Raw genomic sequence first — 144,179 nt, 5'->3', positions numbered from 1 at the left:
CTATCCGCCAATCTAGTCTTCCACAGACTTCACAGGTACGCGGCTGCACACAGATCACAGTTTAGATACACTGAATAATTATAGCAGAGAAGAATTACCTTGGTAATGGTAGTCGATTTCTCGGCGGGGAGGTGGAGTTGCAGTCCGGCTTTTATGGTGGTGATGATGAACGAGTGACAGCTGGTGCAGAGGATGAGTGACAGCTGTCACTTCTTCTGGGTCTGGCGCCCTCTCGTGCTTGGAGCCCGCACTCCAAGCAGGGCGCCCTCTGGTGGTGGTGGGCCAGCAGTACCTCCTCTTCAGCGGCCCACACAACAGGACCCCCCCCCTCAACGGGCGCCTCCTGGCGTCCGACCAGGCTTGTCCGGATGTCTCGCGTAGAACTCGGCCAGGAGGGCCGGGTCCAGGATGAAGCTCCTCTTCACCCAGGAGCGTTCTTCAGGTCCATACCCCTCCCAGTCCACCAGATATTGGAAACCCCGGCCCTTACGACGGACGTCCAGGAGCCTGCGGACTGTCCATGCAGGCTCCCCGTCAATGAGCCGGGCAGGAGGCGGCGTAGGTCCCGGAGTACAGAGGGGCGAGGTGTGGTGTGGTTTGAGACGGGAAACATGAAAGACAGGGTGAATCCGCAGTGAAGCCGGGAGTTGCAGCTTCACTGCGGCCGGGTTGATGATCCTGAGGATTTTGACAGGTCCAATGAATCTGTCTTTCAGCTTTGGGGAATCGACACACAAAGGGATGTCCTTGGTCGAGAGCCACACCTCCTGCCCGGGCTGGTATGTGGGGGCCGGAGAACGCCGGCGGTCCGCATGGGCCTTGGCCCTCGTCCGGGCCTTTAACAGGGCAGAGCGGGCGGCCCGCCACACCCGGCGGCACCTCCTGAGGTGGGCCTGGACTGAGGGCACACCGCCCTCTCCCTCCACCAGTGGGAACAATGGGGGCTGGTACCCCAAACATGCCTCAAAAGGGGAGAGACCGGTAGCAGATGAAACTTGGCTGTTGTGGGCATACTCAATCCAGGCCAGATGGTGACTCCAGGCCGCCAGATGCGCGGAGGTGACACATCGAAGGGCCTGCTCCAGCTCCTGGTTAGCCCGCTCTGCCTGGCCGTTTGTCTGGGGGTGGTACCCGGACGAGAGACTCACGGTGGCCCCCAGCTCCCTGCAGAAACTCTTCCACACCTGTGAAGAGAACTGGGGACCACGATCTGAAAAGATGTCCGATGGTATCCCATGCAGCCGCATGACGTGGTGGACCAGGAGGTCTGCCGTCTCCTGGGCCGTCGGGAGCTTCGGGAGGGCCACGAAGTGGGCCGCCTTGGAGAACCGGTCCACTATCGTGAGAATCACGGTGTTGCCCTGGGACGGCGGGAGGCCCGTGATGAAATCCAGGCCGATGTGAGACCAGGGGCGATGAGGCACTGGCAGGGGTTGGAGGAGTCCCGTCGTCCTCCGATGATCTGCCTTGCCCCTGGCGTAGATGGTACAGGCCTGGACATAGTCCCGGACGTCGGTTTTCAGGGACGCCCACCAGAAGCGCTGCTGGACTACTGCCACGGTCCTACGCACTCCGGGATGACAAGAGAGCTTGGACCCGTGACAGAAGTCCAATACGGCAGCTCTTGCCTCTGGTGGGATGTACAGTCTGTTCTTGGGGCCAGTCCCCGGGTCCAGGCTCCTTGTCAGGGCCTCCCGGACGGTCTTCTCCACGTCCCAGGTGAGGGTGGCCACGACAGTGGACTCGGGGATGATGGTCTCAGTGGGGTTCGACAGCCCCGCTTTGGCTTCTTCTTCATGCACCCGGGACAATGCATCTGATTTTTGGTTCTTAGTCCGGTACGTGATCTGGAAGTCAAAGTGTCCAAAGAACAGAGACCAGCGGGCTTGCCTGGGGTTCAGCCGCTTGGCGGTCCGGATGTACTCCAGGTTCCGATGGTCCGTGAAAACCGTGAAGGGCAATGATGCCCCCTCCAGCAGGTGTCTCCACTCTTCAAGAGCCTCCTTCACCATGAGGAGCTCCCGATTGCCGACGTCATAGTTCCGTTCAGCTGGAGTCAACCTGCGGGAATAAAAGGCACAAGGATGGAGAACTTTATCAGCCTCCACGCTCTGGGACAGCACGGCTCCTATCCCTGAGTCAGAGGCGTCCACTTCTACTATGTACTGGCGATCAGGATCAGGCTGCACCAGAACTGGTGCAGTCAAGAACCGGCGTTTCAACTCCTGGAACGCGGCTTCGCACCGATCCGACCAGGCGAAGGGGACCTTGGTGGAGGTCAGGGCAGTCAGGGGGCTAACTACCTGACTGTAACCTTTAATGAACCTCCTGTAGAAATTTGCAAAGCCTAGGAACTGCTGTAGTTTCCTGCGGCTTGTTGGTTGGGGCCAATCTCTCACTGCCGCAACCTTAGCCGGATCAGGGGCGACGGAGTTGGAGGAGATGATGAACCCCAGGAAGGACAAAGAAGTGCGGTGGAACTCGCACTTCTCGCCCTTCACAAACAGCCGGTTCTCCAACAACCGCTGTAGGACCTGACGTACATGCTGGACATGGGTCTCAGGGTCCGGGGAAAAGATGAGTATATCGTCCAGATATACGAAGACGAACCGATGCAGGAAGTCCCGCAAGACGTCATTTACCAAAGCTTGGAACGTCGCGGGGGCGTTAGTGAGGCCGAACGGCATGACCAGGTACTCAAAATGACCTAACGGGGTGTTGAATGCCGTCTTCCATTCGTCTCCCTTCCGGATCCGAACCAGGTGGTACGCGTTTCTATGATCCAATTTAGTGAAAATTTGGGCTCCATGCAGGGGCGTGAACACTGAATCCAACAGAGGTAACGGGTATCGGTTGCGAACCGTGATCTCGTTCAGCCCTCTGTAATCAATGCATGGACGGAGTCCGCCGTCTTTTTTACCCACAAAAAAGAAACCAGCACCCATTGGGGAGGTGGAGTTCCAAATCAGCCCGGCAGCTAAGGAGTCCCGGATGTAGGTCTCCATTGATTCGCGTTCCGGACGTGAGAGGTTGTACAACCTACTGGACGGGTACTCAGCGCCCGGGACCAAATCGATGGCACAATCATACGGTCGGTGTGGGGGAAGAGTGAGCGCCAGATCTTTGCTGAAAACATCCGCAAGATCATGGTACTCCTTTGGCACCGCCGATAGATTGGGGGGGACTTTGACCTCCTCATTAGCCGTAGTGCTGGGGGGAACCGAGGATCCTAAACACTCCCGGTGGCAGGTTTCGCTCCACTGCGTGACAACCCCGGACGGCCAATCTATCCGGGGATTGTGCTTCACCATCCATGGAAAGCCCAAAATCACTCGGGAGGTAGATGGTGTTACATGGAACACTATCTCCTCCCTGTGATTCCCAGACACAACCAAAGTCACTGGTTGTGTCTGATGTGTGATTAATGGAAGCAGGGTGCCATCTAGTGCTCGCACCTGCAATGGTGCCGGCAGAGCCACCAGAGGGAGCCCTACTTCCTTTACCCATCTGCTGTCCAGCAGATTCCCTTCAGACCCCGTGTCTACCAGTGCTGGGGCGTGAAGGGTTAAATCCCCACAAAGGATTGTTACTGGGATTCGTGCAGATTTGCGGGGTTTTCCCACGTGTGTGTTATGACCCACCCTTAGCCCAGTTTCTAAGGACGGGCGTTGTAGTTTGACCGTTTAGGGCAGTCCTTCTGCATGTGCTCGCAAGAGCCGCAGACAAAACACTCCCCGCGGGCCAGCCTCCTTTGTCTGACATTTGTTTTTACTTTGGCCCTGCTCGTGTCCATAGCCTCCTCAGCAGGGGGAGCTGTAGCCACACGGAGCTCTCTGGCAGTGAAGTGTGGGGATGACGTCACCTTGTCGGAACCGGAAGGGGGAGGGACGGCTCGTGCCCGGTCACGCCCCCCGGCCTGCTCCCGACGATGCTCGTTTAAACAGTTGTCTAAGCGTATAACTAAATCGACAAGCCCGTCAAAATCCCGCGGTTCCTCCTTAGCCAGCAGGTGCTCCTTAAGGACCGGGGACGGTCCATTTACAAAGGCGGCGCAGAGCGCAACGTTATTCCAGCCGGACCTCGCTGCCGCGATGCGGAAGTCGACTGCATACTCGGCTGCGCTACGGCGCCCCCGTCTCATCGACAGCAGCACGTTCGAAGCGGTCTCGCCTCTATTGGGATGATCAAACACTTGTTTGAACTCCCGTACAAACCCAGTATAAGACGTTAGGAGCCGTGAATTCTGCTCCCAAAGCACCATAGCCCAGGCGCGTGCCTCTCCTCGAAGCAGATTAATAACATAAGCCACCCAGCTAGCGTCTGATGCGTACATGACAGGGCGCTGTGAAAAGACGAGCGAACACTGCATGAGGAAGTCTGCGCATGTCTCGACACAGCCCCCGTACGGTTCCGGAGGGCTTATGTATGCTTCAGGGGACGGTGGGGGGGTTCGTTGAACGACCAGTGGAACGTCTGATACAGGCCCAGGACCAGCCAGAGGAGTGGCTGCAGCAGCGCCCTGATCGCGCGCTTCCACCCTGGCGGTGAGAGCCTCCACCCTCCGATTAAGGAGGACATTCTGCTCGGTCACTAAATCTAACCGAGCCGTGAAGGCGGTTAAGATCTGCTGCAGCTCACTCAACACGCCTCCCGCTGACGCCTGCGCTCCTGGCTCTTCCATTGGCCGTTCAAGCTCGGGTTGATGCCCCTCGGAATCCATGACGATGGCCGAGAAATCCTGTTGGGAAGGTGTCGTAGCACGGACCCACAACAGGGGGCGCAAATGAACGGACAATGAATAAGCCAAAAAGGTAACAATTTAATGTTGTGATAATACACAACGAAACGTACAGTAATTTGCACAGTCAATTTAACACCAGGTGACGTGTGGGCAGGCTCGAAGATAGAAGACCCCCGACGAGAGAGAAGCCGCGTCCCACACGGTTTCCACCACCAACGGTCTGAAGAACACCGGAGCCGCCAAGTCCCGAGTCCCCAGGTGGCCTTTGTCTTCGGCTGTCGACCCTGGTACTGCTGGCAGAAAGCAGAAATATGATGAGTGAGTGTGAGTCCGCACACTCAGTAATTCTCAGTCCCAACACAGCCAGGAGGGAGCAGCTCCACCTCCAAACTAGGTTATCACTCGTGCAGCTCCTGTTGTCTTCTTTCTGGATGGAGTGAGAGACGAAGACCGTCGTCCTCTCACTATCCACCAATCCAGTCTTCCACAGACTTCACAGGTACGCGGCTGCACACAGATCACAGTTTAGATACACTGAATAATTATAGCAGAGAAGATTTACCTTGGTAATGGTAGTCGATTTCTCGGCGGGGAGGTGGAGTTGCAGTCCGGCTTTTATGGTGGTGATGATGAACGAGTGACAGCTGGTGCAGAGGATGAGTGACAGCTGTCACTTCTTCTGGGTCTGGCGCCCTCTCGTGCTTGGAGCCCGCACTCCAAGCAGGGCGCCCTCTGGTGGTGGTGGGCCAGCAGTACCTCCTCTTCAGCGGCCCACACAACATTCTAGACTGATTCACTGTGCCCCGGGTGCATGTGACACACGAGTCATGTTATCAAATAGTTGATAGTCTGGAGAAGACATAACACATGCTCATCAGCTGGATGGGGTAGTCTTCTAGCTAATAACACATTTTTGGGCCACCTTTCCTCTGTTGTGAGACATAAATACAAAGACACTGACTTCCACAAAATTTACTTTTGATAGGAAAAAGCTGACTTCACTTGCCACTTAGTTTTACCCTTAATGTATCCAAAAACACTAATTTATAAGTCTTTGTGCATAACTGGCATAACTGCTGCAAATATATATGTAGTTTTGCAGATATAGACACTGATTCACTGTGCCCCGGTTTCTCCTAAACATCCCATAGCCATCATCACGTTTGTGTTACTTAACTCTGTCATTTGTCCGCCCACAGTCAATAAGCAGGTAAGCATAAAAATTACAAATATGAATGATCTGTAGCTGCTGCAAGTCCTGTGTCCACATCACAGCTCTGCCTTTGAGACTGCGAGTACAGCTGTCTGCCATCATCAACCGTCATCACTTTCTCTCCGACTCTTCATGGTCACATTTATGCATAATTGGACAAACTTGTGCGGCTTTCTCTGCAAGACTTGTCGGCTCCTGGCATAGTTTTTCTCTACAGGGAATGCCCCTTAAAGGAAACTGTTTTTTTCAGTGGTGGGACCATCATATTTATGAAATTTTTTACCCTCTTCCATAACGACAGACATGGAGATAAGGCATGTGAAAGTCATGGGAAACAGACACTAAATATAATTACAAAATAAAGCACATTAACCAGGTGCTGCCAAGTGACAATTGTCACTGCTACCGCAAGTATGTTGATCTGATAAATTAAAAAAAAAAAAAAGAAAAAAAAGAATGCTGACGACGCAATACATTCTAGGTCCAATTTTCCTATATGTGGTCGGGAGATTTGGGTAGGCACTGGTTGTCTTTCTGGGTGGATACCATCCAGGATCAAGACCAGGGGCAGGTTCATGTTGTGATGGATGCAGCAACATGCTGCGACATGTTCCAGACCTGATCATAAAAGCTGTGAATGTATTAAAAACTACACTATGCATTTTGGAACATGCAAGGTTTTTTTTAGACCTCTACTAAAGGGGTCTTGTTGGATCAGGGGTGGGTGACCAAGTGGTCAGTGTTCTTGTTTCAAGAATGAAAGGCTCTTGGTCCAAGGCACCTACCATTTCTCTCTGTAATGTGTAGCTGTGTCAGGAAGGACATACGGCATAAAACCTGTGCCAAATCAATGTGCAGATCCACCTCGGATCTGCTTTAGCAACCCCAAGTAAAAAAAGGGACAAGCTGAAGAGACCTATTGCTAAAGTTGCATTGCTGGTGCCCATGTTGTTCTTTTACAGCAACATGTGGAAAAAAGGATTTTTCTGGTGTGACACAAGATGAACACAGTACTCAGAACCTTGATTTCTGGCATTCTGAATCTTCATCTTACTGAGCATGTAAAAAATATTAATTTGCCGTTATATCATAAGATTTATGATGGAGGAAAAGGAGTCATTATACACAGTGGGGTCAAAGCAAATAGGTTGGGTGCAATGAGTGCCAGCTAAAATGGTGCCTGTGGTACCAAAACAGTGAAGGCCAGATACACCTAATAGGAATTAAAGACAATTTCTGTTATTACAATGAATGCTGACCTCTCGTGTTGGTTGCATCATGCGCTCATGTGTGAAGATGGCATTACAGTGTTTACATTGCAGTTTGTTTTTGTGACACCTCTTCATGCAAAGGTTCATCATGTGACTCCAACAGCATCAGGTGTGAAAAGGATCTGTAATGAAACGGTCATTAGGAGCAGCTAATGAGGGAACGCTTTGGTGTCAAGGGGCAAATCAAATGTGTCTGACATTAATGAACCTCTGTGTGTGTGTGTGTGTGTGTGTGTGTGTGTGTGTGTGTGTGTGTGTGTGTGTGTGTGTGTGTGTGTGTGTGTGTGTGTGTGTGTGCATGTGAAAAGAGTTTTCCTTCACTATGTCAGACTTTCAAGGGGTCAGAAGAACACCAAACTGACTGATGAATGTCTCCTTATTACAGCACAGAAGATTCCGTTAGATTTCATCAATTGATGGAATTAATTGTCAGAGCCTTTGAATGTCTGACTGGCATCATTGGAGGTTATATGGGAAAATTTTGATGTCTTTAAGGGCCTAATCATGCCTGTGACTCACCTATCGAAAACCACCAGGAAAAAACCCCCCTTCAACAGGGTGCATATTTTGCCTACAACACCAAAGCATATGTTCAGGGCATCCTGTTAGGTGGGAGGCAGCAAAGAGGTAATTTGGCACTTGCCACCTCTCATTGCTACTTTTGTGCTACTTTTGTTAGTCTGCTCTGTGTAAGTCTGATCCCATCAGATCTCAGAAGCTAAGCAGAGTGGGTTCTGGTAAGTACTTGGATGGGAGACTTCTTTCAAAAATCAGGGGATGTTCTTGTTTCTCTGGGTAAAAGTTGGGTCAGGTAGGGCAACTTGTGCCAAATCCCAATGCAGATCTGTACTGGATCTGCTGTGGTAACCCTGAGCAAGTGGGCGCAACCACAAGACAAACAACAACATCTCCCATTGCTAACTTGATGTGTTCAGCCGCTGGGGTCTACGCCTTTCCATCAAGTTGGATTGAGACATCTCCACCATCATGGGTACTCTGTACAGTTTCCTCAAATTGGAAGCAAATTTCTACCTGTCACATCACCCCCAGTGATCTGGGCAGGTTGAATGTATGTAAAAATGTCAGCCGCAATGGCAAGGATTGGGATGTGAAATTCCCATTGATGCTGATGGAAATTAGGCCCACCTTGCACCATGTCACACATTTTGAAATGATGACTGGGAGGAAGATGACCCTTCTACTGCTGCACCTCCTGTATCCAGATCTGATCTGGGAAAGTTCAATACAACGTAGATTGCATGTAAGAAAACATAGAAATAACATTGAACAAAAGTAAATCAGGCTTCTCAACATAAAAATTTCTTCTCAATCTAAAAATTTAGAGGAGGGTTTTCTTTCACCAAAACATTAAATCTATACTTTCATCTTAGATGTACCTTCTGGCAAATTGTAGCTGAACTTTCAGTTCTTTTTTTTTAATAAAACCCTCCTCTATACCACTTACAGTGAGGAAAATAAGTATTTGAACACCCTGCGATTTTGCAGGTTCTCCCACTTAGAAATCATGGAGGTTGTCTGAAATTTTCATCTTAGGTGCATGTCCACTGTGAGAGACATAATCTAAAAAAAAAAAAAAAAAAAAAATCCGGAAATCACAATGTATGATTTTATACTAATTTGGAAATGTTCATGGATCCATCCCTTGAGTTGTCTGAAGAAAACTCGCAATAAAATTGATTATTTATAGGTATTATACCAAAGGGGCTGATTACTTATGCAACCCATCATCTTGGCTTTTATATTTTTAATTCATTTATTTCAAGTTGTAGAGATTTGCTTTCAGTTTGAGTCTAAGGAAGATAATTTTTGAAATGTTTATATTGAGAAGCCTGATTTACTTTTTGTATTTGAAATGCCATAAACAAATTAAAATGCGTGAAATTGTTGTGTGGGCCGCTGAAAAGGAGGTACTGCTGGCCCACCACCACTAGAGGGCGCCCTGCCTGGAGTGCAGGCTCCAGGCACCGGAGGGCGCTGCCGCCTTACGGGAGCAGCCAGGATGACAGCTGTCATCTATCACTGGAGACAGCTGATCCCAATCACTGAGGAGGTATATCAGCAGGACGGCATCTCCACCTCATTTGCCGAGATATCGCTCTACCAAGGAGGTAACGAACTCAGCCAGCCCTTCATCATTTGTGAAAGGAACGTATTTGATAAGTATCCTAGTTACTAGACAGTGTTGTTTTCTGATTAGAGGTGGAGGTGGTGTTTTCCACCCCACGTGTTGTTGGGTGCAGCCGCACCCACGTCTGACTGTGTCTGTTCCTCGCCAGCAGTACCGGATCCGACGAGCGGAGGCAGAGACCACCTGGGAGTTCGGGACTTGGCGGTTCCAGTATTCCCGGGGTTCGGTGGCAGAGGAAATCGGGTGGTTCCGGTTCGTCTTGGACAGACGTCTCCTATCGTCGAGCCTGCCCACACGACACCGTTGGGAATTTAACTTGAGACCGAAATTGTGATTTGTTGTATTTGTTGTGCATGTTCACAACAGTAAAGCCTTGTTATTTGACTTTCTTCATTGTCCGTTCATTTGCGCCCCCTGTTGTGGGTCCGTGTACTGACACTTTCCCAACAGGATATCTCGGCCAACGTCATGGATCCCGAGGGGCGTCAACCGGCTGTTGAACGGCCAATGGAAGAACAGGACGCGCAGGCGTCCGCAGGAGGGGTAATCGGTGAGTTGCAGCGGATCCTCACCGCTTTCATGACTCGGTTAGATTTGATGACCGAGCAGAACGTCCTCCTGAACCGCAGGGTGGAGGCTCTCTCCGCGCAGGTGGAAGCGCGCCCTCCGGGCGCCGCTGCGGCTCTCCCTCCCGTAGACCCTGTGCGTAACATAGACGTTCCACTGGTTGTTCAACGACCTCTCCCACCTTCCCCGGAAGCATACATAAGCCCCCCAGAGCCGTACGGAGGCTGTGTGGAGACATGCGCGGATTTTCTGATGCAGCGCTCGCTCGTCTTCGCACAGCGTCCCGTCATGTACGCGACCGATGCTAGTAAAGTAGCTTATGTAATAAACCTGCTTCGCGGTGAGGCACGCGCTTGGGCTACAGCGCTCTGGGAGCAGAATTCACGGCTCCTTCTGACATACCATGGGTTTGTAAGGGAGCTCAGAACCGTGTTCGATCACCCTAATAGGGGCGAGACCGCTTCAACCGTGCTACTGTCAATGAGACAGGGGCGTCGGAGCGCAGCTGCCTATGCAGTCGACTTCCGCATTGCGGCTGCGAGGTCCGGCTGGAATAGCACTGCCCTCTGCGCCACCTTTGTAAACGGACTGTCTTTGGTTCTCAAGGAGCACCTGGTGGCTAAGGACAAACCGCGGGATTTAGATGGGCTCATCGATCTCGTCATACGGTTAGACAATCGGTTAGAAGAACGTCGGCGGGAACGAGACGAAGGGCGTGGCCGGGCACGCGCCGTCCCTCTCCCTTCCGGTTCCGACCGCGCTCCGCCTTCCCCACGCTCCACGGCCCCTGCGCTCCGTGGGGCCACAGCTCCCCCTGCTGACGAAGCTATGGACACGAGTAGGGCAACATTTAGGGCACCAGATGCACAGAGGAGACGGGCCCACGGAGCTTGTTTTGTTTGTGGTGCAATAGAGCACCATATGAGAGACTGCCCCGAGCGGTTAAACTCCAACGCCCGCCCCTAGAAACTGGGCTAGGGGTGGGCCGAGACATTCACGTGGGACACACCCACATTGCCACACGACTCCCAGTTACAATCCTTTATGAGGATGTAACCCTGAAGGCCCCAGCACTGGTGGACACGGGCTCTGAGGGGAATCTGCTGGACAGCAGATGGGCTAGGGAGATAGGGCTCCCTCTGGTGGCGCTTACCTCGCCTGTGCAGGTTCGGGCACTAGATGGCTCCCTACTCCCTCCGATCACGCATAAGACACCACCTGTAACTCTGGTGGTGTCGGGAAATCACCGAGAGGTGATCGAGTTTTTTGTGACTCAGGCCACCTCCCGTGTGGTTTTAGGATTTCCCTGGATGTTGAAGCACAATCCCCGGATTGATTGGCCGTCCGGGGTAGTGGTTCAGTGGAGCGAGACCTGCCATCGGGTGTGTTTAGGTTCCTCGGTTCCTCCCGGCTCCCAAGCTAAGGAGAAGGTCAGAGTCCCGCCCAATCTGGGGACGGTGCCGGTGGAGTACCACGACCTTGTCGACGTGTTCAGCAAGGATCTGGCGCTCACACTTCCCCCGCACCGTCCGTATGATTGTGCCATTGATTTGGTTCCGGGCAGTGAGTTTCTGTCCAGTAGGCTGTACAACCTCTCCCGGCCTGAGCGCGAATCAATGGAGACCTACATCCGGGACTCATTAGCTGCCGGGTTGATCCGGAATTCCACCTCCCCGATGGGCGCAGGTTTCTTTTTTGTGGGCAAAAAAGACGGCGGACTCCGTCCATGCATTGATTATAGGGGGCTGAACGAGATCACGGTTCGCAACCGATACCCGTTGCCCCTGTTGGATTCGGTGTTCACACCCCTGCATGGAGCCCAAATTTTCACCAAGCTCGATCTTAGAAACGCGTATCATCTGGTTCGGATCCGGAAGGGAGACGAGTGGAAAACGGCATTCAACACCCCCTTAGGTCACTTTGAGTACCTGGTCATGCCGTTCGGCCTCACAAACGCCCCCGCGACGTTCCAAGCATTAGTTAATGATGTCTTGCGGGATTTCCTGCACCGGTTCGTCTTCGTATATCTAGACGATATACTCATCTTTTCTCCGGATCCTGAGACTCATGTCCGGCATGTACGTCAGGTCCTGCAGCGGTTGTTGGAGAACCGGCTGTTTGTGAAGGGCGAGAAGTGTGAGTTCCACCGCACCTCTTTGTCCTTCCTGGGGTTCATCATCTCCTCCAACTCCGTCGCTCCTGATCCGGCCAAGATTGCGGCGGTGAGAGACTGGCCCCAACCCACAAGCCGTAGGAAGTTGCAACAGTTCCTAGGCTTTGCTAATTTCTACAGGAGGTTCATTAAGGGCTACAGTCAGGTAGCTAGCCCCCTGACAGCCCTGACCTCACCAAAAGTCCCCTTCACCTGGTTGGATCGGTGCGATGCCGCATTCAAGGAGTTGAAACGGCGCTTCTCGTCTGCACCTGTTCTGGTGCAGCCCGATCCTAGTCGCCAGTCAGTGGTTGAAGTGGACGCCTCGGACTCAGGGATAGGAGCCGTGCTGTCCCAAAGCGGGAAGACCGATAAGGTCCTTCACCCGTGTGCCTATTTTTCCCGCAGGTTGACCCCAGCCGAACGGAACTATGACGTCGGCAATCGAGAGCTCCTTGCGGTGAAAGAGGCTCTTGAGGAGTGGAGACATCTGTTGGAGGGAACGTCCGTGCCATTCACGGTTTTCACTGACCACCGGAACCTGGAGTATATCAGGACCGCCAAGCGGCTGAATCCCAGGCAAGCCCGCTGGTCACTGTTCTTCGGCCGTTTTGACTTCCGGATCACCTACCGTCCCGGGACCAAAAATCAAAGATCGGATGCTTTGTCCCGGGTACATGAAGAAGAGGTCAAAACGGAGCCGTCGGATCCCCCGGATCCCATCATCCCGGAGTCCGCTATCGTGGCCGCCCTCACCTGGGACGTGGAGAAGACCGTCCGGGAGGCCCTGACACGAGACCCAGACCCCGGAACCGGACCGAAGAACAAACTTTACGTCCCACCAGAAGCCAGGGCTGCAGTTTTGGACTTCTGTCACGGTTCTAAGCTCTCCTGTCATCCTGGGGTGCGAAGAACCGTGGCAGTCGTCCGGCAGCGCTTCTGGTGGGTGTCCCTGGAGGCCGACGTCCGGGGTTACATCCAGGCCTGTACCACCTGCGCCAGGGGCAAGGCCGACCACCGCAAGACATCGGGGTTGCTGCAGCCGCTGCCCGTGCCTCATCGCCCCTGGTCTCACATCGGCCTGGATTTTGTCACGGGTCTTCCGCCGTCCCAGGGAAACACTGTCATCCTCACGATAGTGGACCGATTCTCCAAGGCGGCCCACTTCGTGGCCCTCCCGAAGCTACCAACGGCCCAGGAGACAGCGGACCTCCTAGTCCACCACGTCGCCCGTCTGCATGGGATACCATCAGACATCGTCTCTGATCGCAGTCCCCAGTTCTCCTCGCATGTTTGGAGGAGCTTTTGCCGGGAACTGGGGGCCACGGTCAGTCTCTCATCCGGGTATCACCCCCAGACCAACGGACAAGCAGAACGGGCCAACCAGGAGATGGAGCAGACCCTACGCTGTGTGACAGCCGCGCACCCGACGGCCTGGAGTACCCACCTGGCCTGAATCGAGTACGCCCACAACAGCCAAGTGTCATCAGCCACCGGCCTCTCCCCTTTCGAGGTGTGCTTGGGGTATCAACCCCCGTTGTTTCCGGTGGTTGAGGGGGAGGTCGGTGTGCCCTCGGTCCAGGCCCACCTACGGAAGTGCCGTCGGGTGTGGCGTGCCGCCCGTTCTGCTTTGTTGAGGGCCCGGACGAGGGCGAAGAACCATGCAGACCGGCGGCGGGCCCCGGCTCCCACGTATCGTCCTGGGCAGGAAGTGTGGTTGTCCACCAAGGACATTCCCCTTCAAGTGGACTCCCCAAAACTGCAAGAACGATACATCGGCCCGTACAAAATACTCAAGGTCATCAATCCCGCCGCAGTGAGGCTCCAGCTTCTGGCCTCATTGCGGATTCATCCAGTATTCCACGTTTCCAGGATTAAACCCCATCACACCTCACCCCTCTGCACTCCGGGTCCGGCGCCACCTCCTGCCCGGATCATCGACGGAGGGCCAGCTTGGACCGTACGCCGGCTCCTCGACGTCCGACGGATGGGCCGGGGTTTTCAGTATCTGGTGGTCTGGGAAGGGTACGGCCCCGAAGAACGCTCCTGGGTGAAGAAGGGCTTCATCCTGGACCCGGCCCTCCTGGCCGACTTCTACCGTCGCCACCCTGACAAACCCGGTCGTGCGCCAGGAGGCGCCCGTTGAGGGGGGGGTCCTGTTGTGTGGGCCGCTGAAAAGGAGGTACTGCTGGCCCACCACCACTAGAGGGCGCCCTGCCTGGAGTGCAGGCTCCAGGCACCGGAGGGCGCTGCCGCCTTACGGGAGCAGCCAGGATGACAGCTGTCATCTATCACTGGAGACAGCTGATCCCAATCACTGAGGAGGTATATCAGCAGGACGGCATCTCCACCTCATTTGCCGAGATATCGCTCTACCAAGGAGGTAACGAACTCAGCCAGCCCTTCATCATTTGTGAAAGGAACGTATTTGATAAGTATCCTAGTTACTAGACAGTGTTGTTTTCTGATTAGAGGTGGAGGTGGTGTTTTCCACCCCACGTGTTGTTGGGTGCAGCCGCACCCACGTCTGACTGTGTCTGTTCCTCGCCAGCAGTACCGGATCCGACGAGCGGAGGCAGAGACCACCTGGGAGTTCGGGACTTGGCGGTTCCAGTATTCCCGGGGTTCGGTGGCAGAGGAAATCGGGTGGTTCCGGTTCGTCTTGGACAGACGTCTCCTATCGTCGAGCCTGCCCACACGACACCGTTGGGAATTTAACTTGAGACCGAAATTGTGATTTGTTGTATTTGTTGTGCGTGTTCACAACAGTAAAGCCTTGTTATTTGACTTTCTTCATTGTCCGTTCATTTGCGCCCCCTGTTGTGGGTCCGTGTACTGACACTTTCCCAACAGAAATACCAAGAGGCTGAATACTTTTGCAAGCCACTGTATGTGGATTTTTCTCTCCAAGTTGGAGAGGGGCTTTGTTTATTGGACAGAGAAATATCAAATAATTAAACCAATTGCTTGAAGGCATATTTCAGGGCATTCACTCAACTTCAGGTCCAGTTTGGTTTTGCATCTAATGATCTGTTTTGATATTTTCAGGTACGACATTGTTTGATGGCAAACAAGGGATTGGACAACTTCAGAGGAATAGTCTTGAAAAGCACTGGATTAAGATGGTTGAGAATGAAACATGTAATATTATATGTGTAGAAACTGGAAATGGTTAACATCAAACTGAACCTGAGCTGTGGAAGAGGTCCTGGTTGCCTTGGCACAAATAGGGCACAGATTCTTCAGCCAAACTTTGAAACAATTTGCTGCAATTTGAGAACGAGAGGTGTAGAAAAAACAATAGTCATCTCCGACTGTTTCAGTAAGTATAATTCTCTCTGTTGGAGAGGAAGAGGATTAGTTGGTGACACAATAATTTTCTTATGCCACCTGGGGCGTAGCACCAAATTCTGGGCCCTAGGTACTAGCCATATTGAAGGACCCCCCCCCACACACACACTGTTATGTTCTTTTTTATTAATGCAAACACCAAATTTCTAATGCGTAGTCAAACCAGGTCTAAATCTAAATCATGTATACCTTAGATCACACATGGGAGTCAGAACCCTTTTTAAAGTTGGGGGAGCAATATTGAGTTGGGGGGTCTGGGGGACCAAACTGCACCATTTTCTAGAAAAATGGTGCAATTTGGTGCATTCTCGTCTGTTAAAATGCACAGGAATGCACCACATTGCACCATTGCCATCTGTTAAAATGCACAGGAACGTGAGATCTTTCAATATTATTGTTAGAGCAGAATTATGTTTTGCAACATTTATACATTCATTCTAATTATATTCTTTTACAACATGAATTGTATGGACATTAATAACATGCAACACAAGAATGTATTTAATGCCAGTTTTTTGTGCCCCCCCTCTCCCCCCATGCTCTGGGCCCTGGGTACATAGTACCCGTTACCCCCCCAGTCCGACACCCCTGTCTGCCACACAATAACCAATGCACGGCATCCAACCACGCTTTGAGTCCAGCACACCAATGGGCACACAAATGAGTGCCGCTATACTTGGTACTTGCATGATGTGGATCAGGTTACATCAGAGAGCCTGACTGGGTTCCATGTATTGCTACATCCATCATACTAAGGAGACTCTTATGTTATGTGACAGCCACACAGGCAGACAAGAGATCCATCTCCATGTCCTGAAAGTATCCATGAGTTACAAATTTTTAATGTTGCCATTACAGACCATCACAATAGAGTAAAAACAATCAGGATGACATTGTAGTGTTGACCTTTGGCCTTAATCCAACAGGCTTGACAAAAATATTACAATGAAAGAATTACAGCCATTTTTATACACAGCCGCTCCACTGTGGAGTGGCATAGAGAAGGATTTTCATTCAAGAAAATAGACCAAGTTGGCTTTAATCTACTTTGTGCCTTCTAGCAAACTGTAGCTGATATACCACATCGTCTCTCTGCTACCATTTGTGGAATGAAAACTTACATGAAACATTAGCAGCAGTCACCAGGTGCTTGCAGGGGAGCGCCTGGTGGCCGGTGTCGCAGTCCGAACGGTCCCCCCTAAAAATCGGTCTACCTGCCTTCACTGCGCATGCGTCATTTCAGACCACAGCAGCTCATCTGAGTCTGACTGTCGTCACCCAAAAAGATCAAATGGATTAATGGGATTATTAACCATCGGATCATTCTAAAGTCAGTTTTAAGCAGACACGCGGCAAAACTCGAGGACGGTTTGAAATGGCCGACACACAGTGAATGCATTAACCGCAGCGCTCTGATTGCTTCATCCATCTTTTATGATGAAATAATGCTGAATTTATATGGAAATGATTGTTGTACTGAAGCTTCAGATATCTGTCGCTGAGATAGATGATGACTGGAGTGCAGTTTTAAGCAGAAACAAGGTAATAATCCATGAACCGTGGCTAATGATGCATGTGCAGTGAAGGCAGGGTGCACCGATTTTTAGGAGGGAGTGTTTGGTCAGCGACACAAGGTCTACCACTGTGGGATTCAGTCAGGCTCAGCCAGAATAAACAACACAGTGTCTTCTCCATCTGAGCTCACTACCTGCAGGGAGTTTGTAGAGGGCCTGGTGCACCACTCTTTTGGCAGAGGACATGGGCAAATGTCCATATGGATGGCCATTCGGTTATGGGACTTGACTCTTGGAATGTGTAACATTAGTGGAAACCGGGGCACAGTGAATCAGTAGCTATATCTGCTAAGCTACATATATATTTGCAGCAGTTATGCCATATTTTTATGCATGAAGACATCCCCCTTATAAATTTGTGTTTTATTTTTGGATACATTAATGGTAAAACTAAGCGGCAAGTGAAGTCAGTTTTTTCCTGTTAAAAGTAAATTTTGTGGATGTCAGTGTCTTTGTATTTATTTCTCACAACAGAGGAAAGGTGGCCCAAAAAATTGTTATTGTTATTGATAAAAAATTGTTAAACTACCCTGTCCAGCTGATGAGCATGTGTTCTGTCTTCTCCAAACTAACAGCTATTTGATAACATGACTCGTGTGTCACACGCACCCGGGGCACAGTGAATCGGGGCACAGTGAATCAGTCTAGAAAGTGATTTACGAAGCCCCAGTATCAAGTGGATGACAAATATTACTTGTTGAAGCTTATACATTTATTTTTCCATGAATTATTTCTATAATTTGTGTATATAAACAACTGTTTTCACGTTTGAACAGAAATAATGACAGTTGTATTTATAATAGTTTCTAAAGGACTTATATGTAAGGATTAAACAAGGAGAAGCTGTGCATTATACAGTTTGAATGCACAACGCGGAGTCTAAAAGCAGTGGTGGGCACAGATAACCAAAAAATGAACTTCGATAACAGATAATCAGATAACTGATAAGTTATCTTTGATAAAGATAAACTGATGAACCACCCAAAAATGTATCAGAAGTTACAGATAACAGATAACTGATAAATTGTTGTGAAAAGTGTGATGACACGGACCCACAACAGGGGGCGTAAATGAAAGGTCAATGGAAATACGAAGTAACAATTTAATGTTGTGAAAAGTGCACAACGGATACAGATACAATTCAGTACTACAGTCAATTATGAAGTTGGTGTCGTGTGGGCAGGCTCGAGGATAGGAGACACCTGTCCAGAGAAGAGTCGGAACCCACACGATTTCCACCGCCAACGGATCTGGAACACCCCGGAGCCGCCAAGTCCTGAGTCCCCAGGTGGCCACCGTCTCCAGCTGTCAGATCGGGTACTGCTGGCAGGAAACAGAAACAGTCAAGAGTGGGTGTGTGCACACACCCAGTAAAACAGTCAGCAGGTAATCCTTTAGGAGAAAACACCACCTCCTGATCTCGCTACTTCCTTTTACGTGCAGCCTCCACTCCAAGAGTGTAAGAGTGAAGAGTGGGAACGCCAACTCTTACCAACTCCCTCCAACTCGGCAGACAGTGGAAAGCTGCAAACTCAGAAGTACAGTTCACCAGCTACCAGCTCAGATGCAAAAGACGTCACAACTTAGCTTAGTGAATTACGCAACGGCTGAGTGTCTACCTGAATGGTTTGACGATTTCTCGGCAGAGATGTGGTGTCTTCTCCCGGCCTTTATGGGTGAGGTGTGATGAAGGTGATGAGTGACAGCTGTCAATTCCAGTTCCTGGCGGCGACTGCGCTTTCTGGTGCCTGAAGCCCGCCTTCAGGCAGGGCGTCCTCTGGCGTTGGGCCAGCAGTACCTCCTCTTCGGGCGGCCCACACAACATAAATTCCAGTATTGTCTCTGATACATTTGCAACTGCTAACAAGCTGAATTTGAGTTTTAACACCACGATCACTTTTGGAAGCATCAAAAGCGACATAAGACCCAAATAATGAGTCAGCACTTCTATGTTTGAACATGCTGCCCCTTTTGGAATCTACACAGCTACAGCACCCTGAGAGCAGCCACAAAGCCTAGCTCTCTACCAATCATGATGCTCCGGTCAGGCGGAGGTCTTGAAAAATAAAGGCATCCTAACTTATGGTTTTGTGTGAATACTGATAGAATAACTCCATAAATGTCAATTCTGTCATTTGTACAAAGTTAAAATATAACATATATCTTTTATTGTTGAATAATGCACTAATTCTGAGGTTTTGTAACAAAAACAGACAGATCGCAAAGGATTCTGGGTAAATGTGCCTCTGCTAAACACTGATTGGTTCAGTCATTCATTATGTAAAGCAACACATTAATGTGACGTGTGTCGTGTGTTTGTGTTTACAGATAAATGTGCTTTTGTAAAATATTCCATTTTTTATTTGTAAAAACAGGCATTTTTACGGAGCCCTGGAAGTGTCATTGCAAAATGTTTTGCATGTGGAGAGAATGTGCGCTCTTATTAGTTCCGTGCGCACGTTTTATAATGTATTGTCTTGTCAATATTGTCTTGACACATAAATGTTGACTTTACACCGTGCGAGTTTTGGTACTTTTTCAGATGATTTTTCATTTGTGTGAGAAATTTTTGGACCGAGTTTCAGGTTAATCGCACGTCCAGCAAAGTGTAGTGTACATGAAGTAACAAGCTGCATTCAACATCTCACAACCACCTCCTGATCGGCGATCGTATGGTCGAATGAAAATCAAACCTGTTTGATATTATTCTGGTCTGGCTGCTGAAGAGCTACAAGCATCCAACCTCTCGCACTGTGCCTGTGCAAACACCGCAGAGCTGTTTTGTAATGTTTTTTGTTGTTGTTGTTGTTTTGTTTTTAAACGTAATTTGTAAAAAAAAAAAAAAAAAAAAAGACATTTGCAAAGCCAAAAAGTTGATTTGACAACCATCTGATATAACCGGGGTCAAAATAAATAGAACACTGCCATCTACTGGTGCCCAGATGCTTAGTACTTAGGGCGAATACTGCCATGAACACTACTGGCCAGTAGATGGCAGTAGAGGCCTTGAAACTTGCCAAAACAAAATTCCAGATAATCCGTTTCTGCTACATTTAAGATGCGTGGAATTTAACAAATGCAAATACAATAACATCTATAAACCCAGAGAATATATTCACGAGAGTTTTAGGCACTAGAGTTTAATGCTGCTGTCCGTGGAGCCTGAACAGAGTGTCTGAAATGCATTTGTCCTGTCGTGAACGTACAGAGATTACCCATAATGCACTGCTGGGCACAGCATGTGCTCACAAAACCTTACAAATTAGCATATTACTTTAAAACTAAAACATATATCTGATGTTTTCACTTTATAAAACTTCAGGCATGACAGTAATTTTAAATTAGTTTGGTTAAAATTTGAACCATAAGTTAAAAATGTATGCCTCTGGATGACTTGGGTGATATTGCCAGCCTATCAGTATGGTGTTAAAGGAAATTGTTTTTTTTTTTGGCCACCAGTTCTCCTTTGTCTGCAGAGTGATTTCTCCTGAAACTAGCTCGCATCTGTTTGCAGAGGATACGAGGGCTGTCAATAAAGTATAGGTCCTTTTTTATTTTTTTCAAAAACTATATGGATTTCATTCATATGTTTTTACGTCAGACATGCTTGAACCCTCGTGCGCATGCATGAGTTTTTCCACGCCTGTCGGTGACGTCATTCCCCTGTGAGCACTCCTTGTGGGAGGAGTCATCCAGCCCCTCGTCGGAATTCCTTTGTCTGAGAGGTTGCTGAGAGACTGGCGCTTTGTTTGATCAAAATTTTTTCTAAACCTGTGAGACACATCGAAGTGGACACGGTTCGAAAAATTAAGGTGGTTTTCGGTGAAAATTTTAACGGCTGATGAGAGATTTTGAGGTGATACTGTCGCTTTAAGGACTTCCCACGGTGCGAGATGTCGCGCAGCGCTCTCAGGCGCCATCGTCAGCCTGTTTCAAGCTGAAAACCTCCACATTTCAGGCTCTATTGATCCAGGACGTCGTGAGAGAACAGAGACGTTTCAGAAGAAGTCGGTTTCAGCATTTTATCTGGATATTCCACTGTTAAAGGAGGTCGGGACACAGCCGGCGTGGTGCGGCGGCACAGGAAAAACACCTCTGTGTTGATAACCATTTGTAAAATCCAGGCGGCTTTTGATGGCTTTCAGTGGAGTGACTATATGAGAAATTGTTTAACAGCTGGACATGTTCCAACTTGTCCTTAAGGCTTCCAACAGAGGTGTTTTTCCTGTGGCGGAGCGTCGCAGCGGCTGCGAGCCGACGCTGCAATCCGTCCGCACGTCTTTCATTAAAAAAATCTCCTTTAACAGTGGAATATCCGGATAAAATGCTGAAACCGACTTCTTCTGAAACTTCTCTGTTCTCTCACGACGTCCTGGATCAATAGAGCCTGAAATGTGGAGGTTTTCAGCTTGAAACAAGCTGACGACGGCGCCTGGGAGTGCTGCACGACGTCTCGCACCGTGGGAAGTCCTTAAAGCGACAGTATCACCTCAAAATCTCTCATCAGCCGTTAAAATTTTCACCGAAAACCGGCTTAATTTTTCGAACCGTATCCACTTCGATGTGTCTCACAGGTTTAGAAAAAATTTTGATCAAACAACGCGCCAGTCTCTCAGCAACTTCTCAGACAAAGGAATTCCGACGAGGGGCTGGATGACTCCTCCCACAAGGAGTGCTCACAGGCGAATGACGTCACCGACAGGCGTGGAAAAACTCACGCATGCGCACGAGGGTTCAAGCATGTCTGGCGTAAAAACATATGAATGAAATCCATATAGTTTTTGAAAAAACTACAAAGGACCTATACTTTATGGACAGACCTTGTAGATCAATACATCGCTTAAGAAACTTTCAACAGGTAGGTCTCAACTGATTTTAAATTTTAAAAATGCTTGCTGCTGTTCAGCTTTGTTTGCTATGTTATCGGTTTAAAGGTTATTGGACGACAATTCATCGGAAGCTATTTGGTCCGATAATGGTTTTTAAAGTTATCTAAAAAGATAATCCGATAATGAAAACATTATCTTCGATAATTATCTGTTATTGGATTATCAGAAGTGTGCCCACCACTGTCTAAAAGATATTTTCATCCTTGGAAATCGTTTTCTTCTTCTTTCCCATCTTCAATCTTGTCCAGTTTGTCTGATGTTAAATCTTTGCTTGTTGCCTTTGCCATTGCTTTTGCTGTTCTTCTCGTTTTCTCTCCTCCTTTTCCCATTCCTCAAATGTTTTATTTTGGCCAAAAATATTAAAATTCACTTGGAAATCCATGTTTTATCACGTTTCTGTCATTCACCTGTCAAAATACAGCTGATCTGCGCCAACTGATTTGCGTGTTGCTATGGTGACGACCAGAGCAGAGTGATATTACAGTGACTTAACTCGCCGAACTATGTGTGTGTATACACGAAAATAATGCACGCCAGTTAGACATGGAATTCTCACTGACCATGGTATAAAACTATATAAGACACTCACATGTTACATAGCTGGTTTGCTGGATTATAGTTTGTATATGCATCAGCATATATTTAATCATTTTGAAGAAATCTTTATAATCATGTGTTTTTTTTTCATTATACTCTAAGTTGATTCACTGTGCCCTGGACACTGAGTCACTGTGCCCCGTGAATTGGTGTCTAAAATCAGTTTTAAACACCTGTAAATTACACTTGGGGAGACATAAATAACACAGCCTTATAAACAATAACTTCCTGTATTAAATCCACAATAGAATGACCTAAACCTATGCATAATGTGTTTATGCTGCGACAAAACATTTCTGATCCACTGTGCTCCAGCTTCCCCTACCTCTTTGGGAGGAAAGGAGAAAATAGTTGGGCTCACCTCCACGCACAGCTTGGGCTCTGGAACCATACTCCTGGAGAGGGGCTGGACTTTCTTTTTGTCCTGAGTTGTCCAGGGTGAGAAGCGCCGGGCGGGTGTGGGGATACTCAAGTCTCTGGCTGAGTGCTGTTATTTTGGAGTTTTCCCTGGGGAGGTGATGGTCTAGTGCAGGGGTGGCCAAGTTCGGTCCTCAAGAGCCACATTCCTGACACTCTTAGTTGTCTCCCTGCTCCAACACACCTGAATCCAATGAAAGACTCGTTAGCAGACTTTTAATGAGCCTTTCATTGGATTCAGGTGTGTTGGAGCAGGGAGACAACTAAGAGTGTCAGGAATGTGGCTCTCGAGGACTGAACTTGGCCACCCCTGGTCTAGTGGTTATGTAGTGGGCTTTAGACCAGAGGATCCTCGGTTCAAACCCCAGTCTGGCCACACAATCACTATGGCGCCTTGGGCTCCATAGATCCTTAATCCCCAAGCTGCTTTGGGTGTGTCGTGAGCGCCTTGCATAGCAGCACCTTGCCATCGATGTGTGAGTGTGTCTGTGTGAATGTGAGGCATCATTGTAAAGTGTTTTGAGCTTCTGATATAGATGGAAAGGTTCTACATAAATGCAGTCCATTCATTCCCTGGTGAATGTGCCTGTACGACTTTGTGTCGTAGAGAGAAATCAGACTGCTGTTTATGCATATGCAACAAACAGCAGTCTGAAATATATTAACCTACATTTGTGTAAATGTAATTAAGTTGATCAAGACTAACTGTAATTCAGACATTTCCTTCATTTAAGGACATTATAAATGTTTTATTTTATCACTAAAAACAATCATTTTATCTTTCGAAATATGTTTGTTGAATTCCAGCTGCTATGGCAGAGTGACCAGCTAGTAACAAAAAGGACAAGAACTGAAGAAAAACTGACTCCTGTTTGTTCTGTGTATGTCCAGGGACTGAAATATGGACCAATCAAGTTCCTGTCTGAGTGTGCTGTTAAACTTGACAAACTGTCTGTCCTGCACAGCACATGGAAGACGCATGTAATCACGCATACTCTCATGAACACCATTTGCTTAGCTTATGGCAAGCTAAAAGTGGATACTCTCATTTAACCAGTTTCTGGGTTTTCTGTGTTAGTACTATGGAGCTGTATATAAGAATTAGAGAGCGCAGTAGCGCTGAGCCGTGTGCCGACAAGGAGGCATGATCGCCATTTTAATTCCAGGCAAGTTATGCCGGAAAGCTGCGCATGTTGGCAAAGCCACAAACGGAGGAACAAGGGAGACAATATTTCCTTCCATAAGTAAGTGGTTTTGGTTCTTCTTGTCACTTTGTCCGTGATATTTGGATGATATAGAGCTGTATGTTTCCTGCCGTACCTGTGTCGCCCGATGACACGGACCATTAACTCTTCACTTATTTCTAGTTGACATTTTCTACTACTAGACCAATGTCTAGTTAAAATACTTGTCGTTAGGATTCAAGGATTCAAAAGGAGTTTATTGTCATATGCACATAAGGAACATGTTCCCTGCACAATGAAATGTGTTTACTGCATTTTTACCCATCCTAATTGCCAGTTAGGAGCAGAGGTCGCCTTTTGCGGCGCCCGGGGACCCAGCTCCAGATGTATATCCCTGCCCTAGGTCACGAGCAGGGCTGAGCAAACCTTGACCGGCCTCATGACACACTTAACAAACAACAACACACATAAGCCGGTCCGGTACATGAACACACATAAAAGCACACACAAGGAAAGAATTGGGAAAAGAAAAACCTCCATTGCTGCTGTGTTGAACTCATGCAGCACCACTGGAGAGCAAAAAAAAAAACCCATAAGCACAGAAAAACAGTCATAACAAAAAACAAATCACAACAGACGACAGCCAAGACTTGGATGTGTCCAGTGTCCATACAGACAGCCCGAAAGGCCGCACGTTAGGCGCCATCGACAGGCCTTATCTGTCCATCCGGGGGGGGATCCCAGTCCTGAATCAGTCCACCAGAGTCTCAAGGTCCAACAGTCAACATCTCAGGACTGGGAAGGGAGGGAGGGAAGGGGAAGACGAAGAGGGGGGGAGACGAGGAGCGAGACTATCAGGAGTGTTCCTTGGGGGGCGAATTTTATCCCAGCGGCCTTGAAGGACAGCTGGTGTTTGGAAACCAAATAGATATCCAGATTAACAGATGCCTGGCAGATTCCACAGTCTGAAACTTCAGAGTGGCTCCCAAATACATCTGAATAGAGGAGATGTGGTCTTACTGACGATCAAAGCAGTTTTCCAGTGCAGCCATTCTCCCCGAGATGGATTCCAACGTGCGGTTGACACCCGCCGACTGAGCTGACACTGCCCTTCCAGTTAAATTAATCATGTGGGGCAGCCTGGACAGGCCAATTAATGCCGCCTCCACCTTCTTAATTTTCCGGTAAACCAGTGCTACGGCCGCCCCACACAGCAGAAACCCGGTCACCACAGCTCCAAATAAGTAAACATCTTCAACGTCCTCCACAGACAACGTGTACAGGCACATGACTTGCCACCTCCGCCAGCTGTCCATCACGTAACCCACCACATGTGTCCCGGCAGGACAGGTCAGGTCCTCCGCTCCCGAGTGTCTTATGGAAAAAATAGTATCAATTGCGTTCAGAGACCACTTGATCAGATCCATTTTGCCATTTTCCAGAGGAGCAGGGCTGGCAGCCTCACAGACAAAACACGCTACAGTAGCAGGAAAGTTGGGGAGGGAGGAGGAGAGAAAAATGCGACTGAGAGCAAGATGGCAAAAAAAAAAAAAGTTAGTGATTAAAATTGTTCAACAAGACTGGGATTTCTTTTTTTTTTAATTTGCACCTTAAAATAATGAGATTATAATGACCCGCGCTGTGCATAGAGATGTGTACCCACACATAGAGATGTGTACCCAAACCATTGACTTCATGAATGAAACTCGGTCAATAAAGGATAATTGTGTAAAAATATTATATATATATATATATATATATATATATATATATATATATATATATATATATATATAATGTATTGTAATGGTTTCAGGAGCCACGCTGTGTTGAACACAGCAGCAGCTCAGCCTAGCAGCATAGCTTAACAGCGCAGATCCGTGTAACTTTCAACACTAATATTTGGGAATGTGTGAGTGTCAGAGTAAGTTTGTAACTTAATTTTACTGGCTCGATATCCAGGTCAAAATGGCATTTTAACACGTATTTTGTGAGCATTTTTCTGAGTGTGTTCAGTCGCGAATCTCCATTGAAAATGCATTAACATCCGGGTACTTCATCAATATTTTGCCCGGTTAGGAGACGTCATGTCGCTGTCCATGAAGGGACGTTTTCGTTTAGTGTGCAGCAATGGGACTGCGCTCTCTAGTACTCATATACAGCTCCATGGTTAGTACGTGACTGCTGCCAACATGCTTAATTCCTGCACAAAAAGTACTTTGCAGACCTGCGATGACAGTGATTTTTCATGGGTAACAAAAACATCAGGAGTATTTTGGGCACAAGAACTTGTGTATCGCATGTGTTTTTAACGCGTAAATTAATTTCATTTAATTTCATTTATTTTATTTAATTAGCTTATAATGCGCCAAATCACAGCAAAAGCCGTCTCAAGGCGCCTTACATAAAACAAGTCAACATAAAATTGAATAAATAATTAAAAATGAATAAAAAAATTAAAATACATAAATAAAAACAGAAGTCAAAGAATAAAACAAATAAAAATAAAAACTATCCATAAGAAAGAGAATAAAAATAGGTTTTGAGTCTTGACTTAAAAATGTCCACAGACTCAGACTGCCTCACGGTCGCAGGAAGACTGTTCCACAGGGTGGGTGCACGATACAAAAAGGCTCTTTGACCTGCTGACTTCTTCTTCACCCTGGGAACACAGAGAAGTCCCGCATCCTGCGACTGCAAAGCCTGGGCCGGCACGTAGAGTTCCACCAGATCAGCCAGATAAGATGGCGCCAGTCCATGAACAACCCTATAAGTCAATAGCAAAACCTTAAAATCTGCTCTCACAGAGACAGGGAGCCAGTGCAAAGATGCCAAAATGGGTGTGATATGTTCAGACCTTCTGCTATGTGTCAGAAGTCTGGCGGCAGCGTTCTGAACCAGCTGAAGACCCCTAATGCTGGACTGTGGTAACCCTGAAAATAGAACATTACAATAATCTAGTCTAGAAGAAACAAAACCATGAATCAGGGGGCGGATCCTCGCTATATTTCTCAGATGGAAAAAAGCAGTTCTAGTAACATCCCTGATGTGGAGGTCAAAAGACAACGTGGGATCAAAAATTACCAGGGAGCCTATAAACAGTGACAAAATAACATAGCTGAGCTCCAGTTTTATGACCCTGACAGTACTCAGCATCATGGGCATAATGCAGAGTCAGATGCTCAAATGAATTATATTTGTGACCCCCAACAGCTAATAAAGAAAACCTAGATTTGTAAATAAAAGCCACACCCCCGCCTTGCTTCACACCACGAGACACGTGACTAAATGTGTATGCTGGTGGACAGGCTTCATTCAAAGGAAGGAGAGTTGTGGGTTTGAGCCAGGTTTCACACAAGCCAATCATATCTAAATGATGATCCATGATTAAATCATTAATCAACAATGATTTCGAGGACAGTGATCTGATGTTCAGAAGACCCAGGGTAAGGACCTCAGTGGGGATGACAGTCTCACTGTTTGGAACCCGGCGAAGCAAGCCCAGGTTCCGAGAGTGCCACTGGCACACATCAATCCGGCGAAGACGTGGACGGCCGGGCCGACAGTCCTCAGAGCCGACCAGCGGCACCACACAGGCTCTAACCGGATCCACAAGGCGCCAGGGCAGCACAGATCCTGCCAGAATTCTGTGCACAGCTCGTCTGGAAGCCAAACAACAGGCCAAACAGAGCTTCAGCTTCACCAGACGTCCACTTCGTCTCCCGTGGTGACGACTGTGCTTTCTGCCGAAAGGCAGCGCAGGAGCACGGCACAGAAAAGCCGGCACCTCCAATAAAAATAAGGGCAGAAAGTTCTGTCCACCCGCCGATAACCACACCGCACCATGAACCGGGGGCTAGAGATCCAGCAGAGTTTGGCGATCATACACCCGCAGTGCCTCTGACTCAAAAACAGCATAAATTAAAAACAATAAAATAACAAACAGACTGGAGAGCAGCAGACGAGCAGCCAGACACAACGGCGCCATCTTTGATCGCAAGTCAACACTCACACTCATCCAGCAGCATCTTCTCATGTTGGCAGATTCAGTGCTGGGTCGGGCGAGCTATCCCACAATGCTAAAATAGCTGAGATGTTGCTCCAGTGAGAGCAGCATGCAGAGCAGGGTGGTAATCACATACTAGTGAAGTTAGTCTCATCATGGCTACCATGCAAGGGCTATTTGCTCTATTGAGGTTTCAAATCCTGCAAAATCTCACAAAACTTCAGAGAGTTTGCCCCTCTGCGAGATGTCAGTAACATTGAGAAATGCATTGAGACGCTCTGATAAGGCTGCACTTTAACTGCTGCACACGGACAACAGCATTAACATTGCAACATAAAACTCTTTGTATATTGTGCCTAAAACGCTTGTGAATATATTCTCTGGGTATTTAGATGTTGTTATTGTGTCTGTTTCATGTAATCATGCGAGAAGCTCAGGTTGTTTCTCCGTTATTTTCAGTGGGAATCGCTGCGAGCTGCAATCGCTTCCTGTTCATGTCGATCTGGGAGAAAGTGAAGTTTGCTCTTTAACACCCTGTTTATTGTCATTTACATTTGACTTGTTTGTTCCAGAGTAATATATACATGTCTGAAATTAAGTTTGCATTTATGAAGATCCACGCAGGTTAAACGGAGCAGACACGGAATATTTGTTATAGCAAATTTTCAGGGCCTCATGTAAGCAGTCTATTATTAACATGATGAAAAGCATAAAAAATACATTTTGGTACTATAATGTTCATTTGCAACTGTTGTCATGTGGATTATCTATGTTGTTTTGACTGCAGTGACTCTCTGGTGCGCAAAGGATTATGGGATATCTCAGTAGGGCGAATAAAAGGTTTACCCTGTGCCTGTCAAGTAGTGAAAGCCACAGGGTTATTCAATAGAATTTTGAGTACAGTTACAGTTGTTACTTTTCTTATTCTGATTTCTTTTTCTTTTTTCTCTCTTCATCTTTCTTTTTTCCCCTTGTATTTCTTTTCCTATCGTGTGCCTTTTCATTCTTCTGGTCTCTCTCTCTCGGGCGACAGAGGTAGGGAACGCTGGTCCAAATTCCAACACAGTAGGTGGCGGTGATGCACATACACGCTGGTTGCTCACCAACATAAAACTTAAAAGAAGAAGAAAAAGAAGCACAAGAAGAAGAAGACTAGCGTTTACCTTTTGTAGCTAGCAAGCTGCAAACCGAGAAACAGCTAGAATATAAGTCTGTAAGTCTTTAATATGTTTCAAAAAGTCCCCAAGAACCACAAAACTTACAATAAACTGGAAGAAGAAGAAACGGCGAAGTTAGTGCAAAAAGTCCAACAGCTGAGGTTTTGGGAGGACAGCGGCTAACTGCTGCTAATAAAGAGCTGTTTGAGTTATTAGGAATAAACACCACACAGGACCAAGAAGAGAAGAAACGAGTGAATCGGCTGGATTCTGTTTTCAAGCCTCAAGTTCGCTGAGCAGGTTTGTTCACGAAAAAAACACAACAAAAAATATTTTTTTCAGTCCTATAATCTTAAAATCGTACTAATAATGAAGGCAAAGCCTTTGACCGAGCAGCGTTTTTCTCTATGGAAAAATATTGACGTTTGATTGAAATAATGTAAAAATTAAAGATTCAATTAGGCAATATTATTTTAATAATTTTTTCAGGGGTTGATGATTTCATTAAAAAAAGTGATGTTTACACAACAAAAGATATTTATTCTCCTAACTTATGTGGCACTGACAACATGTATAGCATGTATTAAATTGCCATTCTAAATATACTGAGAGATATTTAATGACAATATCATAAAACATTTTAATTCAATGAAACTTATGATACTTATGCTATGTGCAGGGTTCTAGCTAGGACCATTTTAGTGAACAGGTAATTTAAGTGATCAACTTCGGTAAAGTTACAAAGATATTCACAGATTCAAAGTTCACGGCTCGATAGATCTTAAGAGAAACATTGTAGAAATACAAACACCACTAGTTTCTAACCTCAGGAAGGTAGACAACGAGCTACAACCTTATTTTTATCGATATGAGCCGTCCTCTGAGCTGAAAAAATATCAGTGATCTGAACAGGCAGGCGGCAGAGAAACGGAAGCTTAGGGACCGTCTACAAAGTGCAAACATGGAAAAAAAGACACCAGACTGTAATAAGGAGTGATATCACCAAATTCACGCAACACATCGGTGGGGTCCTGCTGATTATACTACAGAGCTCAGTTTGGGAAAATGGGGTTGTTAGTGATGTACTCTTTAATCGTGAACATCACTGAGTTTTTAAAATGCTTATCGCAAAGCATTCTCTTTTTTACGACATCGTGTAAATTTTAGAAGTCCGTGGACACTGATCTGGTTGTTACAGATACAAATCAGTTTCCTCGGATCCGCGGAGTTTCGCGGAGGAAAAATGCCACTCAAAGTGTAGCTGTTACGACAGTTGTCGTAAAGCAGGACTGGTTGGTTGCTGTGGCGACACTGTGTGGCGACGCTGTGTGGCTCCTGTGCGGCGCTTAAGCTAAACTTAGCATGTGGACATCTCAAAGTTTTAGAGCTTTCAGGTTTTTAAAAGAAGATTTATGCAGCATATCTGTGTCACGGATCGACGTCGCACAGAAAGAAGATGGCGAGAAAGACGGTTTGAAAAAGTCTTACAAGGACAAGAATCCGTGGAATTGTCGCTGGCTTCCTCAACACACCTGAAAGAAAAGAAACGGGAAAAGTGAACTGTGCCCTCTCAGGAAACACGGTAAGAATTTTTCTCTCCCTGGAAAATAAACATTCTGCTATTCAAACAGGATTTTAGACAAGATTGTGTCACTTTTTTTTCACTAATCTAGACTTTCTTTCATTGTAAAAAAGGCGTAGCGGCTTTGAATGGATTTAGGCTGCATAAATTTACACAAGAATATAAGCGACTTTTTACTATAAGGTATGTTATTGATATTTTACCATGATTTTCCAAATATTCTACAAGCTTTAGCTGTGGTTTTTGAAATGTTGTAACAGTCTTTTCAGTCTTCATAAATTTCATGTAGTTTAATTGTTCTGAGATAATGCATAATTTGGTTTACAATTAAAAGGAAAATCATTCCAGGTCCTACTTCCGTGTCATATTCTGTTATTTCAACATCATCATTGACAGGTCAAATAAAAGGTTGAATGTAGGATCATTTAAATATGCACTAATTTTGAGATTTGTTGAAATGCTGAAAAAGTATCATTAGATAAAAATTTAATTCTGGGGCCCCACAGGGCCCTAGACCCCAGCTCCTGGACACTGTGCCCCCCCAGACCCCCTGCAAATTTTCCTCGGATTTCACAATTTTAATTTCACAGCCCTGCTTCCTGTTTGCAGCTTAGTCCAATTCCTTATTGACTACCTTATCAATACCTCTTGTGAATTTTCTGTCCCCTAAAAGTAGGCTTTACAGGTTTTCTATGTCAACAATATTTTGTTGAGTCTTAACGTAAATAAATATGAAATTGGTCACTGGATCCTTGATCTCTGGACTTAAATAAAATCAACATGGTGGATCCTTGGATCTCTGGAGATAAACAGAAATAAACAAAATCTGTAATTTTTGTCAAAAGCATTTCCTTTCAGACAGTAATGACATAAATGTAACTCCATACCTCTGAGCTGACCTCAGCTGGCTGCACTGCAAGTCAGCATCAGTGTAATTCGCAAAGAACACAGAACGTCTCATTTTGGGAGGAATAAGGTTTTAGTTGATTGTAGTTTATTGTCTGTATTACAATGTTTCGAAAGAGGTGTCATTTGATTTAAAACGGCGATTCGCTTTGAAGTTATTAATCTGTCTGGTGGTTGGCTGTCACTGCGGTATTGTATCACTTCCTGTTCCGGAGCACAGCTGTGTTTTGCTGTATCTGTTAGCTGTTTAATCTGCGCAGTTAGATTGATCTAGTTACCTAGATAACGATTTGTTTCACAGTGTAATCTTCACGTGCCTTAACTAAAGCACTCCCTCTGCTGAATCACCTCAATTATTTACACATTATTCACTTGGCATGTTTTTAGGAATCCGCTAGCTTAGCACAGCTACTAGCTCTTAGCCGGTTTAGCATGGCGGCTTCTCCTGTCTCTCCCGCACTTTTCTGCTCTGGGTGTGAAATGTTTAGTTATTCCTCGGCCTCCTTTAGTAGTAATGGTACTTGTAATAAGTGTAGCTTATTCGTAGCTTTGGAGGCCAGGCTGGGCGAATTGGAGACTCGGCTCCGCACCATGGAAAATTCTACAGCTAGCCAGGCCCCTGTAGTCGGTGCGGACCAAGGTAGCTTAGCCGCCGTTAGTTTCCCTCTGGCAGATCCCAAGCAGCCGGGAAAGCAGGCCGACTGGGTGACTGTGAGGAGGAAGCGTAGTCCTAAACAGAAGCCCCGTGTACACCGCCAACCTGTTCACATTTCTAACCGTTTTTCCCCACTCTGCGACACACCCGCCGAGGATCAAACTCTGGTTATTGGCGACTCTGTTTTGAGAATTGTGAAGTTAGCGACACCAGCAACCATAGTCAGTTGTCTTCCGGGGGCCAGAGCAGGCGACATTGAAGGAAACTTGAAACTGCTGGCTAAGGCTAAGCGTAAATTTGGTAAGATTGTAATTCACGTCGGCAGTAATGACACCCGGTTACGCCAATCGGAGGTCACTAAAATTAACATTAAATCGGTGTGTAACTTTGCAAAAACAATGTCGGACTCTGTAGTTTTCTCTGGGCCCAATCGGACCGGGAGTGACATGTTTAGCCGCATGTTCTCCTTGAATTGCTGGCTGTCTGAGTGGTGTTCAAAAAATGAGGTGGGCTTCTTAGATAATTGGCAAAGCTTCTGGGGAAAACCTGGTCTTGTTAGGAGAGACGGCATCCATCCCACTTTGGATGGAGCAGCTCTCATTTCTAGAAATCTGGCCAGTTTTCTTAAATCCTCCAAACCGTGACTATCCAGGGTTGGGACCAGGAAGCAGAGTTGTAGTCTTACACACCTCTCTGCAGCTTCTCTCCCCCTGCCATCCCCTCATTACCCCATCCCCGTAGAGACGGTGCCTGCTCCCAGACCACCAATAACCAGCAAAAATCTATTTAAGCATAAAAATTCAAAAAGAAAAAATAATATAGCACCTTCAACTGCACCACAGACTAAAACAGTTAAATGTGGTCTATTAAACATTAGGTCTCTCTCTTCTAAGTCCCTGTTAGTAAATGATATAATAATTGATCAACATATTGATTTATTCTGCCTTACAGAAACCTGGTTACAGCAGGATGAATATGTTAGTTTAAATGAGTCAACACCCCCGAGTCACACTAACTGCCAGAACGCTCGTAGCACGGGCCGAGGGGGAGGATTAGCAGCAATCTTCCATTCCAGCTTATTAATTAATCAAAAACCCAGACAGAGCTTTAATTCATTTGAAAGCTTGACTCTTAGTCTTGTCCATCCAAATTGGAAGTCCCAAAAACTTATTTGTTGTTATCTATCATCCTCCTGGTCGTTACTGTGAGTTTTTCTGTGAATTTTCAGAACTTTCGTTTGACTTAGTGCTTAGCTCAGATAAGATAATTATAGTGGGCGATTTTAACATCCACACAGATGCTGAGAATGACAGACAGCCTCAACACTGCATTTAATCTATTATTAGACTCAATTGGCTTTGCTCAAAATGTAAATGAGTCCACCCACCACTTTAATCATATCTTAGATCTTGTTCTGACTTATGGTATGGAAATTGAAGACTTAACAGTATTCCCTGAAAACTCCCTTCTGTCTGATCATTTCTTAATATTTACATTTACTCTGATGGACTACCCAGCAGTGGGGAATAAGTTTCATTACACTAGAAGTCTTTCAGAAAGCGCTGTAACTAGGTTTAAGGATATGTTTCCTTCTTTATGTTCTCTAATGCCATATACCAACACAGTGCAGAGTAGCTACCTAAACTCTGTAAGTGAGATAGAGTATCTCGTCAGTAGTTTTACATCCTCATTGAAGACAACTTTGGATGCTGTAGCTCCTCTGAAAAAGAGAGCTTTAAATCAGAAGTGCCTGACTCCGTGGTATAACTCACAAACTCGCAGCTTAAAGCAGATAACCCGTAAGTTGGAGAGGAAATGGTGTCTCACTAATTTAGAAGATCTTCACTTAGCCTGGAAAAAGAGTCTGTTGCTCTATAAAAAAGCCCTCCGTAAAGCTAGGACATCTTACTACTCATCACTAATTGAAAAAAATAAGAACAACCCCAGGTTTCTTTTCAGCACTGTAGCCAGGCTGACAAAGAGTCAGAGCTCTATTGAGCAGAGTATTCCTTTAACTAGTAATGACTTCATGACTTTCTTTGCTAATAAAATTTTAACTATTAGAGAAAAAATTACTCATAACCATCCCAAAGACGTATCGTTATCTTTGGCTGCTTTCAGTGATGCCGGTATTTGGTTAGTCTCTTTCTCTCAGATTGTTCTGTCTGAGTTATTTTCATTAGTTACTTCATCCAAACCATCAACATGTCTGTTGGACCCCATTCCTACCAGGCTGCTCAAGGAAGCCCTACCATTATTTAATGCTTCGATCTTAAATATGATCAATCTATCTTTATTAGTTGGCTATGTACCACAGGCTTTTAAGGTGGCAGTAATTAAACCATTACTTAAAAAGCCATCACTTGACCCAGCTATCTTAGCTAATTATAGGCCAATCTCCAACCTTCCTTTTCTCTCAAAAATTCTTGAAAGGGTAGTTGTAAAACAGCTAACTGATCATCTGCAGAGGAATGGTCTATTTGAAGAGTTTCAGTCAGGTTTTAGAATTCATCATAGTACAGAAACAGCATTAGTGAAGGTTACAAATGATCTTCTTATGGCCTCAGACAGTGAACTCATCTCTGTGCTTGTTCTGTTAGACCTCAGTGCTGCTTTTGATACTGTTGACCATAAAATTTTATTACAGAGATTAGAGCATGCCATAGGTATTAAATGCACTGCGCTGCGGTGGTTTGAATCATATTTATCTAATAGATTACAATTTGTTCATGTAAATGGGGAATCTTCTTCACAGACTAAGGTTAATTATGGAGTTCCACAAGGTTCTGTGCTAGGACCAATTTTATTCACTTTATACATGCTTCCCTTAGGCAGTATTATTAGACGGCATTGCTTAAATTTTCACTGTTACGCAGATGATACCCAGCTTTATCTATCCATGAAGCCAGAGGACACACACCAATTAGCTAAACTGCAGGATTGTCTTACAGACATAAGGACATGGATGACCTCTAATTTCCTGCTTTTAAACTCAGATAAAACTGAAGTTATTGTACTTGGCCCCACAAATCTTAGAAACATGGTGTCTAACCAGATCCTTACTCTGGATGGCATTACCCTGACCTCTAGTAATACTGTGAGAAATCTTGGAGTCATTTTTGATCAGGATATGTCATTCAAAGCGCATATTAAACAAATATGTAAGACTGCTTTTTTGCATTTACGCAATATCTCTAAAATTAGAAAGGTCTTGTCTCAGAGTGATGCTGAAAAACTAATTCATGCATTTATTTCCTCTAGGCTGGACTATTGTAATTCATTATTATCAGGTTGTCCTAAAAGTTCCCTGAAAAGCCTTCAGTTAATTCAAAATGCTGCAGCTAGAGTACTGACGGGGACTAGAAGGAGAGAGCATATCTCACCCATATTGGCCTCTCTTCATTGGCTTCCTGTTAATTCTAGAATAGAATTTAAAATTCTTCTTCTTACTTATAAGGTTTTGAATAATCAGGTCCCTTCTTATCTTAGGGACCTCATAGTACCATATCACCCCAATAGAGCGCTTCGCTCTCAGACTGCAGGCTTACTTGTAGTTCCTAGGGTTTGTAAGAGTAGAATGGGAGGCAGAGCCTTCAGCTTTCAGGCTCCTCTCCTGTGGAACCAGCTCCCAATTCGGATCAGGGAGACAGACACCCTCTCTACTTTTAAGATTAGGCTTAAAACTTTCCTTTTTGCTAAAGCTTATAGTTAGGGCTGGATCAGGTGACCCTGAACCATCCCTTAGTTATGCTGCTATAGACTTAGACTGCTGGGGGGTTCCCATAATGCACTGAGTGTTTCTTTCTCTTTTTGCTCTGTATGCACCACTCTGCATTTAATCATTAGTGATTGATCTCTGCTCCCCTCCACAGCATGTCTTTTTCCTGATTCTCTCCCCTCAGCCCCAACCAGTCCCAGCAGAAGACTGCCCCTCCCTGAGCCTGGTTCTGCTGGAGGTTTCTTCCTGTTAAAAGGGAGTTTTTCCTTCCCACTGTCGCCAAGTGCTTGCTCACAGGGGGTCGTTTTGACCTTTGGGGTTTTTACATAATTATTGTATCGCCTTGCCTTACAATATAAAGCGCCTTGGGGCAACTGTTTGTTGTGATTTGGCGCTATATAAATAAAATTGAATTGAATTGAATTAATTCCAACCGGACTCTAACTTTTCTCGGCAGAGAGCGGTGATGCCGAGGTATACGACAGCTAAGACCAAGCTTTACTAAATTATAAATAACTTTTGAATGCTATGAGATAGAAACTTACTGTTTTTTTTTGCTGAAAAGTTAACTCCACAGACTTTCGAGCCAGCCATCGGCCATCTTTGTATTCCTCATAGAAGCTGTGTGATGATGTGCGCAATATGAGTGTCCAATCAGAATTGGTTCTCCGTCACATGGTTTTCCGAAATCCAGTCGTAGGGCAGATTTACCTCACGTGAAAAGCCAAAGATCATTTTCAGGAGTGATATGTTACTAGTTGGCCCGTTTGAATAGCCCCCTGGCTGCTCCAATGAGTACATACTATTAGTACATACTCAGTGTGCCCTGCGCCATTACGCACAGCGATCAGTGAAAGCAGGAGCACACGGAAAGCCTCTGATGACAATCTCACGTGCTCATACAAAGAGTGAGTAACTGTCACGATTGCTCCACTAGTTTGCATGTGAATGTTACTGGATAACTGTTGCTTTCTCTGCATAAAGCACTGTTTACCATATCAATGGACAACAAACGCATAGACCATTTTGTATATTATTCAAAATGTGCATTTGTGTATATAGTTTGAACCTTTTTGTTGTACAGACTTTCATACAAGACCTCAAATTACCTTTATAAAGTGTCCAAACAGTTGTTTATTATAGTTTGCTGTGTGTTTTGAATAAATGTGTGTGGAAAATTATTTTTCGCTTTATTTTTTCCTTGCCTATTTTTGATTGTAAACCTTTATTACACTTATAAAACACAACAAAAACATATATACTCTGAAAGCGCAGGTTGTCCTGAAAAAAGAGCCATAAAACTTGATTGTGGGATGCAGGGAGAGCTGTTGACAGCAATAATAAAACATTTATGCCAGGCGAGTGAACTGTCCAAAAAATGTCCTCGGACCCCAGTGGGTTAAATGGCTTTAAATGCCTTTTCTGGTTTGCGGCTTTGTCTACCATAGAGCGAGCTTCGCGGCATGCAGCTTGTATAATCACAAAATCTTACTGAGTGTTTTGGTGTAATTTTGAGTTAAAATAATACGCTTAATATAAGTCAGAATAACTTAATGTAGTTGTTAATTTTCAGTAATACGTACCTGAACTGGAATAAGCAGGTGAAAGAATGAATGAATATAATTGTTTTTCATCTTCAAAGGAAGTGGCTACTTGTATATAGCCGTATTAATAATTCCAAATTCTATTCATATGTGGTGCTGTGGTTAGGGTTTCAGTTAGTGGTTGTGGTTAACATAGTTTAAGAATCTACATATCAACAGCAAATTCATGTACAAGTATGTGGCACCATGATCACGTGACCTATATTGACCAATGTGAGAGAGACCTAAGGTAATGTGGCTATGAATGGACAGCCACTGTTACCTTAAAAACACCTCGTAACAAGTAAAGAAAATGCTCGTGGAACAAGCGAAAATTCATTTAAGATTTCTTGAAATTATAGATGAGAAAAGTCATTTTGAGATTTATTATTATTTTACTATTATTAGGAAGTGTTGCAGCTTTTACAAATCTCATGATGTTGTTGTCCTTTCTGCTGTTCCCATTTGTTTTGGGTCACCACAGCAGATATAGCCGGAGCTGCATTGGTATATTGTACAAGTTTTATGCTGGATGCCCTTCCTGAGTCGTTCCAGGTGTGCACCTTCCCCTCTTCTTTTATCCCTCAGTGGTCATCTCATAGCTCAGTTGGAGTCCTTCTTCTTGAGCCACAGCCAGTTGCTGCTTCGCTCAGCAGCTGTCAGAGATGGACTTTGACTGCTTGCCGAAAGGCCTGTCCTCGCCCACCTTTCTCTTCAGGAGGCCAGTTGTACTCTTGGCACCAAACCCTCTACACCCAACCTCCACAGTGAACACCTTTGTACTCCAGTTGCCTTGTTCTGCCTGGGCTCCTATTTCAGCATACTTTAAGCTTTTTCGTTCATATGCCTCTCCAACTGCAGCTTCCCATGATACAATTAGTTCCAGGATGTATAGCAACTTCTGCAAAGTTGTCCACAAGATGATGTGTGGCCTGAGAGTAGTTGTTGTCTCTGTTGTTAAGACCCGTTCATGATCAAGGTTGACCTGCATTTTCCAGTCACAGGCCAAGTCAAAGAGGGCCGTGTTCACTCTTTCCAGTGATTTCACCGCACGTTCTCCTACTTTCATGAAAAGAATGGAATGGTAGTCTAGCCATCAGAGGAGGGAGGGACAATGCCCGCCCTCCTCTGATGGCTGGATTAGGCTATAACTCAAAACAAGATGTTTCCAAGACTCTTTCACTTTCAATATTTTTACCTCAGCCACCAAAGTCAGGCAGAGGTTATGCTGTCACCCTTGTTTGTTTGTGAACAGCTTGGAACCCACAATTTTTATGAAAGTTTTAGGGGAGTAGTAAGTAGTAGGATAAATAGTAAGTAAGTAGGATAAGTAAGAACTGATTCAATTTTCAAGGTCAAAGTCAGGAAAAATATTGGAAAAATCCATCCTTTAACGTTGAACGAATTTTCAAAAATTCATAACTGTCAAAAAAGATCAGATTTTTTTTTCTTTCACATTTGAAAGCATTATGTGGGATGGTATCCTTTATCAACTGACAAAGTTTTATCTGGATCTTATCCAAATTACAGATTTTGCGGTCATTGAAAACCCCATTTAATGTATATTTTACATTATATCGTAATCTAACATGCCCCAGTCACACTCATATTTGAACGTGGAGTGCAGACTGGCACTCACTGTCACCTGAAAGTTTTATCCGGAGCTGATCTGGATTGTGGATTTCATGGACATTTAAATTTAATATTGAAAAGCCCATTTGATGTATATTTTGCATTATATCTTAGTTAGAAGCACCTCAGTCACTCTCATTATTCTGTTATGGATTTATCTATACCACCAAAATTGGATGGACGTTCCAATTTTATGCCTGTTTGTCTATCTTCCAGTTATCACTCGGAAACCAAGTGCCAAAAAGCAATCATAAATTGTGCATAGCAGAGATAACCAATGTTCTGTGAAAATTATCTGAAAAAGAAGTTAGATACCGAAAAAGTAAAAACAAACAAACAAAAAACCCTGAAAACACCACAAGAAACTTTGATTCAAGTGCACAAACTAAATACATGCGCCTGACATTTGATTACCTCTAATTTAGCTTATGAAAAGCCACTTCAAACAGGACTTTGGGGTCATTCTGTGTGAAATCATCAGATTTTTCCAAAATCTTCCCGGGTCACCGACTCAGATTCTCATGATTTTTTTTTTGCAAGTACCTACATGAACACTTGCAAAATATTTATGCTTAACAAGTATTTTTTTTTAGACACATTTTTTTTAATCAGGGTGCCCATAATCCTATTTTACACTTGCAAATGCATTTTGAGTTTTTTTTTTTTTTTTTTTTTTTTCCATTTTTAAAAGGCATTATCTCAGCTAAAAATGCAGATACAAAGCTCAAATTTGGTTACACCCTATTTGGCCACCCCAGACACAGTAGTAAATATAAAAAATGGGATACAGAGCTAATTTTTCATTGTGTGGCATCACAAAAATGGCAGTTTGTCTATTGTTGCAAAAAATTACAAAATTTCAAAGAGCGGTACTAAAGAAGGGATTCAGTGGATAATCTTCATATTCTAGAATACACATATCTAGGGTACTAGTTATATGTGTGTAAAACATTGTGGTCATAACTTGAAGGATTTTTGAAATATTGACTCTTGAAAACTGAACATGATCGTAGAATGTCAAAGATAGACCTCCAGTCTCTTCATGATTTGACCATGTGGGAAAGTGCTCAGCCACTTCATAATTTTTTTTGTGGAGAGCATATTGATTAAGGTTGGGTATTGAGAACCAGTTCTTTTCGGGTATTGTTAAGAAATGATTCGATCCACCGATATCCAGTGGTGGGCACAGTTCCGCTAATCCACTAATTATCGAAGATAATGTTTTCATTATCGGATTAGCTTTTCAGATAACTTTGAAAACCATCATCGGACCAATTAAATCTGACATCAAAGATATAAGCACTTACCTGTTTTGTAGTAGATAAACAGATCTGTTCCCTGTAAACAGGAGATTTCAGGAGAAACTGCTTTATCGTCTGCAGTCAGAGGCGAACTGGCCACAAGATCATTGCTCCTGACACCACACTAATTCAACGGCAATATCACCCAAGTCATCCAGAGGCATACAGTTTTAAGTTATGGTTAAAATTTTAACCAAACTAATTTCAGACATGTTATTTAAATTAACATCACTTCTGAAGTTTTATAATGTGAAAATATCAGCTATATGTCTTAGTATTAAAATACTGCAGTAATTGTGAAGGTTTGAGTGTGGACATGCTCTGCTGCCCAGTGTGTTATGGGTAATCCTGGTACAGTCACGATAGGAGAAATGCATTTGAGACGCTCTGATCAGGCTCCACACGGACAACAGCATTAAACACTTTGTATATTGTGCCTAAAACTCTCATCAATATATTCTGTGGGTTTATAGACGTTGTTACTTGTTATTGTGTTTGTTTTAAATGTCAGAAGAAGCTCACGTTCCTTTTCCAATATTTTTCTGTTTGCTCTATGGTCTCTATTGCCATCTACTGGCCAATAGTGTTCATTGCAGTATTCACCTATAGTATTTAGATATCCCATAAATTATAATTCTTGCATACCTGAGAGTTGTTGCAGCCTCTTACTGCAGCAAAAGAAATAAAAGAATACATTTTGGTTGTATAATGTTCATTTACAATTGTCGTGGATTTTGTTGTTTAAAAAAAAACTGGTACGCAAAGGATTATGGGTAAGGGGCTGAGCCTCTGGGCGCCAGTAAATGAGAACTTGACTTAGTTGGCCTTTGTAAATGGCTTTTTTTTTTTTTTTTTTTTTTTTGCAAATGGATTTTTTTTTTTTTTTTTACATATAATTAAAATGCCATATTTTACAAAAGCACATTTAAATACCAACACACATGTCACGTCACATTAACGTGTTGGTTTTTACATAGAATGAATGAGTCAACCAGTCAGTGTTAATGGAGGCTCATTTACTCATAATCCCTTTCGCACCTGTCTGTGTTTGTTACAGAACTTTAGAATTAGTGCATTATTTAAAATTAAAAGATATGTGTTATATTTTAAATTTGTACAAATGACAGAATTGACATTAATGGAGTTATTATATCCATAGTAATTTTATTTATAAATCACAAACCATAAGTCAGCACTGCTTTATTTTCCAAGACCTCCGCCTCACGGCAACACTGTTATTGAGTAGAGAGTTGAGCTTCGCTGCTCCTCTCAACTCTTTCACTGCTGTAAGATACGTAGTAAACAGGAGCTTCCAGCAGTGGGCAGGGGCACTCAGAGACAGAAGTGCTGACTCATTGTTTTGGTCTGGTCGTCTTTGAGGCAAACTCAGCAGTTGTAAGTGTATTGGAGACAACACTGGAAGTTATCAGTTATCTGTAGCTTACGATAAATTTTTGGGTGGTTTATCAGTTTAGATAACCTTTCAGTTAGCTGATTATCTGTTATTGAAGCTAACTTTTTGGTTAGCTGTGCCCACCACTGCCGATATCAATAGTCTTTTTGCTTAACGATTCCCTTATCGGTCCTTCAGAGCAGGCATTGTTTTTGAGGGTGTTTGACAGGAAAATGATCATTCCTCTACGTTGATTGAAGACCCTGCAGCGGCTCTGTAATTGACCGTTTCTGCAGCACGACTCCAGTTTGAAGCTTGAATCAGTGAAGCAATGCTTCGATCTGCTGGCTCGTTGGTTCTTTGATTCGCTGCTCTTCAGAAGCAGCAAGTCCGCTTCTTAACCCTTCTCAAAGCCATTAAAATATGTTAATCGTGAGTCACATTTGTGTGGATTAAAGTCACTAACTGGGACTCTTGTCTTGTTGCAGTCAAGAAACGAGAATCGTCCTCCGTTCCATTGGCACAGCTCCAAACGCTGTGCGGCTCTCTGCCGAGACAGAGTCCTGTCAGAATTAATAACTTCAAAATGAATTGCTGTTTTAAATAAAATGACACCTTTCCAAATGCTGTAATAAACTACAATCTACTAAAACGTTTTTTTTCCTCCCAAAATGAGACATCCTGTGTTCTTTATGAATTGCATCCCGGCGTGCAGCACAGCCAGCTGCAAGTGGTCAGCTCAGATGTATGGAAAGACATTCATGCCAATAATGTCTGAAAGGAAATGCTTTTGACAAAAACTACAGATTTTGTTGATTCCTATTTATGTCCAGAGATCAAGGATCCACCATGTAGAGTTTATTATGTCCAGAGTTTAAGATCCAGTGATCAATTTCATATTTATTTACTTTAAGACTCAATAAAATGTTAACATAGAAAACCTGTAAAGCCTACTTTTAGTACATACAAAATTCACAAGAGGTAACAATAAGGGAATCAAGGAATCGGATTGATAAGCGGAATTGATAATGGTATCGATATCAATAAAATCTTATCAATACCCATCCCTAATATTGATATACCAACTTTATGTCAATTTTTTTTATCTAGCTCAAATGCCTTCATAGTGGAAAAAAAATTGAAAAGTAGGGTACCGTAACATGGAGCCAATTTTGAACCTGTATTTGCATATTCAGAAAGCAGTATACAGTATCAGCTCTGAATGGAAGCATAAAGCTCAAATTTGGTATTTACAATATTTGGCACCCCAAAATAATGAGCTTTGAAATACAGATTACTAAGCTTATTTTTCTTCTTTCATGGCATCATAAAATTCAGCTATATCACAATCAGGGTACCAGTTTTATCCCAGAGGTGTTACAGCTGTCTATTATAAAATGTTACTCTTATAGCAGGAAAGAGATAATCTGTCCTGAATCACCTATTTTAACAGAGAAAAAAAAAGATCTTTCAAATCGGTCAATTTTCACAAAGATATGAATGTTTTTAGTGCTGATAAGTAATTCATTTTCGCTGTTACAAATGTTCACGTGATTCAAATAAAAAAAATTGCTGTCAGTTTACATTAACTGTCATATAAAAAATGGTCATCAAAAGTGTCTCTGCCCTTCTCATGTCATGTTTCTTTATGTTTGCAGGATACGAAGAAGAAATACATGAAGAGTTGTATCCCAGTTACTTTAAATAATAAAATTCTATATTTGTTACAGGCTTTGGTGGTATATTTGTGGTAAAACATCCGGAGAGATAAAAATTTCATATACTCTTTAGGCTATCCCATACCTGTGAAAGGGGAAACACCAAATTTTTTTGACTCTGAACTCTGAGCATACCTTGCGTGTCATGGAAAATTATTTGTTGATTTGTTCCAATTTTTGGTAGTGTCCGTACCCCACCTTTCAACTTTCCACTGGTGTGTAATTCTGGTAAACAGTCTGGTGTCTCAGTATGAGATGGCTCATCACACTCATTTGCCATATGCATTTAACTAGGATCTTGGAAAGACTAAGCAGTATACCACAGAGGAGTGGTACCTCAGGATGTACGTAGTGTCCATACAGGTACCCCTGTAGTGTCCGTACGCCTTCTGACATAAAATTCTACTCGAAAAGTTAAAGTGGAAAAGCAGGGTACTTTAGGTTGATACCAGTTATTTATCCCAGTGTCATGTGGTGTACATGTTGGAAGCTCCCATACATTTAGTAAAAGCACCACTTGATATATTTAAATCTAAGATGAAAAAGAGCATAAATCTGAAAGACGGTCCTTATTAATGCTGGGAAAATCTTCTTTGCCCAGGGTCAGTCAAACAGAACTGAAGGGATTAAGTGCACATAGTGATGACGGTGATCTCCCATATCAGGCTGCATGTATGTAGGGCTAGGGGACGATTCCCCCATCAAATATGATGGGGGTACAGACACTACAGATAAGCTTAGGGCCTTCATGAAGGTGCAAAGGCTATGTATTAATAACAGAATCATCTCACATTTCAGCAGGCTCAATCAGTGATGGCCAACTCTTCAAGAAAAAGGATGTCTGATGACACAGCCCAAGGAGATGAAGTAAGTCAGCAAGAACATCCTTAAAAAAAGAAGACAGAGAGAAAACATTAGAAAGGACCCAATCCATTTGGCAAGAACGAGGGAAAAAGATGCTGATAGAAAAAGAAAATCAAGAAAAGAGGACAGACAGAAATAATAATAAAAAAAGATCCAGATGCACTACTTGCAAACAGAGCAAAGAAGGCTAAGGAAATGCGGAAATATAGAAAAAAGAAAAAAAAAAGACAGCAGGGAACACAAGCTCCTGAGACCAGGAGATCAGTTGTTATAAAACAGCGGGAGGTGAAAAGAAGAAAAGTGGCCCAAAGGAAACTGAAGGAGAATCTGGAGAAGACACAAAAGAAGAAGGAGGTATTTTGTGTGCAAGCCTGGTGTATGAAGATCAAATTAAAGAAACAAAAGAATAATAAAACACATGACATCAATCCATTCAGTTCACCTTCAACTGAACGATGAACTGTGAGGAAGGTCAGACAGACCTTGCTGCCAACCGACAGAAGGAAGGCCAGGGTTCTGGAAAAGCTGGTGAAATCTCCACACCACGAGTCCACGAAGAATCCTGGAGAACAAAAGTGTTCTTACAACAACAGAAACCAAACGAAGACTGGAGATGGGGGAAAGCTTACTGGGTGCTGTCTCATATTAATCTTGTAGTGTCCGTACCTCCATCAAAGCATATCTGTTTATCACTTTTGAATTATCGGTACCATTAAACATGTTAAAACACCATCAGGAAAATGTGGATACAAGCTGGTATTAACTATCTGTGGCACCCAGGAGTGAATTTGCATACAATTATTAAAAATCAGCCTTATGGAAGAAAAAAAAATCATAATCATCATATAACATTATTAATTCAGATGTGGCAAAAATTGACAGATCTGCTTCCAAGGTTGCTGTAAGCAGTGTCAGATGACCCCACACCATCACAACATTGATGCACCATTGAGAGTGTTGTATGGAGAAAAAGTATGTGCAGTAAAAAGCAATCCATATGTGGCAGATGAATACTGTAGTGTCCGTACTTCCATCAAAGCATCTCTGTTTATCACTTTCAAATTATCAGTACCATTAAACATGTTAAAACACCACTAGGAAAATGTGCATACAAGCCAGTGTTAACTATTCGTGGCACCCAGGAGTGAAATGGCATAAAAATATTAAAAATCAGCCTTATGGAAGACCAAAATCATAATCATCATAACATTATTAATTCAGATGTGGCAAAAATTGACATCTGCTTCCAAGGTTGCTGTAAGCAGTGTCAGATGACCCCACACCATCACATCACAAGTGGTGTATGGAGAAAAATATGTGCAGTAAAAAGCAATCCATATGTGGCAAATGAATACTGTAGTGTCCGTACCCCCTTTCAAGACTACTTAAAAACAACAGTGTACAGTTTTGTCCAGAAGTAAGTTTGTGCTGAGATATTTCGCCTGAGTATCCCCAAGGTATGCAGCCATTACATGAACAGGATGGAGACCTGATGCACTGATGTTATTTTCCTACCCACTTTGACTGCTAGTTGGTACCCCTGATTGTGATATAGTTGATTAGCAATTCAGTCATCAACGCAATTTTGCTACAAAGTTTTGAAGAGCTGTACTCTGAGTAAATTGAGAGATAATTTTGATATTTCAGAATTTACTTTCTCTAAGTAAAATATATTTATGCATAAGAACTTCATAAGCTGTAAGTAATTAATCCAAACAAAGCAATACATACACTCCTCACTGATACAATATATACACTGGCAAGTAAACAGGTGACTCCAATTTCTTTATCTGCAGCAGCTGATTACATCATCAGCCACATTTAAAACGATGAGCAGTTACTCTTGATATCAGATCTATTTTTAAACTGCAGTGACTCATGATCAGCTTGTCTAAAGTTGTTATAACAACAATTCTCTTGCCCTATTAATGCCTCATGAAATGACCAGATTAAAAAATACATATTGTCTTAGTTGTTTTAGCTACTGAACTAAGCACTATTGATATAATAAGTTTACACTTTACTGCACCGTGCAAGATTTCACGTGCTTTGAGAGAGAAACAGCCATCCTGATGAATATATTTTATCATTTGGGTGCCCAAATAGGGTGTATTCCAAATTTGAGCTTTATATCTGCATTTTTAGCTGAGATAATGCCTTTTAAAAATGAAAAAAGCTTAAAATGCATTCACGAGTGAAAAATAGGATTGTGGGTACCCTTATTAAAACAATTATATTTAAGAGTACTTGGAATTAAGGAGAAATATTTTGTATGTGTTCATCAGACATATAGGTACTTGCAAAAAAAAAAAAAAAATCATAATCCAAGTCGGTGACCCGGGAGGCAGCTGATGATTTCATGCGGAATAACCCTTTGACCTTGAAAATTTTTTCCAAGATAAAAATTTGTTGAATTGGAAACTAGTGTTGGCGGAGGTTTGCACTCCATGAGCGCGGTGCTCAAGTTAATCAATCAATCAATCAATTTTTTTTATATAGCGCCAAATCACAACAAACAGTTGCCCCAAGGCGCTTTATATTGTAAGGCAAGGCCATACAATAATTATGTAAAACCCCAACGGTCAAAACGACCCCCTGTGAGCAAGCACTTGGCTACAGTGGGAAGGAAAAAACTCCCTTTTAACAGGAAGAAACCTCCAGCAGAACCAGGCTCAGGGAGGGGCAGTCTTCTGCTGGGACTGGTTGGGGCTGAGGGAGAGAACCAGGAAAAAGACATGCTGTGGAGGGGAGCAGAGATCGATCACTAATGATTAAATGCAGAGTGGTGCATACAGAGCAAAAAGAGAAAGAAACAGTGCATCATGGGAACCCCCCAGCAGTCTACGTCTATAGCAGCATAACTAAGGGATGGTTCAGGGTCACCTGATCCAGCCCTAACTATAAGCTTTAGCAAAAAGGAAAGTTTTAAGCCTAATCTTAAAAGTAGAGAGGGTGTCTGTCTCCCTGATCTGAATTGGGAGCTGGTTCCACAGGAGAGGAGCCTGAAAGCTGAAGGCTCTGCCTCCCATTCTACTCTTACAAACCCTAGGAACTACAAGTAAGCCTGCAGTCTGAGAGCGAAGCGCTCTATTGGGGTGATATGGTACTACGAGGTCCCTAAGATAAGATGGGACCTGATTATTCAAAACCTTATAAGTAAGAAGAAGAATTTTAAATTATATTCTAGAATTAACAGGAAGCCAATGAAGAGAGGCCAATATGGGTGAGATATGCTCTCTCCTTCTAGTCCCCATCAGTACTCTAGCTGCAGCATTTTGAATTAACTGAAGGCTTTTTAGGGAACTTTTAGGACAACCTGATAATAATGAATTACAATAGTCCAGCCTAGAGGAAATAAATGCATGAATTAGTTTTTCAGCATCACTCTGAGACAAGACCTTTCTGATTTTAGAGATATTGCGTAAATGCAAAAAAGCAGTCCTACATATTTGTTTAATATGCGCTTTGAATGACATATCCTGATCAAAATGACTCCAAGATTTCTCACAGTATTACTAGAGGTCAGGGTAATGCCATCCAGAGTAAGGATCTGGTTAGACACCATGTTTCTAAGATTTGTGGGGCCAAGTACAATAACTTCAGTTTTATCTGAGTTTAAAAGCAGGAAATTAGAGGTCATCCATGTCTTTATGTCTGTAAGACAATCCTGCAGTTTAGCTAATTGGTGTGTGTCCTCTGGCTTCATGGATAGATAAAGCTGGGTATCATCTGCGTAACAATGAAAATTTAAGCAATACCGTCTAATAATACTGCCTAAGGGAAGCATGTATAAAGTGAATAAAATTGGTCCTAGCACAGAACCTTGAGGAACTCCATAATTAACTTTAGTCTGTGAAGAAGATTCCCCATTTACATGAACAAATTGTAATCTATTAGACAAATATGATTCAAACCACCGCAGCGCAGTGCCTTTAATACCTATGGCATGCTCTAATCTCTGTAATAAAATTTTATGGTCAACAGTATCAAAAGCAGCACTGAGGTCTAACAGAACAAGCACAGAGATGAGTCCACTGTCCGAGGCCATAAGAAGATCATTTGTAACCTTCACTAATGCTGTTTCTGTACTATGATGAATTCTAAAACCTGACTGAAACTCTTCAAATAGACCATTCCTCTGCAGATGATCAGTTAGCTGTTTTACAACTACCCTTTCAAGAATTTTGAGAGAAAAGGAAGGTTGGAGATTGGCCTATAATTAGCTAAGATAGCTGGGTCAAGTGATGGCTTTTTAAGTAATGGTTTAATTACTGCCACCTTAAAAGCCTGTGGTACATAGCCAACTAACAAGATAGATTGATCATATTTAAGATCAAGCATTAAATAATGGTAGGGCTTCCTTGAGCAGCCTGGTAGGAATGGGGTCTAATAAACATGTTGATGGTTTGGATGAAGTAACTAATGAAAATAACTCAGACAGAACAATCGGAGAGAAAGAGTCTAACCAAATACCGGCATCACTGAAAGCAGCCAAAGATAACGATACGTCTTTGGGATGGTTATGAGTAATTTTTTCTCTAATAGTTAAAATTTTGTTAGCAAAGAAAGTCATGAAGTCATTACTAGTTAAGTTAATGGAATACTCAGCTCAATAGAGCTCTGACTCTTTGTCAGCCTGGCTACAGTGCTGAAAAGAAACCTGGGGTTGTTCTTATTTTCTTCAATTAGTGATGAGTAGAAAGATGTCCTAGCTTTACGGAGGGCTTTTTTTTATAGAGCAACAGACTCTTTTTCCAGGCTAAGTGAAGATCTTCTAAATTAGTGAGACGCCATTTCCTCTCCAACTTACGGGTTATCTGCTTTAAGCTACGAGTTTGTGAGTTATACCACGGAGTCAGGCACTTCTGATTTAAAGCTCTCTTTTTTAGAGGAGCTACAGCATCCAAAGTTGTCTTCAATGAGGATGTAAAACTATTGACGAGATACTCTATCTCACTTACAGAGTTTAGGTAGCTACTCTGCACTGTGTTGGTATATGGCATTAGAGAACATAAAGAAGGAATCATATCCTTAAACCTAGTTACAGCGCTTTCTGAAAGACTTCTAGTGTAATGAAACTTATTCCCCACTGCTGGGTAGTCCATCAGAGTAAATGTAAATGTTATTAAGAAATGATCAGACAGAAGGGAGTTTTCAGGGAATACTGTTAAGTCTTCTATTTCCATACCATAAGTCAGAACAAGATCTAAGATATGATTAAAGTGGTGGGTGGACTCATTTACTTTTTGAGCAAAGCCAATAGAGTCTAATAATAGATTAAATGCAGTGTTGAGGCTCATTCTCAGCATCTGTGTGGATGTTAAAATCGCCCACTATAATTATCTTGTCTGAGCTAAGCACTAAGTCAGACAAAAGGTCTGAAAATTCACAGAGAAACTCACAGTAACGACCAGGTGGACGATAGATAATAACAAATAAAACTGGTTTTTGGGACTTCCAATTTGGATGGACAAGACTAAGAGTCAAGCTTTCAAATGAATTAAAGCTCTGTCTGGGTTTTTGATTAATTAATAAGCTGGAATGGAAGATTGCTGCTAATCCTCCGCCCCGGCCCGTGCTACGAGCATTCTGACAGTTAGTGTGACTCGGGGGTGTTGACTCATGTAAACTAACATATTCATCCTGCTGTAACCAGGTTTCTGTAAGGCAGAATAAATCAATATGTTGATCAATTATTATATCATTTACCAACAGGGACTTAGAAGAGAGAGACCTAATGTTTAATAGACCACATTTAACTGTTTTAGTCTGTGGTGCAGTTGAAGGTGCTATATTATTTTTTCTTTTTGAATTTTTATGCTTAAATAGATTTTTGCTGGTTATTGGTAGTCTGGGAGCAGGCACCGTCTCTACGGGGATGGGGTAATGAGGGGATGGCAGGGGGAGAGAAGCTGCAGAGAGTTGTGTAAGACTACAACTCTGCTTCCTGGGCCCAACCCTGGATAGTCACGGTTTGGAGGATTTAAGAAAATTGGCCAGATTTCTAGAAATGAGAGCTGCTCCATCCAAAGTGGGATGGATGCCGTCTCTCCTAACAAGACCAGGTTTTCCCCAGAAGCTTTGCCAATTATCTATGAAGCCCACCTCATTTTTTGGACACCACTCAGACAGCCAGCAATTCAAGGAGAACATGCGGCTAAACATGTCACTCCCGGTCTGATTGGGGAGGGGCCCAGAGAAAACTACAGAGTCCGACATTGTTTTTTGCAAAGTTACACACCGATTTTAATGTTAATTTTAGTGACCCCCGATTGGCGTAACCGGGTGTCATACTTGCCGACGTGAATTACAATCTTACCAAATTTACGCTTAGCCTTAGCCAGCAGTTTCAAATTTCCTTCAATGTCGCCTGCTCTGGCCCCGGAATGACAATTGACTATGGTTGCTGTGTCGCTAACTTCACATTTCACAACAACAGAGTCGCCAATAACCAGAGTTTGATCCTCGGCGGGTGTGTCGTCGAGTGGGGAAAAACGGTTAGAAATGTGAACGGGTTGGCGGTGTACACGGGGCTTCTGTTTAGGGCTACGCTTCCTCCTCACAGTCACCCAGTCAGCCTGCTTTCCCGGCTGCTCGGGATCTGCCAGGGGGTAACTACGGCGGCTAAGCTACCTTGGTCCGCACCGACTACAGGGGCCTGGCTAGCTGTAGAATTTTCCACGGTGCGGAGCCGAGTCTCCAATTCGCCCAGCTGGCCTCCAAAGCTACGAATAAGCTACACTTAATACAAGTACCGTTACTGCTAAAGGAGGCCGAGGAATAACTAAACATTTCACACCCAGAGCAGAAAAGTGCGGAGAGACAGGAGAAGCCGCCATGCTAATCGGCTAAGAGCTAGTAGCTACGCTAAGCTAGCGGATTCCTAAAAACACGCAAAGTGAATAATGTGTAAATAATTTAGAGGTGATTCAGCAGAAGGAGTGCTTTAGTTAAGGCACGTAAAGATTACACTGGGAAACAAATCGTAATCTAGATAACTAGATCAATCTAACTGCGCAGATTAAACAGCTAACAGATACAGAAAAACACAGCTGTGCTCCGGAACAGGAAGTGATACAATACCGCAGTGAGAGCCAACCACCAGTAGAGGCAAGACATGTAAATAAGACATGTTTTCCTGAAAAGTTCATGTTGTAGTTGTTGTTGTCGACATATAGTATTGTAGACTCAACACTATATGTCGGAAAAAAAATTCAAACTGTGTTTTATGATGATCTTGCTTGGGGAGACTCAGATGAGGAGTACTACTTGCTTTTGGAGGCAACATTGGCTACGACACTGCACCCATGTAAAGCATTTCCTTGAGTGTGATCTGGAGATGTAGATGAGTCAATGTTGAGGACATCGGTAGCTTCAATAGGTCAAGGACATGCCCACAATGTCACCGAGGTGGCTACTTTATAGAGTTCGTGATGGAATGGTGTTTTGTCTGATTGGTTGCTAACCAGGACCCAGTGCATTTACATTGTGTGGTGGATGCTGCAACACACAGCACCAGCACAAGCTCCCAGATCTGACTTAAATTCTTCAGTGCAATAACATGCTATAGTCACGACTTGCAAATCACTATACTGATTTATCATTATTATAATGAATGTTGTTCTTAATTTTGTCAATTTAAATCCTTTCTTGCAGACATGCAGCAGGTGTGCGTGAGTAACGAAGATGTTCTTCTTGAGCAGACAGAATGGAATCAAAGTCTGGACAAAAAGGACTTGGAGGCTTTAAACATTAAAGAGGAACAGGAGGACCTTTGTGTCAATCAGGAGGGAAGGCAGCTTCATGTGCTGGGGGAGGCTGATATCACTATGTTCCCTTTCACTGTTGTCTCTGTGAAGAGTGAAGATGAAGAAAAACCACAGTCATCCACCTTCATCAAAGCCAAAGAGATGAGAGCACAGAAATGGAGCTTTCATGCAAGTTGACTAGAGACAGAACATTGAAAACAGAAGCTTTTGAAGATGTCTGTGGAGGATCACAACCTGACAGAGACTCTGGTCCATGCACTCATTTCCATCCACATACTGATGGTAAGACTTCAGATTTTTTTTTTCACACACACACACAGATGACATATGAACTTAATATATTGCTTAAATTTGAAAGTTTGAAACTGGAATCTCAAGGTTTGAAGGATTGAAAATGAATCAAAATAACTTTTCAAGGTTGAAAATGATCAAGACTTGTAATGTGTTTTGACAGGCTGAAAAACCCAAATCTTGGCAAATAATATTTTACATTACAGTATTTTAATTACAGTAGTACTATTCTTTACAGCACCAGCACAGTCTTCAGTTTCAAATTTATTGTGATGTATTATTTTGCTTTCCAAGTTTGAAACCTCGTAAATGAGGTTCTGAAAACTAGTGTTTCTTTGTTTAGAAAAACATTTTGTAACCTTGAAACATTAGATTTGAAAGTTTGAACCTTTGTTTTAAAAGCTCAGCATGTGTGTTTGTACTCATGTTCATGCTGCAAGGTTACAATGCCACTTTTCAGGTATTTGCTGGCAATTAGGAACATTATAATTTTGTGATTTTGTTTTTTTTTTTTTGTTTTTTTTTTTTTTTGGCAGCGTTTTGACACAGCTCAGTTTTAAAACTGTAAACTGGAGCTTTAGGAACAACCTGGCACGCTGATATCAGGGATGTTGGTTCATAACCCACTGGTTGCTCTGCTGAAATCCAGTCTTACCACGTTGTGTTTACCAGGTTCGGTGCAGTTGACTGACAGCTGGGCCAGTGACTAACATGTTGGTTGTGCATGCTGTCATCTTGCTGTCCACAAGCAGTTTTTGAAGTGTTAGTTAAGAAAGAGGTGAAACACTTTAATGTCATTATGTTGTATGTAGGATGCACTGATCCCCCTTTTTTCACTTCCGATCCGATCCCAGTACCTGAATTTGGATATCTGCCGATACCAATGCTATTCCGATACCAGAGCTCTGTTTGCTTAATATTATTATTATTATTGTTGATTTGCTAAGAGGATATTTTGTATTCCCAGTGTTTAAGTGTTTAGAGGCGGATTTACTTAAAAAGGGGACCTGAAACTTCAGCTGTAATTTGCCAGGTACATGTAAGATGCAAGCCTAGATTTGATGTTTTAGTGAAAGAATTAAGTACTTTTATTTATACACTTTTATAAACTTATTTTTATATAGAAAAGACAGTGATCTCTCTGTCTGTCTCTCTCTGTCTGTCTCTCCTTCTTAATTTCAGTGGAACTTTATTGACATGGGAAGCATATGTTTACATTGTCAAAGCAAGTGTTAAGTAAAAATTAAGTCCTCTCTTTGTCTCTCTCTCTCTCTCTCTCAATTCAATTTCAATTGAAACATGCATTTACATTGTCAAAGCAAGTGTTGGAGCAAAAAAAAAAAAGTCCCCCGCTCTCTCGCTGTTTCTTGCGCATGCTGTCTCTCCCTTGTGCTCTCTCTCTCTTGTGGACGCTCCCTCTCCCTCCCTCCCTCTCTCTTTCTCCTTTTCCCTCTCTCTCCATTTTCCTGCTAAGAGCTAACTTGGGTATGAGGTCTGTTAGAAAAGTATCCGACCTTTTTATTTTTTTTCAAAAACCATATGGATTTGACTCACGTGTATTGCATCAGCCAAGCTTGAACCTTCGTGCGCATGCTGTTGAGTTTTTTCACACCTGTCGGTTGCGTCATTCGCCTGTGAGCAGGCTTTGTGTGAGCAGTGGTCCACCCCTCTCGTCGGATTTTTATTGCAAATAAATGTCTGAACGATTTGGAGCTTTGCTGCATCAATTTTTTCCAGAAACTGTGAGAGACCTCCAGGTGGTAACCATTCAGAAAATTCAAATGGCTTCAAGGGACGATTTTATGGGGATTACACAGATTAAGGAGTGATCCAGCCAGTTTAAAGACCGCCCACAGCTGCTGAGAGCGCGCCGCGCTCCAAGCGCCGATCGACAGGCTCAAACCCCGCTGAAACAACCAGATCATTTCCAACGTGAAGGCTTTGTTGATCCGGGACGTCGTCTGACTTACACAAAAATGGCAGGAGACGTGGACATCGGTACTTTTTTGGCACATTCCACTGTTACAGGAGTTTTTTTCATGGAAAGAAAAGCGGACGGATGCGCCACCGTGCCGCTCATGGCGTGGACAAAACCACCTCCGTGTTGGTCTCACAGGACGGCTTTCAGATGGCTGTGGGTGGGGTTTCAGTCGTGTGACTATCCGAGAAATTGTGGATGAGCCTGGACATGCCAGAACATGTCCTGTGAGGCTTCATCACGGCGTTGCTTTGCGCCATGCGGCTCCACCGCGACGCGCGGAGTTCCTCCGCACGTCTGTCTCAATGTGCCGAAAAAGTGCTGATGTCCACGTCTTCCGCAATTCCTGTGCTAGTCACGACGTCCCGGATAAAACACAGCGTCCAGTTTGGAAATGAATGGCACATTGCACTGTTACAGGAGTTTTTGTCATGGAAAGAGGAGCGAACAAACTCTGCTTAGCTCCACTCTTGTGCTCTGAGCTGCTGTTTCACAGCCTCGGGATGCCGAAGCAACTGATTTTTATTTATTTATTTTTTCAGCACACAGACCATTTGAACCACAAAGCTGTGTGGAAATTTGCCACTGCCCACTTCTTACTTATAAGGTTTTGAATAATCAGGTCCCATCTTATCTTAGGGACCTCGTAGTACCATATCACCCCAATAGAGCGCTTCGCTCTCAGACTGCAGGCTTACTTGTAGTTCCTAGGGTTTGCAAGAGTAGAATGGGAGGCAGAGCCTTCAGCTTTCAGGCTCCTCTCCTCTGGAACCAGCTCCCAATTCAGATTAGGGAGACAGACACCCTCTCTACTTTTAAGATTAAGCTTAAAACTTTCCTTTTTGAAAAGCTTATAGTTAGGGTTGGATCAGGTGACCCTGAACCATCCCTTAGGTATGCTGCTATAGACTTAGACTGCTGGGGGGTTCCCATGATGCACCCAGTGTTTCTTTTTATTCACCTCTTTTTGCTCTGTATGCACCACTCTGCTTTTAATCATTGGTGATTGATCTCTGTTCTCTTCCACAGCATATCTTTTTCCTGATTCTCTCCCCTCAGCCCCAACCAATCCCAGCAGAAGACTGCCCCTTCCTGAGCCTGGTTCTGCTGGAGGTTTCTTCCTGTTAAAAGGGAGTTTTTCCTTCCCACAGTCGCCAAGTGCTTGTTCATAGGGGGTCGTTTTGACCGTTGGGGTTTTTCTGTAATTATTGTATGGCCTTTTGATTTGATTTGATTTAAAACAGCTCAGAAACCTGCCCCCCTCGCCTCCTCAAGCTGAGCTGTAAACACAGCAGAGAGCATGCAGCAGCAGTTAAGAGGTTTCACAGATGTGGCTTCTTTTCAGTATTGGAAAATGCCACAGGTTGTATCTGTATTTTCTGATACTTGAATTACCTTGGTATCGGAAGCCGAACACGATACGGGATAAGATCGGTCACAACCTTAGTTGTATGCATTAACATTAACAACCTAGCAAGTATTGAGCCATAGCTTCGTCAGGGCAGCAGAGAGAACTTTTCTTCTTTCACATTCGTTGTTGGCTCAGCTTTCTGTCAGTCAGTTAAGGCTGGGGTGAGTGTAGAAATTCCACTGCTCCCCCCCCATCCAGAGACATCCTGCTAATGATTCCCACCGATTTGGTATATGGTGCATCTGCAAAGTATTCATAGCACTTCACTTTTTCTACATTTTTCTATGTTACAACCTTATTCCAAAAATGGAGTAAATTCATTTTTCCCCCTAAATTCTAGTCACGACACCCCATAATGAAACATGTTTATTTGAAATTTTTGAACATTTATTTAAAAAAAAATAGTAAGAAGAAATCACATGTACCCTAAGTATTCTCACCCTTTGCTCAATACTTTGTTGATGCACCTTTGCCAGTAATTACAGCCTCAAGGCCCAGTCACATGGCACTTAACGAAGGGTGACGAAGCCCTGACGAAACAAGAAATCTGGACTTTCGTTGGCATCGTTTAACCTTCGCGCAGCTTCGTTCCTGCAGCTGGCACTTCGTCAGGATTTTTAAACTGTTGAAAATTTGAAACGAAGGGCAACGAAAATCTCAGTTCGTCTGTGTTTCGTCTTGCTATCGTTCTTGACGTTTTTTAATCGTTTGTGTAGTTTTTGTAATGTTATTGTTTAATTTGACTTCGTTGGAGCAGCTGAGTGTTTTCACACAGTGCAGAAGCCGGCTTGTGAGTGCTGACGCTACTTCATGTACTGTTGGAAATTACAGGGCAAACTGAGCCTGCTTGCTTGGATTTTTTTTTCTTTTTTTCTGGGGGGGTGGGGGGCAGCTTCAGTGGGCTCAGGCACCTTACATAGGCCAGAATTAATCTTTTGTGTGGATATAATTAATTATTTTGCCACAAGCAACTGTTCAATTTGAAGCAACAAAAAAGTTGTGTAATTTCCGACGGTACTTGAATGCAGCATCAGCGGCAGCAGCTCCTGCGTGCACTTATTATTTTGTATTAAATATAACAATGTGAGTGGCAACGGGTAGTTGAATCAAAATGATTATTTAAGGAGCTGTCCTGGAAGGAAGAATTCACGTTGTGGATCAGCTGCAGCTGGTGGAATAACCGCACGCGAGTCAATGCACGCGTTCACATGCACTGATTAATTTACTGCTCTGATATAGTCAATCATCTTTACACTTATATTTATTGTCCTCTTTGACAGTTTTCTGTTATAAATCAATATATATGGCTTAGAACATAATACTGTGATACAGCAGTGACCACGGTGCACTTTTTTTTCTTTTTTTTTTTTAATTGGAGCAAGACAGAGCATGCAGTGTGTCGACAGACAGTGTGGATTCTGATGATGATGGAGATGATCCCTCTTTTGTTCTGGATGAGGAACCAGAGCAGGTGGTCCACTGACGTGCACACAGATCTCCACAGCTTCTGTTTGCAGTTTCTCCAGGACTCAGGCACTATGAGCTCCGTCCCAGTGCCGAGTCCTGGATCTCAGAGATGCAGACACACACTGCTCCAGCTGTGGCTCCAGGCGTGTTTCGTTAAAGCGTTGAGATCGTGAGCTTCGGTTTTGTTAAGTTCCTCTTTTGTCCCTTTTGTGCTCTTGCTTCATAGACTATTCGGTGATAAAAGCTCTTTCGTCCACCTTTTCTCAACGAATCGTGACTTTTTTTTACTTTTTCCCTTTGTTCAGGAATTGTCGTGTGCCGTGTGACTGGGCCATCAAGGTTGGTGCACCTATCTTTGGGCAGTTTTGCCCATTCCTCTTTGCAGCACCTATCAAGCTCCATCAGGTTGGATGGAGGGGCGTTGGTGCACAGTCATTTTCAGATCTCTTCAGAGATGTTCAATCAGATTCAGGTCTGGGCTCTGGCTGGGCCAGTCCAGGTCATTCACACAGTTGTCCTGAAGCCACTCCTTTGATATGTTGGGTGTGTGTTCGGGGTCATTGTCCTGCTGAAAGGTGAACTGTTGCCCTAGTCTGAGGTCAAAGCAGGGTTTCATCCAGGATGTCTCTGTACATTACTGTATTCCACGTCTTGTACATGTTTCTTACACAAGACATAAAACTGCATTGCATGTTAGTTTTGGCTTAAACTGTAGCCACATCAAAAGACTCAAGCAGCCACAAATGTGTGTCTGTGGATTGTTCTCATGTGCATGCAGCCATTTTAACATCATATGGTAACATTAAACATTAACACCTTTTTTACTGGACTTTCTATGATTGGGAACGGACTTGCACATGGAAAATCTAATTTTTTTTTTTTTTTAACAGTTTTTAATGATTGGAAAAAAAATTCAACTTCTGTTGGGTTATAAATCGTTTTTTTCTGCTTTGCACTTTCATCTGAACTCAGATGGAGCTCTATGATCTGGATTATACCAAAGAAAAGCTGATGGTGAATTCTTAAGTTTATATATTGTAAAACACTTGACAGGAGGCGTGTCGGGAGGAGCAGCGACAAGTGCAAAATAATGTGTGCAGTACACCACATATCTCACAGACAAACATAGAGTGAACTGCCAAAAAATGATGTCCAAAAGCACTCACATAAGAGTGTGGAATACAACAGCTCAAACACAGGCAGTCAGCCCCAGCCTTGCCTTAACACATGACAGCTCATCTGCAGGAAAAAACAAAGCAATACCTCACCACCTCCTTTACTCCTCCTGTAGTAATGCAAGTCTTTGTGAATTTACACAAGTCCATTGTTTTTTCATCCACGACAGCTTTTTCCATCTTGTTTTCCGAAGTGGTCCAGGTCGAATTTCAGGCACAGAACAGTGTGTCGTTTGTAAACTCGATTGGCGACGTCATAGTGGATATGAAGCCTCATATTTTCACATGTTCATCTCAAACATCTGAGACTGAAGGATAGATGTCATGAGCCATCCCATTTATTGAGAGCCTTTGATCGTACAGGCAGCAGCCAGTGAGAGATGTTACAAATTTTACCGTGAAGTCTGTGTTGTTCTGAAAACAACTGCATTGTGTTGGAACGGCAAAGCAAATCATGGATGGAAATGTTCTGCAACAGGGAGATGATTTAAATTGCAACAGTTCCATCAAGAATAAATCAGGGCTGTGAAAACTCCACGGATCTGTGGGATTAAGCGGATCCACAGAGTTTTCACTGTAAAATTTAAAATCCCTAAAATGTAAAATGCCTATCGCAAAGCGTTCTTTTTTTATGACATCATGCAAGTTTTATGAATCTGTGGACACTGATCTGTAAAACAGATGCGAATCAGTGTCTGCGGATCCACACAGTTCTGTGGAGAAAAATGCCTCATTCAAAGCGTGGCTGTTATGACAGTTGTCATAAAGCAGGACTGGTTTTGCTATGACAACACTGTGTGCCTGGATGCTGCAAGACACTGTTCTTAAGCTAAAAGTAGCATGTGGACATCGCATACTTTTAGCACTGTCAAGTTTTTAAGAGAAGAATTTTGCGGTGTGTCACGGAGCGACGTCAGACAGAGAGAAGATGGCGAGAAAGACAGTGTGAAAAAGTTTGATAAGGAATCAAGAATCCATGGAATTGGTGCTGGCTTGAATTTAAAGTCGTCTTCAAGAACACATCCGAAAAATAAAAGAAACGGGAAAAGCGAACTGCATTTTGTGCCCTCAGGAAACATGGTAAGATTTTTTCTGTCCCTGGAAAATAATTGTGTTGTTCAAACAGGATTTCAGACAAAATTTATTTATTTTTTCTTAATGTAGGCTTTCTTTCATTGGAAAAAAGACTGTGGCTTTGAATGGATTTACAGTAATTCACATTCAATATAAGTGACGTTTAAAATGTAGACTTTTATTGGAAAAAGACATTGTGGCTTGGAATGTAGTTTTGAATGGATTTACAGGATTTCACACAAGAGTATGTGACTTTTTTTAGGGTATGTTATTGATATTTTACCATGATTTTCAAAATTCTACAAGCACATAAATTGTAATGCTTCTGTCAGCATGGAGTGGAAAAAAAATCTGTTATTCCCTTTCACATATATATTTCATATATAACTTAATAAGAATAAAATGTAAACCCAAATCAATGTAGTGGAGAAACTAATCATCTCCCTCCCAACTCTTCTGTACTTTGCTGCACGGTGAAACCGTCTTGATAAGACGTAGTCTCTTGCTACCAGATACTATAAACTTTGCCGCTAACCTTGCCCACTCTTGAGGCCAACTGTTAATTACTTTTCCAGTTGACAGAATTTGTAATTCGACCTCCCCCTGGGGTCGGGTAAGCACGAGTGCCATGTGTCTATAGGTGTCAGAAAAAGGTGATTGATGGGGAGTAACTATACACTGGAGACAGTCCCTGCCCTAGGGGTGATCCTAGGGGATCAAGGACAGAACAGGTTTCCCCACATGCCCATACATGTAGCTTAACCCAGTTGCAGAGCAAATAACTAGGAGTTGGAAGCAATATCCAGCAAGTAAGTGCAAACATGACACATTATATTAGCACGTATGACAAGTGTGGCATAGAGCACAGTAAAAGTAAATAGCATCTGGCAGTTATACACTGATAGTAATTAGCACCTGAGAGGCACCTCCCAGCCATATATTTACACTGATTTTTTTCTGTATTTCCTTTCAGTGTGTTGGTCAGAGGAAGACAGCATAGCTCGTGAGGTTGCCTCTCTGTTGATTACTGAGGAAGAAAGATCCATGATGGAGGGTAGACCTAGAACAAGGTCTGGTATGAGGCATATGTCACTGACAGTAACACCAGGCGGCTGCACCTTTGACACTGGTGAACTTGCAGAGGGAGGTGAAAGCACTGATAGTGAGGGAGAGTATTTGAGAACCACTGCCTATCACTCAAGGCCAAAACGCAGGACAAGGCAAAGGGTGCACTGGGCCAAAATGATGAAAATTGCCCAGAACCCTCTCACTGATGAGGAAGATGAGGGGGACCTCTCAGTCAGTGAGTACAGTGATCAGGAGCAGATCAGGGCCAGTGACAGTCCACAGGGCAGCCCTCCTTCCCCAGAGGGTGCAGACCTCCCAGACACTGATCAGGAGCAGATCAGAGCCAGTGACAGTCCACAGGGCAGCCCTTGTGCCCCAGAGAGTCAGGGTGAGTGGTCAGGAGAAACCTACACTGACTCCAGTCACTCTACCACTGTCAGTGAAGACAATGATACCACCTCTGGGGAGGAGGATGGTTTCACCACTGATTTAGAGGAAGGACTTGATCGCAGGGCAAGAAACAGGGTCCGAAATCAGCATGTCTGTTGTGAAAGTGTAGGTACACGGACCCACAACACCAGAGGATCCTCGGTTCAAACCCCAGTCTGGCCACACAATCACTATGGCGCCTTGGCTCCATAGATCCTTAATCCCCAAGCTGCTTTGGGTGTTCGTGAGCGCCTTGCATAGCAGCACCTTGCCATCGATGTGAGTGTGTCTGTGTGAATGTGAGGCATCATTGTAAAGTGTTTTGAGCTTCTGATATAGATGGAAAGGTTCTACATAAATGCAGTCCATTCATTCCCTGGTGAATGTGCCTGTACGACTTTGTGTCGTAGAGAGAAATCAGACTGCTGTTTAGCATATGCAACAAACAGCAGTCTGAAATAATTAACCTACATTTGTGTAAATGTAATTAAGTTGATCAAGACTAACTGTAATTCAGACATTTCCTTCATTTAAGGACATTATAAATGTTTTATTTTATCACTAAAAACAATCATTTTTCTTTCGAAATATGTTTGTTGAATTCCAGCTGCTATGGCAGAGTGACCAGCTAGTAACAAAAAGGACAAGAACTGAAGAAAAACTGACTCCTGTTTGTTCTGTGTATGTCCAGGGACTGAAATATGGACCAATCAAGTTCCTGTCTGAGTGTGCTGTTAAACTTGACAAACTGTCTGTCCTGCACAGCACATGGAAGACGCATGTAATCACGCATACTCTCATGAACACCATTTGCTTAGCTTATGGCAAGCTAAAAGTGGATACTCTCATTTAACCAGTTTCTGGGTTTTCTGTGTACTATGGAGCTGTATATAAGAATTAGAGAGCGCAGTAGCGCTGAGCCGTGTGCCGACAAGGCATGATCGCCATTTTAATTCCAGGCAAGTTATGCCGGAAAGCTGCGCATGTTGGCAAAGCCACAAACGGAGGAACAAGGGAGACAATATTTCCTTCCATAAGTAAGTGGTTTTGGTTCTTCTTGTCACTTTGTCCGTGATATTTGGATGATATAGAGCTGTATGTTTCCTGCCGTACCTGTGTCGCCCGATGACACGGACCATTAACTCTTCACTTATTTCTAGTTGACATTTTCTACTACTAGACCAATGTCTAGTTAAAATACTTGTCGTTAGGATTCAAGGATTCAAAAGGAGTTTATTGTCATATGCACATAAGGAACATGTTCCCTGCACAATGAAATGTGTTTACTGCATTTTTACCCATCCTAATTGCCAGTTAGGAGCAGAGGTCGCCTTTTGCGGCGCCCGGGGACCCAGCTCCAGATGTATATCCCTGCCCTAGGTCACGAGCAGGGCTGAGCAAACCTTGACCGGCCTCATGACACACTTAACAAACAACAACACACATAAGCCGGTCCGGTACATGAACACATAAAAGCACACACAAGGAAAGAATTGGGAAAAGAAAAACCTCCATTGCTGCTGTGTTGAACTCATGCAGCACCACTGGAGAGCAAAAAAAAAAACCCATAAGCACAGAAAAACAGTCATAACAAAAAAACAAATCACAACAGACGACAGCCAAGACTTGGATGTGTCCAGTGTCCATACAGACAGCCCGAAAGGCCGCACGTTAGGCGCCATCGACAGGCCTTATCTGTCCATCCGGGGGGGGATCCCAGTCCTGAATCAGTCCACCAGAGTCTCAAGGTCCAACAGTCAACATCTCAGGACTGGGAAGGGAGGGAGGGAAGGGGAAGACGAAGAGGGGGGGAGACGAGGAGCGAGACTATCAGGAGTGTTCCTTGGGGGGCGAATTTTATCCCAGCGGCCTTGAAGGACAGCTGGTGTTTGGAAACCAAATAGATATCCAGATTAACAGATGCCTGGCAGATTCCACAGTCTGAAACTTCAGAGTGGCTCCCAAATACATCTGAATAGAGGAGATGTGGTCTTACTGACGATCAAAGCAGTTTTCCAGTGCAGCCATTCTCCCCGAGATGGATTCCAACGTGCGGTTGACACCCGCCGACTGAGCTGACACTGCCCTTCCAGTTAAATTAATCATGTGGGGCAGCCTGGACAGGCCAATTAATGCCGCCTCCACCTTCTTAATTTTCCGGTAAACCAGTGCTACGGCCGCCCCACACAGCAGAAACCCGGTCACCACAGCTCCAAATAAGTAAACATCTTCAACGTCCTCCACAGACAACGTGTACAGGCACATGACTTGCCACCTCCGCCAGCTGTCCATCACGTAACCCACCACATGTGTCCCGGCAGGACAGGTCAGGTCCTCCGCTCCCGAGTGTCTTATGGAAAAAATAGTATCAATTGCGTTCAGAGACCACTTGATCAGATCCATTTTGCCATTTTCCAGAGGAGCAGGGCTGGCAGCCTCACAGACAAACACGCTACAGTAGCAGGAAAGTTGGGGAGGGAGGAGGAGAAAAATGCGACTGAGAGCAAGATGGCAAAAAAAAAAAAAGTTAGTGATTAAAATTGTTCAACAAGACTGGGATTTCTTTTTTTTTTAATTTGCACCTTAAAATAATGAGATTATAATGACCCGCGCTGTGCATAGAGATGTGTACCCACACATAGAGATGTGTACCCAAACCATTGACTTCATGAATGAAACTCGGTCAATAAAGGATAATTGTGTAAAAATATTATATATATATATATATATTATATATATATATATATATATATATATATATATATATATATATGTATTGTAATGGTTTCAGGAGCCACGCTGTGTTGAACACAGCAGCAGCTCAGCCTAGCAGCATAGCTTAACAGCGCAGATCCGTGTAACTTTCAACACTAATATTTGGGAATGTGTGAGTGTCAGAGTAAGTTTGTAACTTAATTTTACTGGCTCGATATCCAGGTCAAAATGGCATTTTAACACGTATTTTGTGAGCATTTTTCTGAGTGTGTTCAGTCGCGAATCTCCATTGAAAATGCATTAACATCCGGGTACTTCATCAATATTTTGCCCGGTTAGGAGACGTCATGTCGCTGTCCATGAAGGGACGTTTTCGTTTAGTGTGCAGCAATGGGACTGCGCTCTCTAGTACTCATATACAGCTCCATGGTTAGTACGTGACTGCTGCCAACATGCTTAATTCCTGCACAAAAAGTACTTTGCAGACCTGCGATGACAGTGATTTTTCATGGGTAACAAAAACATCAGGAGTATTTTGGGCACAAGAACTTGTGTATCGCATGTGTTTTTAACGCGTAAATTAATTTCATTTAATTTCATTTATTTTATTTAATTAGCTTATAATGCGCCAAATCACAGCAAAAGCCGTCTCAAGGCGCCTTACATAAAACAAGTCAACATAAAATTGAATAAATAATTAAAAATGAATAAAAAAATTAAAATACATAAATAAAAACAGAAGTCAAAGAATAAAACAAATAAAAATAAAAACTATCCATAAGAAAGAGAATAAAAATAGGTTTTGAGTCTTGACTTAAAAATGTCCACAGACTCAGACTGCCTCACGGTCGCAGGAAGACTGTTCCACAGGGTGGGTGCACGATACAAAAAGGCTCTTTGACCTGCTGACTTCTTCTTCACCCTGGGAACACAGAGAAGTCCCGCATCCTGCGACTGCAAAGCCTGGGCCGGCACGTAGAGTTCCACCAGATCAGCCAGATAATGGCGCCAGTCCATGAACAACCCTATAAGTCAATAGCAAAACCTTAAAATCTGCTCTCACAGAGACAGGGAGCCAGTGCAAAGATGCCAAAATGGGTGTGATATGTTCAGACCTTCTGCTATGTGTCAGAAGTCTGGCGGCAGCGTTCTGAACCAGCTGAAGACCCCTAATGCTGGACTGTGGTAACCCTGAAAATAGAACATTACAATAATCTAGTCTAGAAGAAAAAACCATGAATCAGGGGGCGGATCCTCGCTATATTCTCAGATGGAAAAAAGCAGTTCTAGTAACATCCCTGATGTGGAGGTCAAAAGACAACGTGGGATCAAAAATTACCAGGGAGCCTATAAACAGTGACAAAATAACATAGCTGAGCTCCAGTTTTATGACCCTGACAGTACTCAGCATCATGGGCATAATGCAGAGTCAGATGCTCAAATGAATTATATTTGTGACCCCCAACAGCTAATAAAGAAAACCTAGATTTGTAAATAAAAGCCACACCCCCGCCTTGCTTCACACCACGAGACACGTGACTAAATGTGTATGCTGGTGGACAGGCTTCATTCAAAGGAAGGAGAGTTGTGGGTTTGAGCCAGGTTTCACACAAGCCAATCATATCTAAATGATGATCCATGATTAAATCATTAATCAACAATGATTTCGAGGACAGTGATCTGATGTTCAGAAGACCCAGGGTAAGGACCTCAGTGGGGATGACAGTCTCACTGTTTGGAACCCGCGAAGCAAGCCCAGGTTCCGAGAGTGCCACTGGCACACATCAATCCGGCGAAGACGTGGACGGCCGGGCCGACAGTCCTCAGAGCCGACCAGCGGCACCACACAGGCTCTAACCGGATCCACAAGGCGCCAGGGCAGCACAGATCCTGCCAGAATTCTGTGCACAGCTCGTCTGGAAGCCAAACAACAGGCCAAACAGAGCTTCAGCTTCACCAGACGTCCACTTCGTCTCCCGTGGTGACGACTGTGCTTTCTGCCGAAAGGCAGCGCAGGAGCACGGCACAGAAAAGCCGGCACCTCCAATAAAAATAAGGGCAGAAAGTTCTGTCCACCCGCCGATAACCACACCGCACCATGAACCGGGGGCTAGAGATCCAGCAGAGTTTGGCGATCATACACCCGCAGTGCCTCTGACTCAAAAACAGCATAAATTAAAAACAATAAAATAACAAACAGACTGGAGAGCAGCAGACGAGCAGCCAGACACAACGGCGCCATCTTTGATCGCAAGTCAACACTCACACTCATCCAGCATCTTCTCATGTTGGCAGATTCAGTGCTGGGTCGGGCGAGCTATCCCACAATGCTAAAATAGCTGAGATGTTGCTCCAGTGAGAGCAGCATGCAGAGCAGGGTGGTAATCACATACTAGTGAAGTTAGTCTCATCATGGCTACCATGCAAGGGCTATTTGCTCTATTGAGGTTTCAAATCCTGCAAAATCTCACAAAACTTCAGAGAGTTTGCCCCTCTGCGAGATGTCAGTAACATTGAGAAATGCATTGAGACGCTCTGATAAGGCTGCACTTTAACTGCTGCACACGGACAACAGCATTAACATTGCAACATAAAACTCTTTGTATATTGTGCCTAAAACGCTTGTGAATATATTCTCTGGGTATTTAGATGTTGTTATTGTGTCTGTTTCATGTAATCATGCGAGAAGCTCAGGTTGTTTCTCCGTTATTTTCAGTGGGAATCGCTGCGAGCTGCAATCGCTTCCTGTTCATGTCGATCTGGGAGAAAGTGAAGTTTGCTCTTTAACACCCTGTTTATTGTCATTTACATTTGACTTGTTTGTTCCAGAGTAATATATACATGTCTGAAATTAAGTTTGCATTTATGAAGATCCACGCAGGTTAAACGGAGCAGACACGGAATATTTGTTATAGCAAATTTTCAGGGCCTCATGTAAGCAGTCTATTATTAACATGATGAAAAGCATAAAAAATACATTTTGGTACTATAATGTTCATTTGCAACTGTTGTCATGTGGATTATCTATGTTGTTTTGACTGCAGTGACTCTCTGGTGCGCAAAGGATTATGGGATATCTCAGTAGGGCGAATAAAAGGTTTACCCTGTGCCTGTCAAGTAGTGAAAGCCACAGGGTTATTCAATAGAATTTTGAGTACAGTTACAGTTGTTACTTTTCTTATTCTGATTTCTTTTTCTTTTTTCTCTCTTCATCTTTCTTTTTTCCCTTGTATTTCTTTTCCTATCGTGTGCCTTTTCATTCTTCTGGTCTCTCTCTCTCGGGCGACAGAGGTAGGGAACGCTGGTCCAAATTCCAACACAGTAGGTGGCGGTGATGCACATACACGCTGGTTGCTCACCAACATAAAACTTAAAAGAAGAAGAAAAAGAAGCACAAGAAGAAGAAGACTAGCGTTTACCTTTTGTAGCTAGCAAGCTGCAAACCGAGAAACAGCTAGAATATAAGTCTGTAAGTCTTTAATATGTTTCAAAAAGTCCCCAAGAACCACAAAACTTACAATAAACTGGAAGAAGAAGAAACGGCGAAGTTAGTGCAAAAAGTCCAACAGCTGAGGTTTTGGGAGGACAGCGGCTAACTGCTGCTAATAAAGAGCTGTTTGAGTTATTAGGAATAAACACCACACAGGACCAAGAAGAGAAGAAACGAGTGAATCGGCTGGATTCTGTTTTCAAGCCTCAAGTTCGCTGAGCAGGTTTGTTCACGAAAAAAACACAACAAAAAATATTTTTTTCAGTCCTATAATCTTAAAATCGTACTAATAATGAAGGCAAAGCCTTTGACCGAGCAGCGTTTTTCTCTATGGAAAAATATTGACGTTTGATTGAAATAATGTAAAAATTAAAGATTCAATTAGGCAATATTATTTTAATAATTTTTTCAGGGGTTGATGATTTCATTAAAAAAAGTGATGTTTACACAACAAAAGATATTTATTCTCCTAACTTATGTGGCACTGACAACATGTATAGCATGTATTAAATTGCCATTCTAAATACTGAGAGATATTTAATGACAATATCATAAAACATTTAATTCAATGAAACTTATGATACTTATGCTATGTGCAGGGTTCTAGCTAGGACCATTTTAGTGAACAGGTAATTTAAGTGATCAACTTCGGTAAAGTTACAAAGATATTCACAGATTCAAAGTTCACGGCTCGATAGATCTTAAGAGAAACATTGTAGAAATACAAACACCACTAGTTTCTAACCTCAGGAAGGTAGACAACGAGCTACAACCTTATTTTATCGATATGAGCCGTCCTCTGAGCTGAAAAAATATCAGTGATCTGAACAGGCAGGCGGCAGAGAAACGGAAGCTTAGGGACCGTCTACAAAGTGCAAACATGGAAAAAAAGACACCAGACTGTAATAAGGAGTGATATCACCAAATTCACGCAACACATCGGTGGGGTCCTGCTGATTATACTACAGAGCTCAGTTTGGGAAAATGGGGTTGTTAGTGATGTACTCTTTAATCGTGAACATCACTGAGTTTTTAAAATGCTTATCGCAAAGCATTCTCTTTTTTACGACATCGTGTAAATTTTAGAAGTCCGTGGACACTGATCTGGTTGTTACAGATACAAATCAGTTTCCTCGGATCCGCGGAGTTTCGCGGAGGAAAAATGCCACTCAAAGTGTAGCTGTTACGACAGTTGTCGTAAAGCAGGACTGGTTGGTTGCTGTGGCGACACTGTGTGGCGACGCTGTGTGGCTCCTGTGCGGCGCTTAAGCTAAACTTAGCATGTGGACATCTCAAAGTTTTAGAGCTTTCAGGTTTTTAAAAGAAGATTTATGCAGCATATCTGTGTCACGGATCGACGTCGCACAGAAAGAAGATGGCGAGAAAGACGGTTTGAAAAAGTCTTACAAGGACAAGAATCCGTGGAATTGTCGCTGGCTTCCTCAACACACCTGAAAGAAAAGAAACGGGAAAAGTGAACTGTGCCCTCTCAGGAAACACGGTAAGAATTTTTCTCTCCCTGGAAAATAAACATTCTGCTATTCAAACAGGATTTTAGACAAGATTGTGTCACTTTTTTTTCACTAATCTAGACTTTCTTTCATTGTAAAAAAGGCGTAGCGGCTTTGAATGGATTTAGGCTGCATAAATTTACACAAGAATATAAGCGACTTTTTACTATAAGGTATGTTATTGATATTTTACCATGATTTTCCAAATATTCTACAAGCTTTAGCTGTGGTTTTTGAAATGCTGTAACAGTCTTTTCAGTCTTCATAAATTGTAGTTTAATTGTTCTGAGATAATGCATAATTTGGTTTACAATTAAAAGGAAAATCATTCCAGGTCCTACTTCCATGTCATATTCTGTTATTTCAACATCATCATTGACAGGTCAAATAAAAGGTTGAATATAGGATCATTTAAATACACTAATTTGAGATTTGTTGAAATGCTGAAAAGTATCATTAGATAAAATTTAATTCTGGGGCCCCACAGGGCCCTAGACCCCAGCTCCTGGACACTGTGCCCCCCCAGACCCCCTGCAAATTTTCCTCGGATTTCACAATTTTAATTTCACAGCCCTGCTTCCTGTTTGCAGCTTAGTCCAATTCCTTATTGACTACCTTATCAATACCTCTTGTGAATTTTCTGTCCCCTAAAGTAGGCTTTACAGGTTTTCTATGTCAACAATATTTTGTTGAGTCTTAACGTAAATAAATATGAAATTGGTCACTGGATCCTTGATCTCTGGACTTAAATAAAATCAACATGGTGGATCCTTGGATCTCTGGAGATAAACAGAAATAAACAAAATCTGTAATTTTTTCAAAAGCATTTCCTTTCAGACAGTAATGACATAAATGTAACTCCATACCTCTGAGCTGACCTCAGCTGGCTGCACTGCAAGTCAGCATCAGTGTAATTCGCAAAGAACACAGAACGTCTCATTTTGGGAGGAATAAGGTTTTAGTTGATTGTAGTTTATTGTCTGTATTACAATGTTTCGAAAGAGGTGTCATTTGATTTAAAACGGCGATTCGCTTTGAAGTTATTAATCTGTCTGGTGGTTGGCTGTCACTGCGGTATTGTATCACTTCCTGTTCCGGAGCACAGCTGTGTTTTGCTGTATCTGTTAGCTGTTTAATCTGCGCAGTTAGATTGATCTAGTTACCTAGATAACGATTTGTTTCACAGTGTAATCTTCACGTGCCTTAACTAAAGCACTCCCTCTGCTGAATCACCTCAATTATTTACACATTATTCACTTGGCATGTTTTTAGGAATCCGCTAGCTTAGCACAGCTACTAGCTCTTAGCCGGTTTAGCATGGCGGCTTCTCCTGTCTCTCCCGCACTTTTCTGCTCTGGGTGTGAAATGTTTAGTTATTCCTCGGCCTCCTTTAGTAGTAATGGTACTTGTAATAAGTGTAGCTTATTCGTAGCTTTGGAGGCCAGGCTGGGCGAATTGGAGACTCGGCTCCGCACCATGGAAAATTCTACAGCTAGCCAGGCCCCTGTAGTCGGTGCGGACCAAGGTAGCTTAGCCGCCGTTAGTTTCCCTCTGGCAGATCCCAAGCAGCCGGGAAAGCAGGCCGACTGGGTGACTGTGAGGAGGAAGCGTAGTCCTAAACAGAAGCCCCGTGTACACCGCCAACCTGTTCACATTTCTAACCGTTTTTCCCCACTCTGCGACACACCCGCCGAGGATCAAACTCTGGTTATTGGCGACTCTGTTTTGAGAATTGTGAAGTTAGCGACACCAGCAACCATAGTCAGTTGTCTTCCGGGGGCCAGAGCAGGCGACATTGAAGGAAACTTGAAACTGCTGGCTAAGGCTAAGCGTAAATTTGGTAAGATTGTAATTCACGTCGGCAGTAATGACACCCGGTTACGCCAATCGGAGGTCACTAAAATTAACATTAAATCGGTGTGTAACTTTGCAAAAACAATGTCGGACTCTGTAGTTTTCTCTGGGCCCAATCGGACCGGGAGTGACATGTTTAGCCGCATGTTCTCCTTGAATTGCTGGCTGTCTGAGTGGTGTTCAAAAAAGAGGTGGGCTTCTTAGATAATTGGCAAAGCTTCTGGGGAAAACCTGGTCTTGTTAGGAGAGACGGCATCCATCCCACTTTGGATGGAGCAGCTCTCATTTCTAGAAATCTGGCCAGTTTTCTTAAATCCTCCAAACCGTGACTATCCAGGGTTGGGACCAGGAAGCAGAGTTGTAGTCTTACACACCTCTCTGCAGCTTCTCTCCCCCTGCCATCCCCTCATTACCCCATCCCCGTAGAGACGGTGCCTGCTCCCAGACCACCAATAACCAGCAAAAATCTATTTAAGCATAAAAATTCAAAAAGAAAAAATAATATAGCACCTTCAACTGCACCACAGACTAAAACAGTTAAATGTGGTCTATTAAACATTAGGTCTCTCTCTTCTAAGTCCCTGTTAGTAAATGATATAATAATTGATCAACATATTGATTTATTCTGCCTCACAGAAACCTGGTTACAGCAGGATGAATATGTTAGTTTAAATGAGTCAACACCCCCGAGTCACACTAACTGCCAGAACGCTCGTAGCACGGGCCGAGCGGAGGATTAGCAGCAATCTTCCATTCCAGCTTATTAATTAATCAAAAACCCAGACAGAGCTTTAATTCATTTGAAAGCTTGACTCTTAGTCTTGTCCATCCAAATTGGAAGTCCCAAAAACTTATTTGTTGTTATCTATCATCCTCCTGGTCGTTACTGAGTTTTTCTGTGAATTTTCAGAACTTTCGTTTGACTTAGTGCTTAGCTCAGATAAGATAATTATAGTGGGCGATTTTAACATCCACACAGATGCTGAGAATGACAGACAGCCTCAACACTGCATTTAATCTATTATTAGACTCAATTGGCTTTGCTCAAAATGTAAATGAGTCCACCCACCACTTTAATCATATCTTAGATCTTGTTCTGACTTATGGTATGGAAATTGAAGACTTAACAGTATTCCCTGAAAACTCCCTTCTGTCTGATCATTTCTTAATTTACATTTACTCTGATGGACTACCCAGCAGTGGGGAATAAGTTTCATTACACTAGAAGTCTTTCAGAAAGCGCTGTAACTAGGTTTAAGGATATGATTCCTTCTTTATGTTCTCTAATGCCATATACCAACACAGTGCAGAGTAGCTACCTAAACTCTGTAAGTGAGATAGAGTATCTCGTCAGTAGTTTTACATCCTCATTGAGACAACTTTGGATGCTGTAGCTCCTCTGAAAAAGAGAGCTTTAAATCAGAAGTGCCTGACTCCGTGGTATAACTCACAAACTCGCAGCTTAAAGCAGATAACCCGTAAGTTGGAGAGGAAATGGTGTCTCACTAATTTAGAAGATCTTCACTTAGCCTGGAAAAAGAGTCTGTTGCTCTATAAAAACCCTCCGTAAAGCTAGGACATCTTACTACTCATCACTAATTGAAAAAAAATAACAACCCCAGGTTTCTTTTCAGCACTGTAGCCAGGCTGACAAAGAGTCAGAGCTCTATTGAGCAGAGTATTCCTTTAACTAGTAATGACTTCATGACTTTCTTTGCTAATAAAATTTTAACTATTAGAGAAAAATTACTCATAACCATCCCAAAGACGTATCGTTATCTTTGGCTGCTTTCAGTGATGCCGGTATTTGGTTAGTCTCTTTCTCTCAGATTGTTCTGTCTGAGTTATTTTCATTAGTTACTTCATCCAAACCATCAACATGTCTGTTGGACCCCATTCCTACCAGGCTGCTCAAGGAAGCCCTACCATTATTTAATGCTTCGATCTTAAATATGATCAATCTATCTTTATTAGTGGCTATGTACCACAGGCTTTTAAGGTGGCAGTAATTAAACCATTACTTAAAAAGCCATCACTTGACCCAGCTATCTTAGCTAATTATAGGCCAATCTCCAACCTTCCTTTTCTCTCAAAAATTCTTGAAAGGGTAGTTGTAAAACAGCTAACTGATCATCTGCAGAGGAATGGTCTATTTGAAGAGTTTCAGTCAGGTTTTAGAATTCATCATAGTACAGAAACAGCATTAGTGAAGGTTACAAATGATCTTCTTATGGCCTCAGACAGTGAACTCATCTCTGTGCTTGTTCTGTTAGACCTCAGTGCTGCTTTTGATACTGTTGACCATAAAATTTTATTACAGAGATTAGAGCATGCCATAGGTATTAAATGCACTGCGCTGCGGTGGTTTGAATCATATTTATCTAATAGATTACAATTTGTTCATGTAAATGGGGAATCTTCTTCACAGACTAAGGTTAATTATGGAGTTCCACAAGGTTCTGTGCTAGGACCAATTTTTCACTTTATACATGCTTCCCTTAGGCAGTATTATTAGACGGCATTGCTTAAATTTTCACTGTTACGCAGATGATACCCAGCTTTATCTATCCATGAAGCCAGAGGACACACACCAATTAGCTAAACTGCAGGATTGTCTTACAGACATAAGGACATGGATGACCTCTAATTTCCTGCTTTTAAACTCAGATAAACTGAAGTTATTGTACTTGGCCCCACAAATCTTAGAAACATGGTGTCTAACCAGATCCTTACTCTGGATGGCATTACCCTGACCTCTAGTAATACTGTGAGAAATCTTGGAGTCATTTTTGATCAGGATATGTCATTCAAAGCGCATATTAAACAAATATGTAAGACTGCTTTTTTGCATTTACGCAATATCTCTAAAATTAGAAAGGTCTTGTCTCAGAGTGATGCTGAAAAACTAATTCATGCATTTATTTCCTCTAGGCTGGACTATTGTAATTCATTATTATCAGGTTGTCCTAAAAGTTCCCTGAAAAGCCTTCAGTTAATTCAAAATGCTGCAGCTAGAGTACTGACGGGGACTAGAAGAGAGAGCATATCTCACCCATATTGGCCTCTCTTCATTGGCTTCCTGTTAATTCTAGAATAGAATTTAAAATTCTTCTTCTTACTTATAAGGTTTTGAATAATCAGGTCCCTTCTTATCTTAGGGACCTCATAGTACCATATCACCCCAATAGAGCGCTTCGCTCTCAGACTGCAGGCTTACTTGTAGTTCCTAGGGTTTGTAAGAGTAGAATGGGAGGCAGAGCCTTCAGCTTTCAGGCTCCTCTCCTGTGGAACCAGCTCCCAATTCGGATCAGGGAGACAGACACCCTCTCTACTTTTATTAGGCTTAAAACTTTCCTTTTTGCTAAAGCTTATAGTTAGGGCTGGATCAGGTGACCCTGAACCATCCCTTAGTTATGCTGCTATAGACTTAGACTGCTGGGGGGTTCCCATAATGCACTGAGTGTTCTTTCTCTTTTTGCTCTGTATGCACCACTCTGCATTTAATCATTAGTGATTGATCTCTGCTCCCTCCACAGCATGTCTTTTTCCTGATTCTCTCCCCTCAGCCCCAACCAGTCCCAGCAGAAGACTGCCCCTCCCTGAGCCTGGTTCTGCTGGAGGTTTCTTCCTGTTAAAAGGGAGTTTTTCCTTCCCACTGTCGCCAAGTGCTTGCTCACAGGGGTCGTTTTGACCTTTGGGGTTTTTACATAATTATTGTATCGCCTTGCCTTACAATATAAAGCGCCTTGGGGCAACTGTTTGTTGTGATTTGGCGCTATATAAATAAAGAATTGAATTGAATTAATTCCAACCGGACTCTAACTTTTCTCGGCAGAGAGCGGTGATGCCGAGGTATACGACAGCTAAGACCAAGCTTTACTAAATTATAAATAACTTTTGAATGCTATGAGATAGAAACTTACTGTTTTTTTTTGCTGAAAAGTTAACTCCACAGACTTTCGAGCCAGCCATCGGCCATCTTTGTATTCCTCATAGAAGCTGTGTGATGATGTGCGCAATATGAGTGTCCAATCAGAATTGGTTCTCCGTCACATGGTTTTCCGAAATCCAGTCGTAGGGCAGATTTACCTCACGTGAAAAGCCAAAGATCATTTTCAGGAGTGATATGTTACTAGTTGGCCCGTTTGAATAGCCCCCTGGCTGCTCCAATGAGTACATACTATTAGTACATACTCAGTGTGCCCTGCGCCATTACGCACAGCGATCAGTGAAAGCAGGAGCACACGGAAAGCCTCTGATGACAATCTCACGTGCTCATACAAAGAGTGAGTAACTGTCACGATTGCTCCACTAGTTTGCATGTGAATGTTACTGGATAACTGTTGCTTTCTCTGCATAAAGCACTGTTTACCATATCAATGGACAACAAACGCATAGACCATTTTGTATATTATTCAAAATGTGCATTTGTGTATATAGTTTGAACCTTTTTGTTGTACAGACTTTCATACAAGACCTCAAATTACCTTTATAAAGTGTCCAAAGTTGTTTTATTATAGTTTGCTGTGTGTTTTGAATAAATGTGTGTGGAAAATTATTTTCGCTTTATTTTTTCCTTGCCTATTTTTGATTGTAAACCTTTATTACACTTATAAAACACAACAAAAACATATATATATTCTGAAAGCGCAGGTTGTCCTGAAAAAAGTAAAACTTGATTGTGGGATGCAGGGAGAGCTGTTAACAGCAATAATAAAACATTTATGCCAGGCGAGTGAACTGTCCAAAAAATGCCCTTGGACCCCAGTGGGTTAAATGGCTTTAAATGCCTTTTCTGGTTTGCGGCTTTGTCTACCATAGAGCGAGCTTCGCGGCATGCAGCTTGTATAATCACAAAATCTTACTGAGTGTTTTGGTGTAATTTTGAGTTAAAATAATACGCTTAATATAAGTCAGAATAACTTAATGTAGTTGTTAATTTTCAGTAATACGTACCTGAACTGGAATAAGCAGGTGAAAGAATGAATGAATATAATTGTTTTCATCTTCAAAGGAAGTGGCTACTTGTATATAGCCGTATTAATAATTCCAAATTCTATTCATATGTGTGCTGTGGTTAGGGTTTCAGTTAGTGGTTGTGGTTAACATAGTTTAAGAATCTACTATCAACAGCAAATTCATGTACAAGTATGTGGCACCATGATCACGTGACCTATATTGACCAATGTGAGAGAGACCTAAGGTAATGTGGCTATGAATGGACAGCCACTGTTACCTTAAAAACACCTCGTAACAAGTAAAGAAAATGCTCGTGGAACAAGCGAAAATTCATTTAAGATTTCTTGAAATTATAGATGAGAAAAGTCATTTTGAGATTTATTATTATTCTATTATTAGGAAGTGTTGCAGCTTTTACAAATCTCATGATGTTGTTGTCCTTTCTGCTGTTCCCATTTGTTTTGGGTCACCACAGCAGATATAGCCGGAGCTGCATTGGTATATTGTACAAGTTTTATGCTGGATGCCCTTCCTGAGTCGTTCCAGGTGTGCACCTTCCCCTCTTCTTTTATCCCTCAGTGGTCATCTCATAGCTCAGTTGGAGTCCTTCTTCTTGAGCCACAGCCAGTTGCTGCTTCGCTCAGCAGCTGTCAGAGATGGACTTTGACTGCTTGCCGAAAGGCCTGTCCTCGCCCACCTTTCTCTTCAGGAGGCCAGTTGTACTCTTGGCACCAAACCCTCTACACCCAACCTCCACAGTGAACACCTTTGTACTCCAGTTGCCTTGTTCTGCCTGGGCTCCTATTTCAGCATACTTTAAGCTTTTTCGTTCATATGCCTCTCCAACTGCAGCTTCCCATGATACAATTAGTTCCAGGATGTATAGCAACTTCTGCAAAGTTGTCCACAAGATGATGTGTGGCCTGAGTAGTTGTTGTCTCTGTTGTTAAGACCCGTTCATGATCAAGGTTGACCTGCATTTTCCAGTCACAGGCCAAGTCAAAGAGGGCCGTGTTCACTCTTTCCAGTGATTTCACCGCACGTTCTCCTACTTTCATGAAAAATGGAATGGTAGTCTAGCCATCAGAGGAGGGAGGGACAATGCCCGCCTCCTCTGATGGCTGGATTAGGCTATAACTCAAAAAGATGTTTCCAAGACTCTTTCACTTTCAATATTTTTACCTCAGCCACCAAAGTCAGGCAGAGGTTATGCTGTCACCCTTGTTTGTTTGTGAACAGCTTGGAACCCACAATTTTTATGAAAGTTTTAGGGGAGTAGTATAGTAGGATAAATAGTAAGTAAGTAGGATAAGTAAGAACTGATTCAATTTTCAAGGTCAAAGTCAGGAAAAATATTGGAAAAATCCATCCTTTAACGTTGAACGAATTTTCAAAAATTCATAACTGTCAAAAAAGATCAGATTTTTTTTCTTTCACATTTGAAAGCATTATGTGGGATGGTATCCTTTATCAACTGACAAAGTTTTATCTGGATCTTATCCAAATTACAGATTTTGCGGTCATTGAAAACCCCATTTAATGTATATTTTACATTATATCGTAATCTAACATGCCCCAGTCACACTCATATTTGAACGTGGAGTGCAGACTGGCACTCACTGTCACCTGAAAGTTTTATCCGGAGCTGATCTGGATTGTGGATTTCATGGACATTTAAATTTAATATTGAAAAGCCCATTTGATGTATATTTTGCATTATATCTTAGTTAGAAGCACCTCAGTCACTCTCATTATTCTGTTATGGATTTATCTATACCACCAAAATTGGATGGACGTTCCAATTTTATGCCTGTTTGTCTATCTTCCAGTTATCACTCGGAAACCAAGTGCCAAAAGCAATCATAAATTGTGCATAGCAGAGATAACCAATGTTCTGTGAAAATTATCTGAAAAAGAAGTTAGATACCGAAAAAGTAAAAACAAACAAACAAAAACCCTGAAACACCACAAGAAACTTTGATTCAAGTGCACAAACTAAATACATGCGCCTGACATTTGATTACCTCTAATTTAGCTTATGAAAAGCCACTTCAAACAGGACTTTGGGGTCATTCTGTGTGAAATCATCAGATTTTTCCAAAATCTTCCCGGGTCACCGACTCAGATTCTCATGATTTTTTTTTTGCAAGTACCTACATGAACACTTGCAAAATATTTATGCTTAACAAGTATTTTTTTTTAGACACATTTTTTTTAATCAGGGTGCCCATAATCCTATTTTACACTTGCAAATGCATTTTGAGTTTTTTTTTTTTTTTTTTTTTTTTTCCATTTTTAAAAGGCATTATCTCAGCTAAAAATGCAGATACAAAGCTCAAATTTGGTTACACCCTATTTGGCCACCCCAGACACAGTAGTAAATATAAAAAATGGATACAGAGCTAATTTTTCATTGTGTGGCATCACAAAAATGGCAGTTTCTATGTTGTTGCAAAAAATTACAAAATTTCAAAGAGCGGTACTAAAGAAGGGATTCAGTGGATAATCTTCATATTCTAGAATACACATATCTAGGGTACTAGTTATATGTGTGTAAAACATTGTGGTCATAACTTGAAGGATTTTTGAAATATTGACTCTTGAAAACTGAACATGATCGTAGAATGTCAAAGATAGACCTCCAGTCTCTTCATGATTTGACCATGTGGGAAAGTGCTCAGCCACTTCATAATTTTTTTTGTGGAGAGCATATTGATTAAGGTTGGGTATTGAGAACCAGTTCTTTTCGGGTATTGTTAAGAAATGATTCGATCCACCGATATCCAGTGGTGGGCACAGTTCCGCTAATCCACTAATTATCGAAGATAATGTTTTCATTATCGGATTAGCTTTTCAGATAACTTTGAAAACCATCATCGGACCAATTAAATCTGACATCAAAGATATAAGCACTTACCTGTTTTGTAGTAGAAAACAGATCTGTTCCCTGTAAACAGGAGATTTCAGGAGAAACTGCTTTATCGTCTGCAGTCAGAGGCGAACTGGCCACAAGATCATTGCTCCTGACACCACACTAATTCAACGGCAATATCACCCAAGTCATCCAGAGGCATACAGTTTTAAGTTATGGTTAAAATTTTAACCAAACTAATTTCAGACATGTTATTTAAATTAACATCACTTCTGAAGTTTTATAATGTGAAAATCAGCTATATGTCTTAGTATTAAAATACTGCAGTAATTTGAAGGTTTGAGTGTGGACATGCTCTGCTGCCCAGTGTGTTATGGGTAATCCTGGTACAGTCACGATAGGAGAAATGCATTTGAGACGCTCTGATCAGGCTCCACACGGACAACAGCATTAAACACTTTGATATTGTGCCTAAAACTCTCATCAATATATTCTGTGGGTTTATAGACGTTGTTACTTGTTATTGTGTTTGTTTTAAATGTCAGAAGAAGCTCACGTTCCTTTCCAATATTTTTCTGTTTGCTCTATGGTCTCTATTGCCATCTACTGGCCAATAGTGTTCATTGCAGTATTCACCTATAGTATTTAGATATCCCATAAATTATAATTCTTGCATACCTGAGAGTTGTTGCAGCCTCTTACTGCAGCAAAAGAAATAAAAGAATACATTTTGGTTGTATAATGTTCATTTACAATTGTCGTGGATTTTGTTGTTTAAAAAAAAACTGGTACGCAAAGGATTATGGGTAAGGGGCTGAGCCTCTGGGCGCCAGTAAATGAGAACTTGACTTAGTTGGCCTTTGTAAATGGCTTTTTTTTTTTTTTTTTTTTTTTGCAAATGGATTTTTTTTTTTTTTTTACATTAATTAAAATGCCATATTTTACAAAAGCACATTTAAATACCAACACACATGTCACGTCACATTAACGTGTTGGTTTTTACATAGAATGAATGAGTCAACCAGTCAGTGTTAATGGAGGCTCATTTACTCATAATCCCTTTCGCACCTGTCTGTGTTTGTTACAGAACTTTAGAATTAGTGCATTATTTAAAATTAAAAGATATGTTTATTTTAAATTTGTACAAATGACAGAATTGACATTAATGGAGTTATATATCCATAGTAATTTTATTTATAAATCACAAACCATAAGTCAGCACTGCTTTATTTCCAAGACCTCCGCCTCACGGCAACACTGTTATTGAGTAGAGAGTTGAGCTTCGCTGCTCCTCTCAACTCTTTCACTGCTGTAAGATACGTAGTAAACAGGAGCTTCCAGCAGTGGGCAGGGGCACTCAGAGACAGAAGTGCTGACTCATTGTTTTGGTCTGGTCGTCTTTGAGGCAAACTCAGCAGTTGTAAGTGTATTGGAGACAACACTGGAAGTTATCAGTTATCTGTAGCTTACGATAAATTTTTGGGTGGTTTATCAGTTTAGATAACCTTTCAGTTAGCTGATTATCTGTTATTGAAGCTAACTTTTTGGTTAGCTGTGCCCACCACTGCCGATATCAATAGTCTTTTTGCTTAACGATTCCCTTATCGGTCCTTCAGAGCAGGCATTGTTTTTGAGGGTGTTTGACAGGAAAATGATCATTCCTCTACGTTGATTGAAGACCCTGCAGCGGCTCTGTAATTGACCGTTTCTGCAGCACGACTCCAGTTTGAAGCTTGAATCAGTGAAGCAATGCTTCGATCTGCTGGCTCGTTGGTTCTTTGATTCGCTGCTCTTCAGAAGCAGCAAGTCCGCTTCTTAACCCTTCTCAAAGCCATTAAAATATGTTAATCGTGAGTCACATTTGTGTGGATTAAAGTCACTAACTGGGACTCTTGTCTTGTTGCAGTCAAGAAACGAGAATCGTCCTCCGTTCCATTGGCACAGCTCCAAACGCTGTGCGGCTCTCTGCCGAGACAGAGTCCTGTCAGAATTAATAACTTCAAAGAATTGCTGTTTTAAATAAAATGACACCTTTCCAAATGCTGTAATAAACTACAATCTACTAAAACGTTTTTTTTCCTCCCAAAAGACATCCTGTGTTTTTTGAATTGCATCCCGGCGTGCAGCACAGCCAGCTGCAAGTGGTCAGCTCAGATGTATGGAAAGACATTCATGCCAATAATGTCTGAAAGGAAATGCTTTTGACAAAAACTACAGATTTTGTTGATTCCTTTTATGTCCAGAGATCAAGGATCCACCATGTAGAGTTTATTATGTCCAGAGTTTAAGATCCAGTGATCAATTTCATATTATTTACTTTAAGACTCAATAAAATGTTAACATAGAAAACCTGTAAAGCCTACTTTTAGTACATACAAAATTCACAAGAGGTAACAATAAGGGAATCAAGGAATCGGATTGATAAGCGGAATTGATAATGGTATCGATATCAATAAATCTTCAATACCCATCCCTAATATTGATATACCAACTTTATGTCAATTTTTTTTATCTAGCTCAAATGCCTTCATAGTGGAAAAAAAATTGAAAAGTAGGGTACCGTAACATGGAGCCAATTTTGAACCTGTATTTGCATATTCAGAAAGCATATACAGTATCAGCTCTGAATGGAAGCATAAAGCTCAAATTTGGTATTTACAATATTTGGCACCCCAAAATAATGAGCTTTGAAATACAGATTACTAAGCTTATTTTTCTTCTTTCATGGCATCATAAAATTCAGCTATATCACAATCAGGGTACCAGTTTTATCCCAGAGGTGTTACAGCTGTCTATTATAAATGTTACTCTTATAGCAGGAAAGAGATAATCTGTCCTGAATCACCTATTTTAACAGAGAAAAAAAAGATCTTTCAAATCGGTCATTTTCACAAAGATATGAATGTTTTTAGTGCTGATAAGTAATTCATTTTCGCTGTTACAAATGTTCACGTGATTCAAATAAAAAAAATTGCTGTCAGTTTACATTAACTGTCATATAAAAATGGTCATCAAAAGTGTCTCTGCCCTTCTCATGTCATGTTTCTTTATGTTTGCAGGATACGAAGAAGAAATACATGAAGAGTTGTATCCCAGTTACTTTAAATAATAAAATTCTATATTTGTTACAGGCTTTGGTGGTATATTTGTGGTAAAACATCCGGAGAGATAAAATTTCATATACTCTTTAGGCTATCCCATACCTGTGAAAGGGGAAACACAAATTTTTTGACTCTGAACTCTGAGCATACCTTGCGTGTCATGGAAATTATTTGTTGATTTGTTCCAATTTTGGTAGTGTCCGTACCCCACCTTTCAACTTTCCACTGGTGTGTAATTCTGGTAAACAGTCTGGTGTCTCAGTATGAGATGGCTCATCACACTCATTTGCCATATGCATTTAACTAGGATCTTGGAAAGACTAAGCAGTATACCACAGAGGAGTGGTACCTCAGGATGTACGTAGTGTCCACAGGTACCCCTGTAGTGTCCGTACGCCTTCTGACATAAAATTCTACTCGAAAAGTTAAAGTGGAAAAGCAGGGTACTTTAGGTTGATACCAGTTATTTATCCCAGTGTCATGTGGTGTACATGTTGGAAGCTCCCATACATTTAGTAAAAGCACCACTTGATATATTTAAATCTAAGATGAAAAAGAGCATAAATCTGAAAGACGGTCCTTATTAATGCTGGGAAAATCTTCTTTGCCCAGGGTCAGTCAAACAGAACTGAAGGGATTAAGTGCACATAGTGATGACGGTGATCTCCCATATCAGGCTGCATGTATGTAGGGCTAGGGGACGATTCCCCCATCAAATATGATGGGGGTACAGACACTACAGATAAGCTTAGGGCCTTCATGAAGGTGCAAAGGCTATGTATTAATAACAGAATCATCTCACATTTCAGCAGGCTCATCAGTGATGGCCAACTCTTCAAGAAAAGGATGTCTGATGACACAGCCCAAGGAGATGAAGTAAGTCAGCAAGAACATCCTTAAAAAAAGAAGACAGAGAGAAAACATTAGAAAGGACCCAATCCATTTGGCAGAACGAGGGAAAAAGATGCTGATAGAAAAAGAAAATCAAGAAAAGAGGACAGACAGAAATAATAATAAAAAAAGATCCAGATGCACTACTTGCAAACAGAGCAAAGAAGGCTAAGGAAATGCGGAAATATAGAAAAAAAGAAAAAAAAAAAGACAGCAGGGAACACAAGCTCCTGAGACCAGGAGATCAGTTGTTATAAAACAGCGGGAGGTGAAAAGAAGAAAAGTGGCCCAAAGGAAACTGAAGGAGAATCTGGAGAAGACACAAAAGAAGAAGGAGGTATTTTGTGTGCAAGCCTGGTGTATGAAGATCAAATTAAAGAAACAAAAGAATAATAAAACACATGACATCATCCATTCAGTTCACCTTCAACTGAACGATGAACTGTGAGGAAGGTCAGACAGACCTTGCTGCCAACCGACAGAAGGAAGGCCAGGGTTCTGGAAAAGCTGGTGAAATCTCCACACCACGAGTCCACGAAGAATCCTGGAGACAAAAGTGTTCTTACAACAACAGAAACCAACGAAGACTGGAGATGGGGGAAAGCTTACTGGGTGCTGTCTCATATTAATCTTGTAGTGTCCGTACCTCCATCAAAGCATATCTGTTTATCACTTTTGAATTATCGGTACCATTAAACATGTTAAAACACCATCAGGAAAATGTGGATACAAGCTGGTATTAACTATCTGTGGCACCCAGGAGTGAATTTGCATACAATTATTAAAAATCAGCCTTATGGAAGAAAAAAAAATCATAATCATCATATAACATTATTAATTCAGATGTGGCAAAAATGACAGATCTGCTTCCAAGGTTGCTGTAAGCAGTGTCAGATGACCCCACACCATCACAACATTGATGCACCATTGAGAGTGTTGTATGGAGAAAAAGTATGTGCAGTAAAAAGCAATCCATATGTGGCAGATGAATACTGTAGTGTCCGTACTTCCATCAAAGCATCTCTGTTTATCACTTTCAAATTATCAGTACCATTAAACATGTTAAAACACCACTAGGAAAATGTGCATACAAGCCAGTGTTAACTATTCGTGGCACCCAGGAGTGAAATGGCATAAAAATATTAAAAATCAGCCTTATGGAAGACCAAAATCATAATCATCATAACATTATTAATTCAGATGTGGCAAAAATTGACATCTGCTTCCAAGGTTGCTGTAAGCAGTGTCAGATGACCCCACACCATCACATCACAAGTGGTGTATGGAGAAAAATATGTGCAGTAAAAAGCAATCCATATGTGGCAAATGAATACTGTAGTGTCCGTACCCCCTTTCAAGACTACTTAAAAACAACAGTGTACAGTTTTGTCCAGAAGTAAGTTTGTGCTGAGATATTTCGCCTGAGTATCCCCAAGGTATGCAGCCATTACATGAACAGGATGGAGACCTGATGCACTGATGTTATTTTCCTACCCACTTTGACTGCTAGTTGGTACCCCTGATTGTGATATAGTTGATTAGCAATTCAGTCATCAACGCAATTTTGCTACAAAGTTTTGAAGAGCTGTACTCTGAGTAAATTGAGAGATAATTTTGATATTTCAGAATTTACTTTCTCTAAGTAAAATATATTTATGCATAAGAACTTCATAAGCTGTAAGTAATTAATCCAAACAAAGCAATACATACACTCCTCACTGATACAATATATACACTGGCAAGTAAACAGGTGACTCCAATTTCTTTATCTGCAGCAGCTGATTACATCATCAGCCACATTTAAAACGATGAGCAGTTACTCTTGATATCAGATCTATTTTTAAACTGCAGTGACTCATGATCAGCTTGTCTAAAGTTGTTATAACAACAATTCTCTTGCCCTATTAATGCCTCATGAAATGACCAGATTAAAAAATACATATTGTCTTAGTTGTTTTAGCTACTGAACTAAGCACTATTGATATAATAAGTTTACACTTTACTGCACCGTGCAAGATTTCACGTGCTTTGAGAGAGAAACAGCCATCCTGATGAATATATTTTATCATTTGGGTGCCCAAATAGGGTGTATTCCAAATTTGAGCTTTATATCTGCATTTTTAGCTGAGATAATGCCTTTTAAAAATGAAAAAAGCTTAAAATGCATTCACGAGTGAAAAATAGGATTGTGGGTACCCTTATTAAAACAATTATATTTAAGAGTACTTGGAATTAAGGAGAAATATTTTGTATGTGTTCATCAGACATATAGGTACTTGCAAAAAAAAAAAAAAAAAATCATAATCCAAGTCGGTGACCCGGGAGGCAGCTGATGATTTCATGCGGAATAACCCTTTGACCTTGAAAATTTTTTCCAAGATAAAAATTTGTTGAATTGGAAACTAGTGTTGGCGGAGGTTTGCACTCCATGAGCGCGGTGCTCAAGTTAATCAATCAATCAATCAATTTTTTTTATATAGCGCCAAATCACAACAAACCGTTGCCCCAAGGCGCTTTATATTGTAGGCAAGGCCATACAATAATTATGTAAAACCCCAACGGTCAAAACGACCCCCTGTGAGCAAGCACTTGGCTACAGTGGGAAGGAAAAACTCCCTTTTAACAGGAAGAAACCTCCAGCAGAACCAGGCTCAGGGAGGGGCAGTCTTCTGCTGGGACTGGTTGGGGCTGAGGGAGAGAACCAGGAAAAAGACATGCTGTGGAGGGGAGCAGAGATTCGATCACTATGATTAAATGCAGAGTGGTGCATACAGAGCAAAAAGAGAAAGAAACAGTGCATCATGGGAACCCCCCAGCAGTCTACGTCTATAGCAGCATAACTAAGGGATGGTTCAGGGTCACCTGATCCAGCCCTAACTATAAGCTTTAGCAAAAGGAAAGTTTTAAGCCTAATCTTAAAGTAGAGAGGGTGTCTGTCTCCCTGATCTGAATTGGGAGCTGGTTCCACAGGAGAGGAGCCTGAAAGCTGAAGGCTCTGCCTCCCATTCTACTCTTACAAACCCTAGGAACTACAAGTAAGCCTGCAGTCTGAGAGCGAAGCGCTCTATTGGGGTGATATGGTACTAACGAGGTCCCTAAGATAAGATGGACCTGATTATTCAAACCTTATAAGTAAGAAGAAGAATTTTAAATTATATTCTAGAATTAACAGGAAGCCAATGAAGAGAGGCCAATATGGGTGAGATATGCTCTCTCCTTCTAGTCCCCATCAGTACTCTAGCTGCAGCATTTGAATTAACTGAAGGCTTGTTAGGGAACTTTTAGGACAACCTGATAATAATGAATACAATAGTCCCAGCCTAGAGGAAATAAATGCATGAATTAGTTTTTCAGCATCACTCTGAGACAAGACCTTTCTGATTTTAGAGATATTGCGTAAATGCAAAAAGCAGTCCTACATATTTGTTTAATATGCGCTTTGAATGACATATCCTGATCAAAATGACTCCAAGATTTCTCACAGTATTACTAGAGGTCAGGGTAATGCCATCCAGAGTAAGGATCTGGTTAGACACCATGTTTCTAAGATTTGTGGGGCCAGTACAATAACTTCAGTTTTATCTGAGTTTAAAAGCAGGAAATTAGAGGTCATCCATGTCTTTATGTCTGTAAGACAATCCTGCAGTTTAGGCTAATTGGTGTGTGTCCTCTGGCTTCATGGATAGATAAAGCTGGGTATCATCTGCGTAACAATGAAATTTAAGCAATACCGTCTAATAATACTGCCTAAGGGAAGCATGTATAAAGTGAATAAAATTGGTCCTAGCACAGAACCTGAGGACTCCATAATTAACTTTAGTCTGTGAAGAAGATTCCCCATTTACATGAACAAATTGTAATCTATTAGACAAATATGATTCAAACCACCGCAGCGCAGTGCCTTTAATACCTATGGCATGCTCTAATCTCTGTAATAAAATTTTATGGTCACAGTATCAAAAGCGCACTGAGGTCTAACAGAACAAGCACAGAGATGAGTCCACTGTCCGAGGCCATAAGAAGATCATTTGTAACCTTCACTATGCTGTTCTGTACTATGATGAATTCTAAAACCTGACTGAAACTCTTCAAATAGACCATTCCTCTGCAGATGATCAGTTAGCTGTTTTACAACTACCCTTTCAAGAATTTTGAGAGAAAAGGAAGGTTGGAGATTGGCCTATAATTAGCTAAGATAGCTGGGTCAAGTGATGGCTTTTTAAGTAATGGTTTAATTACTGCCACCTTAAAAGCCTGTGGTACATAGCCAACTAACAAAGATAGATTGATCATATTTAAGATCAAAGCATTAAATATGGTAGGGCTTCCTTGAGCAGCCTGGTAGGAATGGGGTCTAATAAACATGTTGATGGTTTGGATGAAGTAACTAATGAAAATAACTCAGACAGAACAATCGGAGAGAAAGAGTCTAACCAAATACCGGCATCACTGAAAGCAGCCAAAGATAATGATACGTCTTTGGGATGGTTATGAGTAATTTTTTCTCTAATAGTTAAAATTTTGTTAGCAAAGAAAGTCTGAAGTCATACTAGTTAAAGTTACTGGAATACTCAGCTCAATAGAGCTCTGACTCTTTGTCAGCCTGGCTACAGTGCTGAAAAGAAACCTGGGGTTGTTCTTATTTTCTTCAATTAGTGATGAGTAGAAAGATGTCCTAGCTTTACGGAGGGCTTTTTTTATAGAGCAACAGACTCCTTTTTCCAGGCTAAGTGAGATCTTCTAAATTAGTGAGACGCCATTTCCTCTCCAACTTACGGTTATCTGCTTTAAGCTACGAGTTTGTGAGTTATACCACGGAGTCAGGCACTTCTGATTTAAAGCTCTCTTTTTAGAGGAGCTACAGCATCCAAAGTTGTCTTCAATGAGGATGTAAAACTATTGACGAGATACTCTATCTCACTTACAGAGTTTAGGTAGCTACTCTGCACTGTGTTGGTATATGGCATTAGAGAACATAAAGAAGGAATCATATCCTTAAACCTAGTTACAGCGCTTTCTGAAAGACTTCTAGTGTAATGAAACTTATTCCCCACTGCTGGGTAGTCCATCAGAGTAAATGTAAATGTTATTAAGAAATGATCAGACAGAAGGGAGTTTCAGGGAATACTGTTAAGTCTTCTATTTCCATACCATAAGTCAGAACAAGATCTAAGATATGATTAAAGTGGTGGGTGGACTCATTTACTTTTGAGCAAAGCCAATAGAGTCTAATAATAGATTAAATGCAGTGTTGAGGCTCATTCTCAGCATCTGTGTGGATGTTAAAATCGCCCACTATAATTATCTTGTCTGAGCTAAGCACTAAGTCAGACAAAAGGTCTGAAAATTCACAGAGAAACTCACAGTAACGACCAGGTGGACGATAGATAATAACAAATAAAACTGGTTTTTTGGGACTTCCAATTTGGATGGACAAGACTAAGAGTCAAGCTTTCAAATGAATTAAAGCTCTGTCTGGGTTTTTGATTAATTAATAAGCTGGAATGGAAGATTGCTGCTAATCCTCCGCCCCGGCCCGTGCTACGAGCATTCTGACAGTTAGTGTGACTCGGGGGTGTTGACTCATGTAAACTAACATATTCATCCTGCTGTAACCAGGTTTCTGTAAGGCAGAATAAATCAATATGTTGATCAATTATTATATCATTTACCACAGGGACTTAGAAGAGAGAGACCTAATGTTTAATAGACCACATTTAACTGTTTTAGGTCTGTGGTGCAGTTGAAGGTGCTATATTATTTTTTCTTTTGAATTTTTATGCTTAAATAGATTTTTGCTGGTATTGGTAGTCTGGGAGCAGGCACCGTCTCTACGGGGATGGGGTAATGAGGGGATGGCAGGGGGAGAGAAGCTGCAGAGAGTTGTGTAAGACTACAACTCTGCTTCCTGGGCCCAACCCTGGATAGTCACGGTGGGGAGGATTTAAGAAAATTGGCCAGATTTCTAGAAATGAGAGCTGCTCCATCCAAAGTGGGATGGATGCCGTCTCTCCTAACAAGACCAGGTTTTCCCCAGAAGCTTTGGCCAATTATCTATGAAGCCCACCTCATTTTTTGGACACCACTCAGACAGCCAGCAATTCAAGGAGAACATGCGGCTAAACATGTCACTCCCGGTCTGATTGGGGAGGGGCCCAGAGAAAACTACAGAGTCCGACATTGTTTTTGCAAAGTTACACACCGATTTAATGTTAATTTTAGTGACCCCGATTGGCGTAACCGGGTGTCATTACTGCCGACGTGAATTACAATCTACCAAATTTACGCTTAGCCTTAGCCCAGCAGTTTTCAAATTTCCTTCAATGTCGCCTGCTCTGGCCCCGGAAGACAATTGACTATGGTTGCTGGTGTCGCTAACTTCACATTTCACAAAACAGAGTCGCCAATAACCAGAGTTTGATCCTCGGCGGGTGTGTCGTCGAGTGGGGAACAACGGTTAGAAATGTGAACGGGTTGGCGGTGTACACGGGGCTTCTGTTTAGGGCTACGCTTCCTCCTCACAGTCACCCAGTCAGCCTGCTTTCCCGGCTGCTCGGGATCTGCCAGGGGGTAACTAACGGCGGCTAAGCTACCTGGTCCGCACCGACTACAGGGGCCTGGCTAGCTGTAGAATTTCCACGGTGCGGAGCCGAGTCTCCAATTCGCCCAGCCTGGCCTCCAAAGCTACGAATAAGCTACACTTAATACAAGTACCGTTACTGCTAAAGGAGGCCGAGGAATAACTAAACATTTCACACCCAGAGCAGAAAAGTGCGGGAGAGACAGGAGAAGCCGCCATGCTAAATCGGCTAAGAGCTAGTAGCTACGCTAAGCTAGCGGATTCCTAAAAACACGCAAAGTGAATAATGTGTAAATAATTTAGAGGTGATTCAGCAGAAGAGTGCTTTAGTTAAGGCACGTAAAGATTACACTGGGAAACAAATCGTAATCTAGATAACTAGATCAATCTAACTGCGCAGATTAAACAGCTAACAGATACAGAAAAACACAGCTGTGCTCCGGAACAGGAAGTGATACAATACCGCAGTGAGAGCCAACCACCAGTAGAGGCAAGACATGTAAATAAGACATGTTTTCCTGAAAAGTTCATGTTGTAGTTGTTGTTGTCGACATATAGTATTGTAGACTCAACACTATATGTCGGAAAAAAAATTCAAACTGTGTTTTATGATGATCTTGCTTGGGGAGACTCAGATGAGGAGTACTACTTGCTTTTGGAGGCAACATTGGCTACGACACTGCACCCATGTAAAGCATTTCCTTGAGTGTGATCTGGAGATGTAGATGAGTCAATGTTGAGGACATCGGTAGCTTCAATAGGTCAAGGACATGCCCACAATGTCACCGAGGTGGCTACTTTATAGAGTTCGTGATGGAATGGTGTTTTGTCTGATTGGTTGCTAACCAGGACCCAGTGCATTTACATTGTGTGGTGGATGCTGCAACACACAGCACCAGCACAAGCTCCCAGATCTGACTTAAATTCTTCAGTGCAATAACATGCTATAGTCACGACTTGCAAATCACTATACTGATTTATCATTATTATAATGAATGTTGTTCTTAATTTTGTCAATTTAAATCCTTTCTTGCAGACATGCAGCAGGTGTGCGTGAGTAACGAAGATGTTCTTCTTGAGCAGACAGAATGGAATCAAAGTCTGGACAAAAAGGACTTGGAGGCTTTAAACATTAAAGAGGAACAGGAGGACCTTTGTGTCAATCAGGAGGGAAGGCAGCTTCATGTGCTGGGGGAGGCTGATATCACTATGTTCCCTTTCACTGTTGTCTCTGTGAAGAGTGAAGATGAAGAAAAACCACAGTCATCACACCTTCATCAAAGCCAAAGAGATGAGAGCACAGAAATGGAGCTTTCATGCAAGTTGACTAGAGACAGAACATTGAAAACAGAAGCTTTTGAAGATGTCTGTGGAGGATCACAACCTGACAGAGACTCTGGTCCATGCACTCATTTCCATCCACATACTGATGGTAAGACTTCAGATTTTTTTTTTCACACACACACACAGATGACATATGAACTTAATATATTGCTTAAATTTGAAAGTTTGAAACTGGAATCTCAAGGTTTGAAGGATTGAAAATGAATCAAAATAACTTTTCAAGGTTGAAAATGATCAAGACTTGTAATGTGTTTTGACAGGCTGAAAAACCCAAATCTTGGCAAATAATATTTTACATTACAGTATTTTAATTACAGTAGTACTATTCTTTACAGCACCAGCACAGTCTTCAGTTTCAAATTTATTGTGATGTATTATTTTGCTTTCCAAGTTTGAAACCTCGTAAATGAGGTTCTGAAAACTAGTGTTTCTTTGTTTAGAAAAACATTTTGTAACCTTGAAACATTAGATTTGAAAGTTTGAACCTTTGTTTTAAAAGCTCAGCATGTGTGTTTGTACTCATGTTCATGCTGCAAGGTTACAATGCCACTTTTCAGGTATTTGCTGGCAATTAGGAACATTATAATTTTGTGATTTTGTTTTTTTTTTTTTGTTTTTTTTTTTTTTTGGCAGCGTTTTGACACAGCTCAGTTTTAAAACTGTAAACTGGAGCTTTAGGAACAACCTGGCACGCTGATATCAGGGATGTTGGTTCATAACCCACTGGTTGCTCTGCTGAAATCCAGTCTTACCACGTTGTGTTTACCAGGTTCGGTGCAGTTGACTGACAGCTGGGCCAGTGACTAACATGTTGGTTGTGCATGCTGTCATCTTGCTGTCCACAAGCAGTTTTTGAAGTGTTAGTTAAGAAAGAGGTGAAACACTTTAATGTCATTATGTTGTATGTAGGATGCACTGATCCCCCTTTTTTCACTTCCGATCCGATCCCAGTACCTGAATTTGGATATCTGCCGATACCAATGCTATTCCGATACCAGAGCTCTGTTTGCTTTAATATTATTATTATTATTGTTGATTTGCTAAGAGGATATTTTGTATTCCCAGTGTTTAAGTGTTTAGAGGCGGATTTACTTAAAAAGGGGACCTGAAACTTCAGCTGTAATTTGCCAGGTACATGTAAGATGCAAGCCTAGATTTGATGTTTTAGTGAAAGAATTAAGTACTTTTATTTATACACTTTTATAAACTTATTTTTATATAGAAAAGACAGTGATCTCTCTGTCTGTCTCTCTCTGTCTGTCTCTCCTTCTTAATTTCAGTGGAACTTTATTGACATGGGAAGCATATGTTTACATTGTCAAAGCAAGTGTTAAGTAAAAATTAAGTCCTCTCTTTGTCTCTCTCTCTCTCTCTCTCAATTCAATTTCAATTGAAACATGCATTTACATTGTCAAAGCAAGTGTTGGAGCAAAAAAAAAAAGTCCCCCGCTCTCTCGCTGTTTCTTGCGCATGCTGTCTCTCCCTTGTGCTCTCTCTCTCTTGTGGACGCTCCCTCTCCCTCCCTCCCTCTCTCTTTCTCCTTTTCCCTCTCTCTCCATTTTCCTGCTAAGAGCTAACTTGGGTATGAGGTCTGTTAGAAAAGTATCCGACCTTTTTATTTTTTTTCAAAAACCATATGGATTTGACTCACGTGTATTGCATCAGCCAAGCTTGAACCTTCGTGCGCATGCGTGAGTTTTTTCACACCTGTCGGTTGCGTCATTCGCCTGTGAGCAGGCTTTGTGTGAGCAGTGGTCCACCCCTCTCGTCGGATTTTTATTGCAAATAAATGTCTGAACGATTTGGAGCTTTGCTGCATCAATTTTTTCCAGAAACTGTGAGAGACCTCCAGGTGGTAACCATTCAGAAAATTCAAATGGCTTCAAGGGACGATTTTATGGGGATTACACAGATTAAGGAGTGATCCAGCCAGTTTAAAGACCGCCCACAGCTGCTGAGAGCGCGCCGCGCTCCAAGCGCCGATCGACAGGCTCAAACCCCGCTGAAACAACCAGATCATTTCCAACGTGAAGGCTTTGTTGATCCGGGACGTCGTCTGACTTACACAAAAATGGCAGGAGACGTGGACATCGGTACTTTTTTGGCACATTCCACTGTTACAGGAGTTTTTTTCATGGAAAGAAAAGCGGACGGATGCGCCACCGTGCCGCTCATGGCGTGGACAAAACCACCTCCGTGTTGGTCTCACAGGACGGCTTTCAGATGGCTGTGGGTGGGGTTTCAGTCGTGTGACTATCCGAGAAATTGTGGATGAGCCTGGACATGCCAGAACATGTCCTGTGAGGCTTCATCACGGCGTTGCTTTGCGCCATGCGGCTCCACCGCGACGCGCGGAGTTCCTCCGCACGTCTGTCTCAATGTGCCGAAAAAGTGCTGATGTCCACGTCTTCCGCAATTCCTGTGCTAGTCAGACGACGTCCCGGATAAAACACAGCGTCCAGTTTGGAAATGAATGGCACATTGCACTGTTACAGGAGTTTTTGTCATGGAAAGAGGAGCGAACAAACTCTGCTTAGCTCCACTCTTGTGCTCTGAGCTGCTGTTTCACAGCCTCGGGATGCCGAAGCAACTGATTTTTATTTATTTATTTTTTTCAGCACACAGACCATTTGAACCACAAAGCTGTGTGGAAATTTGCCACTGCCCACTTCTTACTTATAAGGTTTTGAATAATCAGGTCCCATCTTATCTTAGGGACCTCGTAGTACCATATCACCCCAATAGAGCGCTTCGCTCTCAGACTGCAGGCTTACTTGTAGTTCCTAGGGTTTGCAAGAGTAGAATGGGAGGCAGAGCCTTCAGCTTTCAGGCTCCTCTCCTCTGGAACCAGCTCCCAATTCAGATTAGGGAGACAGACACCCTCTCTACTTTTAAGATTAAGCTTAAAACTTTCCTTTTTGAAAAAGCTTATAGTTAGGGTTGGATCAGGTGACCCTGAACCATCCCTTAGGTATGCTGCTATAGACTTAGACTGCTGGGGGGTTCCCATGATGCACCCAGTGTTTCTTTTTATTCACCTCTTTTTGCTCTGTATGCACCACTCTGCTTTTAATCATTGGTGATTGATCTCTGTTCTCTTCCACAGCATATCTTTTTCCTGATTCTCTCCCCTCAGCCCCAACCAATCCCAGCAGAAGACTGCCCCTTCCTGAGCCTGGTTCTGCTGGAGGTTTCTTCCTGTTAAAAGGGAGTTTTTCCTTCCCACAGTCGCCAAGTGCTTGTTCATAGGGGGTCGTTTTGACCGTTGGGGTTTTTCTGTAATTATTGTATGGCCTTTTGATTTGATTTGATTTAAAACAGCTCAGAAACCTGCCCCCCTCGCCTCCTCAAGCTGAGCTGTAAACACAGCAGAGAGCATGCAGCAGCAGTTAAGAGGTTTCACAGATGTGGCTTCTTTTCAGTATTGGAAAATGCCACAGGTTGTATCTGTATTTTCTGATACTTGAATTACCTTGGTATCGGAAGCCGAACACGATACGGGATAAGATCGGTCACAACCTTAGTTGTATGCATTAACATTAACAACCTAGCAAGTATTGAGCCATAGCTTCGTCAGGGCAGCAGAGAGAACTTTTCTTCTTTCACATTCGTTGTTGGCTCAGCTTTCTGTCAGTCAGTTAAGGCTGGGGTGAGTGTAGAAATTCCACTGCTCCCCCCCCATCCAGAGACATCCTGCTAATGATTCCCACCGATTTGGTATATGGTGCATCTGCAAAGTATTCATAGCACTTCACTTTTTCTACATTTTTCTATGTTACAACCTTATTCCAAAAATGGAGTAAATTCATTTTTCCCCCTAAATTCTAGTCACGACACCCCATAATGAAACATGTTTATTTGAAATTTTTGAACATTTATTTAAAAAAAAATAGTAAGAAGAAATCACATGTACCCTAAGTATTCTCACCCTTTGCTCAATACTTTGTTGATGCACCTTTGCCAGTAATTACAGCCTCAAGGCCCAGTCACATGGCACTTAACGAAGGGTGACGAAGCCCTGACGAAACAAGAAATCTGGACTTTCGTTGGCATCGTTTAACCTTCGCGCAGCTTCGTTCCTGCAGCTGGCACTTCGTCAGGATTTTTAAACTGTTGAAAAATTTGAAACGAAGGGCAACGAAAATCTCAGTTCGTCTGTGTTTCGTCTTGCTATCGTTCTTGACGTTTTTTAATCGTTTGTGTAGTTTTTGTAATGTTATTGTTTAATTTGACTTCGTTGGAGCAGCTGAGTGTTTTCACACAGTGCAGAAGCCGGCTTGTGAGTGCTGACGCTACTTCATGTACTGTTGGAAATTACAGGGCAAACTGAGCCTGCTTGCTTGGATTTTTTTTTCTTTTTTTCTGGGGGGGTGGGGGGGCAGCTTCAGTGGGCTCAGGCACCTTACATAGGCCAGAATTAATCTTTTGTGTGGATATAATTAATTATTTTGCCACAAGCAACTGTTCAATTTGAAGCAACAAAAAAGTTGTGTAATTTCCGACGGTACTTGAATGCAGCATCAGCGGCAGCAGCAGCTCCTGCGTGCACTTATTATTTTGTATTAAATATAACAATGTGAGTGGCAACGGGTAGTTGAATCAAAATGATTATTTAAGGAGCTGTCCTGGAAGGAAGAATTCACGTTGTGGATCAGCTGCAGCTGGTGGAATAACCGCACGCGAGTCAATGCACGCGTTCACATGCACTGATTAATTTACTGCTCTGATATAGTCAATCATCTTTACACTTATATTTATTGTCCTCTTTGACAGTTTTCTGTTATAAATCAATATATATGGCTTAGAACATAATACTGTGATACAGCAGTGACCACGGTGCACTTTTTTTTCTTTTTTTTTTTTTAATTGGAGCAAGACAGAGCATGCAGTGTGTCGACAGACAGTGTGGATTCTGATGATGATGGAGATGATCCCTCTTTTGTTCTGGATGAGGAACCAGAGCAGGTGGTCCACTGACGTGCACACAGATCTCCACAGCTTCTGTTTGCAGTTTCTCCAGGACTCAGGCACTATGAGCTCCGTCCCAGTGCCGAGTCCTGGATCTCAGAGATGCAGACACACACTGCTCCAGCTGTGGCTCCAGGCGTGTTTCGTTAAAGCGTTGAGATCGTGAGCTTCGGTTTTGTTAAGTTCCTCTTTTGTCCCTTTTGTGCTCTTGCTTCATAGACTATTCGGTGATAAAAGCTCTTTCGTCCACCTTTTCTCAACGAATCGTGACTTTTTTTTACTTTTTCCCTTTGTTCAGGAATTGTCGTGTGCCGTGTGACTGGGCCATCAAGGTTGGTGCACCTATCTTTGGGCAGTTTTGCCCATTCCTCTTTGCAGCACCTATCAAGCTCCATCAGGTTGGATGGAGGGGCGTTGGTGCACAGTCATTTTCAGATCTCTTCAGAGATGTTCAATCAGATTCAGGTCTGGGCTCTGGCTGGGCCAGTCCAGGTCATTCACACAGTTGTCCTGAAGCCACTCCTTTGATATGTTGGGTGTGTGTTCGGGGTCATTGTCCTGCTGAAAGGTGAACTGTTGCCCTAGTCTGAGGTCAAAGCAGGGTTTCATCCAGGATGTCTCTGTACATTACTGTATTCCACGTCTTGTACATGTTTCTTACACAAGACATAAAACTGCATTGCATGTTAGTTTTGGCTTAAACTGTAGCCACATCAAAAGACTCAAGCAGCCACAAATGTGTGTCTGTGGATTGTTCTCATGTGCATGCAGCCATTTTAACATCATATGGTAACATTAAACAATTAACACCTTTTTTACTGGACTTTCTATGATTGGGAACGGACTTGCACATGGAAAATCTAATTTTTTTTTTTTTTTAACAGTTTTAATGATTGGAAAAAAAATCAACTTCTGTTGGGTTATAAATCGTTTTTCTGCTTTGCACTTTCATCTGAACTCAGATGGAGCTCTATGATCTGGATTATACCAAAGAAAAAGCTGATGGTGAATTCTTAAGTTTATATATTGTAAAACACTTGACAGGAGGCGTGTCGGGAGGAGCAGCGACAAGTGCAAAATAATGTGTGCAGTACACCACATATGCTCACAGACAAACATAGAGTGAACTGCCAAAAAATGATGTCCAAAAGCACTCACATAAGAGTGTGGAATACAACAGCTCAAACACAGGCAGTCAGCCCCAGCCTTGCCTTAACACATGACAGCTCATCTGCAGGAAAAAACAAAGCAATACCTCACCACCTCCTTTACTCCTCCTGTAGTAATGCAAGTCTTTGTGAATTTACACAAGTCCATTGTTTTTTCATCCACGACAGCTTTTTCCATCTTGTTTTCCGAAGTGGTCCAGGTCGAATTTCAGGCACAGAACAGTGTGTCGTTTGTAAACTCGATTGGCGACGTCATAGTGGATATGAAGCCTCATATTTTCACATGTTCATCTCAAACATCTGAGACTGAAGGATAGATGTCATGAGCCATCCCATTTATTGAGAGCCTTTGATCGTACAGGCAGCAGCCAGTGAGAGATGTTACAAATTTTACCGTGAAGTCTGTGTTGTTCTGAAAACAACTGCATTGTGTTGGAACGGCAAAGCAAATCATGGATGGAAATGTTCTGCAACAGGGAGATGATTTAAATTGCAACAGTTCCATCAAGAATAAATCAGGGCTGTGAAAACTCCACGGATCTGTGGGATTAAGCGGATCCACAGAGTTTTCACTGTAAAATTTAAAATCCCTAAAATGTAAAATGCCTATCGCAAAGCGTTCTTTTTTTATGACATCATGCAAGTTTTATGAATCTGTGGACACTGATCTGTAAAACAGATGCGAATCAGTGTCTGCGGATCCACACAGTTCTGTGGAGAAAAATGCCTCATTCAAAGCGTGGCTGTTATGACAGTTGTCATAAAGCAGGACTGGTTGGTTGCTATGACAACACTGTGTGCCTGGATGCTGCAAGACACTGTTCTTAAGCTAAAAGTAGCATGTGGACATCGCATACTTTTAGCACTGTCAAGTTTTTAAGAGAAGAATTTTGCGGTGTGTCACGGAGCGACGTCAGACAGAGAGAAGATGGCGAGAAAGACAGTGTGAAAAAGTTTGATAAGGAATCAAGAATCCATGGAATTGGTGCTGGCTTGAATTTAAAGTCGTCTTCAAGAACACATCCGAAAAATAAAAGAAACGGGAAAAGCGAACTGCATTTTGTGCCCTCAGGAAACATGGTAAGATTTTTTTCTGTCCCTGGAAAATAATTGTGTTGTTCAAACAGGATTTCAGACAAAATTTATTTATTTTTTCTTAATGTAGGCTTTCTTTCATTGGAAAAAAGACTGTGGCTTTGAATGGATTTACAGTAATTCACATTCAATATAAGTGACGTTTAAAATGTAGACTTTTATTGGAAAAAGACATTGTGGCTTGGAATGTAGTTTTGAATGGATTTACAGGATTTCACACAAGAGTATGTGACTTTTTTTAGGGTATGTTATTGATATTTTACCATGATTTTCAAAATATTCTACAAGCACATAAATTGTAATGCTTCTGTCAGCATGGAGTGGAAAAAAAATCTGTTATTCCCTTTCACATATATATTTCATATATAACTTAATAAGAATAAAATGTAAACCCAAATCAATGTAGTGGAGAAACTAATCATCTCCCTCCCAACTCTTCTGTACTTTGCTGCACGGTGAAACCGTCTTGATAAGACGTAGTCTCTTGCTACCAGATACTATAAACTTTGCCGCTAACCTTGCCCACTCTTGAGGCCAACTGTTAATTACTTTTCCAGTTGACAGAATTTGTAATTCGACCTCCCCCTGGGGTCGGGGTAAGCACGAGTGCCATGTGTCTATAGGTGTCAGAAAAAGGTGATTGATGGGGAGTAACTATACACTGGAGACAGTCCCTGCCCTAGGGGTGATCCTAGGGGATCAAGGACAGAACAGGTTTCCCCACATGCCCATACATGTAGCTTAACCCAGTTGCAGAGCAAATAACTAGGAGTTGGAAGCAATATCCAGCAAGTAAGTGCAAACATGACACATTATATTAGCACGTATGACAAGTGTGGCATAGAGCACAGTAAAAGTAAATAGCATCTGGCAGTTATACACTGATAGTAATTAGCACCTGAGAGGCACCTCCCAGCCATATATTTACACTGATTTTTTTTCTGTATTTCCTTTCAGTGTGTTGGTCAGAGGAAGACAGCATAGCTCGTGAGGTTGCCTCTCTGTTGATTACTGAGGAAGAAAGATCCATGATGGAGGGTAGACCTAGAACAAGGTCTGGTATGAGGCATATGTCACTGACAGTAACACCAGGCGGCTGCACCTTTGACACTGGTGAACTTGCAGAGGGAGGTGAAAGCACTGATAGTGAGGGAGAGTATTTGAGAACCACTGCCTATCACTCAAGGCCAAAACGCAGGACAAGGCAAAGGGTGCACTGGGCCAAAATGATGAAAATTGCCCAGAACCCTCTCACTGATGAGGAAGATGAGGGGGACCTCTCAGTCAGTGAGTACAGTGATCAGGAGCAGATCAGGGCCAGTGACAGTCCACAGGGCAGCCCTCCTTCCCCAGAGGGTGCAGACCTCCCAGACACTGATCAGGAGCAGATCAGAGCCAGTGACAGTCCACAGGGCAGCCCTTGTGCCCCAGAGAGTCAGGGTGAGTGGTCAGGAGAAACCTACACTGACTCCAGTCACTCTACCACTGTCAGTGAAGACAATGATACCACCTCTGGGGAGGAGGATGGTTTCACCACTGATTTAGAGGAAGGACTTGATCGCAGGGCAAGAAACAGGGTCCGAAATCAGCATGTCATCAGGATTGAGACTACCTGGCATGGTGGTGAGTACTGGGAGCCAGAGGCTTCAGGTTCAGACAGTAGTAATGATGATGCTGATGGATGGTCACAGTGTTTAAGGCACCATCGATTGGAAGAGTTCAGTGGTGAATTTCCTGGTGCAGATGTGCACCTTGGCCCAGACACCTCCCCCATGGAAGCATTCCACAAGATTCTTCCAAAGAGTCTGGTGAGAAAACTAAGAAAAGAGACTAATAGATATGCCTGATGGGTATGCCAGAAAAAGGGAGAATGGGACAGCAAATGGTCTCGTGGATAGTGCAGAGATGAGAGCTTACCTGGGCCTCCTCATACTGATGGGAGTGAACCAGAAGAACTCCATTCCAGAGTACTGGAGCACAAACAGATGCTTCAGGAACGAGTTTGTGGCAAGCACTATGTCCAGAAATCGCTTCGAAAAGATAAGCCAGTATTTTCACTGCCACAACCCACAGAAAGACTCTGCCAATATGCGCAACACGGCCAGAAGGGCAGTGGCAAAGAGGAGACACCCAGTTTACAAAGTAGAGCCTGTGCTGAATGAAATACTGGAGAGATCTAGAGCATGCTACAATATGCACAGAGAGGTGTCTATTAATGAGGCAATGGTGGCTTACAAAGGGTGGTTTAGTGGCATTCCAACAGTCTTCCTGAAGGGAAAACCACATGCAAAAGGTTTTAAAGCATATGTCCTTGCCGATGCACATTCCAGTTATGTCAGCAACATAAAGTTCATGACCAGCACTGGCAGTCGCGAGTTAGACATGAGACATGCCAAGAGAACCAGGCCAATCTGTGTTGATCTGATCAGCCACATCAGGGGCTTCCACCACATCCTATACACTGACTCCTGACAGTGTACACTGACCAGTTATGAGATGGTGACTCACCTGCTGGATCATCACAGCACATATGTGGTTGGTAGTGTGCTCCAGGACAGAATAGAGTTCCCCAATGCTCTGAGAACCAACCCAAGGAGAAACCCTATAATATAATATATAATAATAATTTATTAATTTATATAGCGCCAAATCACGAGTAATCGCCTCAAGGCGCTTCACAAGCATTTAAAAGCAGAATAAAATGAAATAAGATTAAAATAGAATAAAAATTTAACCATAAAAAAATTAAAAGAAGTAAAATAAATAAAACGTATATAAAAAAAAGACACAATAAAATACTAATGATAAAACAGGGAGAAGAGATGTGTCTTCAACCTGGCTTTAAAAGTCTCCACAGAGTCCGACTGTCGTATTTGTGCAGGCAGATCATTCCACAGAGCTGGAGCACGGTGATAAAAAGCTCTGTAACCCGCTCTGTAACCCTGAAAGTGATATGGTCAAAAACCTGCAAAGGGGACAGTTCCTATCCAGACAGAGGGGTGACGTGGTCACAGTGGTGTGGAAGGATTCCAACCTTTTGTCTCTAATGACATCATGCATGGAGGGCTTTAGAGGGGAGGGGGATGAGAGAGTGGTGAGATTCATCAGGTCCCCAGAGACAGGCAGGAAGATTCCATACTCACTGCCAGCCTCACAGGTAGTAGTCAAGTACAACCACTATATGGGTGGTGTGGATAGAGCCTTCCAGATAAGATCATACTACACATCTCAGCGACAGGCCCACAAATGGTGGAAATACTTGTTCTACTACCTGCTGGACACAGCCCTGGCAAACAGCTGGATCATATACAAGGAGTCTGTTGACCCAGAAATGTCCCACAGGGACTTCCAAGTGGCAGTTGGGCAACATATGGTTGGTGGTTATACAACCGTATAGCTGTCATACCACACAGTCACGCTGAGGCAGAGGATGGTCTCTATTGTGGCCCTGTAAAAGTTTGCCAGCAGTCGGGAGGATAGTCCAGTGCATTTCAGCTTCCTGAGGAAGAAAAGCCTTTGTTTCGCCTTCTTCACCAGATGGGAGGTGTTCATGGACCAAGAGAGATCAGATGTGATATGGAGGCCCAGAAATTTGATGTTATCCACACGCTCTACCACTTCTCTGCCTATGAAGAGGGGGACGTGGTCCGTTTTCTTGGCCCACCTAAAATCCACAATGACCTCCTTGGTCTTCCCTGTGTTCAGTGTCAAATTGTTAGCTGAACACCACTGAATTAGCTGCTGGACCTCCTCTCTGTAGTAGGTCTCATTATTATCTGAAATGAGACCCACTACTGTGGTGTCGTCTGCAGACTTCACAACTGTGTTTGTGGGGTGGATGGCAGTACAATTGTGTGTGCAGAGAGTGAGGAGGGCTGGGCTGAGCACAGAGCGAGCCTTGCAGAGTGCCTGCGTTAAGGACCAGAGAAGACAATGCGAGGTCACCTATTCTCACCACCTGAGGCCTATTGGTGAGAAAGTTTTGGATCCAGTAGCACAGCAGCACAGGCAAACCCAGCTGGTGTAGCTTCCGTGTCAGCTTGTCTGGGATGACTGTGTTAAAAACTGAGCTGAAGTCTACATATAGCATCCTAACATATGTGTTGGGGTGCTGCAGATGGGTCAGGGCTGTGTGCAGAGTGATGAAAACAGCATCCTCTGTTGAACGGTTCCCTCTGTAGGCGAACTGAGGCTGTCCAGGCCGCAGGAATGAAGTCTCTGATGTGCCTTAGAAGAATTGCTCAAAGCATTTCATGATTGCCGGGGTCAGAGCGACTGGTCGGTAGTCATTCAGGCAGGTGATGGATGTCTTCTTTGGTATCGGTATTCTGATGGAGGACTAATACCGATACAAAAGAAGACATCCATCACCTGCCTGAATGATAATAAATAATGCCCCTTAGGGACAGGGGGGTCGGTCGTAAAACTTATGAGAAATAATTTTCAGATCAATAATACTGTAATTGTTGTGTCTTGACAGGAATTGGAAATGGAATCTATGTACTAACATGTTATCTGATCGCACATTATTGCTGCTCCTGCTTGCAATTATAGGTAATGCACTGCTGCCGAATCCTATGCATTTCTATTTGTTTGCTTCCATATGCTAGTTACCTGTCCTAAGTCCTAATTGCCTTTAGGCACTACTAGCCCAGATACTATTTACCTTTAGCACTGGTAAACACAGACCATGCCCAACTCCTATTTACTTGCACTGCCAAAACTGAGACCACGCCTGACCACACCCCACTACAATTCAGTGATACAAGACCCCACCCCACTATTAACCACACCCTACTATTATACACCCAACTCCTATTTAGTCTTCCAAAGGTTACAGTCCCAACTCCTCATTACTTTGCTGGGAAGTGCTAGGCAAAAGTGGTAGAATACCAGGCATCTTTATGAAGGCAAGTAAGTAGGACCTGGGACCAAGAGACTTGTCAAACAGATTTTTGCCTGGGAGGAAAAGCATTAAAATGATATTGGTGACTGTTAATGAATGGCAGGGACAGCTTTACTTGTGTCAAATTTAATTTTTATTCATGGTAAGAGTATCAGTTGTGTTGTAACTGAAAAATCAACTCAGAATGCATTGTGTTGTCAACATTCAGGGTTTTTCTCTTTTTTTGCCTGCAGAAACACTTTCTGTAGCATAATTAGAACGGTGACAGTTTTTGCTTAGACACACCTGGCTAATGTGCTGTTGTTTTTGTTTTTTGTTTTTTGTTTTTTTGGTTTGTTTGTTTACTGTTACTTTCACATGCGTTAGCTCAGTCTTTTATCATGGAGGAGCGTGATATGACAGTCCCACATCTGAAAAAAATAACTTGCAATAAGTCATATCATTTAACAAATAAAATTTATTTTAAATCACTCAGAATTATTTTGTTCTGACATACACATGTAAACAAGCAAGCAAACCCAACATTGGTGGTAGTAAAATGAGAAGCTTATGACCAGCAGCTGGCTTCTCGAGTCTGGCAGGGACCGACTCTGCTTGTGACTGCACACGTGCCTCTGACATAGGCTCTGAACCAGCAAAGAGCACCCTGGAGTCTCCAGTCCAGTCAAAAGCTGTTTCACGGTGTTTCTTCCCAGAGTCTCCCATGCGATCAAGAACTGTGCATTGGCATTTCTTCCTCCTGTACGATTGAAAGTTGTTTGGCAGTGTTTCTTTCTTCTGGGTGATCAAGAGCTGTGTGACCATCCCAGCCTTGTGCAGGTCTACAGTTTTGTCCCTGGTGTCCCTAGACAGCTGTTTGGTCTTGGCTATGGCGGGCAGGTTGGAGTGCGATTGATTGAGTGTGTGAACAGGTGTCTTTTATACAGGTAACAAGTTCAAACATTTGCAGTTAATACAGGTAAAGAGTGCAGAATAAGAGGGCTTCTTAAAGAAAAATTAACAAGTCTGTGAGAGCCAGAATTCTTGCTGGTTGGTACGGGGTCAAATACTTATTTTATGCAATAAAATGCAAATTAATTATTTAAAAATCATAGAATGTGATTTTCTGGATTTTTTTTTAGATTCTGTCTCTCACAGTTGAAGTGTACCTACGATAAAAATTACAGACCTCTCCATTCTTTGTAGATGGGAAAACCTGGATCAAAATTTCACTTTATATACGCTTTGAAGGATTACATCAAAACTACTTCACGGATTCTCACCAAATTTGCACTGCAGAAAGATATTAGGCCATGAAAGATCCACTGAATTTTGGAGGTGGTCCGGATCTGGATTATGGCCCAGGATTTCACTTTATATAGGTTTTGAAGGATTACGTCAAAACTACTTCACAGATTCTCACCAAATTTGCACCACAGATAGACATTACGTCAAGGAAGACTCGATTGTATTTTGGAGGTGATCTGGGTCCGGATTCTGTATCAAATTTCACTTTATAGGCTTTGAAGGATTACATCAAAACTACACGGATTCTCACCAGATTTTCACCACAAATAGATATTGGCAGGTGATCCGGATCTCGATTCTAGATCAAGATTTCACTTTATGTAGGGTAAGTGTACCCATTTAGTTTAGCTATTTTTCCTACATATTGACGTAAGTGACATAATTTGTTAGGAGGCCCAGGTAATAATTGTTACATAATTTGTGACTAATAGTACAGAAACAGCATTAGTGAAGGTTACAAATGATCTTCTTATGGCCTCAGACAGTGGACTCATCTCTGTGCTTGTTCTGTTAGACCTCAGTGCTGCTTTTGATACTGTTGACCATAAAATTTTATTACAGAGATTAGAGCATGCCATAGGTATTAAAGGCACTGCGCTGCGGTGGTTTGAATCATATTTATCTAATAGATTACAATTTGTTCATGTAAATGGGGAATCTTCTTCACAGACTAAGGTTAATTATGGAGTTCCACAAGGTTCTGTGCTAGGAACAATTTTATTCACTTTATACATGCTTCCCTTAGGCAGTGTTATTAGACGGCATTGCTTAAATTTTCATTGTTACGCAGATGATACCCAGCTTTATCTATCCATGAAGCCAGAGGACACACACCAATTAGCTAAACTGCAGGATTGTCTTACAGACATAAAGACATGGATGACCTCTAATTTCCTGCTTTTAAACTCAGATAAAACTGAAGTTATTGTACTTGGCCCCACAAATCTTAGAAACATGATGTCTAACCAGATCCTTACACTGGATGGCATTACCCTGACCTCTAGTAATACTGTGAGAAATCTTGGAGTCATTTTTGATCAGGATATGTCATTCAATGTGCATATTAAACAAATATGTAGGACTGCTTTTTTGCATTTGCGCAATATCTCTAAAATTAGAAAGGTCTTGTCTCAGAGTGATGCTGAAAAACTAATTCATGCATTTATTTCCTCTAGGCTGGACTATTGTAATTCATTATTATCAGGTTGTCCTAAAAGTTCCCTGAAAAGCCTTCAGTTAATTCAAAATGCTGCTAGAGTACTGACAGGGACTAGAAGGAGAGAGCATATCTCACCCATATTGGCCCCTCTTCATTGGCTTCCTGTTAATTCTAGAATACAATTTAAAGTTCTTCTTCTTACTTATAAGGTTTTGAATAATCAGGTCCCATCTTATCTTAGGGACCTCATAGTACCATATCACCCCAATAGAGCGCTTCGCTCTCAGACTGCAGGCTTAATTGTAGTTCCTAGGGTTTCTAAGAGTAGAATGGGAGGCAGAGCCTTCAGCTTTCAGGCTCCTCTACTCTGGAACCAGCTTCCAATTCAGGTCAGGGAGACAGACACCCTCTCTACTTTTAAGATTAGGCTTAAAACTTTCCTTTTTGCTAAAGCTTATAGTTAGGGCTGGATCAGGTGACCCTGAACCATCCCTTAGTTATGCTGCTATAGACTTAGACTGCTGGGGGGTTCCCATGATGATGAGTGTTTCTTTCTCTTTTTGCTCTGTTTGCACCACTCTGCATTTAATCATTAGTGATTGATCTCTGCTCCCCTCCACAGCATGTCTTTTTCCTGGTTCTCTCCCTCAGCCCCAACCAGTCCCAGCAGAAGACTGCCCCTCCCTGAGCCTGGTTCTGCTGGAGGTTTCTTCCTGTTAAAAGGGAGTTTTTCCTTCCCACTGTCGCCAAGTGCTTGCTCACAGGGGGTTGTTTTGACCGTTGGGGTTTTTCCGTAATTATTGTATGGCTTTGCCTTACAATATAAAGCCCCTTGGGGCAGCTGTTTGTTGTGATTTGGCGCTATATAAATAAAATTGATTTGATTTAATTTGAAATATAAAGTTTTTGTCATTGAATATTAGCATGTGCTCACTGTAGTTTGCATGCATTTTGATGGGATGTACCATTTAAACCCACCTGTAAAAAAAAAGTTAATTAATGAAATTAATCACTTTCACAGAACAATTTATGAAGCATTTATCTAAATATCAATGTTAAATGAATAACAAAATGCTTAATATTTGTCACTGACAACCTTAGTTCTTGTGGCAGAGTAGCATTAACAGGGCTAGGTGTGTTACCATGAGATCAGCTATGTTTGCTAGCTCATAAAACTCATCTTTCCATTTGAAGGCAAACAGTATAATTTGGCAAAATACTATTTATTAGGGGTGTAACGATGCACAAAAATCACGGTTTGATACATACCTCAGTTTTGAGGTCACGGTTCGGTTCATTTTCGGTACAGTATGGGAGCAAAATGCAAAACTTAAATTTGCTTGATGTTTAAACCAACAAGTTATTGTAACATTATACAAACAGGAAAATAAAATAATTGCAAAGTGCTACCTGGTAATATGTTAAATAAAATGTTCTCAAATAAACAACAAATATGTCAGTTGATTTCCTGAAAGCTGCGTTCCTCATGCAGTGTGAATTCACACACACACTGTGTAAATATAAGGTCTTACCTGTGTGTTTTAGTGAAGAAAAGTCGCTCTGCGGCACTTTGCGCCGTCAGATCAGTTAGTGGAGCAGAGCCTTCTCCCCCCTCCTTCCCCTCTGGTTCTCTGTCTTGCCGCAACAAGTCGAAAAAGTCACAGCACCTCAATAACGTCTCATTTACCACAAGCTCCATGTGATCCTGGCTGCACACAAGAAAAAGTTATACAATTACTCAGTTCTCAGTGTGGAGCAGGGACACTGTGCGCACACGCTGGATGATGTGCACGTCAATATTAACGTGTAACACTTCAGGGGAAAAAAGCATTTACGGGACATATTTAATTAAAAGTTTAAAAAATCTTTCTGACAACTTTCTGTGTAAATATCTCATGTTACATCGTGGAGACCCGCGGCTTACAGACAAGTGAGGCTTATTTATGTACTATTTATTTTTTCTTTTTAAAATTGGTGGGTGTGGCTAATATTCAGGTGCGCTCTATAGTCCAGAAATTACAGTACGAAGGATTATGTCAAGACTACTTCACGGGTTCTCACCAAATTTGCACCAGATAGCTATTAGGGCATGGAAGACGCCACTGAATTTTGGAGGAGATCTGTATCCAGGTTGGCGGACATCAGAAATCTGATTTCTCTTGTTTTAAAATATTATTTAAAAGACATGTTGCACAGAATTCATAACAACTCAGGTTTTGGCTATTGGAGGTCATGTAATGAAATACTTGTACTAATTTGTGCACTTGTGTCAACAGTCTGTAAAGAATACCCCAATCAAAACAAGCAGCTACAGAGACTCACAAAAATAAAGTACTCCTTTTTCTGAGTGTTTACATCACTGAGCAAAAGACCCAGTGCTCCTGCAAATAACACATTTCCAACTTTTCCCATATCAGAAATACAGCTGCACTTTCAGGCATCCTGTAACAGCATCGTGGAGATTTTCAGATGCACGTGGGCACAGCTGGATTAAAACAGCATCGTGGAGAGTTCCATGTGAGCTTTCACAGCAGCAGTTACAACGGGGTTAAAATGACGTCGTGCTCTGGTACAGAGAGCAGACTGCACGTATTTGGATCTAAAATCCAACAGAGTCTTGAAAAATGAAGACTTGGGAGTGAAGTGTTGTCATTTCCTCTCTGTATGGATCACTGAACTGAGTGGCACGCGTGATACCCGTGCACATCCGCAGGGTGGTAGAAAGTACCGAAGCTCCTGATAATCATGTATTCCCGACTTTTTCCCAGTGTCTGCTTGCAGGTCCACTGATCAGAATGAATGCTGAGCTGTTGCTTTCGTATGAATGGTCAGTAGTTTCATGATCTGATGTTGCATTGTGCATTTCACTCTGTCTATTGACTATTGTGTTGTTCCTGCATTTGCTTGGGCTGATGTTACCTGTCAGGAAATGCAGAGCAAAACATTTTCCGGAAATGCACCTGCTGACTTGCAGAGTGAGATGTTTAACCACTGATCATGGCCACATATCCCCACAGACTTACATCGTGAATACTTTGATGTTTTGTTGTTGAATGGCACATTAAATAACATGCAATATGATCTTTAAACAATGGACACCTTGTTTTCAATCAGGACAACAAGGCAAAGGTTCCATATTTTCATTTATCAATCAGGTTTTTTTTTTTTTTTTTTAAATGGAAAGCGAAATAGTAGTGCTATGTGACTAAAAAGATTAATCCAGGTTTTAAGTATATTTCTTATTGTTACATGGGAAACAAGGTACCAGTAGATTCAGTAGATTCTCACAAATCCAACAAGACCAAGCATTCATGATATGCACACTCTTAAAGCCATGAAATTGGGCTATTAGTAAAAAAAAAAAGTAGAAAAGGGGGTGTTCACAATAATAGTAGTGTGGCATTCACTCAGTGAGTTCATCAATTTTGTGGAACAAACAGATGTGAATCAGGTGTCCACTATGTAAGGATGAAGCCAGCACCTGTTGAACATTCTTTTCTCTTTGAAAGCCTGAGGAAAATGGGATGTTCAAGACATTGTTCAGAAGAACAGCGTAGTTTGATTTAAAACTTGATTGGAGAGAGGAAAACTTATACACGGGTGCAAAAACTTATAGGCTGTTCATTTACAATAATCTCCAATGCTTTAATATGGACAAAAAAAACAGAGACGCGTGGAAGAAAATGGAAAACAACCATCAAAATGGATAGAAGAATAACCAGAATGGCAAAGGCTCACCCATTGATCAGCTCCAGGATGATCAAAGACAGTCTGGAGTTACCTGTAAGTGCTGTGACAGTTAGAAGACGCCTGTGTGAAGCTAATTTATTTGCAAGAATCCCCCGCAAAGTCCCTCTGTTAAATAAAAGACGTGCAGAAGAGGTTACAATTTGCCAAAGAACACATCAACTGGCCTAAAGAGAAATGGAGGAATATTTTGTGGACTGATGAGAGTAAAATTGTTCTTTTTGGGTCCAAGAGCCGCAGACAGTTTGTGAGAGGACCCCAAAACTCTGAATTCAAGCCACAGTTCACAGTGAAGACAGTGAAGTATGGTGGTGCAAGCATCATGATATGGGCATGTTTCTCCTACTGTGGTGTCGGGCCTATATATTGCATACCAGGTATCATTGATCAGTTTGGATATGTCAAAATACTTGAAGAGGTCATGTTGCCTTATGCTGAAGAGGACATGCCCTTGAAATGGGTGTTTCAACAAGACAGTGACCCCAAGCACACTAGTAAACGAGCAAAATCTCGGTTCCAAACCAACAAAATTAATGCCTCGCAGATGTGAAGAAATCATGAAAAACTGTGGTTATACAACTAAATACTAGTTTAGTGATTCACAGGATTGCTAAAAAAGCAATTTGAACATAATAGTTTTGAGTTTGTAGCATCAACAGCAGATGCTACTATTATTGTGAACTTTTCTACTTTTTTTTACTAATAGCCCAATTTCATAGCCTTAAGAATGTGCATATCATGAATGCTTTGTCTTGTTGGATTTGTGAGAATCTACTGAATCTACTGGTACCTTGTTTCCCATGTAACAATAAGAAATCTACTCAAAACCTGGATTAATCTTTTTAGTCACATAGCACTACTGTTATTCTGAACACTACTGTACCTGAATTCTTTAACTTGAAGCAATGTGTTAGTGACTTCCCCTGAACAAAACACCAGTCCAGTGGAGGTTACTTCCCCAGCCAGGGCCGGTACCCATTTGCAGCTGAGTGGACTGAAGAAATGTAGATGAGGTGTCTTAAGAAATGAAGAGCAGTCGGGCTATTTGACAGGAGTTCACGCTGCACTCAGCTGTGATTGCTCATGCCACTTCTATCCACTCTTAACCAATCAATGTAAAAAGTTTGACTCTGTTGGTCTAATCTGCCGAGCTGTGAAAATATAATATCTGGCTGTAGTTTAAATAATGGACAAGGTCCTTAATCCTCTTGTTGCTTCTGTTGTGTAGTGAGCGTCTTGCATGGCAGTACCGAAATCAGTGTGTCTGTGTGAATGGGTGAATGTGAGGCATAATTGTAAAGCGCTTTGAGCTTCATCATGATGCAGGTGGAAAAGCGCTATATAAATGCAGCTCATTCAAGAAAGTCTGAAATGTAAAACAAATGCAGTTAGCTTTTAAGTTACTGTAGTCAGGCCACTCTGCAGTTTTATCTTTATTTTTATAAATGTTGTATATGTTGTTTCTTTCCAGATGTGCAGACATTGTTGGTGATTAAAGAAGAAGCTCTGAATATTGACCAGGAGGATATTATGGAAGAACAAGAGAAACTCTGGGTTAGTCGGCAGGGACAGCAGCTTCACCAGCTGGAGGAGGCCGATATCACTAAGTTCCCTTTGACTGTTGTTACTGTGAAGAGTGAAAATGATGATGAAAAACTAGAGTCAACACATGTTCATCGTCAAAGTGATGACAGCACAGATGCTACAGAAACTGAGCTTGTAGCTACCAGCTCGTCTGTACACAGAACACTGACAGCACAAGTTGATGGAGAGGACCGTGTAGGACCACAACAATCTAGCCACTCGGGTTCAAATAGTCATTTACAACCAGATACCAGTGGTAGGATTTCAGACAGTTCTGAAACTGAGACTGATGACTTTTGTGACTGGAAACAAACCAGAGACCTACAAGCAGATACCAGTGGGAGTTCAGATACTTCTGAAACCAAGACTGATGACAGTTATGATTGGAAACAAACCAGAGACCTTAGTTCAGGTTTTAGCTGTCTAAAAAACATGAATGCCTGTGTTAGTACCAGCAGTTGCAGTGCTGCTAAGAAACAACATAATTGCTCTGAATGTGGAAAAGTATGTGCTTGCATGGATTTTTCAAACCAACACAAGGGAAGGCAAGAAAGTGAGAAATCATTTACTTGCCCTATCCAGGGTAAAAGGTTGAGACAAAAGAGGAGTCTGAACAGACAAATGAGAATTCATACAGAAGAGAAACCATTTGGCTGTTCTGAGTGTGGTAAAAGTTTTGTACAAAACGGCACTCTGTTGAGACATATGAAAATTCATACAGGGGAGAAACCACTTGGCTGCTCTGAGTGTGGCAAAAGATTTGGACAAAAGGGCGATTTAATCAAACACATGAGAATTCATACAGGACAGAAGCCATTTGTCTGTTCTGAGTGTGGTAAAAGATTTCGACAAAAGACTAATCTGTCCACACATGCAAGAACTCACACAGGAGAGAAACCATTTAAGTGTTGTGAGTGTGGTAAAAGATTTGGACGAAAAGACACTCTAATCGGACACACGGGAATTCATACAGGGCTGAAACCTTTTGTTTGTTGTGAATGTGGTAAAAGATTTATTCAAAAGGGCACTCTGACCAGACACATGAGAATTCATACAGGAGAGAAGCCATTTAGCTGTTCTGAGTGTGGTAAAAGATTTGCACAAAATGGTGATTTGAACATACACATGAGAATTCATAGAGGAAACAAAAAAAGAAATTCAAGACAAATGGGGAAAAAAGGTGACTGTTATGAGCGTGGGAAAATATGTTGATAAAGGGTGTGTGAAGTTTGAAACTACTGGTCTCTGTAATGCCATGATAAATATAAACAGTGTGGCACTCTGGTAAGTCTCTATATTGCAGCCAGTTCTTAAAGTCTGTTTATGCAAAAAGGAGACAAGTGTGGTAAGCCACCAAGCCATGAGAACTTCAAAGGAGTTGAATTATTCTCTGGCTGTGATTGGACAAACACTGATAGCAACTTTTGTATTTTGCATCAGCAGCCACACATCATGGTGGAGTGGATCAGAGAAGGATTTTATTGAAAAGATAAAACTTTAGCTACCGTTTGCCAAAAGGCACATGGGAGACTCCAGCATAGATTTGATGCGTTTCCTTGTGTGAAAGTTGTCTCTGCCACTCCACTGTGACGGTGTCACTGCTGATGCAACATACAAAATTTGCCCTGTGCACAGGCTGTCCTGTCACACAATAGAATCCTGTAAATCATTCAGAGTTGTCATGAATGCCTTTAGGGCTGCAGCTATCGATTATTTTAGTAATCGAGTATTCTATCGATTATTCTGGCGATTAATCAAGTAATCGGATAAAAAGTACTTCTGCGTTTTTAACAACAGTAGTCCAGGGCACTCCCTAAGGAATGGCACAGTGTCGCTGCATCATCATGGAGATTGTCATATTTAGTGTATCCCTTTCTGTTTTCCTGGGTAATTATTTTTTCACATCTTTACAAGTTTTGGATCTTTCCTGGTGCCAGGAGCTCAGCCAAAGTCTTGACATTTTGCTGAAGTGGCTATGGGATGTGGCTTTCTGTTTTTTGTTTTCCCCAACTTGTAAAATTTAACCATCCCTCTTTCTCTGCAATTCAGCCGATGCATGTCAACTGGAGGTTGAACATGCAAGCCTTGCAGTCGTTTTTTTTAATTATTATTTTATTTGAGTTACTGTGTTTGTGAAGCGTTGTGTGTTGCCCAAAAAAGTGAAAATTAAAAAGTGAAACACTCAGTGCGAGTCTGAGCAAAACACAGAAGGAAGAGTGGACAGAGACTGTTTGTCAGTGTGGTTGGGTCGGAGCTGTAACTCGCCCGGCGTGAGGAGAGTGCGCTCACACCGGGCAGAGAGAGGCAGCCGCCACGCAAATAGCCACTCCCCACGGAGAGCAGAGAGCAGGCAGCGGACGAAACTTTTTTTTTTTGTTTTTTTTTAACAGACAAACACACTGCTTCACTTTAAATGCGCAGTAAGCTATTTCAGATGATCAGCGTGGATCGTCTTTCTCCTAAAGGCTTTATTTCACTGTGTGTCGTGTTGGGAAAGCTGTAGCTATTGTGCTAATTTGATTAGTGCTTACACGGCTTATGCATGCTCTAGTCTTCTGTTTGTTTTTCTGGGGACGTTACAGCACCACACACAGGCCTGGCATATGTACTACAACATTAAACAAAGCTTCGATGCACAAGATTTGCCTTGAACATTTTTTGTAATCGAATTATTCACGTTACTCCACTAAACATTTCAGCCCTAAATGCCTTGGTAATTTCCCTCATGTGTCTCCTTCTTGCATAATCACCCAGTTTTTGAGAAATGCCTACTCCAGGCAGATGTACCCCACAGTACACACTTATTAAATTTCTTAATTCAGGTGAATGAATTCCAAGACATCTTCAGTGACATGAAAAATTTTCATCTGTCCAACTCTTGACTTGTCAAAAGAAAACTGGCCATGAAAGTCATTATTTACTTGTACTAAAGGCAGTGCTGGGCACAGTTCTGCTAATGGCTAATTAGTGAAGTTAACTTTTTGTTAGTGGATTAGCTTTTCAACTAACTTTGAAAACCATCAGCGGCCCAATTAGCTTCCACAAAATTTAGTTCCGCTAACTTTCAGTCCACGAACACTGTTTTGTTGGTAAAGTGAGAAAAGCTTAATGGTGAAAAATGTTTGTAAACCCTAAAATCATACATGTTAGTTCCTGTCTGTTGTGTGTCTGCAACAGTCAGGCCACTGTGAGGAGCTTTTCCCATGCTGTTTAGATATTTATGGAGTACGTTCATTTTTCTAATTGTGTCTTTAGCTTCCTGGTTTGTAACAAAAATACGCGTTGCGGACCGATTGCCATGGTAACGGGACCAGATATGGGAAAATATCCAACCATTAATCAGCCAGTCAGAGCGCGCGTAGCATTGCAGCCATATAATAAATGTAAATCTTTTTTTAAAAAAAGTGAAAAGACACTTATTGCTGTATTTTAATGTAAAGGCAAATCTTACATGGGTTTTATTCGTTGGGGAAGCTCAACATTGATGAGGTGCAGACACGGGTGAGCCGTTCCTGTGTTTATACAGAGATAAACTGACTTACTGCTTTTTATAAAAATGATGGCAGTGTTTGGGATTTTATTTTTTATTTATTTGTTGTGCATTTGTTTTGTGTTTATGAATGCAGCTCCGTTAACGGTTTATAAATATTGTAGCGATCGCCGGACTGGTCACGAAGACTGTGATTTGTTGTGCTGCAATGCATTTTAGGAGTTCGAGGTTTGGGGATTTTTGATTATTGTTATTGTGGTTCATGTTGGTTTAGCAGTGTTCTTAGTGTGATAGATTCATTGTGTTTTTAGTGTAGTCAGTTTGGTTAAGAGTTATGTTGTCACTATGAGTGAAAAGTGCCTGCGTTTGATGTCTTCTGCCACTGTCTGTTGTGTGTGAAAAATAAATTGCACTTCTTTGTGGCAGGGTGCATAGCGACAAAAGCTCTAGCTCGTTCTTCCACGCACGTTGCCACAATATCTAATATAGAAATAAATTGTGACTTCTTTTTATAAAGATGACAGTGTTTGGGTTTTATTTTTTATTTATGTTTTGTGTGTTTGTTTTGGGTTCGTGATCGCCTTTGAATTTGCCCAGCAGGCCCTGTGGTACTTAAACTCAAAACTGGCTTATCAGTAGCTGACAGTGTACTCAATATTCAATACTAAAAGTTAGCGGTTAGCTGTAGCTTCCGCAAAATTTTTTAGCATTCTGAAAGTTAATTTTTCAGTTCGCGCATTTGCGGTTATCAAAGCTAACTTTTCAGTTAGCTGTGCCCACCACTGACTAAAGGATGCTATGAATTATGCAACTCGTTTTGTCTAAGATATTTTTATTTAATTTATGTCATTGTTAATGTACCATGATGCTGGAATAAGGTGAGCAATGGTATTATCCCCTAATGTCAGTGAGGCTACTCAGATGATCGTTAGGCATGTTTTATCTGAAGATGTGCTGCAAAGTATGGAGCCCTAGAAGTGTCATCGCAAAATGTTTTGCATGTGGAGAGAATGTGTGCATGTTTTATTATATTGTGCGCTTGTTTTATTATATTGTGCGCACGTATTAAGCATTGTTTGAGTAAAACAAGGGCACGATCTACTTAAACGTGGCCACAATTTGTAAAACGTACACTCAATTACTCAATATTGTCTTGACACATAAATGTTGGCTATTAGCCAAGAAACCAGGAGACAGCGTAATACATTTCCCCATTAGAAGTGGATCTGGTCAGGGTATATCTTCATGGTTTGGGCGCACAAGGATATATTGAGAACTCTAGCTGCCCAGCATGGCATCATCTGGAGTTTAAGCACATTAAAAAGGATGCTGAGGGTGAAGCGTCTCCCCATCGTCAGGATGACAGTTTAGCTCATATTATGGAGTTCATTTTGAACGAAAGGAAAATGCGCGCACGTTTTATTAATTCGAGGGCTCAATTAAAGGAAAACGTGCGCACGTTTTATTAATTCAAGGGCTCAATTAAAGGAAAACGTGCGCACGTTTTATTAATTCAAGGGCTCAATTAAAGGAAAGCATGCGCACGTTTTATTAATTTGAGGGCTCAATTAAAGGAAAACGTGCTCATTTTATTAATTTGAGAGCACGTTTTTTTTAAATTGAGTGCTCAATTAAAGGAAAACGTGTGCACAAATTATCATGCCCAGAAAAATAACACTTTAAGTGACCTCTCCCGGGTTCCGTAGGAAAGGGAATGAAGGGAATTTTGTCAGATTACATCCAAGAGCAAGATACCATTGTCTATATTATTCATGCTGACAGAGAATCAGGATCAAAATGGGAAGTGACACTAAGGAGACACTGGCAGAGGGAGAAAAAAAGAGCCACTTGCAGCTGCAAACCCAGAAGGGAGAAAGAAAATGACCACATTTAGTGGATCAAAATCTCTTCAAGGAATCCAAACTGGAAAGGGGTCAGTCCATGTGAAATCACTGGAGACCTCTTGACTGACCATCTCCAATTTGCTTCATATTGCAAAAATGAGTTGTACAGAAGAAGATGCTTTTCATGCTTTTCATGAGTTATTAGGTGCTACATGCATTTACTATATAAGATCCGCTGTTGTATACAGTAGCGTTCAGAATAATAGTAGTGCTATGTGACTAAAAAGATTAATCCAGGTTTTGAGTATATTTCTTATTGTTACATGGGAAACAAGGTACCAGTAGATTCTCACAAATCCAACAAGACCAAGCATTCATGATATGCACACTCATAAGACTATGAAATTGGGCTATTAGTAAAAAAAAAAAAAAGTAGAAAAGGGGGTGTTCACAATAATAGTAGCATCTGCTGTTGACGCTGCAAACTCAAAACTATTATTATTATGCTTTTTTAGCAATCCTGTGAATCACTAAACTAGTATTTAGTTGTATAACCACAGTTTTTCATGATTTCTTCACATCTGTGAGGCATTAATTTTGTTGGTTTGGAACCAAGATTTTGCTTGTTTACTAGTGTGCTTGGGGTCATTGTCTTGTTGAAACACCCATTTCAAGGGCATGTCCTCTTCAGCATAAGGCAACATGACCTCTTCAAATATTTTGACATATCCAAACTGATCCATGATACCTGGTATGCAATATATAGGCCCAACACCATAGTAGGAGAAACATGCCCATATCATGATGCTTGCACCATCATGCTTCACTGTCTTCACTGTAAACTGTGGCTTGAATTCAGAGTTTGGGGGTCATCCCACAAACTGTCTGCGGCCCTTGGACCCAAAAAGAACAGTTTTACTCTCATCAGTCCAGAAAATATTCCTCCATTTCTCTTTAGGCCAGTTGATGTGTTCTTTGGCAAATTGTAACCTCTTCTCCACGTCTTTTATTTAACAGAGGGACTTTGCGGGGGATTCTTGCAAATAAATTAGCTTCACACAGGCGTCTTCTAACTGTCACAGCACTTACAGGTAACTCCAGACTGTCTTTGATCATTTGGGTGAGCCTTTGCCATTCTGGTTATTCTTCTATTTTGATGGTTTTCTGTTTTCTTCCACACGTCTCTGGATTTTTTGTCCATTTTTAAGCATTGGAGATTATTGTAGATGAACAGCCTATAATTTTTTGCATCTGCGTATAAGTTTTCCCCTCTCCAATCAACTCTCCAATCTTAAAACTGACTTCAGAATTATTTAAGAGGTTTTAACTTGTCATCCGATGGTTAATAATCCCATGAATCCATTTGATCATTTTGGGTGAAGAGACTCTGTCTTAGACGAGCGGCAGAGCTCTGAAATGACGCATGCGCATATGCAAAAGGCGGACTAAATTTTAGGGGCGGACCGTTCAGTCTGTGACAGCGGTGTGAGGGGATCAGCATTCCCCCTTCTGATCAGTCCCCTGCCTTCAATCAATCAATCAATCAATTTTTTATATAGCGCCAAATCACAACAAACAGTTGCCCCAAGGCGCTTTATATTGTAAGGCAAGGCCATACAATAATTATGTAAAACCCCAACGGTCAAAACGACCCCCTGTGAGCAAGCACTTGGCTACAGTGGGAAGGAAAAACTCCCTTTTAACAGGAAGAAACCTCCAGCAGAACCAGGCTCAGGGAGGGGCAGTCTTCTGCTGGGACTGGTTGGGGCTGAGGGAGAGAACCAGGAAGGGGAGCAGAGATCGATCACTAATGATTAAATGCAGAGTGGTGCATATAGAGCAAAAAGAGAAAGAAACAGTGCATCATGGGAACCCCCCAGCAGTCTACGTCTATAGCAGCATAACTAAGGGATGGTTCAGGGTCACCTGATCCAGCCCTAACTATAAGCTTTAGCAAAAAGGAAAGTTTTAAGCCTAATCTTAAAAGTAGAGAGGGTGTCTGTCTCCCTGATCTGAATTGGGAGCTGGTTCCACAGGAGAGGAGCCTGAAAGCTGAAGGCTCTGCCTCCCATTCTACTCTTACAAACCCTAGGAACTACAAGTAAGCCTGCAGTCTGAGAGCGAAGCGCTCTATTGGGGTGATATGGTACTACGAGGTCCCTAAGATAAGATGGGACCTGATTATTCAAAACCTTATAAGTAAGAAGAAGAATTTTAAATTCTATTCTAGAATTAACAGGAAGCCAATGAAGAGAGGCCAATATGGGTGAGATATGCTCTCTCCTTCTAGTCCCCGTCAGTACTCTAGCTGCAGCATTTTGAATTAACTGAAGGCTTTTTAGGGAACTTTTAGGACAACCTGATAATAATGAATTACAATAGTCCAGCCTAGAGGAAATAAATGCATGAATTAGTTTTTCAGCATCACTCTGAGACAAGACCTTTCTGATTTTAGAGATATTGCGTAAATGCAAAAAAGCAGTCCTACATATTTGTTTAATATGCGCTTTGAATGACATATCCTGATCAAAAATGACTCCAAGATTTCTCACAGTATTACTAGAGGTCAGGGTAATGCCATCCAGAGTAAAGATCTGGTTAGACACCATGTTTCTAAGATTTGTGGGGCCAAGTACAATAACTTCAGTTTTACCTGAGTTTAAAAGCAGGAAATTAGAGGTCATCCATGTCTTTATGTCTGTAAGACAATCCTGCAGTTTAGCTAATTGGTGTGTGTCCTCTGGCTTCATGGATAGATAAAGCTGGGTATCATCTGCGTAACAATGAAAATTTAAGCAATACCGTCTAATAATACTGCCTAAGGGAAGCATGTATAAAGTGAATAAAATTGGTCCTAGCACAGAACCTTGTGGAACTCCATAATTAACTTTAGTCTGTGAAGAAGATTCCCCATTTACATGAACAAATTGTAATCTATTAGACAAATATGATTCAAACCACCGCAGCGCAGTGCCTTTAATACCTATGGCATGCTCTAATCTCTGTAATAAAATTTTATGGTCAACAGTATCAAAAGCAGCACTGAGGTCTAACAGAACAAGCACAGAGATGAGTCCACTGTCCGAGGCCATAAGAAGATCATTTGTAACCTTCACTAATGCTGTTTCTGTACTATGATGAATTCTAAAACCTGACTGAAACTCTTCAAATAGACCATTCCTCTGCAGATGATCAGTTAGCTGTTTTACAACTACCCTTTCAAGAATTTTTGAGAGAAAAGGAAGGTTGGAGATTGGCCTATAATTAGCTAAGATAGCTGGGTCAAGTGATGGCTTTTTAAGTAATGGTTTAATTACTGCCACCTTAAAAGCCTGTGGTACATAGCCAACTAACAAAGATAGATTGATCATATTTAAGATCGAAGCATTAAATAATGGTAGGGCTTCCTTGAGCAGCCTGGTAGGAATGGGGTCTAATAAACATGTTGATGGTTTGGATGAAGTAACTAATGAAAATAACTCAGACAGAACAATCGGAGAGAAAGAGTCTAACCAAATACCGGCATCACTGAAAGCAGCCAAAGATAATGATACGTCTTTGGGATGGTTATGAGTAATTTTTTCTCTAATAGTTAAAATTTTGTTAGCAAAGAAAGTCATGAAGTCATTACTAGTTAAAGTTAATGGAATACTCAGCTCAATAGAGCTCTGACTCTTTGTCAGCCTGGCTACAGTGCTGAAAAGAAACCTGGGGTTGTTCTTATTTCTTCAATTAGTGATGAGTAGAAAGATGTCCTAGCTTTACGAAGGGCTTTTTTATAGAGCAACAGACTCTTTTTCCAGGCTAAGTGAAGATCTTCTAAATTAGTGAGACGCCATTTCCTCTCCAACTTACGGGTTATCTGTTTTAAGCTACGAGTTTGTGAGTTATACCACGGAGTCAGGCACTTCTGATTTAAAGCTCTCTTTTTTAGAGGAGCTACAGCATCCAAAGTTGTCTTCAATGAGGATGTAAAACTATTGACGAGATACTCTATCTCACTTACAGAGTTTAGGTAGCTACTCTGCACTGTGTTGGTATATGGCATTAGAGAACATAAAGAAGGAATCATATCCTTAAACCTAGTTACAGCGCTTTCTGACTGCACATGCATCATTTCAGAGCGTCAGTAGTGATTCGCAGATTATCGCCTTCAGAGATCTGTTTCAGCGACAGATCTCTGAAGCTTTTGTACAACAATCATTTCCACATGCATTCAGCGATAATCCATAATAAAACACAGAGCGAGAAAAATAATAAATATAATAAAAATCAGAGCGAGACACAAGCGCATCTGAGACTGGCTCGAGTCTGACTACAGATCAAAGGGAATAATGTGATTATTAACCATCAGATGACAAAGTAAGTAAGTCCCTTAGGCTGCTCCCTTGTTTGCACTCGGGGTCGCCACAGCAAATCCAAGGTGGATCTGCATGTTGAATTGGCACAGGTTTTACGCCAGATGCCCTTCCTGACGCAACTCCACATTACATGGAGGAAATCAAATGACAAAATAAAACCTCTTAAATCATTCTAAAGTCAGTTTAAAGCAGAAACAAGGCAGTAATCTCTTAATCACTACTAACTCTCTGACATGACGTGCAGTGAAGGCAGGGGGACAGATCAGACTGTAACACTGGGTTCGCACATGCGTAAGCTAGTGTAGAGGATTGTTTGTCTAGAGTGCTGAGCCCAGGTGCTCAGCACTCTCTAACAAAGATTGTCCGGCAGAACCTGGGCTGAACCTTGCACTGAAGTTGATAGTTTTTTTTTTTATTGTGCCAAGTTTTACTCCATATGGTAGGCTTAAAAAATCCACTTGCTGACCGTCAGCCTTGAGCAATTTGCATAAATCCAAGATGGCCGACGCAAAAATCATTTTTTCTACAATAACTTAAGATATATTAGTTTTAGGCCCTATAAATGTTTTAAAGTTGAATAGAAATGTGTATATTGCGGACATTTTGGGTCCACAATCATGTCTCTATCTTTATTTGTATTGAGTTATTGCCCTTTCAAAATCAGCCATTTTCGTGTTTTGTGTCAACAACACAGAAAAAGTTGGAAATGCTCCAGTGAAACCTTACCCTAGCATTAAAATTTTTAAGTATCATTCTCCCAAATGTTTCAGTTGATGTTATACTTGGATATTCTTGTCTGTATAGTCAGAAAGCATTATATATTTCTTCATTTGCACTTTTATGACACAGTAGCATATGCCATGAATCGCAGTCACGATAAGTACTTTGTCTTGCACAACCTTTGGCATTTGAATCGTACATCCTGAGTTGAGTAGCTTTCTTTTTCTATAATATTCATCTTTGAGGCAAGAAATCACACTAATTAAAGTAATTTATTAACTCAACCATTTATTTACATGCTATTTCTATCACTTTGACATTACTAATCACATTATCAACACATGTACAGTCAAACAGCAGATCATACAAAGTTAGTCCACAGAAGTGTCATTGCAGCACGTGATGCAGTGGCAGAACATGGTACAGGAGAGGTTTGCTGCAACACAGCCACATGCTCTTGTTCGGCATGGTGATATTGTGGCACATGAGCAGGCTACAAGCCTGAGAATGTACTTGGGAGCTGGTGCTTCAGATGCTGGTATGCCGACTGGCTGCACAGATGTATCTATTGTCCATCCATAGTCCAATATCTGGTCAGCCGGTGGGTCCTCCTGGAGTGCACTCCTCCAAATGGCAGCCTGCAGGTGTGCTGTCTTGACATTTAGATGCAAAAGCACCTGTAGTAGGTGGCACTGAATTCAAGTCTGGCGTCTTTGTGTTTTCTTTAACCATAATGACTCTGACCTCTGTCACTGACTTTGCCCCAGGAACACCATAGCAGGCACACATGAACTGTGTTGCTTCTTTCATAACACTGTCAAAGTCTGCTGTCAGATCTCCCAACAAACTGAGGCTATTGCCTGCATGAACAGATTTGAGCATTTTGCCCTTTCCAGTACCATGAAACATGGCTACTTGGTCACAACCAGTCAGGGCATGTGCTGGCAAGATATTGAGAACCTTGCCAAGTTGATGTGATGTGGTTTGGATGTCTATGAAGACTTTGTTTCCGTGAGTGGAGACCATATGCATAGCTGTTTCAATCAACTGTTTATAGTAGTGGTAAAGTAGCATGACATTGGTCAAGACCACCTTGGTCTTATTTTTCAGGGCGGACTTAGCTTAGGATCCAGCCTAAGACTGGGAATTCCTTGTAGCAGCAGCAGCATACCATTTGTGCATATAACGCAACAAAACATGTCATAGCAAGAATGATTATCAGTTTCATTTGTAAGTATTCAAGTGGTACAGGTTCTGCTGGGCTAATACGATTTACCCCACACACAATCTTATATTATTGAAGATAAAGAATATATAATGCAATCTCATATTATACAAAGAAAGAATATTAAAGTATAACATCATCAATTGAAACATTTGGGAGAATGATACTTAAAAATTTTAATGCTAGGGTAAGGTTTCACTGGAGCATTTCCAACTTTTTCTGTGTTGTTGACGCAAAACATGAAAATGGCTGATTTTGAAAGGGCCATAACTCAATATAAAAATAAAGATAGAGACATGATTGTGGATCCAAAATGTCCGCAATATACACATTTATATTCAACTTTAATACATTTATAGGCCCTAAAACAAATATTTCTTAAGTTATTGTAGAAAGTGATTTTGGCGGCAACCATCTTGGATTTATGCAAATTGCTCAAGGCTGACAGATGGTCAGCAGATGGATTTTTTTAAGCCTACCATATGGACTAAAACTTGGCACAATAAAAATAAATAAATAAAAAACTATAGACTTGAGTCCAAGGTTCAGCCAAAATGCCTCAAAGTTCTGCCGGACTAAGATGGTTATGGGAAATGTATCTCACTAAAAGTATACATTTTATTGAGGAAATGTAGTGCAGTAAAAGTGAAAGTCACCAGAAATGTTAATAACGAAGTAAAGTGCAGATACGTCAAAATTCTACTTAAGTACAGTAAAAGTATTTTGTACTTTGTTACATTACAACACTGCATTCTGTTTCCTATTTTTATGCTCATGCAGCCAAGGGTATTTTAGCATTGCATTATATTTTTTGTTTGCCAGTGATTTTATTTTTATTAGCCTATTCTAAATATAAATAGAAAATTAAACCATTTGTTAAATTTTTGCTCATCCTTTTTTGTTGATCCTATTTTCTTAGCTGTCTCCACCTTCTTTTACTTTAAAAGGTAGATGGTGAACAGCTTATGATTTGGCCGTTAAAAAAAAACAAACAACAAACAAAACAAAATCAGTCAGAGGGGCTTTTTTTCTTTTTTGTTTAATCCCTGCACATACGAGGGCTGTCAATAAAGTATAGGCCCTTTTTATTTTTTTCAAAAACTATATGGATTTCATTCATATGTTTTTACGTCAGACATGCTTGAACCCTCGTGCGCATGCGTGAGTTTTTCCACGCCTGTCGGTGACCTCATTCGCCTGTGAGCACTCCTTGTGGGAGGAGTCGTCCAGCCCCTTGTCGGAATTCCTTTGTCTGAGAAGTTGCTGAGAGACTGGCGCTTTGTTTGATCAAAATTTTTTCTAAACCTGGACAACAAAGATAATTTCACCAGTGTTTGGCTTGAGTCTCTTCCTCTTCTTTGTTTCTGCAGTTTTGGAGAAGACTCTGTCACATGGCACAAGTGGATGACATATGAAGACAGATTTTGTCCAGCTTGTAAAGAGTTGGATAAACAGCTGCCTCCATTCTGCCCATCTCTCCTTTCTCACACTCTCAAACACTCACTACGGACTATCACACAAACACTTTATAACATTCTCACACTCACTTTACACTTATCTTCTAACTAACCCATTCATCTTTCTCTGTTTGTGTACTTAACGTGTAAGTATGTACGAGGTCTGTCCATAAAGTATAGATCCTTTTTATTTTTTTCAAAAACTATATGGCGCTTTGTTTGAACAAAATTTTTTCTAAACCTGTGAGACACATCGAAGTGGACACGGTTCGAAAAATTAAGCTGGTTTTCGGTGAAAACTTTAACGGCTGATGAGAGATTTTGAGGTGATACTGTCGCTTTAAGGACTTCCCACGGTGCGAGACGTCGTGCAGCACTCCCAGGCGCCGTCGTCAGCCTGTTTCAAGCTGAAAACCTCCACATTTCAGGCTCTATTGATCCAGGACGTCGTGAGAGAACAGAGAAGTTTCAGAAGAAGTCGGTTTCAGCATTTTATCCGGATATTCCACTGTTAAAGGAGATTTTTTTAATGAAAGTCGGGACGCAGCCGGCGTGGTGCGGCGGCACAGGAAAAACACCTCCGTTGGAAGCCTTAAGGACAAGTTGGAACATGTCCAGCTGTTAAACAATTTCTCATATACTCACTCCACTGAAAGCCATCAAAAGCCACCTGGATTTTAAAAATGGTTATCAACACGGAGGTATTTTTCCGGGTCCGCACGTCTTTCATTAAAAAAATCTCCTTTAACAGTGGAATATCCGGATAAAATGCTGAAACCGACTTCTTCTGAAACTTCTCTGTTCTCTCACGACGTCCTGGATCAATAGAGCCTGAAATGTGGAGGTTTTCAGCTTGAAACAGGCTGACGACGGCGCCTGGGACCGCTGCACGACGTCTCGCTCCGTGGGAAGTCCTTAAAGCGACAGTATCACCTCAAAATCTCTCATCAGCCGTTAAAATTTTCACCGAAAACCACCTTAATTTTTCGAACCATGTCCACTTCGATGTGTCTCACAGGTTTAGAAAAAATTTTGATCAAACAAAGCGCCAGTCTCTCAGCAACTTCTCAGACAAAGGAATTCCGACGAGGGGCTGGATGACTCCTCCCACAAGGAGTGCTCACAGGCGAATGACGTCACCGACAGGCGTGGAAAAACTCACGTATGCGCACGAGGGTTCAAGCATGTCTGACGTAAAAACATATGAATGAAATCCATATAGTTTTTGAAAAAAATAAAAAGGACCTATACTTTATGGACAGACCTCGTACATACTTACACGTTAAGTACACAAACAGAGAAAGATGAATGGGTTAGTTAGAAGATAAGTGTAAAGTGAGTGTGAGAATGTTATAAAGTGTTTGTGTGATAGTCCGTAGTGAGTGTGAGAAAGGAGAGATGGGCAGAATGGAGGCAGCTGTTTATCCAACTCTTTACAAGCTGGACAAAATCTGTCTTCATATGCCATCCACTTGTGCCATGTGACAGAGTCTTCTCCAAAACTGCAGAAACAAAGAAGAGGAAGAGACTCAAGCCAAACACTGGTGAAATTATCTTTTTTTAAATAAAAACCCTTGAACCCCCCCTAAATCTCCATTGTTTTGTACAGCTATAGCACAATCACGTTATAACATAAGTACGTATTAATGTCTTTAAAAGAAAGACAGTCAAAAATTTCAAGATGCACATAGAACTTTTGTTATTAAACATACACAACAGTGCCTTACTGTTTCATGATGACCTCTTGCCAGTTATTGGTCCATGCAAGTGCTATGTTGAAGATTGGCCAGCAGATGTCACCATATTTAATTGTATCAAATACATTGTAACTGAACCAACACAATTGCTTCATATTTATTCAGTGGCTCCGATTGTTCTGAGTTATTTTCATTAGTTACTTCATCCAAACCATCAACATGTCTATTAGACCCTATTCCTACCAGGCTGCTCAAGGAAGCCCTACCATTATTTAATGCTTCGATCTTAAATATGATCAATCTATCTTTATTAGTTGGCTATGTAACACAGGCTTTTAAGGTGGCAGTAATTAACCCATTACTTAAAAAGCCATCACTTGACCCAGCTATCTTAGCTAATTATAGGCCAATCTCCAACCTTCCTTTTCTCTCAAAAATTCTTGAAAGGGTAGTTGTAAAACAGCTAACTGATCATCTGCAGAGGAATGGTCTATTTGAAGAGTTTCAGTCAGGTTTTAGAATTCATCATAGTACAGAAACAGCATTAGTGAAGGTTACAAATGATCTTCTTATGGCCTCAGACAGTGGACTCATCTCTGTGCTTGTCCTGTTAGACCTCAGTGCTGCTTTTGATACTGTTGACCATAAAATTTTATTACAGAGATTAGAGCATGCCATAGGTATTAAAGGCACTGCACTGCGGTGGTTTGAATCATATTTATCTAATAGATTACAATTTGTTCATGTAAATGGGGAATCTTCTTCACAGACTAAGGTTAATTATGGAGTTCCACAAGGATCTGTGCTAGGACCAATTTTATTCACTTTATACATGTTTCCCTTAGGCAGTATTATTAGACGGCACTGCTTAAATTTTCATTGTTACGCAGATGATACCCAGCTTTATCTATTCATAAAGCCAGAGGACACACACCAATTAGCTAAACTGCAGGATTGTCTTACAGACATAAAGACATGGATGACCTCTAATTTCCTGCTTTTAAACTCAGATAAAACTGAAGTTATTGTACTTGGCCCCACAAATCTTAGAAACATGGTGTCTAACCAGATCCTTACTCTGGATGGCATTACCCTGACCTCTAGTAATACTGTGAGAAATCTTGGAGTCATTTTTGATCTTGATATGTCATTCAATGCGCATATATGCTGCCATAGACTTAGACTGCTGGGGGGTTACCATGATGCACTGAGTGTTTCTTTCTCTTTTTGCTCTGTATGCACCACTCTGCATTTAATCATTAGTGATTGATCTCTGCTCCCCTCCACAGCATGTCTTTTTCCTGGTTCTCTCCCTCAGCCCCAACCAGTCCCAGCAGAAGACTGCCCCTCCCTGAGCCTGGTTCTGCTGGAGGTTTCTTCCTGTTAAAAGGGAGTTTTTCCTTCCCACTGTTGCCAAGTGCTTGCTCACAGGGGGTTGTTCTGACCGTTGGGGTTTTTCCGTAATTATTGTATGGCCTTGCCTTACAATATAAGGCGCCTTGGGGCAACTGTTTGTTGTGATTTGGCGCTATATAAATAAAATTGATTTGATTTTGATTTGATTTGGTTCAGAAAGCTTCAGTTTCTTCATCACTATCCTGAAAAGAAGAGAGAAAGAGTACAGGCTTAGCAGGGGCCTCATGTACAAAGCGTGCGTACGTACAAAAACATGGCATATGACCGTCTCCACACCAACATTCAGATGTATCAAAAGTGAAATGACTGTGGAAATGTGCAGTGCGTCACACAAAAATCTTGGCAGGTGTACGCACATTTCTAAAGCTATTCTTCCACTGTCGACATGTAGAGGTGATGCTGGGAAACTGTTAACAGTGTGAAAACAAGAAGTCATCATAAATAAATAATATATGGAATACAAGGTCTGTGAGAAAAGTATCGTGCCTTTTTATTTTTTTCAAAAACTATATGGATTTGATTCATATGTTTTTACGTCAGCCAAGCTTGAACCTTCGTGTGCATGCGTAAGTTTTTCCACGCCTGTCGGTTGCGTCATTCGCCTGTGAGCACGCCTTGTGGGACGAGTTGTTCAGCCCCCTCATCGGATTTTCATTGTCAGGAAATGGCGGAATGATTTGGGCTTTTTTTCCATCAGAATTTTTTCAGAAACTGTTAGAGACAAGCAGCTGGAAACCATTCGAAAAATTTATCTGGCTTTCGGTGAAAATTTTACAGGCTTCACAGAGAATAAGGACTGTTACTACAGCTTTAAGGACGCCCCCACAATGGCGCACGGCGCGCTGTGCACCGAGCCACCATCGAGAGGCAGAAACCACCACATCATTGCAATTTCTCTGGTTATCACAAGAGCTGGACAAAGGAACACCTCTGTTTCAGAGTGCCAGGGGACAAGTAGGGACATGCCCAGCTCTCCACAATTTCTCTTATACTCACTGGGCTCGTAAGCATTGAAAGCCGAGAGAGGCATGTCCCAACTTGTCCTTTAACACTCCGAAACGGAGGTGTTCCTTTGTCTCGCTCGATCAGCGAATCGGTCCTGACGCGCGAAGCCTCCGCGCGGCTTTCCATGACAAAATCTCTTGTTAAAAGTGAAATCTGCCGGAAAATGGCTGATGTCCAGCTCTTGTGATAACCAGAGAAATTGCACACGACGGTCCCAGCTCCACACAGCCATCCGTTTAGAAATGATGTGGTGGTTTCTGCCTCTTGATGGTGGCTCGGAGCGCGGTGTGCCGTGCGCCATTGTGGGGCATCCTTAAAGCTGTAGTAACACTCCTTATTCTCTGTGAAGCCCGTAAAATTTTCACCGAAAGCCAGATAACTTTTTAGAATGGTTTCCAGCTGCTTGTCTCTAACAGTTTCTGAAAAAATTCTGATGGAAAAAAAGCCCAAATCATTCCGCCATTTCCTGACAATGAAAATCCGACGAGGGGGCTGGACCACTCCTCCCACAAGTCGTGCTCACAGGCGAATGATGCAACCGACAGGCGTGGAAAAACTCACACACGCGCACGAAGGTTCAAGCTTGGCTGACGTAAAAACATATGAATCAAATCCATATAGTTTTTGAAAAAAATAAAAAGGTACAATACTTTTCTCACAGACCTCGTAGTGTGACTGTGTTGAATGTTTGGTCTCCAAAGTAAAGGTCAAACAAGAGCAACGTCCATCGGATTCTATGACATATTGCCCTGTAACATGATAATTAAGCATGACACGGTGCAAACTATTCCTTTTTAAAACCATATTAACTCACCCAATAATTTATCACTTTTTTATCAAAATTATAGAAACTAACTTTTGACCCCTGTACAAGCTGAAATTGACCTTTGTCACCATTGTTGCTGTTTTACCCCATAACATTCAATCACTGATAGTCCAACCTATACCTTTTGGAATCTTTGTGACCAGACAAATAATGTGGTGTACTTTTCAATATGATATGAGCATTTTTAAATTTTGACCCCTGTGTAATTCTTCATTTGACCCCTACCTGGCTTCCTATTGAACATTCAAGTGGCGAATGTGCTTTTACAAAAGAGTAATGATTAATGAGTATTTGTGCCAAATATGGTGATTGTTTCCAAAAATGAATAATTGTTACAGTTATCCGCTACACTCAGGGTGTTAAATGTATCACGTGTGTAACCTGTGTGTCTTTTGACTGAACTTTGACTTCATGGACATGTTTAATGATTCAGTTAACCCGTTTTGCCCCACTGGCAACAATTGTTGCCGAAGTGTATCACTGTCATTTTCTACTCACAATAAAAAAAAAATCTCAAAAAGTAATAATGCAACTTTTTCCACTTATTAAAAAAAAAAATCTGGGCATAAACAGGTTAATGTTAAAATATAAAAGGAAACAGCTTTTTCAACAATAAAATACTTTCTCTTTAAAGAGCCTTTGTTTTATTTGGAAGCATAGCAGCAGGTATGAGTTTTCAGAGTTTGTGTCCAACACAAGCTGTTAAGCCGCAAAATGTGAATCAGCTGCAAATCGTGAATTATCTGCAAACCGTTAATTGCAAAACTTGAATACTGAAAAAAATACCTCACAAAATGTGAATGCAGGTCTTGCAAAACATGAATATCATTCATAATGATAGATTTTTTTTTCCAGTTTAAGCAGTTTGTGGATTTCACTTTACGGATCAATTACTGCAGGAGATCTTGATTGCAAACCCTATCACCGCAAAAATTATTTTTTTGTTGTTATTGCCGTGGGGGGGCTCACTACAGCCTGAGGAGGTGATCCGAGCAGCTCTCGCTTCTGGTGTGATCTGCTGGGTGTGTTCCGCTCCGGGGACAGTATCAGGCGAGGAGTTTGACTGAGACGGTCCACCCCGGAGTGGGACACGCCCAGCAGGACTGGGCGCTTGACACCAGAAGCGAGAGCTGCTCGGATCACCTCATTGGCTGCAGTGACCCCTGTCCCCGCAAACCCCCCCCCCCCCCCCCCCAAAAAAACCCCAAAAAAAAAAACTGCGGTAATAGGGTTTGTGATCAAGATTTCCTGCAGTAATTGATCTGTCACCCGAAATCCATAAACTACTTAAACTGAAAGCGCATATATATATATATATAATGAATGATATTCCCATGAGCCTTAAATGGAATTAGTGGGTACAGAAAATGAAAGAATATGCTGTCATGAAGCGAAACCATACACACTTTTGATAGTCATGTTTTGCATTTATGATGTCAGTGTTTAGTTGATGCTGTGTAAGACAGAAGCATGTAACTGCTGTGTGAATTGCTTTGGTTGAAGGAATCAGTTTTGAGAAAACATGAGTTTTGTGTGACGTGTTACATTTTGCAAAAAGCATGCAGAGTTTGATCAAAGTAACTTTTCAGTCATTTTGAGAAAATTAGCCATTTTCTGGAAATGTGTTTAAACATTTGCTGGGGAAACTGTAGTTTTTTGGTATTGTATCCTTATCTGGTGTTTGTAGAAACATCAACAGTAAACATTTCTTTGGGTTAAACAAAAATACACTTTGACACACGAGGGCATAAACCATTTATGCCTTTGGCATCCAAACAGCTACCAGCGGCCCTGGGTAAAGGTAAAAATGTTGATATTTTAATAAATGTATGGACATTTTTTCAACATACATGAAGATTCTCAGCATATTTTATGGCACAAAAGACATACCCTATATATGCAAATCAATCTTTTATAAAGTACCTCAAAGTGATAAAAGTACAAGTATCTTACCATAAAATTACTTTGGTAAAAGTTAAAGCCTCCTTTAAAAGTCTTAAAGTATCTGACATTTACTGTACTTAAGTACCAAAAGTAAAGCACCCATATAGAATGTACTTTAAGTAAAAGTATTGAGTAAAAGTAAAATCCAAAATGAGTGGAGAGTGAAACAGCGACACAAAAAGAACGTCACTGAGGTGTCTGGACAAACCAGGAGGGGGACTCGGCCCCTATAAAAGGCTGGATCTGCCTCTGGTGGTGCAGTTTTTGTTGGTGAGGGCATGTTTTAGTAAGAACAAGATCAAATATGATTTAAAAGTGTACTTTTGACACGTCCACGTCATGCTGCCATATCTTAATTGAAACTCCAGTTTTGTCTGGTGATACAAAGCTGCGGGTGCACTGTTATGTAACTTAAAACCACTCAAAATGACTACAAAACCTGCCAACAAACATAAAAAAACAGCAAAATGTCATATTATCTATAACATTTAAATGTTTTGTGTGCCAGCATTACAAGCAATTTTCCAAAAACAATTCTATGCAGTGTATTATTATTATTATAAATAAAATATAGCTGTCAACACAAACTAGCCTGTTGCTTTGTCGTCTCTCAGCTTCGTACCTGCTTAACATGAATGTGCAGTATTTACGGGTGATTCTTTAACTACGGGCACTATTGGCCTTATAAATGTAATTTCCACCACACCATTGCCTTACAATATAAAGTGCCTTGGGGCAACTGTTTGTTGTGATTTGGCGCTATATACATGTGCTCTGATGTCACTGTTTATCTCCATAGAAACTACCCAAACAATCTTTCATACAAACTGTTTAAAGGGACATTACAGTGTTGTGGTGGAAATTACGGCAATAGTGTGGGACAACTACATTTTGTTTAAAAAAATCACAACAGTTGTATGACATTGAATACCCCAATTATGTTTTGATTATTTTACTGATATTTTATTCAGAGATATTTTAAAACATTAGAAAAAACGTTTCTTTACCATTCATTTTTTATCATTGAAGATCAAAAGTCTGGGTGTGGGACAAGCACAAAACGGCAATATTTGCATATAATGATGGTGAAAAAGGGTTAAAAAGTCATCATAGACTACTAGAACAAATTTCTTAACACACTTTCATTGTAAAGATAACTATAAAAGTGTGAAAGTTCCCCTTTTTTCTGTTTTTCATACAATATGATCAAAGGACATAATAAGTGCCTGTAGTCTAACAATCACCCTTACATCACAGTAAACAGCTTCTTTTTCTGTCTTCATGCCTTCTTTAAACTGATGGGGCTCGTGTCCACCTCAGGTCCTGTCTCATCCTTCAGACCTCTCTTGTTTGCTTTGGCCCTGTTTTATCCTCCGTAACTCCTCCCTCATTCTCTGCACCTGTGCTTCTTTCCACCTGTTGTTCATTGTGGTAATAATTTCCTTGTGCTAATCTTTGTGTCTCTTTCAGTCTTTTCTGCTGGTTGGATGTGTGGTGTAGTTTCCAGTGACTGACCAACTGAAGGACTCGAACGGTAATTCAGGCGTCAGCCAGTTGAAAATAGTGATGCAGCTGTTTTGAAAAGTGTAGCTTAGGTGTGAGGATGGCCTGTTGTTTGGGGTGTGTCACCGAGTCAAATGCTCCAAAGTTTTGAGCAACCTACGTGAGCTCAAGCAGGCAAAGCTCAAGAGGGTTCTTTCTTATTTGTAGAGAGCAACTACATGGAAGATGTGTTACAAGGGGGAATAAGATCTTTGGGAAGGAAAGTGGAGGTTGAAGAGTTTTGTAGGAGGTCTTTAATCAGAGGAGCGCTGTCTGGTGTCTCTGTTTGCGTGACCCCAGAGGAGATGTTGGTGTGTCGTCTTAATGTGATGCCGCAGATGAGTGGCTGGAGGTGTTGTCAGCACTTCTGTCATGTTGACATCTGAAGCTGATTCACTGCCCAACAGAGTGTTAAACTGAATTTGGTTTTATAACCAGCACCTGTGTTACACCTGTCAGTGCTTTGGTCACCTGGCAGGAGCAAACTGAGATGCTGACATCTGCAGGTCAGCACATATGGCAAGTGTGAGGAAGGTGAATGTGGAGGTGACCTCGCTGCAGCGTACACAGCAGGGGTGTTCCACTCCTTCCAGAAAGTGCTGAGGGTGCAGGTTCTCTTCACACCCACCACCAGGTGACTTCATTGATGAACAGATTCTGCTCAAAGTGAAGTTAATCAGTGAGATCACCTGGTGGAGTAGGTGACTGCAAAGAAAACCTGCACCCTCTCAGCCCTTCCTGGAAGGAGTTGAAGAGCCCTGATTTAGAGGCTCTAAAGACTGCAAGAGAGGTGCAGGCTTTGAAAAATAAACTGGACACAGAATCTGCAGAGGCTATGAAGAAAGTGGCGAGTGGTGCGGCGCCCCTTCAACTGTCGTCACAATAAGCTGCAGTGTGGAACAGTCAGAGATGTGATATGGTGACTGACGGTACCTGGGGATGTCCAAATCTGCTTTTGTGATGGTTACAGCTGCTTCACCTGCTCTGCACAAACTGACAGACACAAAACATACTGTAGAGGCAGCTGGAAATTATCTGGTTACTGGCACAAGTTTATTTAATGGTGTCAATTGCTGAACGGTACAGCAGCTTAACACGAGTCTTAAGCATTGCACATATGGTTGCACTTAGTCTATATTCAGGGTTTAATTACTTCATTCTTACACTTTGGATGAGGGGAAAAACATTCATTCTTTTCCTATTATCAAGCTAAATGAATGCACTGCTAAATTACTTAAAGCTCGAATGTGACTATGGCAGGTGTCTGATGACCCAACAACATGTTTACGTGTAAATATCTTATTATTCCGTCTGGTTTTTGGAGCATGTGGTGTGAAACTGCCTGTAACACAAATTGCTTGTAACATTAACCACTGCTGATCTGATTGGACAGTCATGACCTCAGTGAGTCGACCGCTTGTGCGAGTACATCTGAATGCCGTTTCTGCCTGATGGATGACATGACAATGCTCGAACCCACACCAGTGAGTGACTTTTTTTTTCTTCTTCTTCACAGAAGGTTGACTATTGTAGCGGAGGGAAGGAAACTTGAACCAAATCTGAGTCTGAGAGCTGCCATGTTTGAGGTAAGACCTGAATGTTTCATGCAACATTGACTGCACCGCCAAAACCAGCTGATCAACTCTTAAACTTTTTTTTTCCTTTTCAAATATCTAATTGATCAATGCAAAAAAGTCATGTAGGAGCCAAAGGAGATCTTATTAATGCAGATAATTTGGCTCAAAACAAGAAGTGTTGACATCACCTCATTTCATGACCTTTTACAATAACAAAAGTAATGTACATAAAAGTTTTACCTGATGTAACAGAAGAACAATAAATCTTCACATTAGAGAGCTGAAAAAAGTAAAATTTAGCTTTTTGTCCCAAAAAAGATGCTGTCAGTCTTAGCAATTGTTGTTCTCGCACAAGTTTTACAGTTTTGAACAGTGACAATGATTTATGAAATTCTTATTTAGGCCATGTGACAAATTCGTCATCGAGACGTGTTTACATGGCAGTGTCTAGTGATCACTGTTTAATGCCGGTGGTGTTCAGTGTGTTATCAGCTAATTCTGTGAAGCTTTTATAACTTAGCAGATCAGATCTGCTTCAGTCTTTCAGGAAATAGTGGTTACTTTTTCCAACTCCCAACAACAAAAACATTTTCCAGAACAGTTGTAGGTTTCTGACATTAACTTATGCAGGTCTTTTAAAATTTTCTCCGTTTTCTCAAAGGCAACAAATATCAAAATTCCACAGCTGTGTTTTTGGTTGAGTTCTGTTACTGCAACAAAGGGAAAACTAAAAAGATCAAACTTTTTTTTTTAATATTGACTGGGCACCAAATTTGCCTAATTGTTATAAAATCCAAACACTGTGTTTCATTTTCTGTATGAAAACAAAAGTTCTGGTCCTAAAACATGGCAAAAGTAGCACAAGAAGCTTTTGAGGACACACTGTGCAAAACATCCGAATGGATGTTTTCATGTGTGTGTGTTCGAGAATAAACCTGGAGTGGCTCTGGCTCCTAGTTCGGCTCCTACTTAACCTGCGAGGCAAAGCCTGCCCCCCCCCACCCCCACCCACCCACTTAGTGACACAGACAAAGGTCATACACTTGAGTTCAGCATATTAGTGTGAGTGAGACAAATACCCCATAGACATGAGGCAAAGTGCTGCTGACTGCAGCAGAGTATAACTGCCATGAAGTTTCTTGGCTTGAAAACCTCTCATGACATTTGCAATGTCCATCTTCTTGTGATGATGCACAATGAAGGTAATTAAGATTTCTTGATGCCTCTGTTATGGAATGTTCTCCACCTATCAAAGGCTTGTTTATTCATTGATAACCACAAACAGTTACACGTATATATATATATCAGCACCACTTATTAAAAGATTTAAGTGAATGTATGTTTGAGCCTGTATGTATACTTTTGACCCTGTGGATAAAATTCAAACTTGTGCACATGAATTTTTTTTATGTAAATTTTGTACAATAATTCCACCCTGGCAAAAAGTTAAAGGACATCATTAATGGCCCAAAATGACTGACATCATGCTGATGAGTGCATGTAAACATCTGACCTCAGTTGTAGACATGCAAACCCTTACCAAAAAATAGTACTAAGTATATAAAAAGTAAACTAGAAGTATACTTGAAACATACTTGCATATACTACTTTTTGGTAAGGGAAATTTAAATGTTTCAGGCTTACTTTTAGTTTAATGGGGCAATTTCTACAGTCCAATCAAACTGTAAAAGCTTAATTTCTGACCCACTGAAAATGTTTGGCTACAAATCCCAGTATTTGTCTGAAAAGTGTGACCCTTCTGAATAGAATTGGTGGGAGCGCTTTCATTTTAAAAACACTCCCCTTATTGTTTTGCAGCCAAGCACTGAAGATTTGTCCCTGTCAACCCGCCACGATGAAGAGATGGTGAACAACTTATTGTACAGTGATGACTCGGATGGAGACGAAGGGGGAAGTGTGTCCATAACAAAGTCCCAGCTCCCCCTGACAGAACTTGCCCCCTGTGTCTTCCCCTCTGTTATCTCAACCCGCTACAAGACTGAGGTGTGCACCAGCTACGCCTCAACTGGCTGGTGCAGGTATGCAGAGCGCTGTCAGTTTGCTCATGGCCTGAGTGAGCTCCGCCTACCCTCCTACCATCCTAAGTACAAGACAGAGCTGTGTCGTAACTACCACAATACTGGCTACTGTGACTATGGCAGCCGTTGCTTGTTTGTCCACAACCCTACAGAGCAGCGTCCCGTCAAACGCCGCCGCAGGAACATCCCCTGCCGCACCTACAGCACCTCTGGCTTTTGCCTCTTTGGAAACCACTGTAAGTTCATGCACATCGATGGTGGAAGTGTTGGTATCAGTCCAGAGTCACCTGACAATGGTGCAAATATCCCACCTGGCAGCTCCCAGGTCCAGACTCGGACCATGGAACAAAAGCCTCAGAGAACTTTGTGCCACACCTTCAGCACTTTTGGTTTCTGCCTCTATGGCACAAGATGTCACTTCCAACATGTGCCCAACAGGAACCAGAGAAGGGCCTCCTATCCCTGGGCTTCCCCAGGAAGTTCAGGCACATTTTCTCCCTTGACACCTTCCTCCTTCAGCTCACCAAATTCTGAAAGTTTCTCCTCACCTCTTACCACCCCTCCTGCCGACACCACTACTCCAAACACCTTCACCTTCTCCAGCCAGCTAGGTGACTTGCTGCTGCCACTGTGCTTTCACCTGAAGCAGCTGGATGGCACCAACCCTGACAATATTGGGAACAGCAGGGCTATGTAACCGGAGCGTCATTACGCCTAACACCAGCACTAGACACACTTTTAAATGAATAGTTTTATTTCCTTGTAACTTAATTTATTTTTAAATTGACATGTTGGTCTTTGCCTGATAAGCTGAGTTTGCTTTGAACTCTTAGTAGTTCTTCAGCTACAAATTAAAGTGTTTTCTTTTCTTGCAGGTGTCTTCCTGCACCTGTCATTTTAACTGCTGTGCATTTTAGCATGTGTATGTCATAAAATTGATATTAGACTGCAAAGCCTCACAAATAAAGTAACTTGTCATCTATTTTAAACAACCCTTTTTAATCTCTGTGCACATTACTTGTAGTCACACTAATGGAGACTGGATCCATAGTGAGTTAAGTGGCGTCCAGCACCCACTGCCTGAAAAATTAGGATTTGAACACCCTGGACAGATGACAGCAGACTGCCAGCAAACAGATGCATAAGCCCTCCACGCTGGCCAATGGCCTCACTATTTTAACATGTCTTTTAAATTTTAGATGTGACATGTGGTTCTGGTTGAGAATTACAACTCCACAAGTTCCATACTTGAATAATATTTTCTGGGTGGGGGCAACCAAATTTAAAATCAGGAAGTGGAAGTAACTGAAAGTTTAAAATTTTAAACTTCAGAGGTGCTTGAAGTGAACATGTCAGTCAGGAGAAATGACAAAATTTAAGGTTTTTATCAGATGTTGATTTAAAATAAATGAGCAACTAAACTCTGCTCTAATCAAATTCTGGTTTTATTTAAGAAAAAAACTGAAGCTTCGAACTGATTCAGACGAGGCCACATTCACGTCACAATTTGCTCAGTAATGCTCCATTTACACAGATTTCACGACCGACAGGTGATTGGAAAAATGGTCTCTGCTCACCATTGCCCTCACTGGGGTTTCAGGCTGGTCACAGTGGGGTCTCCAGGGTCAAAACAAAGATCCCTCCTTGTCACCATCAGTCCCCAACAGATGCGCGAGTGTATTGAGCTCTTTAAAACACTCGCAGCAGTGGCGCGGCTGGTTAAATGATACATGGATTTCATAATTGGTCTTGTTAACTCTCACAGGTCCCAACCTGAACCTATTGATCGTAATGCTCTCAAATCACTCTGTATGGGCTTGCATCACTAATCGTGGATATTAACATATTTCACTCACAATCCATGCTTGGTGCAAATGCAAATAACAGACCGAACTGGAGACCAGCCAAGACTTGTGGGAGTTGACACGTCATGGTCTTATATGGGTCTCAGTCCAGTGTAAACAGGGCGTCAAGTCCTGAATGGCTCGTGGAGATAATTAGGTCACGGTGAAAGAATGTAGTGGAATTCAACATTGGCAATGCTTGTAGTGTGTGTACTTTCCTGTTTGAATGTATAAAATCATGATTTATGACAGAGCTTATACTTCACAGAAGATGAGCCTTCCATCTACTTATAGTCATGAATATGCTGTTTCCATGGGGGTGCAGGAGTTGGAGGTTTGGTGACAAATGAATGTGATGGGAGTGAAACCTTAAACAAGTAATCATGACACATTCCCCCGGTTCCTGCAAATCAGTAATACAAAATGTCAGGGGATCACCCAAGTACACCCTTATGGTACACATGAATGAAATCGGTTAAATGGTTCTTGAGGTACGAACATGGTGTTTGTGTTCGTTCACGAACATCACGAACACCATGTTCGAGCACAAGGGTGTCCACAAGTGCATGTGGCACCAGGACACCCTGAGCCGGAGGTCGATCGACTTTGTAGTCGTATCATCTGACCTTCGGCCACATGTCTCAACACTCGAGTGAAGAGAGGGGCAGAGCTGTCGACCGATCACCACCTGGTGGTAAGTTGGATCCACTGGGAGGGGAGGAACCTGGTCAGACCTGGCAGGCCCAAACGTATCGTGAGGGTCTGCTGGGAATGACTGGCGGAACCCTCTGTCAGCGAGGTCTTCAACTCCTACCTCTGGGAGAAGTAAGGGATGCCGTCAAGCTGAAGGAGGAGTCCTACTTATCTTTGTTGGTAGGTGGGACCCCAGAGGCAGCTGACAGGTACCGGCAGGCCAAGCGTGCCGCAGCCCGTGCGGTCGCAGAGGCAAAAACTTGGGTCTGGGAGGAGTTCGGGGAGGCCATGGAGGAGGACTATCGGTCGGCTTCGAAGAGATTCTGGCAAACCGTCTGACGCCTCAGGAGGCAGAAGCAGCTCTCCACCCGCACTGTTTACGGTGCGGGTGGGGAGCTGTTGACCCTGACTGGGGATGTTGACGGGCGGTGGAAGGAGTACTTCGAGGATCTCCTCAATCCCATCGTCATGTCTTCTGAAGAGGAAGCAGAGACTGGGGACTCAGAGGCGGACTCATCCATTACCCAGGCCGAAGTCATTGAGGTGGTTAGAAAGCTCCTCAGTGGCAAGGCTCCTGGGGTGGATGAAATCCGTCCTGAGTACCTTAAGTCTCTGGATGTTGTGGGACTGTCTTGGCTGACACGCCTGTGCAACATCGCGTGGCGATCGGGGACAGTGCCTCTGGATTGGCAGACCGGGGTGGTGGTCCCTCTGTTTAAGAAGGGGGGCCGGAGGGTGTGTTCCAACTATAGGGGGATCACACTCCTCAGCCCCCCCTTTAAGGTCTATACAAGAGTACTGGAGAGGAGAATTCGACCGATGGTCGAACCTCGGATTCAGGAGGAGCAGTGTGGTTTTTGTCCTGGTCGCGGCACACTGGACCAGCTATACACGCTCCATCGGGTGCTCGAGGGTTCATGGGAGTTTGCCCAACCAGTCCACGTGTTTTGTGGATGTGGAGAAGGCGTTCGACCGTGTCCCTTGGGGCACCCTGTGGGGAGTGCTCCGGGAGTACGGGGTCTGGGGTCCTTTGCTAAGGGCTATCTGGTCCCTGTACGATGGCAGCAGGAGCTTGGTTCGCATTGCCGGTAGTAAGTCAAACCTGTTTCCAGTGCACTTTGGCCTCCGCCAGGGCTGCCCTTTGTCACCGGTTCTGTTCATTATTTTTATGGACAGAATTTCTAGGCGCAGCCAGGGTGTAGAGGGGGTCTGGTTTGGGAACCACAGAATCTCGTCTCTGCTGTTTGCGGTCGATTTGGTTCTGTTGGCTTCATCAAATCAGGACCTTCAGCGTGCACTGGGGCGGTTTGCAGCCGAGTGTGAAGCGTCCAGGATGAGGATCAGCACCTCCAAATCCGAGGTCATGGTTCTCGACCGGACAATGGTGCTTTGCCCTCTTCAGGTCGGTGGAGTGTCCTTGCCTCAAGTGGAGGAGTTTAAATATCTCGGGGTCTTGTTCACGAGTGAGGGACGGATGGAGCGTGAGATCGATAGACGGATCGGTGCAGCATCTGCAGTGATGCAGTCGCTGTATCGGACCGTCGTGGTGAAGAGAGAGCTGAGTAGGGGGCAAAGCTCTCGATTTACCGATCGATCTACGTTCCGATCCTCACCTATGGTCATGAGATTTGGCTCATGACCGAAAGAACGAGATCGCGAGTACAAGCAGCCTCAAGAGATGAGTTTCCTCTGCAAGGTGGCTGGGCGCTCCCTTAGAGATAGGGTGAGGAGCTCGGTCACTTGGGAGGAGCTCGGAGTCGAGCCGCTGCTCCTCCACGTCGAAAGGAGTCAGTTGAGGTGGCTCGGGCATCTTTTCCGGATGCCCCCTGGACGCCTCGCTGGAGAGGTGTTCCGGGCACATCCCATTGGGAGGAGGCCCCGGGGAAGACCCAGGACACGCTGGAGGGACTACATCTCTCGGCTGGCTTGGGAACGCCTTGGGGTTCCCCTGGAGGAGCTGAGGGAGGTGTGTGTGGATCAGGAGGTCTGGGTGGCTTTGCGTGAGCTGCTGCCCCCGTGACCCGACTCCGGATAAAGCGGAAGAAAATGGATGGATGGATGGATGGACGGATGGTTCTTGAGGTATTGTGAAAGCGGACATACTGATGGCTATATCCCCCCCCTGTATTTCATACTGGGGAGAAAAAGCATAAAGTGCTTTGAAGCCTCACTCGCACCACCCCATCTCTCATTGCTTGACCCTCAGCTAAGCTTTGCACTCTACAGGAATTCATTAGTGACTGACTGCAAAGGAAACCTGCAGCACATGTGCGTCAGAAATTTTTACTTTTATGTCATATAAATACCCACAGACATTATGGCATTAAACGTAGTTTGCCGTCACACTGAAACATTTACATGTGCGCTGTTCAGGTTCTGATGAAGACCTACAGGCGGGAGTCTACATCCTGACATGTGTCTGGTAGAGTCTCAATGAAGCTTTGATTCCAGTTTTAACAAGAAAGTTCAGTATTTATCTTCCCTTCCACTTGCTGTTGAATCCGTATTTAGCCACTCAGAGTGGGCCATCCCACATAAAGACTGTAACAGTGCTATCTATTGATACAGTGCATCAGGAAAGTAGTCACAGCACTTCTCTTTTTCCACGTTATGTTACAACCTTATTCCAAAATTGAATTAATTCATTTTTTCCCCCTCAAAACAATAGTCATAACACCCCATAATGACTACATAAAGTTTTTTTTAAAATATTTACAAATTTATTAAAAATAAAAAAAGAAACCCCTTTGCTCAACACTTTGTTGATGCACCTTTGGCAGCAATTACAGCCTCAGCACTTCTTCAATATGATGCCACAAGCTTGGTGCACCTATCTTTGGTCAATTTTGCCCATTCCTCTTTGCAGCACTTCTCACGCTCCATCAGGTCGGATGGGGAGCATCAGTGCACAGCCATTTTCAGATCTCTCCAGAGATGTTCAATCAGATTCAGGTCTGGGCTCTGGCTGGGCCACTCAAGGACATTCACAGAGTTGTCCTGAAGCCACTCCTTTGATATTTTGGCTGTGTGCTTCAGCTCATTGTCCTGCTGAAAGATGAACTGTTGCCCCAGTCTGAGGTCAAGAGCGCTAGGTTTTCATCCAGGATGTCTCTGTATATTGCTGCATTCATCTTTCCCTCAATCTTGACTAGTCTCCCATTTCCTGCTACTGAAAAATGTCCCCCCAGCACAATGCTGTCACCACCATGCTTCACTGTAGGGATGGTGCCTGGTTTTCTCCAAACATGATGCCTGGCATCCACACCAAAGAATTCAGTCTTTGTCTCATCAGACCAGAGAATTTTGTTTCTCATGGTCTGAGAGTCCTTCAAGGTGCCTTTTCCAAATGAGTGGCTTCTGTCTGGCCACTCTACCATACAGGCCTGATTGGTGGATTACTACAGAAATGGTTGTCCTTCTGGAATGTTCTCCTCTCTCCACAGAAGAATGCTGTAGCTCTGACAGAGTGACCATCTGTTTCTTGGTCACCTCCGCGGCCAGCTCCAGGAAGAGTCCTGGTGGATTTGAACTTCTTCCATTTACAGATGATGGAGGCCACTGTGGTCACTGGGACCTTCAAAGCAGCACAAATGTTTCTGTATCCTTCCACAGATTTGTGCCTCGAGACAATTCTGTCTCAGAGGTCTACAGACAATTCCTTTGACTTCATGCTTGGTTTGTGCTCTGACATGCACTGTCAACTGTGGGACCTTATATGTAGACAGGTGTGTGTCTTTCCAAATAATGTCCAATCAACTGAATTTACCCCAGGTGGACTCCAATTAAGTTGAAGAAACATCGCAAGAATGATCAGTGCAAACAGTATGCACCTGAGCTCAATTTTGAATCTCATGGCAAAGGGTGTGAATACTTACATGCATTCGTTTTTTGTTTTGTTTTATTTTTTTAAATCAATACCTATTTAAACTAAATACCAGACTTAAGAAAACTAAAGTAAAAAAACCAACAAAAAAAGAGAAAAAAAATTCCAAAAAAACCAAGTAACTGCTAGAGTGTCTCTTTTGGGTTACTTTTTCCGGTTCCAAGTCCAGGAATCAACAGAAGGAAGTTCATTTGTAGTTCTAAGCATATTTAGGATGTTTACTGCTCACTTTGCTCCTCCCATGACATTATTCCTCTCTCCTATGGCATCAGTAACAATTACATGCACATTTCCAATTATGCAAATTAGGTGATGACATCATTTAGTAACTTTTAGGACAGCCAATAGCGACTTTCCTCAGACCCCTGTCACACATAGCACAAATAAGGCCGAATGGCGTCCGAATAACAAATTGACCCACATCCAAAAAATGTCGAGGTGTAGCCTGAAAACGTCGGACAGCAGTCTCAGAGCAGTCGACATAGGCGGGCCCATTCGCGCGTCTGCCTCAAATGTTCATAGTGCAGTCCATCGAACGGCAGTCAATGTGCAGTCTGAGCACAATCCCGCTGCAATCTACTTATTCATACAGTGTAATAACAGCAGTCAGAACAATCTGATCGTTGTCGGGGGAACCCAGAAATGGATCCTGCTGACATGCCCCACTTGTGTCATGTACATGCAACTCCACTGGATCCCATTCAGGGAGTGCAAAGGCAATGTTGGTATGCAAATATGTATGTGGCATGCAACTATCATGTGAAATGAGTGTGAACATTGCGCAGTCAAACCAAAAGCACCATCTGTCACAGCAAGTCAGTGCTCGCAGTGCAGTGGAATGGGATGTCACCCCGTAATACACATATTATGACATGTTTACCATCTAACTCTGTCAGAGGAATGACGGTGGAACTGATTGGCCAGCCCATGACACCATAGATCAGTCCTTCTCAAATGGGGGGGAGCGCGGTGCGATGCCGGGGGGGCGGTGTGACTGCGGGGAACATGCTTTTTTTCCCGTACTAGAAAAAAGTATAATTGCACATCCACTACAGTAGGTGGCAGTGGTGCTCTCATTGTCAGAGTTTGTGCAGGGAGTATTGAGGGCTCTAGCATAATGGAACGCAGCTCTATGTAGGGTTTTTTTCGCACTACAGTGGGGGACGAGGAAACACCGCTGTGTCTTAAAATGTTGGCAGCGGACAGCATGAAGCCAAATACAATCCCAATTCCACTGAAGTTGGGACGTTGTGTAAAATGTGAATAAAAACAGAATACAATGATTTGCAAATCCTCTTCAACCTATATTCAATTGAATACACCACAAAGACAAGATATTTAATGTTCAAACTGATAAACCTTATTGCTTTTGTGCAAATATTTGCTCATTTTGAAATGGATGCCTGCAACACGTTTCAAATAGAGATGAGCGAGTACACCAGTATATGTATCTGTATTTGTTCAACCATCTAAATGATCTGTATCTGTACTCTGAGTGGGCGGGGCCTAAACCGGAAGGGGCGTGTTTTTCTTTCTTTTCTTTTTTTTACCAGAAATGGGTGGGGCTTACATCTGTACATTATTTTCCATCTGAAAATGATATGGATTGATCAGAAGTTGCTATATTTATTATTTGAAAACTATTTACAGAACAGCCTCAAAATTGAGATTCAAATCAATGATTTTGATCACAAACGTAAGAGAGCTATTTACAGAACAAGTTTTTTATGAACTCAGAACATGAATGTTCTTAAGTGTATGAATGAATATTTACAGAACAGCCTCAGAATTGAGATTCAATATTTTTGATCACAATACTAAAGGAACTATTTACAGAACAGCCTCAAAATTGAGATTCAAATCAATGATTCTGATCACAAAATTAAGAGAACTAGTTACAGAAGAAATTTTTTATGAACTCAGAACATGAATATTCTTAAGTGTATGAATGAATATTTACAGAACAGACTCAGAATTGAGATTCAATGTTTTTGATCACAATATTAAAGGAACTATTTACAGAACAAGATTTTTATCAACTCAGAACATGAATATTCTTAAGGGTATGAATGAACAGCCTCAGAATTGACATTCAGTGTCGT

General features: G+C 42.3%; 1 protein-coding gene across 3 annotated transcripts; it reads left to right on the top strand.

Annotated features, from left to right (window-relative positions):
- The first annotated feature begins 67,405 nt into the window (after positions 1–67,405).
- Positions 67,406–136,625, top strand: LOC117525021 (zinc finger protein 260-like). 3 transcript variants are annotated; one of them, XM_034186841.1, is made up of 4 exons: positions 90,643–90,687; positions 110,402–110,484; positions 133,558–133,627; positions 135,437–136,625. In XM_034186841.1, the coding sequence occupies exons 3-4, from the start codon at positions 133,619–133,621 to the stop codon at positions 136,352–136,354; spliced, it is 927 nt and encodes a 308-aa protein (XP_034042732.1). In that variant the 5' UTR covers positions 90,643–90,687; positions 110,402–110,484; positions 133,558–133,618; the 3' UTR covers positions 136,355–136,625. The 3 variants fall into 3 exon arrangements, with proteins under 3 accessions (XP_034042729.1, XP_034042731.1, XP_034042732.1); XM_034186838.1 differs by lacking the exons at positions 133,558–133,627; positions 135,437–136,625 and adding an exon at positions 67,406–67,710 and having other exon boundaries at positions 90,292–90,687; positions 110,402–111,997; XM_034186840.1 differs by lacking the exons at positions 133,558–133,627; positions 135,437–136,625 and having other exon boundaries at positions 90,224–90,687; positions 110,402–111,997.
- The last annotated feature ends 7,554 nt before the right edge of the window (positions 136,626–144,179 follow it).

The sequence above is a fragment of the Thalassophryne amazonica genome, chromosome 14, assembly GCF_902500255.1.
Source record: "Thalassophryne amazonica chromosome 14, fThaAma1.1, whole genome shotgun sequence".
In the NCBI taxonomy this organism is placed as follows: domain Eukaryota; kingdom Metazoa; phylum Chordata; class Actinopteri; order Batrachoidiformes; family Batrachoididae; genus Thalassophryne; species Thalassophryne amazonica.
The sequence above is the reverse complement of the archived record's forward strand: the minus strand, read 5'-3'. Positions and strand labels throughout refer to the sequence as shown.

Bases quoted from the DNA above. Each gene is read 5' to 3' on its own strand.
- LOC117525021 (XM_034186838.1), top strand. From the start codon at position 90,294: ATGCAGCAGGTGTGCGTGAGTAACGAAGATGTTCTTCTTGAGCAGACA. The intron at 90,688-110,401 runs GTAAGACTTCAG...GTTTCTTTCCAG, and splicing joins TTTCCATCCACATACTGATG to ATGTGCAGACATTGTTGGTG.